The 111831-nt window shown below is 37.7% G+C and overlaps 6 protein-coding genes across 12 annotated transcripts; 3 read left to right on the plus strand and 3 right to left on the minus strand.

Moving 5' to 3' along the window:
* Positions 1-12321: 12321 nt before the first annotated feature.
* On the minus strand, positions 12322-19685 carry zc3h12ab (zinc finger CCCH-type containing 12Ab). Of its 2 annotated transcripts, XM_081375806.1 has the most exons (7): positions 19543-19659; positions 19149-19169; positions 18198-18753; positions 16415-16554; positions 14766-15000; positions 14547-14647; positions 12327-14266 (listed from the first exon to the last, which is right to left on the minus strand). In XM_081375806.1, the coding sequence occupies exons 3-7, from the start codon at positions 18716-18718 to the stop codon at positions 13356-13358; spliced, it is 1908 nt and encodes a 635-aa protein (XP_081231932.1). In that variant the 5' UTR covers positions 18719-18753; positions 19149-19169; positions 19543-19659; the 3' UTR covers positions 12327-13355. The 2 variants fall into 2 exon arrangements, with proteins under 2 accessions (XP_081231933.1, XP_081231932.1); XM_081375807.1 differs by lacking the exon at positions 19149-19169 and having other exon boundaries at positions 12322-14266; positions 19543-19685.
* A 6797-nt stretch (positions 19686-26482) lies between these two features.
* oscp1a (organic solute carrier partner 1a) lies at positions 26483-33392 on the plus strand (the record flags this gene model as incomplete). Its single annotated transcript, XM_081376458.1, has 11 exons — positions 26483-26594; positions 27160-27189; positions 27542-27696; positions 28705-28872; positions 29271-29351; positions 29547-29650; positions 29812-29940; positions 30883-30952; positions 31134-31288; positions 31554-31614; positions 33273-33392. 11 exons carry the CDS (start codon positions 26483-26485, stop codon positions 33390-33392), a joined length of 1185 nt encoding a protein of 394 aa, XP_081232584.1.
* Positions 33393-35559: 2167 nt separating this feature from the next.
* Positions 35560-40101, plus strand: lsm10 (LSM10, U7 small nuclear RNA associated). Of its 2 annotated transcripts, none has more exons than XM_081376457.1 (2): positions 35560-35688; positions 38537-40101. In XM_081376457.1, the coding sequence occupies exon 2, from the start codon at positions 38545-38547 to the stop codon at positions 38905-38907; it is 363 nt and encodes a 120-aa protein (XP_081232583.1). In that variant the 5' UTR covers positions 35560-35688; positions 38537-38544; the 3' UTR covers positions 38908-40101. The 2 variants fall into 2 exon arrangements, with proteins under 2 accessions (XP_081232583.1, XP_081232582.1); XM_081376456.1 differs by having other exon boundaries at positions 35615-35761; positions 38537-39140.
* Positions 40102-41613: 1512 nt separating this feature from the next.
* On the plus strand, positions 41614-48742 carry eva1bb (eva-1 homolog Bb (C. elegans)). Of its 2 annotated transcripts, none has more exons than XM_081376212.1 (3): positions 41614-41825; positions 46467-46598; positions 47209-48742. In XM_081376212.1, exons 2-3 carry the CDS (start codon positions 46532-46534, stop codon positions 47631-47633), a joined length of 492 nt encoding a protein of 163 aa, XP_081232338.1. In that variant the 5' UTR covers positions 41614-41825; positions 46467-46531; the 3' UTR covers positions 47634-48742. The 2 variants fall into 2 exon arrangements, with proteins under 2 accessions (XP_081232338.1, XP_081232339.1); XM_081376213.1 differs by having other exon boundaries at positions 41633-41825; positions 47257-48618.
* Positions 48743-53040: 4298 nt separating this feature from the next.
* thrap3b (thyroid hormone receptor associated protein 3b) lies at positions 53041-64625 on the minus strand. The gene is made up of 11 exons (XM_081377489.1): positions 64341-64625; positions 61899-62045; positions 60298-61074; positions 59271-59846; positions 59012-59187; positions 58744-58855; positions 58567-58642; positions 57290-57450; positions 55383-55665; positions 54502-54648; positions 53041-54305 (listed from the first exon to the last, which is right to left on the minus strand). The coding sequence occupies exons 2-11, from the start codon at positions 62018-62020 to the stop codon at positions 54075-54077; spliced, it is 2661 nt and encodes an 886-aa protein (XP_081233615.1). The 5' UTR covers positions 62021-62045; positions 64341-64625; the 3' UTR covers positions 53041-54074.
* Positions 64626-70115: 5490 nt separating this feature from the next.
* On the minus strand, positions 70116-110257 carry LOC308697741 (uncharacterized protein). Of its 4 annotated transcripts, XM_081377248.1 has the most exons (19): positions 109891-110226; positions 89482-89676; positions 87733-87801; positions 87390-87410; positions 84614-84777; positions 84210-84318; positions 82512-82616; positions 78091-78210; positions 77093-77235; positions 76397-76527; positions 75273-75511; positions 74822-75104; positions 73807-73966; positions 72424-72528; positions 72248-72298; positions 72112-72160; positions 71911-71989; positions 71565-71797; positions 70116-70646 (listed from the first exon to the last, which is right to left on the minus strand). In XM_081377248.1, the coding sequence occupies exons 1-19, from the start codon at positions 109955-109957 to the stop codon at positions 70636-70638; spliced, it is 2334 nt and encodes a 777-aa protein (XP_081233374.1). In that variant the 5' UTR covers positions 109958-110226; the 3' UTR covers positions 70116-70635. The 4 variants fall into 4 exon arrangements, with proteins under 4 accessions (XP_081233374.1, XP_081233376.1, XP_081233375.1 ...); XM_081377250.1 differs by lacking the exon at positions 82512-82616 and having other exon boundaries at positions 109891-110257; XM_081377249.1 differs by lacking the exon at positions 87390-87410.
* Between the last annotated feature and the right edge of the window lie 1574 nt (positions 110258-111831).

Below are 111831 nucleotides of genomic sequence, written 5' to 3' on the forward strand. Positions count from 1 at the left end.
TTATGACCATGAGTTATGATTATTAATATTTCCAAAATTCCCTATATCCTTGAGCTAATTCACATTTACCCAGAGTCGTATACGCTACAAGTCCTTTCTATATTTTAGTCTAGCATCACACAGAAAGAAGCAGTCATCTCCAAAAATCTCCTGTAGAGGCCGCCATTCTCTCACAATGACTGCTGTGATGTGTTATTGTTATGTGTGTGTGTATTATTACTGTTATTCCCCATTGTGCCTGCAGGTGGCGCTGCCACTTGTAATTGTTAGTTGTTGAGTAAGTAGAGAATGTTGGCTGTTATTTTTAACATGGTTTACACCCAAGTGTTTTCTACATGTTGATATTGAGAGACACAACAGTTATGTCAGATGTGCTGCGATCACACCTGGGGGCTGTTCCATAAAAGACGCTTAGAAAAGCGGGGATTAAACTCCAAAACCGGACTTGAATGAGCCTAACAAATGAGTTGGGGCTAAAGTGGTTCCATAAAAGGTAATTGAAGCTCACGCAATCTCACTAATTTGATCCAGGTTTATCTAGTCTAGATAATTGCGTGTGCACGCGTTTCTGGAGCAGCCCTAGAGGTCGATCGTGGATCAAATCGATCCACCATCAAACAGCTTATATTGTGCGCTGTTTTATGAGTCTGAGACATGTTTTTCCCCCCCTCAGTTCAAAACTGACATTTTACAGTTATATTCTCCATCTGTAAATGTTCGAAAGTCATGCAAATGTATCCATTTTGCTGCTAATTTTCATATTGAACGAGCGCTGCTGCGCGCATGCGCGCCAAATAGGAGCGCAATAATTCTGACTAAAATATACATTTTGCTTGGAAAATGAATATGCGATATTTTATAACATTATAATAATTTATCTTTAGGATGTTGGATAAGTTGCAGTGAACTTCTAGCGAACAGAAGTACTTCAGTGAAGTAGCCTATAATTCAGGGAAGTTTATTTTAAGAAACTAAATATATAAAGACACAAAATATAGTTTTGGGTATAGGACCTATGCTACTTAATAAAGATGATGTATACTTATTTAGAATGCTGAGAATTACAGCTTTTAATGCAATATTTTTTTGGAGAAAGAAAGAATCCCCAGTTTTAAAGTAGATTTAGTTTCTAAAGTACATTATGGAGAGGATAACATTAAATTAAGAGCAAATGTTTACATTTTGAAAAGATATGTGCAACTCTAAAATCAAAGAATATTCCATAAAATAAAGGAATATATATTAGCCTACATTAACTACATTTTTATATAACCCTCCCTCCCTTTTATTTCTAGTTATTTGTTATTTTATTTATTTACTTATTTAATATTTAATATTTGATATTCAAATAATATTACTTGAATAACTATTAGGAATTATGTGTCATTATAAGAGTTTGATATAAATATGTTAATGTTAAATTTGTATTACTATTTATTTATTTATTGGTTTTTTTTTTGTCTTTTCCCCCTTAAATCATGTAAAAGTGTCTATGTACTTTTTGGTTATTGTTCTAATCATGTGTGTTTTTAGGCTATGTGTTGGTGGGTATTATCACAAAAGAAAAAAAGTAGAAAGAAAAATAAGGAATATTTATTGGGGGGAAATATGATGTCTTTAAAGGAACTGTCCATTTGTATAATTGTGTTAAATGTGTTTGAATTGAAAGACATAATAAAGTACATTATATATATATATATATATATATATATATATATATATATATATATATATATATATATATATATATATATATATATATATACTAAAATATTTGTTATTTGGACATTAGATGTGCCTTATTTAGAATTTTAAACCTGTGTGTATTTTTATGATAGCAATAACTGTAAAGGGACTATTGTAATGGGGTAAATCAAATGTAGGCTAATATACTGTCGATTACTAAGCTCAGATTCATCTTGCCAGTTAAAATTTATACTCTGCTTTTGTAATTATTTATTTTTAATTTTGTGATTTTAACTTCTGCTTTACAAAGCTTTTTTCAGATTGTGTTCTAATGTTCTTCTAATCATAAACATGTACTACAGCTGCCAAACAAAACCAGAGAGAAATGTATTCATAAATCTTTAAAACAATCTAATTAAATCTTGGGCACAAAACATTCAGCCAGTAAAAAAACCTGTAGTATATATATTGTATTTAGGCCTATCTATCTATCTATCTATATATAGGTCTATATTGTCTAATTTATCATTGTAGCCTTATTTAAGTTGATTTTCTGTATACTGTGTATTTATTTTTGGACTAATAGTGGTTAATAAAGTCCAATAATGGTATGAGAGAGTGTCAGTGGTAATATCATTGTGTTCTTGTTGGTCAGTGTTAGAGGATCTGTGTAACAACTGAGGCTTAGCCTGACAGTTAGCCTGCCCTGGACCAGGCTAGTTTCCCAGCATAAGTTGCCAGGGTAACTGAGTTTGAACTATTTTAAGTTTGCTTTATAAAACAGAATCCACCGACAATAAGTCTGACTAACCGAAATAAGCCTGGCTTATACTCTAATCTTGTTTTATGGAACAGCCCCCTGGACTGGTGATTGTCTGGGTTTCTTGTTTTTATTTTTTTAATACATAATTTTATATTTTTTATTTTTTATTTTTAATAACAAGTAGTTATTTGTAGTTTAGTACACACAGAGTTTGGCAAATAATAATTATTTTAATTTGCTTTATGAATATCCAGTAAATTGGCAAATGGTTATTCCACTTTTTATAGTCTTGATAATAGATTAAAAAAAAAAACACACATTTGCATATCCACCTATGATGTCCACACTATTGATTTTCTGCATCATCCTGTGGCTTGAAACATTCTGAACGCTGGATTTGTCAATATTATAGGCCTACGTTTTTGTTCCCTGTAAGATTTCACTAGGAAGTTTTTATTCTGTAGTTTATTCTTAGATTTTTTTATATATTGAATATTTTATGCTTTAAAGTAGTGTACACTATAGGATTTGTTCATTCAGGTCAATCATTCATAATGTTTAGCTAATGAATCACAAATCTGAGCTTTTGACATATTCTTTCACATCTCTGTGTGCCTGCACTGTAAAGAAATTGCTGTAGTCAGGGCCGGCTCTAGCCCTTTGGTTGCCCTAGGCAAGATTTAGTTTTCCTCAGAAAACTTGGTGATCAGTGGTCTGTGGAGCCAGATGTGGTGGAGGACATTGAGGCATTTACATGTGTAATGTATGGCCAGGCCCACAAAAAATCTGTGAACAACGTGCGCAGCATCATGCTGAAAAAAATGATTGGAGAGGATGAGACTGTTGTGTATAAAAAAGGACGCTGGACGAGAGATTTATGCATGCAACTCTCTTTACTTTTCTGACAAACCGGAACCAAACATTTCAGACCAAAACAGCCAAAACAGCTGCAACCTAAACATGCAGCGAGGTGTTACCAAACGAACACAGATTAATTCGTACTGAGCGGACATAACATTTTCCCCTCTCTGGGGGGTTCAACTATGAAAAGTTGACACAAAGTCCTTCAGGTAATCGGGCCGTGCCCTGGCGCGCACTGGCCGTGGAGAACACACAGCTGAAGGTGAGGCGAACAGTGGTAGGGGGGCACTGGGTGTGACAACGAGGGAGTATCTTCAGGCTGTGCTGCTGCTTGTGGTATGGAGTCCTCCTGCTCCGCTCTGGGTGGCATTATGTCCCCGCTGTTCTGAGTTAACATTGCAGGAGGTGCTGGCACCTTCTGAAGGCAGCTGGCGTGCCAGCGGGTGCCATCAAGGAGGTATGTGGCTGGTCCCAGTCGGCGGACCACTTGCTGTGGAGTGGACCAAAGTGATGCCATCTTGTTTTCCCTGTGCGGTTGGCGAGCTCTCACCCAGTCTGCCACAGCGATATCTGGGATCCTGAACTTCTTTTTCTTGTCAAACCACTGTTTCATCCGCTTCTGACAGCGGGTGACTGAGGCTTTGACTGGTGTGAGTGTGTTCTGGACTGCGGTGGGGTGGAGCCTGTCCAGTGGTAGGTGTAACTCCCTACCCAGCATGAGCGAGGCTGGGGAAACCTCTGTGGTTGAATGCTGGGTAGCATGGTAGTGTAGCAGTGTTAGACGTATGGCTTGTTTAAAGGAACAGCCCTGGGCCTGATGTGCTCTGATGCCATTTTTTAGGGATTGATGGAAGCGTTCCCTCCTGCCGTTTGCCTGTGGGTGATATAGGGCTGTACGGATGTGTCGAATCCCCCTGTTCTCCAGTTATGAAGTAAACTCCACAGACACAAACTGTGGACCATTGTCGGTGGTAATGGTCTGTGGAAGGCCCCAGCGGGAGAAGAGAGACTCCAGAAAGTCCACAATGACCTGGGAGGTGATGGAGCCGGTAGTGGTCAGCTCAGGCCATTTGGAGTGTAAACCATACACTACGACCAAGAAACGCTGATAGTGGATCTCGCCACATATGTCTAATTGCAGATGCTCCCATGGTTTTGAGGGCCAGGCCAGGGGTTGCAGGGGTGGCGGGGTTGACGACCAGTCTTTCCACTTACAAGACGTGCTGGGCATTCTTTAACAAGGGCCTCAATGTCTTTGTCTATGCCTGGCCACCACACCAGGTCACGGCATCTGTTTAAGTTTCACTATTCCCAGGTGGCCCTCACGTGCCATGGCCAGCACACGGGCGCGAAGGGCCCCTGGAATCACAGTGCAAAACCCACGCGCCACACATGTCTCATTCCAACAAGAGAGCTCCTGCTTGACCAGAGAAAATGCTAACAGCTCCTCTGGTAATTCCCGTGGCCATCCCTGACGACTGTAGATGCAGAGCTGGAAGATAACTGGATCCTGTTTTGAGGCTGCCTTCAGTTCCTGTAGAGTGACCGTGGACTCGAGCAGAGTGAGTAGCGTGAGAATAATCTCACTTTCGATGTGGTTGACGCTGGTAGGCAGGGCCTGGGCAGGAACTGACCGAGAGAGAAGGTCTGCAATGACATTATCCCGGCCCGGGGTAAACTGTAGAGTATAGTTGTATTGGCGGAGGCGGTCATACCAATGATGCAGTCTCAGCGGCCTGTGCCCGGTGCCAGTAGAGGAAAGCAGAGCTGTCAAGGCCTGGTGGTCTGTTCTCAGCGTAAACTGGCGGCCATAAAGGTAGAGGTGCCATCTCTCACAAGCCCACATACAAGCGAGTGCCTCCCGATCCCCAACTGAGTATCTTTGTTCGGTTTGGTTCAGAGCTCGGGAGGCGAATGCAACAGGCCTCTCCACGCCATTCTGTACTTGTGACAGTACAGCCCCTATCGCCATGGCCAAGGCATCACAGGTGACCAGGGTGTGACTGGATATGTCAAAATGTGCCAACACTGGAGGTGAGGTAAGTTGAGCTTTAAGAGTTTGCACTGCCTTGGTGCATTCTAACGACCAGACCCATGGCTCATCTCTCCGAAGCAGCTGGCGCAGTGGGGCTGTTATGGCTGAATACCGAGGCATGAACTTCATGTAGTAGCCCGTCATGCCCAGGAATGAAGCGAGCTGGGCAGCCGAGGTTGGTTTGGGAATGGAGAGGATGGCCTCCACATTAGATTGAAGAGGAGAGATGCCCTCAGTGGAAAGTCGGATGCCTACATATTCAATGGCCGGCACAGCAAAAACACATTTGCTGCCATTGAGGGTTAAACTGTGCTTGGCGAGGGCTTCAAAAACACTCTGCAGGTGACTGTCATGGATAGCCGTAGTAGCACCATGTACCACCACATCATCAAGGTAAATAACAACACCTGGTATACCTGCCAGTACTGAGGTCATGACCTTTTGAAAGCAGGAGGGGGTGGAGCTAAGGCCAAACGGCATCGTCGTGTAGCGGAAAACACCGAGGTGTGTAACGAAGGCCGTCAGGTTTCTGCTTTCAGGGTTGAGGGGCACCTGGAGATAGCCCTCTCTGAGATCCAGTTTCGAAAAGACAGTGGAGCCGTGAAATTGTGCCGTGAGCTCCTTCGACGTGGGCAATGGGTATCTGTCTGGGATGACTGCTTTATTTACTGCGCGGAGGTCCACACAGACTCGCAGAGCCCCTGTTTTCAAATCTGAAATCCATGGTGAAGCATCAACCGGCTCAATGATACCGGCATCCAGCAGCCGCTGCAGCTCAACAGACACTCCATCCCTTCAGGGCCAGTGGAATACGGCGCAGTGGCTGGACGACTGGCATCACAGAGGAGTCAATGAGGGGTTGATGGGCAAAAGCAGACAGACAGCCCAGCCCTTCAAACAGTGATGACCACTTCTGATGTGGTCTGGCAGCGACAGTCATAATGGCAGCCCCCCCTGTGTCAATGAGTGAAAATCCCAATGCCATGAACAGATCCAGCCCCATTAAATGCACCCCTCGTCGGGCCACATTGAAGACAAAGGAGGGCAAGACCCTAGTTCCATAGCTAACAGTCACTGTGATGGACCTCAACAAGTCAATTTTTGAGTTACCATACCCATGTAGGACAGCAGGGGGCGTGGACAGTGGACAGGAATGAAAGAACTTATGGTATGTACTGGCATTCAGAAGGGAGACACTTGCATCTGTGTCTAGCAGCAGGGGAATACACACTGTGTTTATATTCACTGTACATGACTTGAATTGCATGGGCCCCGATGTTACATGGCGAATTATGGTGGGTGAACCACGGGGAGTGTGTGCATCTGACCTGGAGGGGGCAGAGTGGCACATTTTTGCAAAGTGATTTTTCCTGCCACAGTTACGGCATGTTTGGTCATTAGCTGGACAGTGCCGGGCTCTGGTGGCATGTGTGTTTGATCCACAGCTACCGCAGGAAAACTGCCTTTGACGCTGACGCGGCCCTTGTTGTCTTGTGAGATGCATGACTGGGTCTGGGGCTGTGTCTGGTACATCCAAACCAGAGCTAGATGGCTACTGCTGTTGCTGGTCATGTGACTGTGCTCTTATGCATACTGCTTGGCTTAATGATGATTCTGTCTGTGTTAATTTAACTGCACATTCCGCTGCACTTTCAATTTGGAATGCAATGGCAACAGCCTTAGCTAGTGTTAAGTCATCTGATTCGAGTGGCAACGTCTCCCTGATTTTAGCCTGTGTAGTGTGCTCAATCAGTTGATCACGTATCATCTCGTCTGTCAATGCGCCAAATTTACAATGGCTGGCTAAACCTTTTAGGTTGGAGACGTACTGATGGACGGACTCCCCTGGTAGTTAGTGTCGTTGTCTAAACATAAACCGTCTCAATAAAGCACTCTGTGGGGCAGCAACCTGGTCTTTTAAAAGTTTCACTGTCCCTGCATAGTCTGTATTTGTCCCGTTGCCAGTTAACGTCTCCAGTACCCGTTGTCCCTCGACTCCTAAACAGTGCCTCAGCAATGCTGTTTTCCGAACTGCACTCACGTCAGCTAGTCCCGTTGCTTGTAGGAATGTTTCAAAAGACTGATGCCAGCGATTCCACGGTATTGTAGGCTCACCGGGAAGTGCGAGGAAAGGAGGTGGAGGAGGAAGAGAAAATTCAGCCATCCTCGTCGCCAATTGTTATGTATAAAAAAGGACGTTGGACGAGAGATTTATGCATGCAACTCTCTTTACATTTCGGACAAACCGTAACCAAACATTTCAGACCAAAACAGCTGCAACCTAAACATGCAGCGAGGCATTACCAAACGAACACAGATTAATTCGTCCTGAGCGGACATAACAGAGACGCTTACCACCAGATTCAAGGTGGATTTGTCCCGGCTCCCGCCCTGGAGAGACAACCTGGTCCCACACATCAACCGTGTCGACCACCGTCTGGCCAACTACAAGAGAGCAGCCACACCGATATTCTGGTGTCCCAAGCCCCACGATCCTGGCCAAGGCTGGGAAAAGACACTGACTTGCTGGAGGAAACAGTCGAGGAGATGGATAGAGATGGTGAAGAAGACGAGGAGCAAGAGGTCGATTATGAAGACCTGCTGTATGATGAATAGACATCATTGCCCTTGACCTTTTGACCTTTGATTAGAATCACTTTTTTTCTATTTCAGTTTATTCTAATGGGGATTTGTTATACCCTATATATACACACATTTGACAATATGAGTGGTTTTCTGTTTTGTTTCAATAAATATGATACCAATATAACGGTTTGAATAGTAACTCCTTATTATGGGAGATGTTCATTTGGACCAACATGTGACAATTTTTCAAGTAGGGATCATCAACATTTGCTTATTAGACATCATAAAGACTATAAAAATACAAAAGTTAGAAAACATATATCAATAGGGTCCATAGAGGAGGAGTTCCAGTGATCCAATGTCACAGATTTTTTACATTTTTTTCGTTTATTTGAGTTTTAATGCACCAAACATCATCTAATCATGACAATCCTCATATCTATCAATTCCTCATGTAAAGACGAAGAGAAAATGGGGTGGATTGTGTCTGTAGGATGTATTGTTCAGATTCTATGTAGATTTAAATTTTTCATTTTTCACAGCCGAAAATCAAGCACGGACACAAAAGATGATACAAAAAATCATATATGGGACAATAATTTGCGTGGGGAACATCAAAATTCCTTTACTAGACACCTTAAGGATTACAAAAAACTAGGTTAAAAAAATATACCTTTCGGGTGCAGGTGAACCCCCCCCCCCCCTTCCTACCCTACTAATAGGGCGACACGTGCGGGCAACACATTTGTCGCCCTAGGCAACCGCCTAGTTCCTTGACTCTTTGAACGGATCAATAAATATTCTGTTGTTTAAAGAGGTTGAACGTCCATATTGTTGTTGATCAAGTTAGTGTTGTTTTCTCTGAATCTCTAAATAAGCTCATAGTCCAATGTATCTGCAGTTTCCAGAACAAAGGTTGCACATAAAACCATCTGCTAGAGAAATAGACTGACATACTCTGGCTTATTTTTTACAACAGATATGTAAATTGTGAAACTTATAGGACCAGGATCTGTTCAAAGTATAAATGGTTCATGTGCAATGCCAGAGAAATGCATTATTATACAAAGCATTTGTATGCTCATCTGAGTATCTCCAAGCTATTGTAGAAAATATATATTAAAAATTAATATATTAAAAATATGACCTTTGAGTCCTTTCTATATTTTAGTCTTGCATCACACAGAAAGAAGCAGTCATCTCCAAAAGTCTCCAGTAGAGGCCGCCATTCTCTCACAATGACTGCTGTGATCAGTGTTATTGTTATGTGTGTGTATTATTACTGTTATTCCCCATTGTGCCTGCAGGTGGCACTGCCAATTGTAATTGTTAGTTGTTGAGTAAGTAGAGAATGATGACTGTTATTTTAACATGGTTAGGCCTACACCCAAGTGTTTTCTACATGTTGATATTGAGAGACACAACAGTTATGTCAGATGTGCTGCGATCACACCTGGACTGGTGATTGTCTGGGTTTTTTGTTTTTATGTTTTTAATACATAATTGTTTATTTTTTATTTTTAATAACAAGCAGTTATTTGTAGTTTAGTACACACGGAGTTGGGCAAATTTAATCTAATTTGCTTTATGAATATCCAGCAAGTTGTTAAATTGTCAAATGGTTAGTCCACTTTTGCCTTTAATTTATTTTTATTTTTTTAACATTTACATATCCACCAGAATCCTCCATTCTGAACACTGGATTTGTCAATATTATATATAGGCCTTCTTTTTTGGTCCCTGTAAGATTTCACTAATATTTGTCACTCCTAGGAAGTTTTTATTCTGTAGTTTATTCTTAGACTTTCATATTTTGAATGTTTTATCCTGTAAATTTGTATACACGATAGGATTTGTTAATTCAGGTCAATCCTTCATAGCCGCTAATGTTCAGCTTTAATGATTCACAAATCTGAGCTTCTGACATAATGTTTCACATCTCTGTGTGCCTGAGAATGGCTGAATGACTTTTTATTGTATCTATGGCAGCATCTACTAGTTTATTTGCTATTTGACAGCAAACTTTAATGACAGTCATGTACAAGATAAAATCTAGATGCCAGAAAAATGCCAGCATTGTTTTCTGTGGAGATGTGATTCAGTCATCAGTTTGTTTGGTGAGCTTATTGAGTCGCATCCATATGCGGAAAATAAAGTCATGACTCATGAGTCGATTTGAGTCACATCAGACCATCCTGAAGGCCAGTGAGAGCAGGGTAGATACACATCTAATGATTGTGATGACGTGCAGATAGTGAATATGTCCTGTTTGATACTGATAACTGAAGATGCAGTCTTTCCTGTGTGACAGTGACAATGTAGCCTACTGTGCATGAGTGTTTACAGAGATTTTACAGAAGAAGAAAAAATGTTAGATTTTTTTAGCCAATTGCAAAATTCCAACGACAGAGATAAGAGATGAGAAACCATGTTTAAAAAATTCTCTACACCACAGCATTTCTGATTACTGAAAATTACTTTGATTAGGATCAATATTATCTGCAGGGGAAACTTCGGTACATCCCCTTCATAGTGAGCTCAGCAAGATAAGCATGCTGTGCTAGAACAATAATGTCTAAGACTGTAAATGTAGGTGTTGTTATTGGCTCTTAGACCAAAAGACTGATATTTACTGTTTGATATTTGACCATTTTACATGAGTTTTCACTTGCAGGATATGTAGAGTCACAAAAACTGAGTAAATGAAATCAATTAATATGCATTTACATACAAAACTTAATTTGCAAAACAATAGTTTAGCTAAAGTGTGGGATATTTTTAAGGTAGCAGACAGTTCAGTTCAATACCACTGTGGCATTTTTTTTATCATATTTGAGAGTTCTGTCTGTCAGCACATGAGCCTAGTAGTAAATGAAAAAAATTGAAGATGGATTTAGTTTTGGGGAAGTCCAATGACCATGTGCACTAGAGACATGGACTCTCTCATGACGTCTCTGTCTGAACCACTGAAACTCTAGAAAAATGATGGATCATTACTCCAGTGCATGACGGCTGTCACTCCTAAAAGAAGCACATCACATGATAATCATAATAAAGTATTCTAAAATGGAGTCTGGAAAATGACTCACGTATGCTGTTTTCCCTCTCATAAAAGCTTTAGTTCCTCTGAAATCCTCTTTCACCTCCCCCAAAAGGCCACTTCCTCTGATAAAATGTATCTATTAAGGACATCTACAGCTCTTCTCGTATGTGCTCTTTTCTGACGCCTATGCTGCTGTGTGGTGTGGTTTGTATTTTTCCAATTAAAATAGAAAATGATTCTTCAATAAACCCCATTAAAAAGACATCCTTCTTTAGCCTAACATGTTTGTTTTTCTAATAGGCAGTTTTCCCCTTCATCTGATATACCACTTATACATGACCTTTACAGTGTTATTTTATTTATATATTCTTTGTATTTCTATATTAGTGCAAGGTCTAACACGTATGGAAAAAAGTAAAGTTTGTCCCTTTATTTCATGTCACAGGTTTTATCAGGATTTCAGCTTTCAGAAGTCAAAGTTCAGAGGAATAAGAAGCTTCAATGTGCATGAAGGTGATTTTCTTTTAGTTCTTAATTTGTCATTAAATATTTTTCTCTTATTTAATGTTACAACATTTAATCTTTGTCTGAAAGATTTGTACCAAAAATTTGACAATAGAATAATATTTGTTTTAGTCTGATCAGTGAGGCTTGACACCATCTTTCATGAGAATGTTTCTGGATTACAACCATCTCTTGATTCGTGAAATGTAGTAAAATAAACAAGTCAAGTTGTCCTTTATGATTAAGGAATAGTCAGTAATATTACTAATGTTAAGAAATTCCACCAGCTTTTCTGTGAAAAGGAACATTTCCTCTTTAAATATAAACTCTCATGCATGCAAGTGAAAAGTTTTGGCAAACTCAAGAGCATTAGATCTTCTTGTCAAATACAAAGTTCTTTGATGAAACTCTAGATGGCGCAGGCTGATAGGTCCTTAACTCAATTAACAGCCATTCTTCCTTACTCTATTCCACCAAGACCAAACATATCAACATTGTAATATCCATTACCATGCTAAACACTCCCAGAGTCATCATGACAGAAACAACATTATTCTCTACTAGGTATCTAGGCAATAACTAAGCTATTATCATTGAGGTAAAATGGTTAGCATGTGGTTTCTTTGCTTAGGTGGTGTGAAACTATGTCCTCCTGTCTGTGTTATATATAGCATTTACATATAGGTGGTTTCTTAGAAGGGAACAGTGATTTATGTGACTGCATCCTTCACAGATGATGCCATCGCCTGCAGCGCAAATGCTTCTAAAGGTCAGGTCTGATGTAGCTGGTTATAAAGTATGTTTGTTCACCCAGTCACACAGAGGAACAACACGTAAGACATTCACTTGAACAGACAAGACTTTTAATAAAAGTCAAAGACTGATATGTGTACATAAATATGGCACTTATCATAATATGAGATACAGCATAAAAAGCAAAGACATACTTAAATGAGCAAACTAAGAGCACATTAAGATCTGATATGCCACTAAATGAAACAATGGCAAAAAATTGCCTACTCAATATTGCAGACTCCCTTTTTAAAATCTAAACAGCTTCAATACAAACAAACAGAGGCACCAAAAGTTCCATGAGAGTCTTATTTGTGCATGTTTCATGCTTTTGGCATTTACCTTTGAGAACTTACACTGCTGATGATTGCATGCTTTAGGACATTTTATAAGTTAGCACTTATTAAAATGGGAAAATACACCAAAGGGTGCGTACTCTTCTACCTTTCTGGTAGTTCAAGCGTCAGTTACGGCACATGGTGCCAACACGTTCAACCTACACGGTACTGCAGTCCATGCAGAACCACAAATAATAACACTTCAAACTCGAAAAAATGTTTACCAAAAAAACAACAACTCATGCCATCATTAAATAAGATCTAATCTTTCGTGAAAATAATGACAAGGCTGATACTGAGAACCACAGCAAAAGGGTAATAACCCTTTAAATACAACTAATAGTGTATTCACCATAGTTATATGTCAAATGACAATATTAAAAATACAACAGAAATAAATCTCGGCTTGAATTGAGTCCATTTCATGACAAAGATTAAATATCTATTAAAGTATCATTGTACTTTTAAGCTGTGCAGACATTAAAATGAAAATTTCATTTCAAAACATCCGCAACGGCATGACGATTTTTTGATAGTCAATTAATTTTCTGTCTTTGCTGAAAGCGAAACGCTGCATGACTTGACAAAAACAAGTGAGAAAATGGTGAAAAAAACAAGTGAGATTTCACTGTGGGTGGAGGTACCCTGCATTACATGACAGACTGGGACGAAAACACTTGTGGTTGAGATCTTGGTGTAGCACACTCGGTGCCTGAATCTTTGTCTTAGCTAGTCTTTCAACAAAAATCATAAAGCCCCATCCTGAGACTGAAGGGTCAAAATCTCTGCTGCCAGTCTTTGTGGGTCCAGGAGAAATGGGAACATGTCCATGGCCCTGTCCACCAAACGTGCATTGAAAATTGCGAGTAATTTCTTCCTCACCTGCTCCCGTTCGGACCACTGAGCACTGTGATTGGAAGGGGACCAGTGTCCATGTCCTCTCTCTAGCTGCATGGCATTATGGGATGCCGGAGGATAGCCACTATAATGGTCGGACCAGTAGCCCTGGTGGGGAGGAGGCCCTCTGCTGTGTGGAAATGAATACTGGGACATGTTGGCGGGAGGGTAAATTGGACCTCCGCCGTAGGAGTGATAGCGGGGTTGACCGTAACCCGGGTTTGGTGAGCTCCTGTGGTGCTGACCGGCTCCACCAGCGCTCAGGGATTGGTAGGAACAGCAACTGCAGGGTTGGCTGTTGGCCGGAACGTAGTGATGCCGCCCGTTGCTGGATGGTTTGGACTTCCTTTGGTCGCAGTAGCGATCACAATGGGTAGCTTCATGAGAATGACATTCGTAAGAACCCAAGCCAGAATCCATACACTCTTGAGATCCGTTGGGAAAAGAATCCAGGCTCGTTGGCGAATGCCGACGTTCTTTTTTCGAAGGAAACTTCCTTTGCGTTAGCTGGGGGGCTCCTTTAATGACAAGGACATTTTCACTGGCGTAACTCTTCTTGAGAGGTCCGCACACGTCGAGGGACAGTTTCTGTTCCATAACTTCATCCAGAGACGGACTCTGACTGGAAAGCGGCTGAGGTTTGTGCGGTGTGGATGAATTTTTGGCTTTCTCCCGGAGCTCGTCGGCCAGGGCGCGCTGGGATTGCTTGGTTCGCTCCGGATGATGGAACTTGCACTTGATTCCGTAAGTGCACTTCTTTCCTGCATTGAAAATGGGAGTTTAATTCTTGTTCACAAATAATCAAATCAAATAAATGCAGCCTTGGTGAGCATAACTTCAAATACATCTTAATGACTTTTTGAACAGCAGTGTATATTGTTTATCAATTCCTTGGATCTGGATTATCCCTTTCTATCTGGGCTATAGCAAATACAAATGCCACACCCAGATAATTACACCAACATGTCACCACAAGAACACGTGAACACACTAGTGATTGTACAGTGTCAATCATTCAAGTCAGAAAAAAATTATTCTCACCATAAGGACAGGGCTGTTTCTTAGGTATACGTGGAGTCTTTCTCAGAAAGTTGTCAAGAGTGGGTCCATGTCTTCCCAAAGGGTCATCTGGAGGCATAAACCTAAAAAAAAAAATAAAAAAAAATAAGTGGATTTACTCAAATTGGAATTAATTAGCAGCAGGGCTTTTATCAAACAGCTTGACGTATGCTGCAATGACCAAAATGCAACAGCACTTACTTGTCATTGACGAACGAGTACATCAGAAGCCTCTCCTCTATAAAACGCTTCCACTCAGGACGTTCTCCTTGCAGATCTCGATAAGTGTCATTGGATACAATGATGCCGTCGGATTCATACGCCAGCTTCACGATAAAACGGTCATCATAGCAAACCACCCGTTTTCCGGCCACCCTTCTGGATGGTGTGAACACCAAGAGCTTCCTCCGTTCTAATTCCCGCAGAATGTGCTGATCTGAAGAAAAATATTCATGAAATTTGAAATGAGTGTTGACGCGTTTTGCAATTGTGTCACAATTAGGGCCGTCATTTTGATGCTTTAACTTAGTATAATTATTAAAAAAAATTACCAATAGTAAAATTAACATATTTAGTCATGCACCCTGACCTGTATATACAGTTTGTAATAAGAAATTGGAGCATTTTAAAGTAACATCTAAATCATGTTTGCACTTTCTAAAATCAAATGTCTTAAAAAAAAAAATAACTTAAAAATCCAGCTCTTATGGTGCAAAATGGTGAAGAAAAAACTGTAAGACATATATGCATTGGCTAGATGCATATGTCTCATGCATATATATACAGAGCAGGTATTTGAAAAAAAAACTTGATTGTAAAATGAATTTCTGTGAAATGTAAGCCAGTGATAGGTTTACAGTATGTGCATGCTATGGAAATAAAATAAACAATATACTGACTTCTAAAATCACTTTTTGCAATATAAACTAAAATAATGTCCTCAGCAAATATTAATATTTGATTGACATGAGATTAACAGCATATCATGCTATTAGTTTGACATATTGCTATTTACATATGAGGTTAACACCATATAATTAAATTAGTTTGACATAATGTTATTGATTTACAGCCAATTTTGGAACGCACTGTCTGTTCTGTTAAAACTAAACAAGCCTTGTTGATATTCAATTATACTTTTGGACCAGCTAGAACAAACACCCCAAGGGAGAAAGTTTCTTGGAATCTTAAATTGCTTGTGATTTCCATTTGGCACGTGCCCATTGACACAACGACAGTTTATTTCAAAGGAAGCAGGAATTCAAACATATCATGCCATGTTTGCATAGTGAAATGGCAACAGTTGAGACAAATCAACACGGTTATATTACTACATGGTATTATTACTACAACCACAAAGTTGCATTATTTCCCTCTAGCTAGGTCAAACTTCTTGAGGGATTGGCAAACATGCAGATCAAACAGGCTGGTAGAAAAGCAGCAGTCGCGTTATTACACTGCTCTTCTGTGGCCTTCTTTGTTTTACGAGGAAGTAACGAAAGTTTTAAAACCCCAAGGTACTTGCCAATATATCCGATGACATACTTCATTCAGTCAGCTACACAAATGAAATTATTTTAGGGTTTTCCCATACTTCCAGTTCTATTATTTGACACCTGAGTTTGATTGGGTTTAAAACCAGAAACAAAAAAAACAGAACTGCATTTCTAGTGCTCCATGTAAACTGTAGTTGAAAAATCAATCATACATAATATGCTATCCATTGGCATCATCTGTTGCCTCTTTGTTTAGCCATTTGGTTGCTACGAGGAAACAGACGCTGCTGATGGGAATGTCCTTTTGGACAGCAGGAATTGTTCCCGACACTAGGTGCATTCCCTTTTCCTCACCTGTAATGGGTACATCAGGTCGCGGCTGCTCTTTTCTCCAGGAAGGCACAAACACTGTGATGTCAACGTGACCCCGCTCCAGGAAAAAGTTCACTGCCAGCTGAATTCCCAGACAGGAGAAAACTTCCTTGTTCCCGTGGCTAAGAAACAGTTTTTAGAAATTAGGTTTGAATTTGCATAATAACATTTTATTGCATTAATTCATTTGGCAGGCACTTTCATCCAAAGCTACTTACAAGCAAGGAATATCAAAAGCATTTTATCATATTAAACTTTTCAAATGTAAAGCTATTTTAGAGCAAATCAACTACATAAGCGACAGACATTATGAGATCTGTCACTAAGATATCAGTTCATTTTCTTTCCTTGCCAGTTGAGCTAAGGGGAATGTTAAAGTTCATTAAAATAAATGTTGTTATACTTCCTTCTAGACAGTGGTAGGTGATAGGGCGGTGATGTACAATCCAGATAAATCACAAAACAAAAGCAACTAAATACATTTTAATTTAAATCCAAACTGTAATCAACAGAAGTGGGTGTGTGAAAAGTGGAAACTGTCTGTTTCAAATAGGTAATTTAAAGTGTCTGATTTATAGGAACAAAAATAGCACAAAGGTGGGCAGAGCTATCCAATCAGACGACGTGTTGCAATGCTGTCGGGCCTGTTCGTCGTTTTCACAGCGTACTTTTCACAGACATTCTCCTTCAGGATAGAAAGAAGGAAGGGAGGGGACTGGAAACGCCACTGATTTGCATATAAGATTATTTGCATACTGGGTGATGACAGCTACAGGAGCCTGCAGGGGCAAATCTGGGCTCTACTTGCAAGTGCAGGTGAAATACAAAGGGAAGGGAGGGTTTTAAAAGGTCTTAAAACACGCAGAGGGTGCAAAATGCTTTAAAAGATGACAAGAAAACTGTGAATTCGCTTTGGAAACATATGATCTAACTTCTCCAAATAACTTCCTAATTTTCTGGTCTGACATTTGGAATGAATTACTCAATACGACAAATCCCACGCAAAGAATTTGTTGAGAAAAATACTATGATTTGGAGTGTCCAAATACCATTCAGTCTGTCCAATAAGGATTATCTGTTTTTCACTACATGATTGCCAAAAACATATACGTGCTCAAATAAGCGTTCAGTCATGACTCATTAAGTAGCACAAATACACCTCTGTTGTATTCACAAAAACAGAAGGAAATGGACTTGATTTGCACATTTTTAGGAATGTGTGTGAGGAAACACTGGGTTTTATTAAACTGTGACAATTACTGCATGATTGTAAAAAACAATACTACAGCACAAAGGATAAAAATGTCTCAATATCGTTCCCTTAATTTGTAAACACTATTCATCTATTTTACAGTAAACAATAACGATGTAATGAACATTCCTTGATTTTTCTATCGTAATAATTATTTTGCAAAGCCAACTATAATTAAGACAAAAAGTGTGGCACTATTAAAACGTTTTTTTGGCAACTTTTTGATAAACCATTTTCCGTTTGGTGATGCTATAAATGGCCAAAAAATTGCACACTTTAAAATATTTTTTTAAAAAGTAAAGCGAAAGCAGCCTTAAATAGAACAATATGTACTAGTTCTATGAAAACCATTATCTAGTGACTTTTAACATTTAAAATGTCCTGTTAAACATTTGATACAAAGGAAAAGGTCGTCAAAATTAATATTGCCTTTAAATTTACTGTAAATAGAAATAGCAAAGGGATGGAAGATGTAGTGTCATTAAAAGCATGCCGTGTGTACAGTAAACTCACCTCATGGCTACATTAGACCCATCAATGACTATAGGTCTGAGTGCGTCCTCATCCTCTACCAGCGGTTCCGGAGCACTTGACACTGCCGGAGCACTTTGATTTTGGGTCTTACTGGAGCCATCCCCACGTGAAACCAGCACCGGGGAGGCTGTAGACTCCTCTCTCTCTTCAGATTCCCCAGCAGCCTGTATCAGCTCCCCCAGAACCCTGTTGGTGTCTGCGCTGAGGCCGAGTTTCAGGAAAGCGGCGCGGACCTGCGTTTGGGAAAACCCCAGCTTGAGGAACAGGTCGAGCTGGGTCTGAAAGTCAGACCCCAGTTCTGAGGATTCATCTGGAGTCAGGCTGGGCTGAGCCGGGTCCATTCTAATGTCACAGAAAACGGGAGGGCTGTACAGAGACGTAGGCGCTGTTACCCATGCGTTGGTGGCGTTTGCGTCAAATCTGTGTGATCCTATGCTGGATGACCAAAGGGAATCCAAATACAATTGTAACGTGGGGATGGTGCCGATTTCAGCACTCATCTCTTCATCTGGAAAAACGTCCTCGTCAGTCACTCCTGTTTACAGAAAGCGCAATGTTAGAGATCTGATCAATTAAGCATTAACCTCAGATGACAACATTTCTAATAATCTGAAACTAAGGTATCATCTACAGATCACATGGCAATACTATGTGACAATCAGACTGATATTTCAAACATTTATGAATCTAATAAGGAATCTTAAACCAATTAAAAATGACTATAATAGGTACAGTTCTGATATGGTTAAAATAAAGACAAACATTATTTAAATAAATATGAGTTAGTTCTATAAATTATTAGTGTAAATTTATCTTAAAACTTATGAAATATATAAATATTTATAATTATAAATATGCATTAAATCAATGACATCTAGAAGCAAATAAGCTATAAAAATCAATGTATCTAAACTGTTACTGTAACGTTACCTTTTGAACAGGAAATGTCATCTTCAGACGTGAAACGTTAGGTTTCACAGCCATTTTAAAAAAAGTAGGTTTTTTAACTCATCTAGTCTTATATATTTTCACTACAACACCGACATCACATTATTTCATAGTTTTAATTCTCTTTATTTGCAGCGCGTTCCCGCATTCCAGCACACGGACGCGCTCTATCCTCCTTCATCACTTTGTTTACAAAAGTTTTAAAGTTTATTTCTACATACTACTTGACAAAATAAGTAGCCATTAAACAGTTTGCTATCAGAAATGTCAATGACAACTATTAGGAACGTCAATTTACCGAATCTATCGTTTAGTAAACTTAAATGCAGAGATACATAAGTTAAAACAGTTACAAGCAAAGCAAAGTCATACGAACCTTTACTTTATCTGTTCTCTGTGTTTTGAGCTGCTGTCTTGAGGTAATTAAGTTAATACGTTCATAAGTTTCGCTCCTGATGAACCCAAAGCAGTAAAATGCTGAAGAGAGCTTCGACACACCTTTATGTTAGAAAACGCAAAACCAGGAAGTAAGTCATGCACGTGTTGACGTCACGGAGGCCTTTGGATTTTACCAGACTTTTTCTGTCTGAATATTCTGAATAATAGTGTTTACTGGTATATTTTTTACCCAGTCCATATTCAATTTATACATATTACCCTTGAATTTATATCTTATAAACAGATTTATTTGTGATATTGATATATTTTGTAGGCTACATTTTGTGGTTTATATGCAGGAACATTCTTTCACTTATGTTTAGAGTTGTCCTCATTCGGCTTGTTTTTGGTTAGATTTCTGTTCATTTATTAAGGGCCCTATCATGCCCAGATGTCAACTGTGTTTTGGAAAAGTTTTATTCATATTTTCTTTTCCCACTCATGACAAATCTTATCATAAGGAATATCTTTTAATTAACATGTTACTTCTAATAGCTAAATGTTGTTTATAATGGTGAAATAAGCCTTTGTTTTTAAAGGCATAAGTTATTATACACAATATTAACTTTGAAAAATAAGAAGCTGTTAAATGTGTTAATATTTGTAAAAAAAAATAAAAAAAAAAAGTTATCTGTGCTCCTTATGAATTTAATTTATTAGAGATACATATGACAAATCTAAACCATGTTTTACACATTTTATGTCAATTGTAAAAATAGGCTATTTATTTTTAAAATGAAACCTGGTGTTAGAATCAAGTATCACATGTCACATGATAACTGATGTCATGAGAACTTTAAGTTCCACTTTTTATTTCCACAAAACCTCAGAACCCATAAACCAATACAATGATCTGAAGAAACTATAGCCTAAAAACATCCATGACTATCTTCATTTAAACTCAATAGTCTTAATAATAATTAAGATAACAGTATAGGCCTAGTCTGTGATGTTATTATTGTAATATTTTTTTTTTTTTGAGTATGATTCTTTAAATTAACCTTTTAAGCAAATGGTCTACATTTGTGAATTTTAATTCCCCTAGAATATATATATATATATATATATATATATATATATATACTGTATATATATATATATACACACACACACACACACACACACACACACACACACAACATATGACAGTGAGAAGTGAGTGTGTAATTCCTGGTGCTTTTGTACATTCTGGTTATTACTCTGTAGGTTATTATTTCCTCAAAACCAGCAAAGTACGACATATCACATTTGGCTGATGTTATCTTCAGGTCAAGGAATAAAAATGTCAAGAGAATAACTGTTACAGAATCATGAACATTTTGGTATGTGTTAAAAGTAATTTCCTTTGTGGTTTGCAAAAAAGGGAAGGCCCTAAGTGAACACTCACTCAGACCACAGTTGCATAGATTGCAGAGGCTCCTCTCACGCCTTCACCACAAAGCAAGAATCTTTTCTTGACAAGCAAACAATGAATGACAAAATACTGTGATGTATTGTTTATTTGTGTATTTTATTTAACTGACAGGAGGTGTTGCTGCTTATGATACATATGCTGTAGTTTAAAGAGATCAAATTGTGGAAGTGTTCAACATTTAAGTGGTGATTATGTTTATTAAGACTAAGATTCCCCTTATAATGTTTAAAGTAAAGGAGATGGTCGGGGTCTTGCATGAACTTTGTGGCATTTTACCTTTTTAATAATTTTTCTTCTGATCATGATAGTTGTCGCAAGATGTTCATCATGTGAATGCTCTTCTCCTGTATGCTCCTCTGTATGCTCCTCTGTATGCTCCTCTTCTGTATGCTCCTCTGTATGCTCCTCTTCTGCATGCTCCTCTTCTGTATGCTCCTCTGTATGCTCCTCTGTATGCTCCTCTGTATGCTCCTCTGTATGCTCCTCTGTATGCTCCTCTTCTGTATGCTCCTCTGTATGCTCCTCTTCTGTATGCTCCTCTGTATGCTCCTCTTCTGTATGCTCCTCTGTATGCTCCTCTTCTGCATGCTCCTCTGTATGCTCCTCTGTATGCTCCTCTGTATGCTCCTCTGTATGCTCCTCTTCTGTATGCTCCTCTGTATGCTCCTCTTCTGTATGCTCCTCTTCTGTATGCTCCTCTGTATGCTCCTCTTCTGTATGCTCCTCTGTATGCTCCTCTTCTGTATGCTCCTCTGTATGCTCCTCTTCTGTATGCTCCTCTGTATGCTCCTCTTCTGTATGCTCCTCTGTATGCTCCTCTCCTGTATGCTCCTCTGTATGCTCCTCTTCTGTATGCTCCTCTGTATGCTCCTCTTCTGTATGCTCCTCTGTATGCTCCTCTTCTGTATGCTCCTCTGTATGCTCCTCTGTATGCTCCTCTTCTGTATGCTCCTCTGTATGCTCCTCTGTATGCTCCTCTGTATGCGCCTCTTCTGTATGCTCTTCTCCTGTATGCTCCTCTGTATGCTCCTCTTCTGTATGCTCTTCTCCTGTATGCTCCTCTGTATGCTCCTCTTCTGCATGCTCCTCTGTATGCTCCTCTGTATGCTCCTCTGTATGCTCCTCTTCTGTATGCTCCTCTGTATGCTCCTCTTCTGTATGCTCCTCTGTATGCTCCTCTCCTGTATGCTCCTCTTCTGTATGCTCCTCTGTATGCTCCTCTGTATGCTCCTCTCCTGTATGCTCTTCTCCTGTATGCTCCTCTGTATGCTCCTCTTCTGTATGCTCCTCTGTATGCTCCTCTGTATGCTCCTCTTCTGTATGCTCCTCTGTATGCTCCTCTGTATGCTCCTCTTCTGTATGCTCCTCTGTATGCTCCTCTTCTGTATGCTCCTCTGTATGCTCCTCTTCTGTATGCTCTTCTCCTGTATGCTCCTCTTCTGTATGCTCCTCTGTATGCTCCTCTTCTGTATGCTCCTCTGTATGCTCCTCTTCTGTATGCTCCTCTGTATGCTCCTCTGTATGCTCCTCTGTATGCTCCTCTGTATGCTCTTCTCCTGTATGCTCCTCTGTATGCTCCTCTGTATGCTCTTCTCCTGTATGCTCCTCTGTATGCTCTTCTCCTGTATGCTCCTCTGTATGCTCCTCTTCTGTATGCTCCTCTGTATGCTCCTCTGTATGCTCTTCTCCTGTATGCTCCTCTGTATGCTCTTCTCCTGTATGCTCCTCTGTATGCTCTTCTCCTGTATGCTCCTCTGTATGCTCTTCTCCTGTATGCTCCTCTGTATGCTCTTCTCCTGTATGCTCCTCTGTATGCTCCTCTGTATGCTCTTCTCCTGTATGCTCCTCTGTATGCTCCTCTGTATGCTCCTCTCCTGTAGACTGAGATTCTTCTTGTTGAGAAGGATGCTCCTCGTCTGAAGAGGATACTTCTGTTTCTTTTTCTTTCCCATCATTCTCAACAGAATCAGGTACAGCAACATCTTCATTGCTACTGTCACCTACTATATTTGACCCCTCTCCTAATTTTCCATTAAAATTGATGATTGTTTGGATGACTTTTGGACCAGGGAAGTCCATAGCAATTATACCTACACAGTGTGGTCTATTGGTGTCCCCCTTAAGATCAAGGAGATAATCGTCAACTTGTTTATTCAGTGTTTTTGCAATTTCTAGCGGTTCCTCGTTCTCTCCTTTGGCCCCAGTGTATGTGAGCATCATCTCATGATCACACTTTTCTGAAGCTAACTTGATATTTTGTCTCATTTGTTTTTCTTTTGTATCCATGTCTGCATCCAATTCTGTTATATGAACAGGAAGTCCTAATTGCAATGTTGAACTCTGAATCAAGACTATCTTCCCTCTCGCCTGTCCCATTGTTGGAATCTCTTTGTCTCTCCACAGAGGATATTTATCTTTACTTAAATATGCTGTGACTTGAGCAACAGCACCCTCATCTGGAGTCACTCTAAGCAACAGTGTCTCTTTCTTCTGTTTCGCAAGAAATGTCAGCAGAGTTTTCAGAACATAATGAAGGGTCTCCGATTCCTGGACGCTTCCAGTCTTTTCATACTTGATGCTGTCGGAAGACACGTGCAGTTCAAAAAAGCGTATGCCTGCATCCAGTTGGTTGTGCAGTCCCCATGCTTGAAACATTGGTGTGGATGTTTTCAAGCCTTTGCTGCTTTGGTGTGTTCCAGGGATTGATATAGCTGATAGAAGCTTGTTATCTTCTATGTTCATCATCCACTCGTGATTGACATACTTGTAACTGAGGGTTTCAGAAATGCTGACATGTTTCATACCCTCACACGCACAGATAGCCACCCTGCAGGTAAAAAATATTGATTATAATACTACGCACAATGTGTCACTTATGTATTTTACTCACTTTAGATTCAATCTAAATGTTTTCATGTTTGTCTGCATATTACTCATCACAATGGAACTTACACTATAAACACAGAGAGGTACTGAAAGTTTCCCATATTCTTAGCTTCCTTCTGCAGGAATGTCTGCAAAAAAAAAAAAAAAAATTATATACTGATATAGATGAAAATAATGATATAGTTATATAAAGATTATAGGCTTGAACATTAGTCTCTGAATATTTCAAGAGAGCTAAAATCACTCATCACATTATTAAACATTGCTATTATAAAACAAGTGCAATCATAAAAAGCTAGTTTCACCATTTTGACAGCAAAGATCACCTTTAAAACCCACACTTCAACAGTTCCACATAAACGTGCAAGAATTTACCCTGTTAAAAGTAATTTGCATTTAGCCATCATGCCATCCTAACCACATGGAATTCATATTTAGGAATGTGTTACATAATGATTTTCAAACAACAACAAAATATATAATTATATACTTACAAAGTCATGTGTAGAAATAAAGAATGTTTTTAGAATAGGTTTACATTGAATTCGAACCCTGGCATCAGACAGTTCGTAGATGTTTGCCGTCTTTCCTTCTCCCATGTACTTTACATCTTTAACTGATGCAGTTTTACTGCATTTGACTACATTTGCCTAAACGGTCAATGTAAAATGAGCCCTGAAATAGTTTGCATTCATTCTCCATACACAGACGGCGTATGAAAATCATCAAAAACTTTATAACTGACAGATGAATTTAAGAAGAAGAATGAATGAAGCATTTTCCATGAACAGCATTTATGATATCTTTAAAATAAGGGCACAGAATTGTTCTATGAGGAAAGTAGATCTTAACTTAAATGTTACACTTTTACAGTTAGGGCAAGTTGTCACATGTCTTATATATATATATACACACTCACCTAAATGATTATTAGGAACACCTGTTCAATTTCTCATTAAAGCAATTATCTAATCAACCAATCACATGGCAGTTGCTTCAATGCATTTAGGGGTGTGGTCCTGGTCAAGACAATCTCCTGAACTCCAAACTGAATGTCAGAATGGGAAAGAAATGTGATTTAAGCAATTTTGAGCGTGGCATGGTTGTTGGTGCCAGACGGGCCGGTCTGAGTATTTCACAATCTGCTCCGTTACTGGGATTTTCACGCACAACCATTTCTAGGGTTTACAAAGAATGGTGTGAAAAGGGAAAAACATTCAGTATGCAGCAGTCCTGTGGGCGAAAATGCCTTGTTGAAGCTAGAGGTCAGAGGAGAATGGGCCGACTGATTGAAGCTGATAGAAGAGCAACTTTGACTGAAATAACCACTCGTTACAACCGAGGTATGCAGCAAAGCATTTGTGAAGCCACAACACGCACAACCTTGAGGCGGATGGGCTACAACAGCAGAAGACCCCACCGGGTACCACTCATCTCCACTACAAATAGGAAAAAGAGGCTACAATTTGCACAAGCTCACCAAAATTGGACAGTTGAAGACTGGAAAAATGTTGCCTGGTCTGATGAGTCTCGATTTCTGTTGAGACATTCAGATGGTAGAGTCAGAATTTGGCGTAAACAGAATGAGAACATGGATCCATCATGCCTTGTTACCACTGTGCAGGCTGGTGGTGGTGGTGTAATGGTGTGGGGGATGTTTTCTTGGCACACTTTAGGCCCCTTAGTGCCAACTGGGCATCGTTTAAATGCCACGGCCTACCTGAGCATTGTTTCTGACCATGTCCATCCCTTTATGACCACCATGTACCCATCCTCTGATGGCTACTTCCAGCAGGATAATGCACCATGTCACAAAGCTCGAATCATTTCAAATTGGTTTCTTGAACATGACAATGAGTTCACTGTACTAAAATGGCCCCCACAGTCACCAGATCTCAACCCAATAGAGCATCTTTGGGATGTGGTGGAACGGGAGCTTCGTGCCCTGGATGTGCATCCCACAAATCTCCATCAACTGCAAGATGCTATCCTATCAATATGGGCCAACATTTCTAAAGAATGCTTTCAGCACCTTGTTGAATCAATGCCACGTAGAATTAAGGCAGCTCTGAAGGCGAAAGGGGGTCAAACACAGTATCAGTGTGGTGTTCCTAATAATCCTTTAGGTGAGTGTATATAATATATAATACAATATTTGGTTTGGTTAAACAGTTAGATCAAATATAACAATACAATTTAAATAAATACATCAAACAGCCTATTTGTGTTTCTTTAATGCAGTAAAAAAATAAAAATAAAAAATTATACCGGCTGTCTCTAAAATTAATTAACAGATTATTTATTTACTGAATCAACTAATGATTCGTTAAATGAACGAATAAACAATGCAGTGGAATATGCATCCATTCACCGCGCGCGTCTGTGAGGTGTGTGTGAGCGCGCGCGCAAGAGCAGCGGGTCAGCGTGGCATTACGTGACGTCATAATGCCCCACTAAAAGCTCTCGTCTTTGATGGGACTGTCTATGCAGCGTGTACTAAACCAGAAGAAAATGAACTTGACAAACTGCAGTAACAAGTTCGTGAAAGTGAGCAGCTAATACAATAACTCATTTCAATATGTCTCAAAGAACTCTTCCTTTGCTCGTCATAAACCTCGGCGGAGAAATGATCTACATTCTGGATCAGCGCCTCCGAGCGCAGGATGAAAACGATGATAAAACTCAGAGAGGTAACCAACCAACCAACCAACCAACCCCATAGCCCATGATAACTGCTTAGCTATCGAATCCTGCTTCAGTAAACTAGTGCATCAAAATGACCTTTATCTGCCTTGCACATCTTCACGTGTTGGCCTATTTGGTTTTTATGAATGTATTAAGAGAAAAAAAAACTAAAGTACAGACAATAAAGATGTGTGATACTTGGTGGAAAACGGGGGGAAATCGTTAAATGCAAAAAAAAAAATAAAAAAAAAAATAAAAAAAAATAAACCTGTGCCCTGAAGCAAAACCAGTTAAGAACACAGTTGAGAAATATTTTTATTCTGACTAGTAAATATAATGAAAGTTTTCATAGAAATATCAGAAATAAGCCCTGTAGGCCAGTGTTAACATGCATGATCATGCAATCTCAGCTGATGTCAGAGGGAAATTTGTGTAACAGACAGATTAATGAACCATGTCTAATCTTCAATTACACGTCCTGTCGAAATGCAGAGTCATGGAGAATTGCATGAACTCACTGAAATGTAACAGGATTTTGGTCTGAACGCAGGTTCATTTCTTTTTTTGCAGGTGGTTGGACAGAAGATGACAGGAAAAGAGGTACAACAAGTTTGAAGTTTGTTACAAATATGTGATATGTCGTACATGTGGCATGCAGCGTGGTCATGTGTGAAAGAATCTGTTGTGGGGAAAAGCGCACATTGAGCACACCATATAATCATTTATAAAAAAAAAACTATTAAGATTAAAAATTCGCCCAACCACTGAGGTAGGCTAAGTGACATACCAAAATAAGTCATTTAAAAATAAGATCCACGATATATACTCTCAATCATTCATAATCAAAACGAACAAAATTTATTTTATGATGCAAATTTCAGCAGCTTCTTTTTTTTTTTGTGATGTTGCCTCAGTCTTTCTCTTTTTCTCAGTCATCATTCTGTTTCTGCAGTTATGAATGATATAGTGGGCACTATGTTCAATAAGGCTTTTCTAGAGGAGCTCTTGCGGCCGCAGGATCTGTATTCCCACCGAGCTCTGCGGACAGTTTTGACACGGATAGCACACACCTCCATTATGCGTCTTAACCCGGCCAGCATGGACAAGGTATTAACTCACCCTCTCCCCACGCAGAAACAAATAAATGTCTCGACTGAACTTAAAATGACTTAAAAATATGCCATCATCAACAGGTTACTAAATGTGACAAAGTAAAAAAAGCAACTAAATTAAAGTCCACATAAACTGAGGTTGCGATAGTCTTTTCTTCTTTATTGTGACGATCACTCACCAGAAAAAGGGGGTCCAACTCGGCACTAACAAGGTGTTCCTAATAAAGTGGCCAGTGAGTGTGTATCCGAGTGAAACGGCTTCTCGAACAAGAAAAAATGTAGGGTGGGACTTCATTTTGTCCATGGGGAATTGATTGGAAGTTTGGGGTTTGCTATTGGTCGATCTCATTTGAGTGACAGGTTGCCCCGCCCTTGAGCCAGTAAAATGACATCAGAGAAGAGAAGAGATGTCACTGCAAGAGGGAGGGAATTAATTTGAAAGAAATAATGGTGCACGGATAAATTATTTATGATAAACGCTGCAATATTCCATCAAAAATAAGAACTGTCCATTTTGATTTTGAAAAAAAAAAACAAAAAAAACATGCAGTGTCCGACTCCACTGCTTAACTTACTCTGTATTACACTGTACTTCTGAATATTAAAGGTATAGCGGAGGATTTTTTACTTCCGGGTAGATCACCTATACTATTGGTCCTCCTAATTGTCAATCATTCTGGTGAATCAATCAAACTTTTCAAAAAGCGGAGAGGGCGGGTCTTATCTAAAATTCGGAAAGATCCTCCGCTATACCTTTAAGTAAACCAAAAAAAATGTTTTTAGCGTTATTTAAATTATCTATGAATGAACCATTAACAGTTTACACTGTTATGTGACTGTAGAATGGTGTCATTTCTTCTCGTTCCAACCCAGAAAAATTACTTAAATGTAGTCAGGCACATTCAATAATATTTCTAACTTGAATAAAACCAAATAATTTGAAGCACATTTTATATTTAATACTGATTACCTGTTTAAATGTGTGTTGTTGTCTTTATTGTAGCTGTATGATTTGATGACTATGGCCTTTAAGTATCAGATCGTTCTGTGTCCACGTCCACAAGATTTACTGCTCATCACCTTCAACCACACGGACGCCATCAAGGAACTGGTTAAGGATAATCCCAGCCTCGTTAACCAGATCAACGAAGCCCAGCGGCAGCTTATTGAGGTAAATGTGCTCTGCTGTCCACCGACAACTAGTTTGCTTTGCACTTAGTTTCTAAATGTGATGTTAACTATGGACGCTTGTTTCCCTGCCAGGAAATAAAATAAAATAAAATAAAATAGACGAATTCTGACTTTTTTTCTTGCAATTGTAAGATTATATCTCACAATTCCGAGAGAAAAAAGTCATAATTGCAAGATATAAAGTCGCAATTACTTTTTTTATTCTGTGTTGGAAACCAGCTTCCAGAGTAAACATCTAGTTTCATTATGTGAAAAAATATATAAATGGATCTCTTTAAAATCTGTTGTTGTTGTGAAGTAATTCTATCGCACATCAAGTGCCAAGATTATTGTTATTTCTAGTGCATACTTGAGAATTCAAAAGCACCTCTTTCTAAGGTATACACACCCTTATCCGATGGTGAGTTTCAACTCATCCGACATACGCTGCTGGTTCTCTTTCAAGATATGCAAATCAGGGTGAGCAATTTACCTATGCGAAAGCTTATTGTCATAAGTATTTGAAATGGATTGCTGCCAGATCATACAGCTGTATGCAAATCATATAAAAGTCATGCCATTTTTTTGTAAGAGCATTCAAGCGTAGTTATTTTGTCATGTAGTTGTAGTCACGCATACTGATGTAATGAAATTTGTGACATTTGTCATTCACAGATCTCAATTTTCTTGAAAGAAAAAATCCAGAACCCTAACGGGCATTTTGTGATGCAGACCTCAGGGCCGGTACCACACGGATTTGAGGTTCCTGGTTTAATCAGGTCAGAGGTCGCAGGCAGGCTCCTTATATTCTTTACTTTGGTTCTTCATCAGTAGCTTTTGGCTGGAAAACACAGAGGTTTCATGGGAATATGATCACATCCTTACAGTCATACACTCGTTTAGTTCCTTCAGAATTCCAGTAAGCATTCTTGTCATGCAGGTGGTTTAATGCTAAAGGGCGCGAGGTGAGGAGATCGAGGTTCCCCAGTGGAGGAAGCTACACAAGTGCTGTGCGCCCGGGCTCCACTGACCTCTCTGGAGACAGGGGCACACTTCTGGGCACCAACATGTAAATGCGAAAATTAATAATTAGGAATTATAAATGCTTTTTAAAATTTCAATAAGAAATATTATTATTTGTAAACGTATGTAAATAATAAAAATGTAAATAATAATATAATAAATATATATATATATATATATAATAAATGTAATTACAATAAAATATAGTAAATATATGACATTTAAAAAATAATATTTATTTACAATGTTATTTAATAGAGATAATTGTTTATTATAATACAAAATACTTGTTATATTTATTACAAATAAACAGCAATAATTAATATTTTTCAAATAATCAAATTTATATATAAAAAAAGTATGTTTATATACCAAATATATGGGAGTATAATATACACAAAAAAAATATAATTAATTATATATATACACTACTGTTCAAAAGTTTTTTTTTTTTTTTAAGAAATTAATACTTTTATTCAGCAAGGATACATTAAATGAATCAAAAGTGACCGTGAAGACTTTTACATTGTCACAAAAATATATATATTTCAAATAAATGTTGTTCTTTTGAACTTTCTATTCATCAAAGAACCCTGGAAAAAAATCACAGTCTCCACAAACAAAAAATTAAGCAGCACAACTGTTTTCAACATTGATATGAATAATGATAATAATAAATGTTTCTTAAGCAGCAAATCAGCATATTAAATGATTTCTGAAGGATCATGTGACACTGAAGACTGGAGTAATGATGCTGAAAATTCAGCTTTGATCACAGGAATAAATTACTCTTTAAAATGTATTCAAATAGAAAACAGTTATTTTAAAATGTAATAATATTTCACAATATTACGTTTACTGTATTTTTGACCAATACATGTTATTTTAAATGGGTGACACTTCAAATAACCTCTTATATTTGTGGTTGTATCATCCTAAAACATATTTCTTAATTCACGCTCATGTGAATCTCTGATGACGTGCACAGGTACAGCACACCCTCACCTGAAGACATGGATCCATCACGCACCTCCAACAGCAGAGGGAAACTAAAGCAGGTGCACCCTCACTGCAGGCATCATGGGACATTCCAACAGACTGCTCATGTTGAGGGGGAAAAGCACAAAACTAAATTAGGCTTATGTTTCATACTAAAGTTATATTAGTAATATGAAGTGTTATCTTTGCAACACAAGGCTCTCTGGATGTCATTGTATTTTTGTGTGAATATCTGGACAGGCAGACACAACCCCCAATCCTCTGGCCACAGAGGAACTCAATCTACTCGCTAAACTGATGGGTGGAATGGAGGTGCAGAAACTCTTGAATGTGGACGCTGGTTTCAGAGTCAACCTGTGGACCTTAGATCAGGAGGAGGAGGAGGAGGAGGGCATGTAAGCATTACTAATCCAGACATAATCCTGCCACGTCCACACACAACCTCAGAGGCATGGTTGATACTTTGTCCTTTATAAATACTGCATATATATGTGTGTGTGTGTGTTTGTGTTTGGATAAAAGCTTTTTCAACATCTAATTTTGTATTGCAAAGAATAATAAAAGTGAACTGTTGTTTTAAAATATAATTTTACAGAAGGACTGATTAAAAATAACAGGTTAAAATGTTTGTAACTCTAACCTTTTCTCAAACTTTTTCAGTGGAATTTCTGAAGGAACAGAGCACCAGTCATCTAGAGTCATTAACATACAAGTCACACAGGTGATGTGTCATGCACTTCACAAAACAGCTCAAGTCCTCGTTTTTTTGTTTGTTTTTTTTGCCCAGGGCTGGCAATGACCTATGCTTCTAGTAAATGAGACTCACGCAATTGACACTTTTCAGTCGCTCTCAAGCCACACATCCATTTTCTCATGCAGAGGAAAAATTGCGAAGAAGAGGACACAAGACAGAGCAGTTTACTTTTCATATTAAACAAATATGAACCTCTCAAATTCTGTCAATTTTTTAATTCTGTCAATTCAAACAATAAATACCGTTTTGGCGCTTGTAAATGTGACGTGACAGATCGCCTCAGTTCAAGCGGCACGTGAACCGATCATCTCTTACTCTTACTACTACTAGTTAATAGTAAATAAACACGAATGAACAACAGGTATGTTGAAAGATACAGTACAACTTACTGAAATGCATACATAATATCAATCAATCAGTGTTTTTCACCCGTGGAAATGGTCAATAAAACAGCTGGAGAACATATGTCGCATAACGTTACATTTAGGCCTACCTCAGGAAAGCCATTTAATGACCATATCACATTAGTTGGCTAGAAAAAATGGCCATAGAGAGGAGTATTTTGCTAAATTTTGCACCAATGCTAAATTTTCTAAATGTCATAATCATTTGTTAACGAACAAGTATTCGAATTCAATGAGCTCATTGTTTCTGTATTAAATTATTAAACTATGTAAATTAATACATTTTTAGCTAACTGTGACTTTGCATATGTAGCCTACATTTCTGAAATACTTAACTTACAAATACTTATACTTACCTCTGATCACTCTAAATTGTAATATGGACTCATGCACTTTCTGTAAAGCTGCTTTGAAATGAAATGTATTGTGAAGAGCGCTATACAAATAAACGTGAATTGAATTAAATATCATGTGCACTATAGTAACATATTATATTTTTACTTGTATCATTAAAATATTATTATGTTGTTATTATAATAAAAAACGCATTATTTATATCTGAGTTGTTATTTTTAACCTTAATCTATTAACGTATCTACTGTACCTAATATTTATCTAAATGAATCAATATTGAATCAAGATCGGAATCAAATCACACGGAATTGAAATCAAGCAATAATAAAAACAGTGGCATTGCACCATGTTGAAACATGTTGTCACTTAAATGGAACTTCTGTTTAGTTACCAAATATTTTGACACTCATAATAAACTTGTCCATCATTTTCCATAATTCTCACCCCAAGCTAAACTTAAAAGTTGGCCTGCTTATACTAATAAACACCAGTTTTGCTCCAGGGCAAGCTTACGCTAGAGAGATTTTTGGCATTTGGAAGTTAACACCAAAAAAAACAACAACCACACATTTGCTACTGTTAATTCAAGAATGTTTTATGAGTTTGCAATAATGTTTAGTAGACAATAACTTTATTAGTACATGCCAAAACATTTTATATTCACCTCATTCAAATTCCACGCTGGGTTTGTTGTAATCTTGAACCACATCAATACTACTGTAAAGAGACCACTTTTTTTTTTTTCATTAGTGACACATCTATACGATTATTTTATTATTACTGAACTTCAATAAATGGCACAATAGAAATCACTTTGAAAAAATATCAGTTCTTACTTATTCCTGAGTTTTTACCTTTGTATTCCAGGATCGGCTGGCCAGTACTGAGCTGGCACGCATAGCAGGAGAATTTGATGAAGAGGGAAGCCAGACAGAGGGACCCGGGAACAAGGGAGACGACTTGCTGGCCATGATGGATGAGCTCTGAAGGGCAGTCGCTGAAGGCCATGAGTCAGGAAGCTTGAGGTAGGTCTGATAGGTCACAAAAATAAATGGGAGATTTGAAAATGCCTAGAATAGATACATTCAGAAATATAATTAAGAACAATCTGAAAGCAAAATTGTACTGTGTTGATGATTTTATTCATGCTTAAATAAAATACATAATGCAATGTGTTTCAACTTTTTGCAAATGTTTTTAACTATAGGCTACATTAAGGGCAAATCTTTTGAAAAATGTCTCCTGAAACTGTCAGATCTGACAAAATCTCTTCTGGGGACGTCTTCAACGGGGAAATTACTCTGAAATGTCAGTTCAGTTGATTGATGTTCGCTTTCTGTCGGACCTCTAATTTACGCCCACAATAACCGATTCGTCTGTCAACTATTTTTTTTTACAGCAAAACAAAAGTCAATCATTTTTAAGTTCGCTGGAACACAACATGTTTCATTCTGACGACTAAAAAAACGATGGTTTCCTGCTGTTATTCATTCAAATCTCATTGTAACCTGTTTTTCTGGCACTGCCACTGCTGTTTCATTAGTGTTTACAATATGTGCATTACAAAATCTACAAAATACATGATTAAAATAACAGAAAAAACTCAAGGACACAATAAAACCACACATGCATAAATTTAGACAACTGTCAAGGACGTAAAAAATGTGATTTAATTGCTGAACTGTGTTTTAGATTTTAGTTCGGGGCAATTTGTCACAGTTTTAAATGTTGTGTTTTAAGTAATTAGCTGCTTGTCATAATTGCTGTAGTCAAATGTAGCGGACACAGCAATTAATACATGTTAAATACGAGTATGTTGTGGGTGCTTTTTAACTTTAGACCGTATTTTAAAATTTTAAAAACAAAGCTATTCTCAGCAGATGTCCATTGTGACAACATGCCCCGCCTCATCAGTCAGTGTGTTAAATGAATTGTATTTTTTTTCTTGAACAACAACAGAGAAATCAACCGATTTAACTTTAAGAATAATAGTCCAGTCATTTTATGAAAAAAGGTTGAACAAATTGCAACAGAAGCAAACTCAACTGATTTTGTATCCTCAGTATATCGTGAGTAAGGGGGAAAAAAAGCCCCGAAGAATCCCATTAGGGGAAAGTTTAGAAAAAGACCCAAATATACCCCATTCATACACCTATTCATTCTTTTTCTAGACAGACGGTGCATAATCTAATTACATAAGTGCTAATTTGCATACATACCACAACAGATCTAAACATTGGGTATAGCCACGTGAAAATGTCTTGTTGAATCTTGTTGACACATAACAGTAAAATACTTAATGTTAAGGTGTTAATGGAACCCATTTAGGCTACCCATGAGCATTAATACATAGAGTCAGGAAGAAGTACTTTAGAAACCAGCCTTTATTCATTTTTAAGAGATGGGGTTTGGGGCTGGGTCTGTGGGACTGTTTCTGGGGGAAAGGTCTGAGGGAAGAACAGGAGACAATGGTCAGGAGAATGCAGAAGGCAAAAGGTAGGTAAAATAAAAAGTGAACCCCCAGAAACAGTCTCACGGACCCAGCCCCAAACCCCATCTCTTAATAATTAATAAAGGCTGGTTTCTAAAGTACTTCTTCCTGACTCTATGTATTAATGCTCATGAGTAGCCTAAATGGGTTCCAATCAGACCTTAACATTAAGTATTTTACTGTTATATGTCAACAAGATTCAACAAGACATTGTCACGTGGCTATACCCAATGTTTAGGTCTGCTGTGGTATTTATGCAAATTAGCACATAATTAGATTATGCTCCGTTGGTCCATGTTAACAAACTATTAAAAAAAACTTGTTATACATTTTTGTTTGTTTGTCTTGATGTAAGTAATCAACTCATAATTTTCATGGTGATATCTAAAGGTTAAAATGTTTACCCTATTCATGTTAGAAAAAGAATGAATAGGCGTATATAGGCTATATTTGGGTCTTTTTCGAAACTTTCCCCGATTCTTCGGGGCTTTTTTTCCCTTAGCTCAGGATACAAAATCAGTTGAGTTTGCTTCTGTAGCAATTTGTTCAAGGTTGACCCCCATTTTGGCTTAAAATGACTGGACTATAAACCGAGATAAAACTTCACCGAAAAAAGTATAACACGTCGCCTATGATGTTTATCCAAGCAACTTACTCGCTAGAGGGAGCGCGCGAACGATTTCAACCGGTACGTCTTGATGACGTCACTCTCCTCTGCGACGAAGCGCGGAGCTCGAAACCTTTTAGGATGTAAACATGATGTTTTGAGCATGTTAGACAACATAAAGTAAGGTAATCAAACGAATATTTTTACTTCAAGAGACATTTATGAGTGACCCTGGATTATGTGAGAGAAAGGATCATGGTAACGTTAGATATTTCCTCTCTGATCGCATGCTATATCTTTAGTTAAATACAGTTGCTGCAAAGTTTAATATTTGTTGACGTCTTTTCATGATTCGCGACTAGTAACGTTAGCCTATCGTTTTTAATTTCACTACAACCTATTCGTTAAATGGTACTTCATTAGACACTTATATTAATAGTATCTGGGTGAATGACGGATAAGGATTTAAAATGTGAAAAAAAAAAATACTGGCAAAAAAATTCTAACATTTTAATCACAATTGATATAATCAATTTAGGATTTCATATAGACATGGGCTCATTTTTGGCTGCTGATAACTCAAAATTCATAACCAAATTTAAAATAAAGCTGGAAAATGTATAAAAATGTTTTCCAATAAAGTAAATATGACTTGTTTTATCACTAAATCAACAAAAAACTGAATTGTGTAATCTAACACACAAATATTGTTTAAATGAATTGCCTGTGTCATTGTTAGCCGGAATGACATACTGTTAGACAGAAGCACATTCTGCAATATTTTTCAGGATTACCATTAAAACCATCCTCAGTGTCATTTTTCTTCCCAACACTCAAACTTGAAACAAAGTAAACGACACTGACAAGTTTTTAATGACTTAAAAATCTGTAAAATTACTGTAAATATGTAAAATGATAATGCTTCATAAACAATGGCCAAGGGTATAGGCTAGTCCAACACATTATTCAGCTAAAACATTAAGACTTATTGCAAATGAGTCAAGTCACCTTAATTTATACAGCGCTTTTAACAATATAGATTGTTTCAAAGCAGCTTTACAGTTATAATAGGAAATTAAAGTAACAGAGATTGTTTTGGCTTTATAGCAGCTCTAGAATAAAGTTATTGTCCAGCTAAAGTTAGTTTTGATTGTTTGATTCACTTCTGCTGCATGATCATTAGTTATTAACTTAGGGGCCGCTAACACGACACCGTTCTCTCTGCGTAAACTCTAAAAACGCGAACCTGTGAGAACGCTGATGGCGTGCACATGCGTATTAGCCTACGTGTTTAGTTTATAGGAATGTTTATAGGAGTGTGAACCTATTTCGATTAATATTTAAGTTTGCTTGTTACTGATACATTATCATTCCACTGAGTCATCACTATAATACCTTGCTCTCTTTTGTCCAAGATACTCAGCCCTAGCGTCTGCATCTGCGTTTATCCTGTGTTTATCCTAAGACAGAGGCATCTGGAAGGACAGAATTGACCTTAAAACACCACAAGCTATACTAAAGCTTTAATAAAATGTTGATAAATATGATTACATTACTCATGATTTGACCATTAACATTACAAAATTAAATTAAATGATAATGACCTATGTGACTCATTGAATCATATGAAATCAAGATGAATTACAGCAAAAATATGGCAAAAAAACATACAATTATGTAAATAATGTTCAAAATGTCAAAATATCAACATTTTAAGAGACGCTTCCTGACCTTTGCACATATTCTGGTGCTCCTTCAGGGTCTTCTTTTTGATACAATATTATGTCACATGACATGCCAAAATTCATTATGGTTCAAAATGGTCATTGATGTCTGTTATCCAGGACTGACATGAGAGAAATCACAATTTGGAGACAAAAGTCTTTCTGTCATAAAAATGTAAATAAGCTCAGTATTATCACTATATTTGTAGGTATCGTTGAAAACATCAATATAATTATGCCAAAGTAGATTTTAAATACTTTTAATATTTTTTACATTTTTGTTGTATTTTTGTATTCAGATTTTAATCCGGGACAGTTACCCAGAATGACATTTTGGGACTTTTGAGCTCAATAGTTCCCTAAAGACTAATTATTTATAATGAATTCTCACATGAGTAATTAAAGAGGGGGAAGTTGAGTCACTTAATGAAGTGCATTTAAAAATGTATACATTTTTAATATTATGAATATGCTTTGGACACAAGAATTGACACGCCATGTCATTGACCCATCTAATGAATAGTGACTAACATTAGTGTAACTGTCATTAGTACTGTGTCTTTGCAACTAGTCACTGTTCCAATACTACTTCCAAACCATTGCATTGTTACTAGAATCAGACCGCAAATGGGGATCTTATAGTTGATGATAGTGAAATTGAAAAGATACTAATCACTACAGAGGGGAAAAAAATCAACCGTTGTAGCATATAAATACATAGGCCTACTAGTTAAAGTAATAAATGTTAAAACTGGTGGTAAAATATATAGTGATATATTGTACCGTAACTGATATATCTGGAAATATTGGAATATCTATCATATTGGAAATATGTAACCTCATTTTGTGTCTATACAAACAACACTTTGTTTGATATTTTATTTATGCAATGCAAATGCATTCATTTTTTTGTGGCTAAAAAAAATCTGAGAAAATATCATTCATTTAATTTATTTAAATGTCGACAGAAATTGACTATTACTTTTTCATTGAACTGCATTTCACCTTGCTTGACAAAGCTAATTTGCAGATTTTCCTTCAAACATTTAATAAGGTGCTATATGTGGTTTGTCTATCAGCAGAGCATCTCAGAAGCCTGCAATTAAAAACATTAAAATAGAAATGCAGAGTGTGTGGCTGGAGGTGTAATAATACAAATCATTTGTTTATTTGTTAATTGGCAGAGAATCGCCAGTATTTATCTGCTTATACTTGTCATGAACAGTAAAAAAAGGAATAAAATACAAAGAAAGTTTTAAAACTGCTAGACAAATGGCATTGTCTGACTGTTAACGATTTCTCTGTGCAGAGGTGAACATGGAAGTGAGCCATTCGATTCGTGAGCGCACCATCGCCGAGAACAGCCTGGTGATTCTCCTGCAGGGTCTGCACGGTCAGGTGACCACCGTCGACCTGCGAGACGAGAGCACGGCCAGGGGACGCGTTATTAACGTGGACGCTTTCATGAACATCCGGCTGGAGAAGGTTCTGTACAGGGACAGACGCGGACGTATATCCAGCATGGACGACCTGTTTGTCACTGGCCGAAACGTGCGCTACGTCCACATCCCAGACCACATGAACATCAGAGAGACAATAGAGTCCCAGCTGGCCAAAATACACCGCGTGCGAAACTTTGGAGCAGGTGGTGGACGGAAAGAATACTCAAAGAAAAAATAGTTTATGTGTGAGATTAATGTTTGTCTTGCAAATTTATGTTTTTTTTTAATGCGCACTATTATTTGTAATGCAGTCATAAAGCAAAAAGTTGTGTGTACATTGTTGCTAGTAAGTAACTGAAAAAGTTCTGTATGCGTTCTCAAGGAACAGTGTGGGAAAAGTGATTTCTGTTTACTTTGTACTGCTCTAGTGGTTTGACAATTCAATAAACGGATGAACGTGATGAAATATCCATTGATTGATGAGTTCTTTAACTTGACGTTGTGTTTGATTAGACAACGCCTCTGATTACTGTGCTCTTATTCTTAATGCTGATGTTAATATCTCTTTACAAGTACACTTATAATCAAGTTTATAGTGTTTACGTATGCAAATACTGGTACTTTAAAGCCCAACTCAACACACTGTTTGCAGTGTAATGAATGTTTCTGTGAACTTTTTTTAAATTCGTGGTAAAATATTAGGATTTTAATAAGATAAAAAGTATAACTAAGAACATAGTCATTGATTGGACTTGAGAGGAATCATCTAACTTGGCAAAGTATTGGAAAAGTAAACGTACTTATACGTAAAGTTGTGTAAAATGAGCAATCAAATCAATTTGAGCCTTTAGATCAGACTGAAAACAAGGAATGCTTTTGTTTCCTCATTCTTCTGTTTTTGTCTCAGCTTGTGGTCAAGAGGTTTTACATTTTATTTTGGAACAATATTATTTTGCTTCCAGAATGCTACATTCATTTTGCCATTGCGTATGAGGATGCAGGAATTTTTCGGTGACCACATAATCACCATCTTTGAAATGACTCATAACCCTCATTCCTGTTCGGACACAAGCCACAGTTACAGGAAAACAGGAGTATTCTGGTAAACAAAAACATTACACAACATAAAAAATTACACGTTGCCCATTATAAAATTTCAATCCAGTTAGGGAAATATTCTTTTTAAGGTGTTGATTTTTACTACATGCGTTGTTTGACTATCAAATAAAGCTTGTATGCAGTATTTTAAACAGGAAAAGGTGATCCTTTGTCCTTTATGATGGGAAAAGAAGCTCAAACGTGCTGCGTAACACGAGAATGAACCTCATTGGTTCTCACACGTCAAGTGAACATGCTTGAGCTTCCTTTTACCACAACTGATGTGTGAATTGATGAATGTTTATGTGAATAAAAGCCTCAATTTGATCTGTTCATCGTGTCTCTTCAGAAAATTTGGACTATACCACTCAATTCATATGGATTAGTTTTACGATCTCTTTATGAACTTTTTGAAGCATCAGAGTGGTAGTTGTGTAGCTGTGAACAGAGGGACAGAAAGGTTATATCATTTCATATCTGTCAGATTCAACGAACACTTATCTGAAGAGCATGGCTCATTGTACCATCAAAGATCGAAGGTTTTCATTGGTTGTTGCTAGGCTTGGGACGACGCACGGTTTAGAGTGGCTTCTCGGTGGACAGGAGGGAAAACAAAGAGCTCTTTTAATCCAGCATTAGCCTGAAGCTGAGGCGCTGTGCCCACTGCATTTCCCTACATTTCCTGTACTGTTCCACCCCACAGGGTTAACCCTCAACAGACAGATCTCTCTCTCTCTCTCTCTCTCTCTCGCACGTCCCAGAGGCTGGGCGGTCGGCCTTATTCAAGCCTGCACACGCTGGCTGAAAGAGACATCATTCAGGTGCCCGAGCCCGAGTGTTTGACTGTTGAAAGACAAACAGAAACATAAAGAGGCTGGTTTGAGGTTTACATTTGCTATGTATCATTACTTTTGAGCTCTGAATGTTGCATATGTAGGACATTTATTTTGGCTCCCTTTGTAAATGTTAATACTGTAAGAAGTTTTTCTGAAGAAAATTGAGCAGGGCTCGGTCGTATACAAATGTCTTTTAATCAGCTGGTGTTTTGGTGATTTTAATGTTATACTAATGACAAAGAGACAATACTTGTCTTAATTTTATAAATCAAAATATTATATTCACTACTACCTTTCAAAAGTTCGAGGTCATTTTTTTAAATGTTTCTAATGTTACAATAGATTTCCATTTCAAATAAATTATGTTTTTTATTATATATATATATAAATAATATAAAAGTATAAAATCATGCATACCATATAGACTGTATAGTATGGTATGCATGATTTTATGGTATTTGTGTAAAACTGATTTGGACCAATATTTATTGTGAAAAGCATCTAAATATTTTAAAAAAAAATTGGCTTTAGTATAACATGAACACTTTTTTAAAATGTTGTCTTTATAATTTCATACTAACTATTTTCTATTAGGGGCCTAACTTATATAACTGCCTTTCACAAGGAGTGGATTGTCATATTTTAGGTCCTTGGCATCAAAAGGTTTCATATCTGAGGCCACTGTTTAGTGTATAAATACTAGACCATACATTTAAAACTACACTTACTTCATTCAGATAAGCATCGATAGTCTGTCTGAGATTAAAGAAAACAAGTTTTTACTGTGGATTACACACACGCACACATTCAAATATGCATGTGTGGACGTGAAGAAGAGGTTTACAATGATGTGTGGACCAGCGGGTGTGAAATGTGGCTTGGATCTCACTGCCATCCTGAGGGTGTAAACTCTCCTGTCGCGCGCCCCTCCCTGACTCTATTTTCCCCTCTGACAGGAAACACCTCCCTTCACCCAAACTGCTTTTCTATGGTCTGGTCCCAGTGAGAGAGACGCTGTGTGTGTGTGTGCGTGACCACAGAGGGCTGCTTCTGCTGATGTCAGGCACAGACGTGTGTGTAAACGGGAACTCAAGCACCTCTCAGTGTTTCGTGTGTTCCCGCTTTATCTTCCAGAGTGCTGAGGTCACACCGCCTCTGGATACGGGACTCATCTTTCCTCCGCCGGGACATTCTGGATAGAAATGATGGGTCGTTAGAAAAGGTAAGAAATTAAATACTTCATTTTTGTTAAAGGGATTAAACATCAAAACTAGTTGACTTTAAATTAAGATAAAATGTAACATTGTGGGTAGATTAGTATACTTTAAAAGTGCTTGCTATTACTTTTAAACTATTTTTGTCTGCTGAAAACTATAACCGGGTGAGGAATCCCACAGACTGAAGGAGAGACTAGTCATATCAGACCAGAGTATCACAGGGACGTAAGGGCTGACTCTTCATCAACAGACTGGATCAACAGCACAGCAACCACAACACTCATAGAAGCACAACAACCTAACAATTGCATAGCAATGCCCTAGCAACTACCCAGAACACCCTGCATTAAAATACAATAGGCACAACATCCTAGCAACACCTTAGCAACTGCATAGCAATGCCCAAGCAACCATCCACAACACCCTAGAAATTGCATAGTAACACATTAGCAACCACCCACAGCACCTTGTATACAACAAAGTGTATAGCAATGCCCTAGCAACTGCATAGCAAAAACATAGCAACCATCCACAACACCCTAGCAACTGCATAACAACACCCTAGCAACCACCCAAACATCCTAGCACACTGTGGCTGTGAGAAAGTACACTCGCATTTTGTTCAGAAATTATAAAAATTTAGTTTGTTTGTTTGCTTTGTTTTGATTACATATAAATCATGTGAGGCGTATGGAAGCTTGTTTACACCACTAAATAAAAAAAATTAAAAAAGGGAATTGAGACTTTTTAGCTCACAGTCTTTTTCTCTGAATTCGTACTTTTGGAATTGCGTGATATAAAGTCGCAATTGCGAGTTATAAAGTCCAGTTCTTAGGAAATAATTAATTATTTCTCAGAATTCAGAGATTATGATTCGCAACTGCGACTTTATATCACGCAATTCCTAAAAAAAAAGTAAGAATTGTGAGAAAAAAGTCAGAAATGTGAGATAAAAAAGTCGCAATTACAGAAACAGGCTTCCATAGAGGCATTTAGAGTTTAGAACAAAAAGATTGTTGAATTTTTTTCTTCTTCTAAATTTCTTACGTTTTTCAACTTTAAATTATAAATAAACTTTTTGAACAAACTAGTTTTTGTCTGATTGCTAATGTTTTTAAAATGTGACTATGAAAAACATATTTCTTGTGACATTGAAAAGACAAAGCAAAAGATGCTGTATCAGTTTGCTGATTGGAGAACAGAGAAAAGCCTGAGCTCAGCAGCCTCAGACATCTGCTGCTACATGCCCTCTGCAGGTTTGCTCTTCGGGGAAAAGATCTGACAGCTGTGAGATGGTATGTGTGTTTGAGAGCTGTTTCGTCCTGTGCTGATGATTCACTCAGGCCAGTGAGCCTCTGTCTGGAATGCTGTGTCGCTGACGGGAGTATTTTTGGAGCTTGTGGCATACGTCCCACGCTAATTGGCACTTGGAGCAGAACTTGACAATGTTTACAAGCTTTTAGTGTAATCTTATATTTCTGGTATCATGGTTCCTGTTTGTCATTTGTTTATGTGTGGGGATGCAGTTAGTGTTTCTGAACCCACTGGAGGGGCTTTACAGGATTGCAGAGCGACACAAAGACAAGAATAAATAAGAAGAATAAATATTTCACTACTGGAAGTTTAGTCTCTCAAACATCCTCGGTGAACAATTTATTGTTAAAAATGTGCTCTTTCAGTGCTCAAAAAAATGTTGTTCCTTATGTTTATATAAAGTATTAGAACGAATTATTACCATTATTATAACAATAATGTTTTAAAAATAATAATAAATATTATTGTTATTGTTTTTCTTGTAGTATTATTATTATGATTAATAATGATGTAATATTCAATATAATACTACTATGACTGTTACTTACTACTACTAATATGAATAATTATATTGAATATTGTGTAATTATAATAAACAATAATAAATATATATAAAATTAACAATATTATATTATATTATTACAAGAATCATTAACATTATTATTATTGATATTATTGTATAATTATGATCAAATGAATATTATATTATTATGATTGTAATATATATATATATATATTGACTGTTATAATTATATTAAATGTATTATTTATAATAGTGTTATTTTTATTATCCTTATTATAATGTTTTATTTATAATTATGTAATATTCAATATACTTCCACTACTATTTATTATTATTACTATTATATAAATATTATAAAAAAGTATGATCATTAGTATTATACTGTATACAACATATAATATAAATATTATTGTATTCATAATAAATATAAATAATACATATAATAATAATAATAATATAATATATTATATAATTTTAAGAATCATCAACAGCATTATCATTATTATTATTATTGTAGAATTATAATAATCAAAACAAAAAAACTAATATATATATAATATAGTAAAATTATATTAAATGTATTAATAATAAAAACAATAATACTGTTGTTATTCTTATTATTATTTGCATTAATTTAATATAATTATGTAATATGCAATATACTACTAATTATTATTATTACTATTATATTCAATAATATTGTATAATTATAATAAACATTAATTATAAATATAATTATCATCATCATCATTATATTGAATAATATTGTATAACAACAACAACAATTATTATATTCAATATTACTTATATAATCATATCATAATAAAAAATAGAATTTTAAAAACAATTATGATAATTTGATAATTATTATAATTTGGTCTTGGAAAAATAGAATGAGAAAAGTGAGTTCATGCTGTGATCATATTTTGATATTTAGTCTGTTATTTCTTAAGCACAAAGATGTTCTTATTTGTGTCTGTTTATTATTATTAACATCTGAGATAATAACTTATTACACAAAAATGAGATCTTCATTAAATCTCATAAGCTATTAAAAAAGCAAACAAAACATTTCTTTAGGCATCTGTGAGGAGAAAAGTAGAGCATTCTGACCCATAGAAAGCTACAAAAACATAATGTGCTTCGCTCTAGTGGACTTTGTGCCCTTGTCCTGCCAAGAGCGCTGCAGATAGGGATCGGGGCGGCTGAGACTTTGGGCCTTGATGGCGTAGATTACAGTTTGCTGTAATTACAGACCCAAGAGGAAACAAACAGGAAGACAATAACATGGCACCTCTTCCGTGATCTCGGCATGGTCTCAGCGACTGTGGGTTTTATGGTGTGGACGCACACAGGGAGTCGCCGCATTTATAGTCTGATGCTTTTTATCGCTTCCTCGCTTGGGCCGGAGGAGTTTCTTGCCGAGCACACATCCAGGACTCGTGTGGCTCCAGATGTTCAGCTTTAAGACTCCCCCTCCTCCTCTTTTCCTTCTTGGAGAGAGTGACACAAGCTGGATCCATCCCAGTTTCCCAGGGAAGAGTCCCACGCAGACCCCGAGCAGCATGTGAACGTCTTCATAAAATCTCGGTTCCTGTGGGAAAAATGGGAAAGTCTGCCTGGGAGCAAACAGTGAGTCCTGGGTCAATGCAAGGACAACAGCAGTAACAAATGGCCTGTGTGGAAAGAGATGATATAATGATCCTTAATAGCACTCCTTAATGTGCAATTTCAGCCTCAGGGGCCAAAATAAACAAGTTTGGGAGTTTTCTAATTAAGCATGGCCGGCCATGTTGTTTCAGTTGTCCTTGTGATACTAAAGCAGGCAAGTATAAGTACTGCAATTGGGATTTTTTTTTTTTTTTTTTTTTTTTTTTACCATAACCAAAAGTAAACTTTTGCACGCAACTCAACACTTTTTGGGCTACTAACCCGAATGATAGGCTACCTAAAATCATCATCGTCAGCCACCCAAAACACGCTGGAAACAACTCAGAAAACCCTAGAAACAGAATAGCAACATTTAGACAAACCAGACACAACACCCAGAAGTTTGAATAGGGGCATTTTTTTCAATTGGTAGGCAATTTCGGAGAGGCTAGCAATAGCGAGCTAGCTTTAAAAGCATGAGATCCCACCCTCCCTTCAGAGCAGCCGGCAGAGTCTGCAACGAGTCATGACTCATGAGAGATGCTGTTATATTACCTCATGTTTCAAAGCACATATACCATTGCGATAATAATGACCGTAAACAACTTAAAGAGCACTGACCTGTACCACCTGACCACTGCAGATTAATTTCGCCGTTGATAGTGCTGACATTGAAACGCATAAATCCGAGTCTGAGGGCGCGAACCGCTGCGAGTTGAACGTCACAGGTTGCCATCTCATAATTACGGTTATGACATGGCGTGAACACAGCATAAGCTTGTTGTTTTGGTTCAGGAGGAGGAACTGTAAAAGGTGGCTGTTGTGTGTGTGTGACTGTCTGTCTACAACTCTTCATATCCTGAGTTATCCTGAGTGCATGGAGGTATGGAAATACATACGTTGATGGGCAGGTAGGACATTGTATCATTGCATTTGGACTAAATGCAATCAATGATTGGAGGAAAATGTTTTGGTCCTGAGACTTCCACAGAAGATAGATGTATGCTTTAATATTTAGACCACTTCTATTATTGATTGCTATCAGGATGTGAAGAGTTTTAACCAGTATAACAAAAAGTGTTTATAAATAAAACGCCTATCCAACATTTAATCATATGTCATATAAGCTTAAGCATATCTATTTTTTTCCCCACCACAGTGGCTGAAGGTCGAGGTGCGATAAAGTAGAGAAGAAAGCACAAAAGAAAAGAAAAAGAAGCCATCATGAACCCCATAAGGAAAGACATGGAGCTGCTGAGTAACAGCATGGCCACTTACGCACATATAAAAGGTAAAAGAGCAACACAAATGGTTCATTAATGCCCAGGTTTCAGAACCGAAGTGCTGAAAGGCACCTGGCTAAACAAAGATTTGGGTCGGTTTTACTGAACTTTACGCCCCGTCGCACTTCTGGCCTCAAGGACAAAATAACAAGCCATTCCATGGACTTTAGTGTTCTGCTTGATTTGGCTTCACACCTCTGACTTCATGAGACACGGCTTACATGTTCCTAAAGACTTCTTTCTCTTTTTCTCAGGGGTTTAAGATTTTTCTTTAGTCTCAAGTCAGTCTAGTAAATTAAGAAACCACATTGCAAATTGTTTTTTAAAAATGTGCTTAATCATATGCATGTTAGAATTATTTCTAAGATATTAAAAGAGAATACATTTTAAAATTAAATTTTTCACAATCTTACTGTTATTACCGTTTGATCAAATAAACGCAGCCTTGATTATAAGAGACTTCTTTCAAAAACATACAACGGTGTATGTAAATGAACAAATTCATATTTTTATATGAATGTTATGTTTAATATATTAATATGAAATCTTTATTTTGAGTTTGGTCTCAGATATGACTCAATCATGCTCTTGACCATTTCCCTCCCGTGTTTAATACAGTGAACATGGAGAGCTTCGCGCTGTACTTCATGTTGGGTGTGTGTTCAGGTCTTCTGCTGGCTCTGGTCCTCCTCTTGCTGGGCATCACCTGCCGATCGCACTCAAAGACAAAGAAGCCCTCCACACCGGACAAGAGACGACTAAAAGAGTCCAGCGAGGATGAGGAAGACAAGGAAGAAGAGGAAAGTGAGGCAGGAGACGACGAGGATCTAGAAGTCCCAGTGCTCACCGTCAGTCCCTTGAGCGATCAGACCCAGCTGAACGGAACCATTAAGAGCGTGAATGTGTTCGCTTCGGCAGAAGAGCTGGAGAGAGCCAGAAGACTGGAGGAGAGAGAACGAATCGTCAGGGAGATCTGGAGGAACGGACAGCCGGATATACTCGTCACCGGAACGGGCACACTGGGTCGAGTTCACTATCACTAGTAGCGTGTTTTACCTTCAGGACGCAGTTGTTTCATGCAAACATGGTGGTGTTACAAAAAAAATGAGATGGGAGGAAAAATTATATTTCAATGCTTTTTCTTTGGCAAAACATGTGTATTCTCTAGGGATGCACAGATATGAACATTTTGGCCGATACCGATAACCGATTATTCTTTATCTTTTGAAAGCCGATAACGATATATTGGCCGATAAATCTAAATCCAATATAATTTTTGAGAGCCTGATTACAAAAACAAAAGTCTCACCATTAAAATCCATGTCCCAAACACACAATTATAATAATGTTCTCATTATAATTTTATGTAGCCGATATGACAGACTGTGTTTCCCTTTTTCGAAGTTATTCCAATCATATTTCAAGCCATTCAAAACCATCATGTTGAACAGTGCGCATCTGAAGTGTCTCAGCTGAAGGAAATAATACATTATTTATCGGCTTTAATATATCGGCCGAATTTTCTTATCGGGCCGATAACAATAACATTAAAAATGAACATATATCGGCCGATACCGATATGCCGACCAATATATTGTGCATCCCTAATATTCTCTTGAGAAATTTTGCGTTCTGTTGCAAAACTTGTGATGGAAATAATATGAGGTGAGAAGAAAAACTATTTTTCAGTGGTTTTGTAAGCAAACTCAAAGTTTCTCAGGGGAACACCATACCTTTGCTTGAGAACGCATTGAATTTGAAGTATAATTTTTCCTCCCATCTCATACTTTTTTTCCTATCACCACATGCAAATATTAAATGCCACAGGACATTTATCTGTGCAACAGATTTAGGTGTAATATACCTTTAAAAAGGGAAGGATTGAGAGTTTGATTTGCATACGTCTGTTTTGAGGTTGGTTTCACAAGCCTTTGTCTTCTGAATGATCATTTGGACGTTTTGATGGATCAATTTTCTTTTGCATTTTTTTATATATCTATAAATACATTTTATATCTATAAATACATATTCAAATGTTTGTGTATATAAACTTCATGCAATTTTTAAATAAAAAACAAAAACAAATATTTTCACCCAATCTTCACACATGGTGGAAGATGCACCCTTCACCTTCCATAAAGCTAATTTATGGAAAAATTTATGTTTTCATTTTTCCATATCCCTACTCACCCATCTTAAAGGATACAATAAATAATCAGAAGATAATACACCTAGAACAGTAGTCACACAACTAAATGCATTAGATAAATATACATTTTATGTGGAAGATATAATAGGAAGCACTTTAACAAACAATATTTATGCTTTTAAATCACCTGGAAGGTTTTTTAGAAATTGAGCATTGAACAGTTCCATTCATTCAGTTGCAGTAAATTATTTAGCACCATAATAAATGTTCTTTGCAAAAGTGAATATGTAAAAAAAAAAAAAACTAATTAAGAATCTTAAAGGGATAGTTCACCCAAAAATGAAAATTCTGTCATTAATTACTCTCTCATACGTTCCAAACCCATAAGACTCAAGAGGTTCATTCTCGTGTTACTCAGCACGTTTGAGCTTCCGCAAGAACCAATGAGGTTCATTCTCGTGTTACGCAGCACGTTTGAGCTTCCGCAAGAACCAATGAGGTTCATTCTCGTGTTACACAGCACGTTTGAGCTTCAGCAAGAACCAATGAGGTTCATTCTCGTGTTACGCAGCACGTTTGAGCTTCCGCAAGAACCAATGAGGTTCATTCTCGTGTTACTCAGCACGTTTGAGCTTCCGCAAGAACCAATGAGGTTCATTCTCGTGTTACACAGCACGTTTGAGCTTCAGCAAGAACCAATGAGGTTCATTCTCGTGTTACGCAGCACGTTTGAGCTTCAGCAAGAACCAATGAGGTTCATTCTCGTGTTACTCAGCACGTTTGAGCTTCAGCAAGAACCAATGAGGTTCATTCTCGTGTTACGCAGCACGTTTGAGCTTCCGCAAGAACCAATGAGGTTCATTCTCGTGTTACTCAGCACGTTTGAGCTTCCGCAAGAACCAATGAGGTTCATTCTCGTGTTACGCAGCACGTTTGAGCTTCAGCAAGAACCAATGAGGTTCATTCTCGTGTTACTCAGCACGTTTGAGCTTCAGCAAGAACCAATGAGGTTCATTCTCGTGTTACTCAGCACGTTTGAGCTTCCGCAAGAACCAATGAGGTTCATTCTCGTGTTACTCAGCACGTTTGAGCTTCCGCAAGAACCAATGAGGTTCATTCTCGTGTTACGCAGCACGTTTGAGCTTCCGCAAGAACCAATGAGGTTCATTCTCGTGTTACGCAGCACGTTTGAGCTTCCGCAAGAACCAATGAGGTTCATTCTCGTTTTACGCAGCACGTTTGAGCTTCCGCAAGAACCAATGAGGTTCATTCTCGTGTTACGCAGCACGTTTGAGCTTCCGCAAGAACCAATGAGGTTCATTCTCGTGTTACGCAGCACGTTTGAGCTTCCGCAAGAACCAATGAGGTTCATTCTCGTGTTACACAGCACGTTTGAGCTTCCGCAAGAACCAATGAGGTTCATTCTCGTGTTACACAGCACGTTTGAGCTTCCGCAAGAACCAATGAGGTTCATTCTCGTGTTACTCAGCACGTTTGAGCTTCCGCAAGAACCAATGAGGTTCATTCTCGTGTTACGCAGCACGTTTGAGCTTCCGCAAGAACCAATGAGGTTCATTCTCGTGTTACGCAGCACGTTTGAGCTTCAGCAAGAACCAATGAGGTTCATTCTCGTGTTACACAGCACGTTTGAGCTTCAGCAAGAACCAATGCGGTTCATTCTCGTGTTACGCAGCACGTTTGAGCTTCAGCAAGAACCATTGAGGTTCATTCTCGTGTTACGCAGCACGTTTGAGCTTCAGCAAGAACCAATGAGGTTCATTCTCGTGTTACACAGCACGTTTGAGCTTCAGCAAGAACCAATGCGGTTCATTCTCGTGTTACTCAGCACGTTTGAGCTTCAGCAAGAACCAATGAGGTTCATTCTCGTGTTACTCAGCACGTTTGAGCTTCAGCAAGAACCAATGAGGTTCATTCTCGTGTTACACAGCACGTTTGAGCTTCAGCAAGAACCAATGAGGTTCATTCTCGTGTTACACAGCACGTTTGAGCTTCAGCAAGAACCAATGAGGTTCACTCTCGTGTTACTCAGCACGTTTGAGCTTCCGCAAGAACCAATGAGGTTCATTCTCGTGTTACACAGCACGTTTGAGCTTCCGCAAGAACCAATGAGGTTCATTCTCGTGTTACTCAGCACGTTTGAGCTTCCGCAAGAACCAATGAGGTTCATTCTCGTGTTACGCAGCACGTTTGAGCTTCCGCAAGAACCAATGAGGTTCATTCTCGTGTTACGCAGCACGTTTGAGCTTCCGCAAGAACCAATGAGGTTCATTCTCGTGTTACGCAGCACGTTTGAGCTTCCGCAAGAACCAATGAGGTTCATTCTCGTGTTACGCAGCACGTTTGAGCTTCCGCAAGAACCAATGAGGTTCATTCTCGTGTTACGCAGCACGTTTGAGCTTCCGCAAGAACCAATGAGGTTCATTCTCGTGTTACACAGCACGTTTGAGCTTCCGCAAGAACCAATGAGGTTCATTCTCGTGTTACACAGCACGTTTGAGCTTCCGCAAGAAGCAATGAGGTTCATTCTCGTGTTACTCAGCACGTTTGAGCTTCCGCAAGAACCAATGAGGTTCATTCTCGTGTTACGCAGCACGTTTGAGCTTCCGCAAGAACCAATGAGGTTCATTCTCGTGTTACGCAGCACGTTTGAGCTTCCGCAAGAACCAATGAGGTTCATTCTCGTGTTACGCAGCACGTTTGAGCTTCCGCAAGAACCAATGAGGTTCATTCTCGTGTTACACAGCACGTTTGAGCTTCAGCAAGAACCAATGCGGTTCATTCTCGTGTTACTCAGCACGTTTGAGCTTCAGCAAGAACCAATGAGGTTCATTCTCGTGTTACTCAGCACGTTTGAGCTTCCGCAAGAACCAATGAGGTTCATTCTCGTGTTACTCAGCACGTTTGAGCTTCCGCAAGAACCAATGAGGTTCATTCTCGTGTTACTCAGCACGTTTGAGCTTCCGCAAGAACCAATGAGGTTCATTCTCGTGTTACTCAGCACGTTTGAGCTTCCGCAAGAACCAATGAGGTTCATTCTCGTGTTACACAGCACGTTTGAGCTTCCGCAAGAACCAATGAGGTTCATTCTCGTGTTACACAGCACGTTTGAGCTTCCGCAAGAACCAATGAGGTTCATTCTCGTGTTACACAGCACGTTTGAGCTTCAGCAAGAACCAATGAGGTTCATTCTCGTGTTACTCAGCACGTTTGAGCTTCCGCAAGAACCAATGAGGTTCATTCTCATGTTACACAGCACGTTTGAGCTTCAGCAAGAACCAATGAGGTTCATTCTCGTGTTACACAGCACGTTTGAGCTTCAGCAAGAACCAATGAGGTTCATTCTCGTGTTACTCAGCACGTTTGAGCTTCTGCAAGAACCAATGAGGTTCATTCTCGTGTTACGCAGCACGTTTGAGCTTCTGCAAGAACCAATGAGGTTCATTCTCGTGTTACGCAGCACGTTTGAGCTTCCGCAAGAACCAATGAGGTTCATTCTCGTGTTACGCAGCACGTTTGAGCTTCAGCAAGAACCAATGAGGTTCATTCTCGTGTTACTCAGCACGTTTGAGCTTCCGCAAGAACCAATGAGGTTCATTCTCGTGTTACTCAGCACGTTTGAGCTTCAACAAGAACCAATGAGGTTTATTCTCGTGTTACTCAGCACGTTTGAGCTTCCGCAAGAACCAATGAGGTTTTTTCTTGCACAAACTCTTTGAAGCGTCAAAGTGTCAGTTGCGTTGCTGTCAATGGAGGGACAGAAACATTTCAGATTTCATCAAAAAGATCTTCATTTGTGTCTCAAAGATGAACAAAAGTCTTAGAGGTTTGGAACGACTTGAGGGTGAGTAAATGACCGAATTTTCATTTTTGGGTGAACTATCCCTTTAAATGCAATATACTTGCTGTAAATCAGGGGTGTCCAATCCTGCATCTGGAGGGCAACCTTCTTCCAGAGTTTAGCTCCAATCCTAATCAAACACACCTGAACCAGCGAATTAACTTCCAGGCAGATGTGTTCGAGCAGGTTAGAGTGAAACTCTGCAGGAGCATGAATGGACACCCTGACACTTAAAATGTTTAAAAAAACAAAACAGTAACTGTATTGCACTGCAACATGAGATTTTAATCACCAAATGCTCACATGACATTGTATAACTACTAGTACTACAGCTGAACCTCATCATAAAGGCTCTTCACTAAAAGGCACCAGCTGTTGAGAGCAGCTGTTATAACCGATGTGTCTTACAAGACCAAGGCAACTCGAAAGAAAAGATTCCGTGTAAAACAGAGGACGGGCTTTATTTCAAATTCACCATGGAGACTGAAAGCACTGAATTAGTTTGTAAATGTTAACAGAACGTCACAGCGTTACAGTATAATGTCATCACAAAGCAGGATTAAAGAAAGCAGTCAGTCCCCCAGAGTATCCTTACAACACAACTGAACAGTGCAGCATACAGAGATCAATGGAAGAAAAACCACATGATCTAAACACATGCAGCATGAACTATTTTACATTTTGGTTGATAGTTTAAACACAATGCAATAAATGCTTCATTACAAGCTTCGTCTTGCATGTTTCTATTATTATCTACACTTTAAAATCAGATGAATGATCTAAAACTGACAAGATTTTTTTGCTCAAAATAGAAAAAAAGAATTATTATTTTTTTAAACTTCACAAAGTAATTAGACTATTTTAAGTCATTAGTGGCATCATTCAAGGGAAGAAAATTAACTAAATTGGACGTTAAATATAGTTGAGAACCCATTTGTTAGGACAAGGACAATCTTAATCTGTACATTTTTAACAGAGACTTTTCTGGAGAAAATCGGCCCAGTACACAGTGTATTGGTCCGCAAGGGATATGCTCCAATAAGACTGAACCGTACACCAATGACATTATAAAATAAAATGGGAAGAAATATAAATGAATGAATTTACATGCAATTCCAAACATATAAAGGGGAAAATCTACTGGCAGAAATGATCAAAAAAAAAAAAAAAAAGGAATCATAAAACTAGTTAAATCTAAGGCACAAGTGCACCGATTTTTTATTGCACTTTTTAAACGAAAATCAATTATGAATGACTGAATTTTTTCCTTCAAATCATCACCCCCCACAACCTCGAAAACAAGCGAAAACGTCAAAAACTGAAAAAGTAGCAGATTGTGTGATGCTAAACGACATGGCTCTACCGTATGGGGCTTCACAGTCCAACACCTGAACACACGAGGATGCATTTCTCACGAGGGCTCTCGTTGAGTTAGAGACGGTAGAGGAGAACAGACACAAATGGTTGCTGATCCCTCTATGGCTTGGAAGTAGGGCTTTCCCCAGACTTTTCGTCATCTTTGTGCTCTGAGCTTCCATCTCCCAATTCTCCCTCTTCAGCGTTGCCCTGGAACATGTCGTGGGTCCACTTGGGGCTGCCGCCGCCTTTGCGAATAATGAAGGTGCCCCTGCTGCGGGGGAAATTGCCTCTGCCGCGCCCCCGAGTGTCCACCCACTTCATCTCCCCTTCCTTGTCCCGGTCGTCATGCTGCAGTTAGACGAGAGAGAAGTAAATTGAAACTCTCCTATTGGCCACCATGCAGCTTATTCTGTCCCAAAATTGCGCACTTATACAGGAAGAGACTGTCTGAGTGACATGCGAAGCAACCAACCACCAGTTTTTGCTTTTAGCGTAAAGTTTAGGGGGGGGCGCGTGTATCTGAGATCAAAGCTAGTAATCACACCTGGAAGTACTTCCGACTCTTGGGGGTGTATTCGGGGTCCCACTCTTCCTCCGGGGGGCGTGAAGGGCCGCCCATAATTGGAGGGTTGTTATTGGTGTTGTTGCCAGGGTAATTTCCTCGGTTCCATCCTCTTCCTCTCATTCTGGGCTGCAAATACAAGAGAAGCACAGATCAACTGATATATGAGGAGACAACTTCAGGATCATTGTGCCACAAATACAAAAGCAGGCGGAATTACAGAATCCAGTTGTAAAAATGGAATTTACTGTATAACGCGGAAAGTCTCGGAATTTGGCACATTTTGGAATGGATTAATAAACCAAAAGTAGTTCTATATACAATTAGTCAAACTGTGCAATGGAATAAGTAAAGGATAATGTACATCCAGCCGGTTATCTCAGAATAAACTTGCTTCCGCGGAGAGAAGTTGTTAGCGCGCCAAATTCAAACTAGACGGACATTTAAGGGATACAGTACAGTTATACCACTTATTACACATAAATAATTATTGGGATAAAAGATGTTGGTTTCAGATTAAACTGTTTTAAAATCATACCAGTTTGTTATCTTATAATCCAACAGTGTAAAACAATAGTCGCAAAAATAAAAAACGTTCCTAGCAAGCGTATTGTGCTGCTAAAATATAGTGCGCTGCCTACCAAGACAACATTTCAGATTAGGCTTATTTATGATAGCTTAGCAACATGCTAGCATCAGACTCTTTCTCTGAAAATGAAAACACTCAGGATTGGGAATGAAGCCAGCGAGGAACAAAGCTCGACAGTAAGCAGTGATAACTGCATAAACAAATTCCATCTGTACCTCATCAATGATCAATAATTATCACATAATCAATGTCACGAGAACTGTAGAATACTCACAAATCCCCGATCGTAACCCCCACGACCCCTGTCATATCCTCCTCGGTCGTATCCTCCTCTGCCTCTCTCATAACCCCTGTCCATGTGGCCCTCATAGTCCCGAGGGCCTCGCTCCATGGGCCCGGGAAACTCCCGTGACCCCAGGCGGGCCTTGTTAAAACCCCCTCCTCCTTCCATGTGCTCCTCCGGATGGTACTCTTTTCCTCTGTATGGATGAGGAGAGGGAGAGGAGGAGGAAGATGAGGAGGAGGAGGGTGAGCGCTCACGCTTCTTCTTGCTTTTCCTTTAGAATGAGGGAGAACAGAGTAAAAAATAGTCTATTGAGTGACTGCGAAATGATTCTGTGATTAATGCATGTTTTGAAATGATAGAATAGCCGAAAGCAAACGCTGTAATAGAAGCGATTCTACAACAATGATGATCAGTAGGTTCACTGAGGTGAATATGAGGATAAAGATGACATGAATGAATATATTTGCATTTCCCAAAAGAGATAGTAGTGCTTGAAAGGCAGCAAAAGAACGAGTGTTAAACTTAGACTAAGGTTTTAGGCTATGATTCGATGGAAATTAAAAGCCACGTCAGAGCTGCTTTGCCATCTGTTGGACGAGTATGAGAATAGACACACAACATGACACCATCTTTGCATTATAAAGTTAAAAAGAAGAAAAAAACAAAAACAAATTGCAATTAAGTATGCAAGTAAATTCAATAAAATGTCAAATCCCAATTCGGTAAGCCAAAACATTCATAATTTAAGAAAAATGACTTGCATTGTTCATACATACATGCATGCGTATATCAGGGATGGGCACAAGTACTCAAATGTGACAGCGACGATTGATCATGAAAACAATGATTGCCCTGACTAAAAGAATATATTTGTCTTTTTTTCTGATTGGTTAATCACAGCATTTTTGGCGGTACCTGAGGTCTTGATTGGTTAGCATTAGACTGCAGCAAACGAGGCAAGTGTGAAAGCACCCTTAGTTGCCCGTGTATCAGCGTTAAGGGAAGAGCGAATCCACAATGGGATCGAGTTACCCTTTCAAACTAGCACGGTGCAAACCTCATGTGTGCATTCGTGTCCTTTTGTGCAGATGTAAGTTGTAACAGGGGGTAGGGCTATATATCAGATTAATCTAATATAGGATGCGTTTGGTTAAGTTTATTAACTCTCTAGCAAATCGCTGCAGGGTGATGTTTATTCAGAGTTTCAGCTCAAATGCAGAGACGGTCAGTTTCTTTTTCAAAAACATTGATGCATCATAATCTAGCAGTTTGACTGAACATATGACTAGAAAAAATGCAAGATTATGATGCATCAATTTGTCAAGATTAATTTTCCTAACAGTATTAAAATATTTTCATTATCTTTATTTTTATTTGTCAACATTAATTTGTGTTTTTATTTGTCAACATTTTTGTAACAGTCTTAAAATATTTTCATTATCTCCATGACGGACAGGCCTGAGACCTATCAGTGATCGAAATGAGAAATTGACAAACATGCCCATCCCTAATAAAATTTTATATATATATATATAGATAGATAGATAGATAAATAGATAGATAGATAGATAGACACATGTAAGGCTCAAACTATATACAAAATTTAAAGTGAGTCTGTACGTTAAGCTGAAATAGAACATTAGAACTAGAGAATTACAGGAATTAAAATATAGAACATTAAAAATAGAATGTTTGAAGAATAATACAGTGCTGCCTTCCAAACATGGTTTTAGATATGAATAAAGTGTTCCACTGTCTGTAAATAAAACTGACAAGTTAAATCAACATTCAGCCACAAATCATCACCAGTAAACGGAGACAATAAGACCCAGGCACAGAAATCAAGTTCTATTCAAATATTTTTCATCGGAAAGAATAGGACATCTTTAACATACTTTGATTTCTTGTGTTTGGAGGATCTGTCAGGGGAGAGTTCATGACTGGGCGTGCGTGAGCCAGCTGAACTCTTTCCCCCCTCTCGTTTAGGATCCTTTTTACGGCGCTCAATAGCCAAACGAAGGTCCAAAGATTCGCCCTCATGTTTTTTACCATGATCCTGTGGAGACACAATAATGTCCATAATAATTAATACATTTGATTTCTGAATCAATACAGTGTAAACAACTAAATGTACACGTTTCTTTATTTTGTGTTGAAATATATGGTTTAAAAGGATAGTTCAGTCCAAAAATAAAATTGTATTAATTTATTTAAGTCATTACAAATCCATAACTGTCTTTTTCACAGATGATGATGTTCAGCAGAATCTCCAGCATGCTCTATTCCAAACAATTAAAGTGAAGGTTGACTGCTTTGTTTGGACTATTTTCATGCGATTGCTGCAACTTGACACAGCATTCATCCTCATTCACTTCCATTGCAAAGAAAGAGCATGTGGGAGAATCTGATAGATTTGAAAGATAAAATCATTTTTGAGTGAACTAACCCTTTAACATTATTTTAATTAATATGTTATTAAATTTTGGATTAAACTAAACACAAAAAGAAGAGATAGAGAACATTTGTCTCACACTGAAATGGCAGATGCTTATGACAATGACAGTCAAAACCCAGCTGAAATACTCCATCTATTGGTCATTTTTAGGAATAACCTCAAATTCAATCCTCATTTTTAGTCACCCTCTATGACTTTACAGTTTTGGCTGATTTTGGCCAAGTTGTGATGGAACCAATGAAATATGTGCAATTTTAATACATAATGTGAACATAATATATTCGACACCCACTGAAAATGTGACAGACGTCTATCAAGACATGTGACATAAACGAACCAAAACAAAAACGCACAGATCTCATGGGAAAGCAGCATGCTCCATGCTTTCCCAATACTGATTAGTACTGAGCCTCACTTTTTTTTCATAAACACATTTTTGAGGAGATATACTTACTATTGCATTGGTTAGCGGTCCAGTGAAAGGCTTGGACACAGGATCAATTTTCACTTCCTTTTGTTTAGCCATTTTGTTTGGGCAAGTATGTACCCACGATTAATCATACGACAAACTCTGGAGGGTGAGAGCGTAACGCTCAGTAATACAAGATTGAGATTGGGGCTCTTGTGCATTAGCATTTTACACCTCATAGCACATTTCTGCAGTTTCAGTTGGTACACATTTGGGCAGGAATTTCAGATTTGAAAACGCTGTGTCACCTTGTAGCTGCTCTCTTCGAAATCCTCAAACAGGTGAGAGTGCTTCTTAAAAGCACTGGGAGACACATCGATTCGCCTGTAAAAGAACATGCAAACAAATATATATATATTAAGAAAGGATGAGAGGAAGAAAGCATCTAAACCATAAGATACACGAATGAGTGCAAATACACGTACCTGTGGATCTCAGGACTCTTTCTCGGCTTCATCATTTCCAGCTCTGCAGCTTTTCTTTGGTATATTCCAAATCGCTCATTCAGAGTCATCCCGGATGACTTGAAATGTTGAGCTACAAGAGAGTAGAGAAAGAAAATTTCTTTCATGCCACCATTTTAATAAATTCAAAAATTCTCCATATTTCACAAAGAAAAATGGCACCTCAAAGCACAAAGTGCAGAATTAAAATGTAAAATTGCACATAACCACTAGATTGGACTGGTATTACCTTTAATATGATGTACTATGGTGACTATGTGTTGAGCAAATAGCTCTGAAGGGCTCCTGCGAAGCTGAGCGGACTGAATATGCTGGAAGATCGAGCGAAACTCCTCATGATCTTTTTTACCAGGGTGCACAAGATCCCGTGACAAATGTCTTTCTTTAGCTAATGGACCTGTTGAGCTGAGGGAAAGCAGTGGAGTCATACACATGTATCCAGTTGTCATACATTTAAAAAAAATGTTTTTAGATTTTAAAATGTATACCTTTCTCCACCATCAGTGAATGCCTTTATACTGAAATTAAAGTGTGGGTCTTTCTTCCCTGAGGATTTAGCTGGGGGCGAGGCCTCTCTTCCAGCTGGAAACAGTGGCCTGCCTCTATTCTCTGACGCATTAGATGGAGATGGAGCGGATGGACTGATCCTGCTTTTTTTCTTTTCTTTCTTCTTGGAGGCCTTCTCTTCTTTTCTAGAAGCATGCTTCCGACTGCGATAAAGCTCCTCATCCAGATCCTCTTCAACATCTTTGTTGGCCAGATAGTCGTCCCATTTCCCGAAACGTTCTTCGGTTAAGCCCCGCATCGTGACAATGGTTTTTTCTTTATACTTGGATTCTTCCTCAGTCTTCCTGTCTTTCATTTCCTGGCGATACTCCTCTTCCTCGGCATCCAGAAAAGGAAGTCCTTTGTCAGTCTTTGAGCCGTCGTAGCCAGACTCGGACGCTTCGAACATGCTCCTCGACTTACTGCCGCTCTTTTCGCTGTCAGCGTCGCCCAAGCTTAAAGACTCACCCCTTCCGTTATCCCTGTCTGATAAGGGCTTTTTCTTTTCTGCCAAAAACCTGAGGTGGACGATCACATGTTAATTATTATTAAGGAGCAGACTGTATTAGAAAACATTCACATTTTCAAACCAGTTGGCACTAACCTTTAACAGCAAAACAAGAAAGCCTACTTACAACAACAATTAAGACATGCGCACAATTATGGATCAACCTTTTAGCAATGCAGACACGACTAACCAAGATGGAGTTTTTTTTTCCATACTTACATCAATAAAACTTTATCTCCTAAATTATGGGATTGCAAACAACCTCATAGCACAGGTAAAGGCCCATTTGTGACATTTGACTTTGAAATTAGCTGGTTTCCATTATAAGCTCTATTCTTCCAAGGATCTTTGTTGCTGTACAAGGACTAAACACATTTGAGAGAATGATGATTGATTAAAAACTGCCTGGAGGACAAAAGAAAGAGAGGGAAAACATCCAAAAGCCAAAATCAAAAACATACTTTTTGAAAGCAGTTGAGATGGAGGCCGATTTGTCTTCTGTCTTCGGGTCGTCTTTTGTGAAGAACCCAAAGCCAGTTGGTGTTGACGAACTTGACGTCTTTGCCGGTGGACTTTTACTGGCAGGGCCAATGCTTCGCCACAGTGGACCACCGTTGCCGGAACCTCCAGAAAGGGACACTTTAACCTCTGACTGACTCCCAGCAGATGCAGCTCTGCGTTTGGGACTGCCATCGTAGTCAGATAGGCCTTCCCACTTACTACTGGGTTCCTCTGGGCTGTTTCCCGTAGGCTTGGATGCTTCCTTGCTGGCTCCCTTGTTCTCACCCGGTGAAGCCCTTCCTTTGGCTTCTTTGGCATGAGGTCGTCCCGCACTTGAGTTGCGTCGTCGTGGGGACGAGGAGCGGGAGGAGGAGCTGGAACGTCTGGAACGCCCCGAGGAAGATTTACCGGAATGACGTGAATGGCTTCGGCTTGGTGATCTTTTCCGTGGTGTGTGGGAACGCGAGCGCCCCCTCCTAGGGCTGTACGAGTGGTCGTACGGCTGTTGCTGATCTCTATGGCCGTGCCAGTTGGAACCATGGTTGGAACGGTAACCATAGTTGCTCCCACCTCGATAATAGTTCCCTCGTGGGAAGTAGCCACGCCCTCTGCCCCGGTTGTACTGAAAGGGCCTCCGGTAGCCACGGTTATAACCACGGTTATAACCACGATTGCCCTGGAAATCTCTAGAAGGATAGTTCCTCTCCCTGCTGTGCGAACGGGATCTTGATCTAGAACTAAAAGAAAAGAGGAAGATGCAAAGCACAGAAAGAGGATTAAAGCAAAATTAGAGAAAAAAGAGAAAGATGCAGTTATGATTCATGACCACATGATGGCGCTACAGAATCAAAATTCATACAAATGGAACAATTCACTTCTTGGGTTTTTGCAATGAGCAAAATGTTTAAAAAGTGTTAAATCACTTCCTGTTGAATTTCACAACTGATGCAATTCTTACAACACCTTTTACCACAGAATAAAAGATTATGCCTTCATCACATCTTCTAAAGTTGCTTATGGAAATTTCCTATAAATGGAACTGCAACTTGAATTCATTACCTAAACATGGTGGCAATACAACCTTTGCTATAGGCACTGTGGCCCAAATTTACCAGTCACTAAACCAAACATTCACTAACAGGAAAATGCCTTACCACTTGCGCTTTTTGATTATTAAGAATAACGTTAATCGATCAGCATAGCAGGATTGTGGAAGACACATGCTAATCCACATGCAGTGGAAAGAGGTAGACACACCAGACAAAAGGAAACTGTTTTTAAACTAACTCTTACTGGACACGTAAAAAAACAAAAAAAAAAGTGTGGGCTGTTAGAGGAGAAACACTTAGAAAAGGAGAAGCAACCTTCAGGAAAAAATGGTCTCTCATCTCAGTGCTATTTTAATATTAAATGACTATTTCAAGAGCAGGATAAAGCTCTCTAATGCAGCTGTTTTTAAACTGAGTTATGTCAGTCTTAAAATCAGACTTCTCATTTACAATGCCATTCAATCGTCAATTTGTTGTAAAGGAAGTGGCTGAAATCTATTAAATTTGCCTACCTGTAGCGACGCTTTCTGGATCTAGAGCGGGAGCGAGTCCTCGAGTGAGATCGTGAGTAGGACCGTGATCTAGTCCTAGACCTGGAACGGGACCGAGAAGCAGAATTCGGGGGCTTGGACATCTCTGTGCTCACAGTATCTTTAGACCTGAAATGGGAATCACATGAACACAAGGCTATCACACTCGCATAGTATACCATTATAAAACAAATGTAGGACTATGGAGAAAAGTCCCCTAAAAAGGAAAAAAAAAACAATTAAAATCCCCCCCCCCAAAAAAACACTTAGTTTAACAAAGGCATTACATCTCAATTATCTTTTTGTTGTGCAAAACAGAGACTGACCGATACAGACTACTATTATAAGTGCCGATAACTGATATGTAGAACTTTTCATTTTTTATATTTTTTCAATAATGAAATACTTATAATTACAATTACTGTTATTTATGCCATTATATGCAATAGGGCTGCAATCAATAGAATCTTTTGTTTTGTTTTTATTGATGAGCGACTTTGCAGTAGCAAAAAATATTTATTTGAAACATTTACTAAATATATTTCTGAAAATCCTTCAGGTCATGCATTAATTTAAGAGAAAGATGACTATCCTTATATATATATATATATATATAAAGTACTGACAGCGGACTCTTATCACAATCATTAGTAGCCCTAATATAAATGCTTTATATAAGCCGTTCTGAGATCTATATGGTTGTAATTTTATTGACATCTTTGTTTTAGGCATTGTCAAATTTTTTTTTTTTCAACACAGTAATATTTATGGGCCTTGCTGACAATGATTAATGATTACCGCTATCTCTCCACAGTATACTACATTAGTATTGAACACGGGCACCTGCCAAAACAAATTCCAGTTTACGGTAACTGATGCAACTAAAACAACACACTATTTATCTTCAAACATCTGCACCTGATTTCCTAACTGATCAACATTTACCATCAGGGTTTCTTTTACCTTGACCCACTACGAATTTATTCTGTTTGTGCTGACCAGATAAATCAAATATTAACAACAACAACAACAACAACAACAACAAAAACCCTGAAACTATGCAGCAGATAAGGACAAAGATGAGAGCCAAACAGATTCAACGAGCTGGAAAGTATGGGTGAAATAGTTTCAGATCCTTAAACATTCAAACTTCCTTTTAATATTATGCAAATTATGCAGAAGTCATTTGCAATACAAGAGTGAATATACAGCCAGTACATTTGCAAAACATACAAAGGACTGAGCAGTTTCTGAAAAGAATATATAGCAAAAATTGCTTGCATAAGCTGGTCAAACAATTAGGCTACTCTACGAGTGGTTAACATCACAAAGTCTGGTTTTCCAGTGCATTTATCTTGTAACATGAGTAGCCTAAGTTAATTGATACGCAACATTCTTCGGTGTGGGATACACAAGGTGTGTCTTCCAGTATGAAAGACTTGTATGCGTATGCCTGTGTATTTGCATCGGGGGTCAAAGCAGAACAGGAAAAGCTGCTGCCAATGCCAAACAATTATCACCAAGTCATTTAGTGTAAGAGGCAGTCCAGCTCAACCAGTGTAGCTAGATACTAATCTAGTCAGGAAATACTTGGGAAAAAACATTTGCATTGATGCAATCATCAGTACAGAGCACATTCACTGGCTGAGTCTCAAAACATATTGAGTTGTCTACCTAGCCACTTTAGACTCCATAAGCACCATAAGGGAAGTTCAATAGACATTTTATTAGGTTTTGAAATATTTCAAACAAGTGACTACAGACTAGGTATTGTTTTGCTGTCTAGATAGGCAGCTCACTAGATAGAGAAATTGTGGAAAACACTAACGTTATTTTTCTTCAGATCCGTTTATATGGTAATTTCTCAATGCAAAAGCCAATAAACAGCGAAAAAAAATGGCCATTTTATAAGACGTATTTCAAAACACTTTCATTTTCACTTCTTTCGTGTTAAGGGTGAAAAGGAATGAAATTAGGATAATGCAATCACAATAGAAATGCAGCTCCGACTTGACACGATCATCATCTGCAGCCATCCTCGCTCATGTGTGTTTTAATAACAAAATATTGATTTACAGAATATTTACAGAAATAAATTGCATCACCCTCAACGTGTTCAGAAAAACAAAAACATAATCTGGATGAACAATAAAAGGAATTGTATTGGGTTTTGCAAGTTAAATAACTCAATCACATTTTGTCGCCTTTTTATGCTCCAAAATACAGAATATTACAAGTCATATTACATTTCTACTGTTAGCCGCTATGCTAACATTAGCCCCTTTGCTAATCTGAAACGGCACAAATCGCGCAAAACCAGACACAATATCAACAAAATAACACACAACATTTTAAGGAGACACACCTGCAGAGAATATTGATAAAATAGTGATATAGTGTTAAAATGTGTATAAAGAGACTCACCTGAGAGGCTAGTCAGATGTGATTAGCGCGAGCTCACGAGCAGAGGCGCTGCGAGCACGCGACGGAGGAATAACGTGTATTATGCGTCGTATGCGGCTCAATGTACGTCTGATTTTATTTATTCTGCTCTATTTCACCCTTCTAACCTAAAAGGGTTCAGTTGCGAAATGTTTCGTAGTAATGAAAATGAGAAGTGCCCATTTGGTCGCCTCAGGAAACGCAAAAGGCTTCGTCCCGAGACAGTTCAGCTTCCTGATCATTCAACGCAGTAAAACGCGCGCGCACGCAGAGGATTATACACGCCCCTTTTTTGGTATTATTTTTTTCTTTAATAAGTATGTTCTCCTTTTCTTAAAAAAAAAAAAAAAAACTGTAGATGTTGAATCGCAAAAAAAAAAAGTATGAAGGTTTTTATGGGCCTGATAGAGGTAGTCTACGTTTACACACTCTTCAGTCAATTTCGAATTACACAGAATTCCTTGGGCCTACATTTTAACTCTTTAATTAATTTTTAAACAAGACATGCATGTTAATGTAATATATGGCTATTTTCTTTCCTCTGAGCACCACTGCAGCATCTACACATGGTAAAACAGACACAGCGCCTCTATTTCAGACACCTGTTGAAAGCTTCTCATACTGACAGCTGAAATCACAGGCCGCTGAGCCAGTTCAGAGAAATCTGTCCAGCACCAGGCAGTATTTCACCGAGAGAGGAAACACAACGGAGAGTCAGCCTACATGAGCCAATCTGTCTGACAACACGTCTGCTAAAATACTATTGTTACTGATGCATGTGTTTCTGTAAGACTAGATAGGGGTTCCTTAAAAAATATATTGGCTATGTATATATTGTTAGAAAATATGAATATTGTATAGGTCTCGCCCTCCAACGTGTGCACGTGTGCACGTGTTTCCTGAATCTGTTTCAGGAAGTTGGATACAGTTTTAAACATAGCTATGCTAATCTCAATTTCCTTTTTTAGATGGTTCATTTTTCTTCTTCTTTTCCCCCTCTCATTTGTTACACTGCAGCTACACCGATTTTGAATTACCGGTACAATGTTGAGAAACACAACTAAAGGTTATTCTTGGCATAGTCTTATACAGTACACTATGCATGTTGCTATATTATGCCATTGACAATGGCTTCCAATAATCATATTAAAAAACAGAGATAAACATTCTTCTCTAAGACTGCTGGCAGCTGCTATCGCAAAAATAGTAATCCGCAACAGGGCCAGAGAACGTTTCTGGTGAAGATCTGCAGTGTGCATGTTACAACTAAATATAAAACTTAAAAATGTATATGTCTTGTACCTGAATGTACCTGAATCTCTCTCTCTCTATATATATTTATATATATATGGAGATTCAGGTTGATAGGCCTAATTATTATATATCCTAATTGTAATTTTGGGATCATAATGCTGAGAGCCATGTATATACTTGGAGCCAATTTCAGCTCTGTATTTAAATCACCAGAGGTCTTACCCAAGGGGTGTATGATATCACAAATGTCAAAAAAAAGTATAAATAAATAAAAATTGACCAATTTGAACTCTATTCTGTCATTCATATGGCCTGAACACTGGAGTCCTGTAATGTTATCAGTGAGTGTCATGTTCTATATAAATGAAAGATCGCTGCGCAGCACGACTGCAATCCTGCCTGTCATTTTGGCAAACTGTTTACATTCCCAAACTGATCTAGGGGGGTAACTGCATCCAGACAGTTTGATGTTAGCTTAATTCACCTTTATTTTTGATGTAGATGAACTAATGCGCCTGGATGCTCAAACCTGAACACATGCAAAGCAGAACGTGTGTGATGAAACAAAGCATGAGCTAGAGAGAGCTTTTCGATGTGAAAAACCACAATTAAATATCTAGATGTGCACCACAACCAAATTTAGAGTGAGTTCCTGTGTTATTTATTTCAAAAGAGTGCAGCACACGTTCAGTGGAAACTTCGTCTTGTGGTTTTGTGTTCAGTTAAGAGCTATTTTTCCATTCTAAACCCATGTGCTGTTTCTCACTCTCTGTTCAGAAGCAATGTCTTTTAAAGCCATATTTCTCTTTCAGGTTTCTACATCCACTCAAAATGATTTAGGACAAGCTAGCAAAAAATAAAAACCTTTGAGACATTTTCTCAATGTTCTGCTTAACTTGCAGGGTGTTTAGTTTGTCCATTTCCAGGCCTTTACAATTTTAGTGATGAGTGCACACATTTTCATCTAAACAATTATCACAGTCAGTTATTCTTAAAAACATGTTCAAACATGCACAAGAGAAATATGAACAAAACAAAGAGAGCAGCCTCACCTCTAGTGTTCAGGAGTGGAAGGAATATGACAGAAAGCAAAAGTAAATGCAGCGTATATGCAGTGAACAAAGAACTTCCTGTATTTGATGGACGAAGCTATATATGCTAAGTCATTTCTTGTATGCCAGATGCATTCAGCCTGCTATATGAAGTTTATTAAAAGAACCAGCTACACAAAGTGTTTATTATTGGTCCTTCCATGAGTAGAACATTATTATTAGAGCTTCTGACTGTCACCAAGCTCGTGAGGGATAAGCAGAAATATATTGTATATTTAGAACAGTGTTGTCACTATTAACTTAAAACAGTATTTGAATAAAAGGTGAATTTGAATTAAACATAAATATTAGATGAAAAAAATTAAAATTGCCTTGGAAACTTATTGAAATAATTTTAAGTTGATGTATAAAAATTACTAAAACGGAAGCTAAATAGAAATATTTCAAAAACTAATAAAAATGGCAAATGCAAATAACAAAATTACTGAAACATCAAATAAAATTACAATGAAAAAAAAAATATATAGAAAGGCTAATTCAAAATATTAGTAAATACTATAACAATACTAAAATAACACTGATATATAAACAATTCAGCTGCAGGCAAAAAAAAAAGGTAATTCAATTTAATTCGACTTTCAGCCACATTAATTTTTTTAAGAAAACACATATTGTCTTGATTGAACACTGTAAAAATTTACAGTGCAAGGCGGGAAAATGTGAATCCCTTTAGGCTAATGACTCAAAGTGAACTGGATTTGATTCATGCTGGTAAATCAAATAAAATCATATCAAATATTATTTCAACCTAATTTTATGAATAACAAATTGTAGAGTCTGCTGTTTTTCTTTAGTGAAGTTTTCAATAATATTTCACTGTTCCATATTCTGTTTCATACAGTTTGTCCGATACTTTGGTGTTGCTCTGCACAAAGTTTTCTCAATCTTGGCTCACATTACAATCCACAATAGTAACCAAACAGGCCACAGAACTCTGTGTATTTAGGAACCTCTATCCTAAAACCCAAAGGAAGAGATACACTGGACACTTAATAAAGAATATTTCACAGTCCAGCTCGTATATAGAGGCATAAAACAAGGTAACTTAGTTTGTTTGAAGCAAATGTGTGGTTGACGGAAACATGCTGCAAGACCACATTTAAATAGAGAGGTTGATAATATTACACGTAGAGTGTGCTTAGATGCAAATGCATGCAGTGCACACACACATGTACCCACATTTACACACTCATTCACACACTTATCAACAGCAACCAAAACAAACAGACAGTGAATTCTCAGTTGTCTTCACACCTTGCAGTGACTCCAGTGAGGCTTTATGTTGTCCATCTTGTGCGCCAAGGTTTTGTGGCACAACATACTGTTTAACAGGCCTTTAAAGGTCAAAGGCTAGAGACAAATATGAACTTTGGATTGAGAGCTCTGTCAGCCATCTTGGTTAATTTGCAATGCAAAATTGTGTTGTAAGATTAGTCATTTATAAACTATTTTAGTATTTATCAATATTTTGATTTACTTTTAGTTTTATATTTTAGTTTTTTTTAATATATTTTAGTATTTAGTTTAAATTTCAGTTACTTTAAGGCAGCATTTCAAGTTTTTTTAATTGTAAGTTTTTCATCTAATATTTATTTCAATTAACTATTTTTAATAGTAAAAGTTTGGAATTTAGATAAAAATAACAACAATGATAAAATAAATGGTATCAGCATTTTGTGCTTTACAACTTTGGAGTTTAACCCTCTTAAAATTAAAGTGTTTGGGAAACATATAGGAACATAGGAAAGAATGTTCTCAACTCATATTCTCAAGTGTCTCATCTAGATATTCAAAAGTGATCTTAAAAAAGTCTCAAACTTTGCTCAGATATTCCAACATACCAAAATCTGCTTTAAAAGTCATAGATTTCAGCATGAACTTAAACCTTTCTCATCTTCCAAGAGATTTTAAAGCTGTATTTGTGTCTATTTTAACTTCCCCCAACAGTTTTAGGAGAAACATCTACGACAAAGTTGATGCATGAATTGAAAAGTCTCCCAAACTCTAAAAGAGCAACAGAATTTTCCTAAGGGTTATTCAAATCAAATGCAAACCTGAGAGCAGTTTTTTGTGGACTCAGATGGCGTGTTCTGTCACTCATTAAGATCATGTTCATTCCTGTCATGCCAAATGAATTAATATCCAGCTGGCCGTGCCATCCTTAGTCATAACTCACTTTGTATCTGTTATCATCCATCTAAAAATACAGTGCTTGAGATGACCATCGGACCATCAGGGCCAACACCATGTCAGTTGGTGTGTGGTGGTGAAACTTCGGATGGTTGTTGCCAGAGTTGGGAAAATGTGATTTAAGGATAACCACAATGTTTTCCCCCCTGTAAATAATACACCTAGCTTTCTGTCACTGTGTTTTCTTCATATGTGCATTAATATCGCTCTGACGTACCAGAACTTGGTGTCAACACATGCACAGACTCTCACTGGAGAACAAGAAGACATAGCCTAATTTGTAAACAGCCCAAATAAAACATGCACAGGTATGGGGCAAGATCAATGCAAGTGTACTGTACACTAGTAAGTGCGCATCATAACTGGACATTGTTCAGCATACATAAGTGACTTAGCTGGAGTTTAGATTCAGAGCTGCAGGATTGTGTTGCCCTCCACTGGCTGAAATTATTCACTGCACAAGGAATTATAGAAGTATGTCTACACTGTCAAAAAATTATTCATTTTAAAGCTGACGTGTTTAGCAAAAAACATGCTTGATTGAAAGTAAAAAGCTTCCCACATTTAATTGTACTTGAAAGTATAAACTGTAACATTTTGTCCTGTTTCGAAAAAGAAAGCAAACCTCCAGGTTAATGTAGTAGGCTACTACTCAAAATGTAAAAAGTGCAAGTTCCCCAAAAGTAAATATTATTGATCATCTCCTAACAAGGCCATATATTAAAGTCTGGGTAGATTAGATGGTAAGCAAACCCTCAGTTCTCGTAATCAGTGTGTTGGACGCAGGAATAAAGATCTGAGTGACTTTGACAAGGGCCAGATTGTTGTGGCAAGGCGACTGGATCAGAGTATCTCTGAAAGGCTTGTGTGTCGCTCCCGGTCAGCAGTGCTGAGAATATACCAACAGTGATCTGAGGAGGAACAAACCACAAACCAGTGACGGTGTTGGACGCCCAAGGCTCATCGATGCACAAGAGCAATGAAGGCTATCCCGTCTGGTCTGAGCCAGCAGAAAACAAGCTTCCATAATATAACATAGTACTGATGTAGTTTACAATATTTCTTATTACCTTAAATTGTGCATGAGAGTCTGTTACTGTCTGGATCTCGTGTAGAGTCGCTGCACAAACATATTTCACGCCACAACACAAACTGTGGAAACAAAAAACTATAACACCTTAAGCACTGACTTAACACACAGTCCCTTTTATAAAGATTTATTCCACAGGTCTGTCATAATCAGGCAAATATACATTAACATACAGAATATCGCCCTCTTCTGATGCTCCACACGTTAAATAACGCAATAATTCAAGACACACACGGTTTTCTATTTAAAAGAACAATAACAATACATCATAACAACAACAACAACAACAATTAATATCATAATGATAGCCAAACATCGTGTATTTTCTAAAACTCATTATATAGTGACTCTTTTAAGGTGCACCACACAATCGGCAGGTGACTTTTTAAAGAAACTTTGCACCATGACACACAGTGAAATAGACAGAGACTTTTTGCAAACGTTGTATATGTATATAAGTGTCTTTTTAAGGTTCTCCTCCACTGTCTCAAAGTGCTTGCACAGAAATCGGCGGTTTCTGTCTTGCTGTGTTTCTAAAGTTAAAGCAGTCTTTTTGTTGGTTTGGCACACGTCACGGGTGAAAGCAGTGGTAGCGTAAGGCTTCTCTTCTCTCACCGAAGGCTCTGCTCTCTCACAGGACCTCTGCAGAGAGACAAAAAGACACAAAAGTTTAAAGTTTAATTAAGTCTTTAAAGGTTTGTTCACCCAGAACCCTCATGTCGCACCATGCAACTCAAATAGAGATGTTTTGCAAAATGTTCAGGCTGTTTTTTTCCAATTTAATGAAAATTAAAAAGTGTTCATTTTCATTCAATGTTCAATAATGACAGAATTGTTTTTAGGTGAACTATCCCATTCACATAAATAATCATTCAATAATATATTATAGATGAAACTGTAACTGCAGTACATTTCAATTTTACACTTTCATAAACATGCTTTGAAATGCTTGTAACAGGAATGTTACAGCATATTTTTTCATAATACCAGTATCAGGATATATTCCCGGATGACAATGTCAAGATTTATTAGGCTCAAATTGCGAAAGAATGGTTGGGAGGGAGCATGAAAAATAAATGTTTTGATGTTATTTCCTTTAAGAGGTGCATACATTTTTGGCTAAGATCTTGTATTGCCAATGCAAGAGTCCAGCACTCTGTAAAGTCTCCACCAGCACATCCCAAAGACTTTCAATGAATTTAACCATTCTTCCACAGTTTGAGCCTGATGAATCTTGACATTGTCATCCTGGAATATTGTCATGATGTGTCTTCCAACACGGTTGTTTGAGAAATGAAAAGCTACACACTCATCAATTAGGGTTAGAAGAACTGTTGCCAAACATATCACATGCTAGAAATATAATAATCACTGCAAAAATGATCCAATCAAAGACTCTTAAGCATTTGCCTATTTAAATCCAAACAGTGCATTTTGTGTAAATCCCTGTTGCATTCGTTACAAGAATACAACAGTATTTTTTTTTACAGTATTATGGTAATTAGTCATGACATTAATTAAATCAAATGTCTTATCTAATCTAAAAATATCCAATTTTACCTGCCACATGTTGAGGTTTCATAGGTCCCGCCTTCATCATGAACGGTTCCCCTCCCTCAAAGGCCATGATTGGGTCAGCAGGTTGACCCTGCCCACTGTTTCCACTGCCACTGTGATTGGACAGCTTGATGATCCCCTCAAAGTCTGCTGCCTCTCCATTGGAGGACAGTCCATTCTGATGTTTGGTGGGCTGGACACCATTAATGACGGGTGCTGCGTCCCAGGACACAGAGCTGAGAAAGAAACATGGGTGTAATTCTCATATTTTTCTATTAGATATGATCTTAAAACACTGTATTTAGTACATTTCAAATGATGCAATTAATCGTGTAACTTCTTAGTTTACCTCATTTTCACGTCTCCTTGTGATTGGTTGAAATTTGTCGCACCACTATGGAGAGTTTCTGAAGGATTTTTCTGGATTACTGCAAGACGAGAATTAGCTTTATATTTTTCCTTTAAACTCATTTAAAATATTTTTAATAGAGAAAAGAGTTATTTTTTGAAGGGTTACGTCACATGCACAATACTACAAATCAATTTTTACCGTTGTCAGAGACTCTGCCATTCACTTGAGCTGGAGTCTTAACTTCTTTCTGCAAAGACACAAATAAAGCAGGTTCATTCTCCTTTTGCTCTGTGTGTGAGATTAATCCAGACTTAATGAAACAGACGTTTCCCACCTGTACCCCTGCGTCACTCTTACGAGTCCTTTTCATGATTTCTTCCAGACGCTAGAAAGGTGAACATGGATGTTAGTCGAATCCACAGAACAGGGAAACCACTCAATTGTTTCTCTTAGAGAGCAATGGGATTCATTTTCTTTCAATAAAAGCATTTGAAGAGTCTCTCATTTTACCTTCTTTCTCTCCAGGCGCTCCTGTTCCTCCTTCTGGAAGTGTTTCTCTCTTTCTATCCTCTGTTTCTCCGCTTCCTCTCTGGCTTTGGATTCGGCTTCCTCTCGCTGGCAAAGACACGAATAAAACTTCATTACCCATAAATCCCCTACACAAATCTCTACATTTCCCATAAGCCCTTTGACATGACTCAAGGTTTGGCTGGTTTGTATAGTTCAGTTTGTCCCTGAAAAATGAAAATATGAATAAAAACTATAATAGTATCTCAATAAAACTAAAATAACAGTGTTAAGAAGGAACACTTATGGATTGTTTATGGGCCGTCTGATTATTTATTATTAATCAAATTGGTAAGTAACTGAAATTAATAAAATCTTTTTACAAAATCATGTAAATCACAGTCTGATAAATTATTCAATCTAAATGTAAATTTATATGAATACACAATTTATGCGGTTATGATCTGCTCTAAAATATTTCAGAATTTGCTCTTTGTGAATGCAATCTCTATAAAATTATTTAAAAAACACAGTGACAAACTAAAATAACTCAAATTAAATCAATTATATATAACAATTTAACAAAAACTATAATAGTATAAAAATAATACTACAATAACACTGACCTAGACACAGTATCTTACAACTGCATTTAAGAAAATGGATTAGATACAATTTAAAGACATAAATGCATTAAAGTACACTGCAAAAAATGATTAAGCTTAATCTTATTGCCAATAAATCCAGATGTGGCATCAAGTTTAATCTGCTTATGCATATCTGCACCCTTGTCACAGTTTAGATCTTGAAAAAATCCTTTTTGATGCTGCTGAGACACCACAGCTGTCCTTTGTACGTCCAGAGAGCCACAAACAGAGCCATTAGGCCTGTCCTGCATGATCAGATCAAACCAGAACACACGCAGGCTTCATGTCAGAGGGGCTCTGCGCGACCTGATGGCGAGTGTGAAGGGCAGCAGACGAGAGTCGCCCGGAGGCTTGCGTACCGTCTTCTCGTGTGTGTGCGGGTCTGAACGGCTGCTAATGCACTGCGGGAGACTCGAGCTGAGGCCGTCGTATGAAAGCACTCACGTTAATGCCCTTCTGTCTGCCCGTGCCTCGGTCACCTTGATGCCTTCAAGGTCTTTTGTATTATTTTACAGAAGACTGCAGATGGATTTTAAAAGATTTTGGAATGAATGTATGAAAAGCACAAACAAAGCTGATTTGAGCAAATTTGTAGATTCTGATTCAGCAACACATTGTCCATCTGCTTTCAAAATGTCATTACTGTCATTGGCCATATAAAAGCCCACAATGCACATTATTTGGATTGGACTTGAAGTCTGTCATAAATGTTAGCCATTACCCATGATGCACTGCTCACCTGTCTCTGCAGACGCAGGTTTTCCTCGTGCTCGGCTCTTGCTCTCTCCTGCTCCTCCTTCTCCTCCTGCAGACGCTGCTGCTCTGCCATGAAGCGCGCCTCCTCTTCCCTGCGCCTCCTCTCCTCCTCCTCACGTCTGGCGTGCTCCTCGCGCATCTCTCTGAATGAAGATGAGGCAGGGTTAGCGTCTAGAGACTTATGCTCGATACTCTTAGTCAACACCTCAGAAGCAGGGTCATTATAGTTAACTAAAACTGAACCCATACAAAAAAATTGTGATTACTTGAAATAAAATAATTAATCATTAAAATAATCATTAACTGAAAATAATATAAAATGTAAAAAAAAACCTGCTATCACTTCAGTTCTCATTTTCATTTATTTTAACATAATTTACTAAAATAACTAAAACTAAAATAAAGTTAAATAAAAACTATATAGACATAAAAAAAAACTGATACAAATAAGAAACATCAAAATTACTAAAGCATGAAATGGAAAATAAAAATTGGAAAATATGAATAGACTAAATATGAATAGTATCTCAATAATACTAAAATAACAGCGTTAAGAAGGAACACCTATGGATTGTTTATGGGCCGTCTGATTATTTATTATTAATCAAATGTGTAAGTAATGTGTAAGTAACTGAAATGAATAAAATATTTTACAAAATCATGTAAATCAAAGTCTGATTATTCAATCTAAATGTAAATTTATATATTTATTCGGTTGTGATCAGCTCTAAAATATTTCTGAATTTGCTCTTTGTGAGTGCAATCTCAAAAAAAAAAAAAATCCCAATTGTTTTCCAATAATCACAAACAACTGGAAAAATCATGGAAAATCACCATTAAAAGCAACAGAAACTCAGTCAACCAGGGTTATTTTAGTATAAATATAAAGTATAAAATAATTCTGCTGTGATCACAGTAAATGTCAGTCAATCTAAATGAGCGGTTCTTTGAAAAGTGGGTGTTTGATATGCAAGACTGACACTCTCCAATCAACTAACCTGCTCTTCTGCTCCTGTTCTCGTCTCTCTTGCTCCTCCTTCTCTCTCTGCTCACGTGCCTGACGTCTCTTTTCCGCCAAAACCCTGGCCGCCTCCTCTGGATCATTGGTCCCAGCTGTGGGCTTGGCGGTCGGAGGGCCGGGCTCAGGAGAGAGCGATCGAGAAGGAGTGGCGGCCACATGGGCCACCTCTGGTGTCTGAGGAGCTATTGTGATTGGTGCAGAGGTAGTGACGGGCGTGGCCGGAGCAGACGAGACAGTGATGTCAGGAACACTAGGAGCAGCTAAATAGAAAAAAAAACAGTCCATCAAGAAGAGTAAAATCCTTAAAAGCACTTGCGTTTCGTTCATACATATTAAAGCTATAAAAGTCGCCCTGGGCTCCTTGAAAACCATTGAGCCGTCATGCAGATTTATCTGAGAGCTTCGGTCGTCATGATGATCACACTCACTCTTTGTGTCCTTGGGAGGGTCAGCCTGACGGGGCTCCTTGGTTTCCACGGCGACAGCGGCGACGGCGGGGGCCTGTATGCGGGCGGGAGTCTGAGCCCGTTTAGGCCGGGTCTTGGTGCCAGGAGGAGTCCGGCCTGTAGATGAGGGTGGTTTGGGGGACACTGCTGGATTGGGGGAGAGGGGGCGACTCCTGGGCGTTGCAGGTGATGAAGCTCTGTTTTTAGCTTTGATATTTGGGCTAAAAAAGAGAAGAGAATTAAGAACACACCCCAACATACATCAAAACAACCACAATAAAAAAGATTTTCTTACTTTGTAATTTTGATTCTGATTTCCATTACATTCTTTTGATATTTTACATTTTCATTTATTTTACATTTTTTGTAATTTTGTTATTTGCTTTTTTTTGTCAGTTTTTGATATTTGTATTTAGGTTTATTTTTTAAGTTTAAGATTTAGTTTTTTAGCTTAATAACCGAGAATAGAATGAAGAACCTTCCAATATAGACCAAAACTTCTTTCCAGTAAGTAAGTGCTTCAAAAATTATAATATAATACACACACACACACACACACACACACACACACACACACACACACACACACACACACACACACACACACACACACACACACACACACCTCTAAGTGTGAACAATAAAAATAGTGACGCCTGCATTAGCAAGTATCACTAATAATGTGGATTTTGTCACTTTCAGTGAGGAAACAAATTACACTGAGACCTTGGCGCCTGGTTTGGACTCAGTGTAAATAATCAGGCAGGACATGGACAGCCATAATAAGAGTACAACTTTAATCCTTTAATGGCTAATTTATCACTTTTCCACAAAGCAACTGAACACAAAGGCCTGTATAAAAACGAACAGCCTGCCAGACGCCTCGCTGGGCTGCATCACATCAGAGCCTCTCTTCGGCTCGCGAGCGCACAGTACTTAACCTGCAGCAGCTTAGAGCTCAGAGAGAGCGCGTGTGTGTGTGTGAGAGAGAGAGAGAGAGAGAGAGAGAGAGAGAGAGAGAGAGAGAGAGAGAGAGAGAGAGAGAGAGAGAGAGAGAGAGAGAGAGAGAGAGAGAGAGAGAGAGAGAGAGAGAGAGAGAGAGTCACCTGGCTTCTGTTTTTGTTCTGGTTATGGATTGGGATTTTCTCTTCTTCTCCACCTTTTCTTTAGACAGAGCGCTCTTCTCCTTTTCGTTCTCTCGTTCCTTGTCTTTCTTTTCTTTCTTCTTCTTCTCAAACTAGAGGAAAACATTGATGAATCATTTTAAAGGAGTCAAATCATGAAAACCAGGACTTTTTCTTGAGAAATATTATAATATTATTAATATCATTAAGTTATTTTAAAAGGTAAATGAATAAGTAAAGATATATTAAGTTAATCAAAAGTCAAATAATCCTGAAAAACACGTTTTTCTATGAAAATATGAAGCAGCACAACTGTTTTCAACACTGATAATAATCTTAAATGTTTCTTGAGCATCAAATCATCATATTAGAATGATTTCTGAAGGATCATGTGACACTGAAAACTGAGTAAGATGCTAAAATTTCAGCTTTGATCACAGGACTAAATGACTTTTCAAAATATAGCAATTTAATACATTAAAATATAATCAGTTATTTTAAATTGTTATAACATTTTACAATTTAATGTATTTTAAATCAAATAAATGCAACTTTGGTGAGAATTAGAGAAAACTTTAAAAAATTGTACAAAGATACAGTCCTCAAATTTTTGAACGGGAGTATATATTAGCATTTTTATCTGAATATTTCTGCATTGTTTGTGTTACTGTGTTTTACCGGTGTGGAGTTGCGTCTGTTCGCGCGCTGTGTGATGTCAGGAGTGCTGGCCGAGACCCTCCAGCGTTCAGCGCTGTGCTGGTGAGGATGATGATGGGAGCAGGGCGTCAGAGGAGACACGGACGCAGAGCGGGAACACTGATCTGAGATCAGACACAGAGATGTTTACAGACAGTCACTTAATAATGCTCAAAACATTACATACTTAATTGAGATAATACACACTACTGTTTAAACATTTAGGGTTGGTAAGATTCCCAAATATGCAGTATATAAACAAAGCACAGGGTATTATATCCCACAATGCAATGCACTCAACTTGACTTTGCATTCCAATCTAAAAAATAAACTATGATTTTTAAATGGACAGCCAAAAATAACCATTTTTGTTTCTCCAGTGACAACTGGACATCACTTGTTGAATTAAACACGCAGGTAATAAGGAACTTCTGTGCAAAATGTATACTCAACATAGAAGTGCGTACTGTTTTATGTAAATTCAACAAAATGTACAAAAGGATAAACTGTGCACTGCATTATGCCAAAACTCCAAACATCAAAGAGAAAATCAGCAGATGAAATAGTTATTAGTCTGAAATTTATGAACTTTCATCTGAAATCTTAAAAAGATAAATAAAAAACACGCAATTCCATCAGATGCAAACATTTAAACGTTCATGTATGCATTAGACAAACACATACTAAGCTTAAACACAAGAAAACAGGTAGAAACAGGTAGAAGGTTAGAAATGAAAGCTGCTTTACATTGAACTAAGGTTAATAATATTAACAATGGCAGCAGGTGAAAGTGCATACTCTTTCACTGGCAGATCTCTTATTTGATTTCAGCAAATAAGAACAATTGCTTGTTTGCACTCAATGAGGCCTGTTTATGATGTGTGTTTTACTCATTACATGGGTGTGTGCCTGTATGTGGTGAGTATAACCATTACCGTAAGCTCCTGACATGTTAAGTGCATGTGTGTTGTGTAACTCACGAGGGTCGCTGCTGTTCTGGAGGGTGGCGACGCTCCGGCTGCGAGCCAGAAAGGAAAGAGTGGGCGTCATCAAGCGCTCCACGATGCGGCTCTCCCACGGGCTCAGGCGCAAGCTGCGGGCTGACACAAGAGGGAGCTGTTAGCATCGGCACATGTGGACAACATACCGCAGGTCACTCGACAAAGGGCCGAAGCAAGCGCTCAGCCAATCGGCTCGCTGTAACATCCAGTAACGAGGAGCCTGACCAATCAGAGAGGCTGTTACTGGAAGTGGAATTCTCAAGCCCTTGTTGAGTGAACACTGACAGTGATGTCTTGATCTGGGCTCCTGCAAGACACAGAATCTACACTACTGTGAATATTGTGTTTGCTGTACTTCTTTACACACACATTCACACACTATATCTGCTTATCGGCTCATTATAACTTCAAGGGAAGTTTCAACTTAATTAGTGAATTTGACCAGCAATCTTACCCATGCTGGTTAAATCAACGATACAGTAACTAAAGTTTAAGTGTGTTAGACTTTGATGCCTTATTGCTCAAAGTTTTCTCTTTCATAAATCAGGAGACAAAATGGAGCTCTAATACATGTTTCATTTAAGATTTTTCTCTTAAAATGTCTAGTAAGAACTAAAAGTAGACACAAATGAGCCAATCGTTGACATATTAAAAGTAAAGAGTGATAATTTATATATACTACCATTGAAAAATTAATGTTCAGCAAGATTTTTTCTGAAGAAATTTTCATTTTACTCAGCAAGGATGCATAAATTTGATCAAAAAAGAGAAAAAGCATTTACAATGTCAATTTCAAATAAATTCAAATACTTTATATTCTTCAAAGAATCCTTGTAAATGTATAATGTCAAAATATACTTTAAAAATTAAATTTCTTGAGCAGCAAATCATGATATTAGAATGATTTCAGAAGGATCATGTGACACTGAAGACTGAAGATTGAAGTAATGATGCTGAAAATTCAGCTTTGATTTGATCACAGGAATAAATTACATTCTAAAATGTATTAAAATAGAATTTCATAATATTACTGTAATTTTGATTGAAAATGCAGCCTTGATGTGTATAAGAGACTACTTTCAAAAACATAAAAAAATCTTACCGACTTTGAACGCTTGTGTGAATCGCTCAGATTATTTAGTCATACAAAAATATGATGAGACAAGTCTGAGTTCATATTGAGATCTTTTGATCACAAACTTTAGTATTCTCTGCAAGTCTTCCTCTAGAAGAGACAAATATCTCATATTTTGCTCTCCATTTAATCTCATTATTCTCTAGGAGAAACATCTGCAATATTTAAGAGATTTCATTTGTGAATTTTCTGCATGGTTTAACTGCATGTCTAGACGAACAGCACTCTAAAAGCAGAGTATTCACATGTTCAAAGTCGGGTTAAAACTGGTTTTATTCTGGGAATTATGGGATGCTGCGGTGTTAATATTCTGAGAGCACATTAAAATGAGGTTTGGGCTGTCACAGAGATGACTGAATGACAGTTCTCTACAGACATGAGAAAAACAAGTGAAGTGACGAAGAAATGAATCTGTGGTCTCGATGACACTCGTTTTCTCCCATGCTCCTTTGCTACAAACACACACACACTTGGGCACCAACAGGCAGAAACACACTCCGAATGTAGCAATAAATAGCATTAAAACAATACTGTGTCTCAAAACAGACCCTTGTTCTCAATGTAGCAACGAGGTGGTGTTTCGATCTGACACTTTAGCAACACGAGAAAATTTACAACACTTCGTGACGGCTGGTCACTGGGCGTTGCTAGGCAACAGCTGCCTTTTTTTCTCCCCCACTGCGGCAAACCGTGCTGTTGCCTGAACTACTGTAACAGAAGGTTCGATCACGATCTAGGATATAAACTCCTGCTTCTAAACTATATTCTATATGTTATGAAAACAATATTTAGCAGTATTTCCAGGAAGCTTGTTGCAAAAAAATAAACCTCACTGGTCAGAAAGTCTCTCAAGACTGCAGCTAAATATAACACAACCTAAATATTATATATTATATCTCAGCAAAAAGTGCACTGTGAGTGGTCATCTCTAATGACAGGGAAATAAGAGCAGACCACGAGCTACACAGTTGCCATGCGGTGCACAATGCTGTTATTATGTTGATTTATACACATCTGCATAGCTACAGTTTTGCTGACTTATCACTGGTACTTTCTGCTGCATGTGGATGTCAGCATTCTAGAAAACCCATTATTTCCTTGGAGATCAACTTAAAATAAGGGTATGTTCAGAATATACTACTACTCTCTCTGCAGGTTCTAGCATTTATACTGTGCATATTATCCATTTGCATAGAATATCGAGATGGCATACTACTTTTGCTGTGTATATAATGCAAAGTGCTTAAACTGACCTTTCATTTGCAGAATGATGAGTGTTATGATTTTTAACATCTTGTCTTTAATTTGATTCGACCAACAAGAGTGGACTGAAAATGTGGACAATAACTGTTATTTACACATAGTGATATGTAGCATACTACTGTTTGCGAGTGCTTAGCATTGCATAATGCTATACTGTTTCACATAATACTTTTTAAAAATAGCGTGCAGTATACAGTAGGGATGGGAAATGAGAAACAGTTCTTAATCAGAATCATAAATATTTAAATAAATAAGTATATATATATATATATATATATATATATAGAACTGAATGATGTTTTCAAATGTTGATTGCACTAACTTGATTAGTGTTTCTTCATACTAAATACTATACTAAACATATTTCTTTAGTATATATATATATATTGATATACCATTCAAAAGTTTGGGATTTAAAAAAAAGAAAGAAATTAATATTCAGCAAGGATGCATTAAATTGATCAAAAGTATCAGTAAAAACATTTATAGTGTTACAAAGACAAATGTTTTCAAATAAATGCTTTTTTTTTTTTTTTTTTTACTTTCTATTCATCAAAGTATCCAGAAAAAATATATCACAGTTTCCACAAAAATATTAAGCAGAAAAGTATTAATGGCTACTTAAAATTCAGCTTTGCAGTCCCAGGATTTAGTTATTTAAAAATATATTCAAATAGAAACATTTTAAATTGTAGCAATATTTGACAACATTGTTTTTACTGTATTTTTCATCAAATAAATGCAGCCTTGGAGAGCCTATTACACGTGGACAATATATATATATATATATATATATATATATATATATATATATATATATATATATATATATATATATATATATATATATATATATATATATATATATATATATATATATATATATATATATATATATATATATCATGGCCACAAATGGTATTCATTCCCACAACTTATTAATTTGTTCCCTTCTCTTAGTAAATCGTGGCCATGTTGAATTAATTCCTTTCCTCGCTTTGATTCAACTATAACAAGGGAATGAAATTTTACAGCGTGGACATGATTTAGCAAAACGAGGGAACGAATTAGTAAAACGTTCTTATGTATTAGTGAGTTGTGGAAACAAATTGTTAATTTGAGGCCACAATATATTTTTTTTCCCCCGCATGTCGTGTACGGGTCCATACATAACAGACTTCTTTCAAAAATTTTAAACTATCTTACTGACCCCAAACTTTGAAAAGTAATGTAGTAATTTTTGAACTCACCCCAATTATCTCACACACACATAAAAACAAAACAAAAACAAAACATAAGCCAGAAGCGTTAAGTGGATTTGGAATGAGCAATAAATTCTGTTACATTCCCATCCTTAGTATACAGTGTAATTGAGCAGTACACAGTAAGCAGTATGCAAGTATTCCAATCCGAACACAGCCAGATACATTTAACAAATACTTAACTATTGCACAGCATCACTTATTTATATGAATCGATCAATCCATTGAACTTATTAAGATCAGATTAGTCAATTAAAGTGGCACATACTATATTATGTATCCTAACTTAGTTTTATGAACACTGATAAATAATCAGCCTTTCAAATTACACACTCAGGTTAAAAAACCCGCCACCAGCACCACGACCCACACCACAGACTGAAAATGATGACCGGAACACAAAAATAAGAAAGAAATGAAATATTTCCACCACTTACTGGACCACAGATAAATAACCATCACAGACTATGATGCAACAATGTGAGCGCTGATCAAAAAGTGCACGGAAGTAGAGATTACCCACGATGCAACACAAGAACGAGGGGTTGTGGGGTGGGGAAGTGAATAAGAGAGGTGTGAGAATGACCATCGATCACCGGGCACAGGCACAGGCAAGCAGGCCACCAGAAATGAGCAAATCAAAAGTAGTTCATGAGAAAACACAACTGAAGAACCAAAAAAAAAAAAACCAGACGGAGGGTTGGGAGGGAGGTGAAACACGGGAGCCGCTCCGTTCTTACTTCTGCAGGGCGAGTTCCAGAGCGTGGCCGAGGACTTGGACAGCCTGTTGTTAATCACAGGCTCCGTCTGCCGCGGCAGGTTGACCGTGGAGGCCGAGCATCTGCCTGCAGAACGCAACACAGAGAGCAGAGCGTTCATACTGACCCCGTGAGTGACAGCGGGACGGGGCGCACAGCTGGAGCGCTTGGAGGGACATGCAGACTGCAGGAGGGAGAGCTGGAGGAGGCGGGCCACTCTTGCATCAACTTGTGATCATGTAAGATGATCGTACATTTAAGATGTACAGTAAATTCCATACAATGCTAACAACCATTTTTAGGCACATGAATGCTGACCAAAGTTAAATATTTAGATAAACTACCGTTCAAAAGTTTGGGTCGGTAAGATTTTTTAACTGTTTTGTAAGAAGTCTGTTACGCTCGCCAAGGCTGCATCTATTTGATAGTAAATACAGTTAAAACAGTAATTTTGTAAAAAGTTATTACAATTTAAAATAACTGAATATATTTTATTTTAATTTTTAATTTTAAAATGTAATTTATTCCTGTTATGCAGTGTCCAGTCTTCAGTGTCACATGATCATTCTAGTATGATTTCTGATTATTATCAATCTTGAAAACAGTTGTGCTGATTAACATTTTTGTGGAAACCTTGATACATTTTTTTCAGAATTTTGTGTTGAATTGAAAGTTCAATAAACAGCATTTATTTGAAATGGAATCTTTTGTAACATTATGTCACTTTTTATCAATTTAATGCAACCTTGCTGAATAAAAGTAATAAATTTAAAATTCTTACTGACCCCAAACTCTTTAACAGTAGTGTATACTAGACTATCCAGGTAAATCAGCACTATCCTACTGATAAGACCAGCATTATCACCAGCATGTGTTTTTTAATGGATGATGTTTTCTAGCATGTCATCCTGGTGTCCACAACCAGCTTAACCATAAAAAACATGTTGGTCATCCATCATTACCAACTCCAACCAGCATACTTCAAATTTATAAGTCTGATCTGGTCTTTTCAACAGGGTAGAACTGTACAAAGTGATCCGACATGGCATCACTTCCTGTTACACACTGGTCACTGAAGACACATCAACATTTAATTAGAGGAAAAAGAATAGACTTCTTATCATTTGTGTTATAATTACACTGTCATACATACAGTAGACACATCAACGCCCATCCCACACTAACATCTCTTTTAACTTCTTTGGTCTAATAATATGGAGAAAATCACATCTTATCAAGAGAAAGAGATGATATCACAGTCCTTTGCCTACATACATCCATCACAGCTCCTACAACACCAGAAATAATGTTTTTAAAGAATAAAAACCATACAAAAACCACAGTAAAACATAAAAATAAACCATAGAAATGATGTTGATGCCAATGATTAGCAAGTTTTTGTTGGTGAAACCATCATAAGATGATTTTCCTCCCTCACTTTTTGATGTCTTTTTGAAAATTAAAATGGATCAACAAAATCATAACCAGATGGTGACGCCTATTAACCATCTACCGCAGTAAAATCTCAGCACTCTGACACAGAACAAACACTGCTGGAGTCAAAAACAATATTGTGTCAAGTTTCCAAATTCATATCAGTATTGTTTTAGATGGATATAATGACTCTAGTTTGTCTGCTAAAGTTGTATGAGACTGTAAAGTTTGACTAGCAACACTTACTCTCTCTGCGGGAGGTCTGGTTCAAGCCGCCGGCCCATGACCACCTCTGCTGACGGATCTCAGCCCACGTTTTTTTGGTTGACCTCTTTATGGCGGATTCATACCTCTCCTGTGGAGAAAAAGACAATTACACAAGGATGAACCCTATTTTGGTGACTTTTTTCCACCTAATAAGAATCTGGTACAGAAATTAATTTGGTAGTTCATCAAATTTGAACTATCGACTTTTGAATTTGAGACCTAAAAAGCTTTGCATTGCAATACTAACCCTAACCCTAACCCTAACCCTAACCCTAACCCTAACCCTAACCCTAACTGTATGTCACTTGCTCAATGAACATTATGTTTGCAGCTGGTTTGTCCTCCCACAGCCCCCCCTTCCTGAGCACATGGCGTCTCCACACCTTATTCTTCTCCAGTTTCTGCCTCTGTTTCTCCTCCAGCAGAGCTCTTCGTTTCTCTGTCTTCAGTCGTTGTTCCTCTAACTTCCTCCTGCGCTCTTCCAACTGGCTCTCGCGCAAACGCCGTGCCTTCTCCTCCTTCTCCAGCCACTGAGCTTTCTTCGCCGCTGAGAAAGAGAAGAGAGAGAGAGTTTTTGGGTGATGCTGCCACTTCTTATGTCAATTTCTGTCAGAGTTAACAATTACATGTCATTTAAGAATCATTTTAACAGCGAAAGTTCTCAGATCTTTGGCTAACGTTCTGGTGAGGTTCTCCTTAAAAATATGAACAAACATTATTTAAGTAACGTTAACAGAACGTTAGTTCAATGCTATCTGGTCTTTAATAATGTTCTCAAAACATTAGCAAAAAACATTATTTATGTTGATGAACCTTTTTCCTGAAACGTTTTAGTTGGATGTTCGTTTCACATGAACATTTACATGTAACATTCCCATAATGTTTCTGAAATAATAAAATGTTCTCTTAATGTTCGTATAACCGATAAAAAACATCTTTTAACTTAATGGGAACATTAGCAATTGTTCTTAGAACATACTTTTGTTAGCTGGGGTCTTCAGAAAAGGTCTTCATTTATCAAAACTCTCATTAGTGTCATTAGAAATTAATTAGATAAATATCTCATATGTGAATATCTTATTTGGTTGTTTGGAAATCAGAACTAATTGTTTTACGTTCATTTAATGTTAATAATCATTCACAATTGTGCAATCTCACCCATAGCTGTCGATTTAATCACCACTGAATGCTTTTTATATTTATATATTTATAAATCAGTGCTTGAGGAAAAACTTAACTGCAAATAAAACAGCCTTTTTCTCTGTGTGTTCAGCAGTTTGACTTCAAAAACAATTAAAAACCAATCAAAGCTCTTTATTTAAAACCCCAAGCACGCTGAGCGGCAGCTGGATGCATTCTGCTCACAGGCCCGATTTAAGGAACACACGAGACATCACACAGTGGAATTTCCTGTTTTTCAGTCCCGCAACCATAACTAAGTCTACACACACACAGCAGTCCAGATGGGATTTGAGTTGAGGAATACAGACACAGGGGAACTGCTTCCATTCACAACATTGCTTTAGATCCATGTGGGGCGACACACTGTATTTACTTTACCCTGTTTCAGTTCAAAAGCACATCGGCTGTATAACACAGGAAATGCAGTGACTCAGTAATGAGATGAGCTGTGATTCACACAAAAGCTATATGTGAATGAGAAGCACTGAAGAACACAATTTGATTGAACACAAACATGACAAAAATCTGAACACAGAGAAAATAAGTCTGTATTTTGTTGATTAACATCTTTTTAGACAAGTAAAGTAAAATGAAAATTACTTTGGTAATGTGTTAGTAAGCTGTTTGGACAGGGTACTTTGGTAATGCCATTTTTTACAGACAGACAGACAGACAGACAGACAGACAGACAGACAGACAGATAGACAGACAGACAGATAGATAGATAGATAGATAGATAGATAGATAGATAGATAGATAGATAGATAGATAGATAGATAGATAGATATTTACATATTGCCTTATTTCTTTTATATTGCTTTTTTACTACATAAAAATAGTGTACCACAAATTTCAGTTTCACAAATTTCTTTTAACATTAACTTAAAAAGTCTCTTATGCAGACTATTTAAAACTGTGTGGCAGAGATGTGGTTTGTGCTCCCAATAAGCAGACTTACTCTAAATCCAATTACATAAAACCCTTCAGTCCTTTATAAATGATATAACAATTCTGTTTTATATCCTTCAAAATAAGATGATCTCAGCCTTCACGTTAAACCACTGGTCTCAGCTGCAGTGAACCGCTAGCGAGCTAAACAAGCTCACTAATCCTATTAGTTTCATGCAATATGACAGTGCGACTGCACTGAAAAATAGATTTTATTCTCAGTGCAATTCAATGTAGCAGCAATCCGGCATTACAGCGCTTGCTTCGTTCTAACAGCTAAGCTAGGTTTATATCTTTGTATACAGAGCATATGTCAAGCTAAGATGTTTCGTCCCAAACTACAATAAACCCTTTATGTAAAGCCTCCAGCTGTGGTGCATGAGTGGACTTGTCGGCCCGATAAACAGCTGGCTAGAGATTGAGGTTTATCTGCGTTTCTCCAGCTGAAAGTGAGCTGATAGCCAAGCAGGCTAATCATGCTAATTACAGCTAATCTGAGCGAGAGGGGCATGGCTAAATGAACTGTAATGATGGCACATTTTTCACCCTGTGCCTGCAGGGATCTATCAGATAGTTAAAAGTGGAGAATATGAGACACATGCATGGATTTATGAAAGCAGCTGCACATGGGAATGATGAAATATGCATGTACTCATAATAATTTGTAGCTTGGAATGGCAAATGTTCTTGAGCTACTGCTATAGATGTTAAAAATGATGGGTAGTTTATTGTAACTGAGCATGAACTCTGTTAAAATGCATAATCATAGGAAACAAGGGAAACACAACAATAGGAAAACAATAGGAAAAACATAACAACAGGGGAAAAAGATATGCAAAGTATTATTGTGCATATGAGGTATATTTAATATACTATTCCTTAACCATAATGATTTATGAAATTGTGGACAAAGAAAATTGGACACAACCAAATGAGAAAAACAAAGAACACAGACCCAAAGAGCACAGGACATGAACAAAATGGAAACGATCCACTTAATCAAATGATTGATCCTGTGACGTATCTTACCTTGCTCCTGGGTTCGCTGGTCTGCAGCAGTAAACACAAATCACAGGACATCTGTCAGTCACATCAGTTTCTACTTTACATGATGCTGCTGACTTCACCGAACATCATTAGAAACCAGCTGGCTTTGTATCGGCAGTTAAATTTGTATAAATTACAAACTGTTTCACATGGTAATAGTGTATAATTGAGTTAACTATTATTTGGCTTCACTTTGTAGTCTCAGTAGTCCCTAATTATATATATTTTGATGTACTTCGATCGTTACTAGATAGATGTTTTGTGTTGTACAACCACATCATTAGATCTACAGGGCAGGACAGAAGTTGTGTTTATAAAGCCTCACCCAGATATTTGGCCCGTTCCTCTCGCCGCTTTTTGGCCTGTTTCTGTCGTTGCTCCGAACTCATCCCATCTGTTTAGAAAAAAGCAGTTTAAGCTTTAAAATTAACTTTTCATAGCTTTCGAATTACATTAAAGTTGACAATGACATAAGAAAGTCGTTTGCAAATAGTTTTCAAGCGTCAATACCCAAAAGTAAAAAAACTTAAAATGTTAAATATTGTAAATATTATAAATATATATTATAAACATACTGTTTTAAACATACAATATTCTTATATTATCATAAATATCAAAAAGTAATAACATAAAAAATATATTTTTAAAAATTATAAACGATAGAACAAATACAATTCAATACAAGTAAACATTCATATAAATAATATGTTAAATATCTTTAATCTTTGCTTGATTGTTAGATGCATTAATTCTGACACAGTGCTGTCACATTTTGATAGAAAAGCAGGCCTGTCATTTAAATTAGCTGAATTTTATTTTATTTTATTTTATTTTATTTTATTTTATTGATAAATGGCCATATTTTGGCAGTCAATCGCTATCATTTATGTATAAAGGTACAGTAACAAAAACAAAAGCAACAGTAACAAAAACCTGTGTGATTCTAAGGATTAGAGAGAAGACTGAAAAAGGCAGCATAAATTACGACATTCTAAGTCAACTTTAAATGTAAAATGCTTCAAAAAGTGTAAAGTATGGCGCTTTTAATCTGATGAGAGCTGGTCGACATGATACCTAAGACATATGCTGAGTAATTTGTCTCTCAAGATCCCCCTCTTCTTCATTTCTCTTTCCTGGTAAATTAGAGGCTTGTAACTGACATTTTCCATTTTCTTCCCGGCCTCAGGAGTGAGCTGATTCAATCAAGATAAGAGTGACTCCGGCTCTTTAACTGCAGAGATGGTTTAACCCACGGCATTGAAGAGAATGTGGCGAGTCACACAGTCACAGGTAAAGGATGCTCAATTCAATTAAGACGCATACAACAGTGTTTCGTCTATGCATTCTTCTTGTTAAGCATGTCCTCCTTGTAATGAAATATATATGCAACTCTTTCCCAGTGAATCGAACTGTTGCTATGGCAACCGGTCTGCCCCGCGCCCACCATCAAAAGGACTTGACTAAGCCTTATACACTCGAGACTGTTCGAGAACCCTCAGCGAACCTTCCCCAAACACACACACCCCAAGGTTCGCTCCCTGCTTTGATGCACGGCCATGCCGGGTTTCCACGTCTCGCCCTCTTCACAAACAATGACTTGGCTTGATGCCACGACCGTCTGATGACGAATTTAGAAGGGTGTTTAAAAAGTCAGTCTGGTGGATGTTCATATGCATGAGGTCTACAATGCCGAGAGTGTGTAGATGTTTTCCTCAGATACGTTTTCTCTTTTATTCTTCTGTTCATCCTTCTACTATATGAATTTTGTAAATAAATGAGTCAAAGTGTTAGTTGCGTAGACTGTCAATGGAGGGACAGAAAGCTCTCAGATTTCATCAAAAAGATCTTAATTTGTGTTTCGAATATGAAGGAAAGTCTTATGGGTTTGGAACGACATGAGGGTAATTAATGACAAGAGTTTTTATTTTTGGGTGAACTGTCCCTTTCACGATCACGTGCACGTGGCGGCCATTTTAAGTCCACAAGACCGTAATGCAAATGAATGGACATATCCAATAAAGCAACACCAGAAAGCTAATGAAACACAGTTTTTGAGACACAGTCTTCTCAGTACCTTTTTTTGCCGGTGGGTTGGGACTGGATCCGGCTGTGCTGACTCTTGCGTCAGATCTGATTGGTTCTGTTTTTGAGGGAGGGTCTGTTATGAAGGATGAGTCTGTGACCGTTGTGTCGTCAGCTTTCAGGATCTCACTGTCCAGCTCATTCTCGTTCTGAAGAGTGCTACTCGTCTCTGGAGGAGATGTGAGAACTGAGAGAAAGAGAAAAAAAGAAAATTATTTACAGTGAAGAGATAAAACTTAAAGGAAACTGGAAACAATGCACTTTCAGCTAATCTTAGCCTGATATCATACAGTCTAAGTACAAGAACTTTAGCAAGAACTTCAAAAGGAATTAATTCTGAAAGGAATTAAAACTACAATCATGCTTTAAAAATGAACTAAAGATTTACCAGGGTAACAATAGTTTCCAGCAAAATACTATTCTCATCATTTGACTAGCCATTACTATCATAATTGATGCACTTTTCAACATTTACTCTGTTATTGAATTGAACTGAATTTCATAATATCACTGTTGTCTTCTAGCTGCTTTATAACTGAACTTAATTTGTTTCATAATTGATGAACTTTAAAACATTGACACTGTTAATGACCTGAACTAAACCAACTAAATTGAGCTGAATAATGACACTATTGTCTTGTGTAGAGCCGCATTACAGCTGAATCTAAAGTCGTTTTTATAATCAAATTTTGCAATATTAACAGTTATTTTCCTGTTTATTACAGTGAAGCTGCTTTGAAACAATCAGTATTGCATAAAGCACAAAATAAATGTGACTTGACTATCATCATTATCATAAAAATAATAATATATATATTTATTTATGTATAATTATTATCACATTATTTTATTATTGTTATTAACATTTTTATGTACCGTATATTTCTTTTTTTTTTTCAATTTCTTTATGATGGAAATGGTTAATGTGGTGGAAAAAAATAATTTGAGCAAATTTACTAAGCTTTTTGTATTTTCTTTTCAGAATAAAAGACACACAAATGAATTATTGTTTTTGTGTGTTGCTAGGGTATTCTGGGTGTTGTATAGCATTAACGGATGGCATGTGCTCGGTGGTTTCTTACTAGCCAAGTCAAAAAAGCCCTCTCTGATATTTTGGTCTCTTGTGTCCCTCCTTAAATCTCTATGGGACATTGTTACATGTTACATCATCAGCAAACTGTTCAAAGCAGTAATCATATGTAGATACTGAAACTATGGTTACCATCATCAGGATAAACAATAACATGATTTTCAGCATAATTCCCTGACGACTACAGAACAATTTTAAGGACTTGTGTGTATCAACAAAGAATTTGCAGGAATGTTAATACAGTATTTTGTGTCCAGCATGCAGACAGTATCAGATTTTCACCTAGATTCACTGTGCAGAAATGATCTCTGCTTTCTCGCTAGCAAAACACTTCAACCCCATTAATAGGGCATTAGCATCCTGTTCACACTTTACTCATACGTAAAATATGCTGTGATCTCCCTCCCGCAGGATTTTCACAGGAGAAACACATCAGAGAATCATTAGCCTCTTGTGTATCTCTTTTCTCTGAATATAAAGGTGTGGATGAGGCCAGGGGAATCACTCGCTACACTAATGTCAATATCAGCAGTATCAACATGCACTAGCCAAGCCACTTCATCTGGTCTTTAACCACAAGGCTACACCTTTCAACATAGAGCTTTCATTAGTTAAATGCAAGTCTTAAAAACCCTCCCCATCTGCACCATAATGGATTTAGAAGCTTCTGGAGGATTAAATCGAATGCTATACTGTAGAAATCCATGACTGCAGCCCCTCAGATGAGTTTGGATAATGAGTTTGGCATGAATGTAATTAAATAACAGGATCAGTAGTGACCGCTCATTTAACAGCTGACTAAATATGTTTATAGTCTTAATATCAGATGCAGAAAAGAGCTTCAGACACTTTGAAGGTCCGCTGGGCGAAGTGAGACCCGCTGGAGAAGATATTTGATGGGCAGTTATTAAAGAGCTGGTTGTCTCTAGTCAACAGCTTCATCTCGGTTTCAAACAGCCAGTATATGTAGCAAAAAAGTAATTGCTAAAAAGTCATTTTAATTTGTAACACGGCTGAATGATGGGTACATGAAGAAACCATTTGAAAGAGCATCAAATGCTTCTATATCATGATCAGTACTGGGGGTAGAGCATTATAAGTAATGTGACTTACATAATCAATTACTTTTTCAAATAACTATTAAAGTAACGCCTTACTTTTAAATTTACAACAAAATATCAGTTAGTTTTTCAAATAAGTAACATAAGTTACTTTGTTTTCCCATTTATTGACTGACACCTATCCTGTCCCCATATTGAGAGAAATCGGGAGTAAATGCAGAGGTGTTGTGTGCACATTGGATCTAGACTAAATGTGAGCATGCATTTACACATCTCACTCGCACAAAAACAACTGCTGTGTCCTATTCTTCTGCCATCCAGAATGTCAGCACAGCTGAATGGTTTGTTCGAGCTGCATCCTCTACTGTACAGGCGTGAATTTGCACAAGCCCAGTCCAGGGGAGAAAAGTAACACGAGAAGTTACGTAACGCATCCATAAAAGTAACTAAGTAACACAGTTAGTTACTTTTTTAGGTAGTAATGGAATATTGTAATGCATTACTTCTAAAAGTAGCTTGCCCCAATACTAATCATGTTAAATGTCTAATTTTTGCTCCACACCAAAATGATAGCTTATATCAGGGTTTCCCATGAGGGAGATCTGCAAGTAACAAGTAGAACCATTTTTGTGACATATTTCCAAGTGAAAATGGATATTCAACAAGAAAAAATGTTGGATCATAAAAAGTAAACATTAAATACCAAAACTGATCAGGAATCGTTCACAAAAATTTATTAATAAAATAACTTGAAAGATAAGCCAGATTAATTATGCCAATTAAATGAATGATTAAGAAATGCAAATTAAAATTTACTACATGAAAAAAATGCATTGTAGTCGAAGCCGATAGCCTCGTGGGCAGCACTCATGCAAGCTTCAGGCGTCCCAAGTTCGAGTACTGGCTCATGGGACTTTCCTGATCCCATCCCCGTTTCTCTCCCACTTCGCTTCCTGTCTACTCTATACTGTCCTATCCCAAAAACACCAAAAAATGCTGCAAAAAAGCATTTGTTAAATATCTACTTAAAAACTGACCGCTGACCTTGTGTCAATCATATCTCTATTGTGTCAGACCAAGTCCAAAATCATTATTTAAATGTTAAACAGTTGACTAGCATCTTGAACTCTGACCTCACAGGGTAAACATGAGGTCAGCATGTATATAAACATCCTGTTTCGATCAGAGGACACGTCTGTGTTTCTCCAGTTGTTTCTGAGGTCGATGAGGTTTGTGTCTTTGACATTGCAGCTGTCGTCTTCTTAGGGCAGACCTCATGACAGGAAGACAAAAAGCTTGATTCCCTACAGAAGCAACTGCTGTTTAGAAGTGGAAAGAGAAAATCGCTGAGCTTTGCTACTGTAAATAACTCAGAGAAAAACATATGCCATGAAATAAAGTGCGCTGTTAGCAATTCGACCCCTTACAAACATTTAGCCACGCATCAAAGTCCAATGATAAGTGCCAGCTTCCCCTCCGTGCTCTTTTTAGAGGGAGTCAAGTTCCCATGTTCAGTCTGTAAAGGTTAGCAGCAGGGCAATGTCTCACCATCGAGACCAAGGGGACAAACTGTCTGCATCAACAAAGAAACGCCATCTGTCCTGGGAAAGACACAGAAAGTGTGCCATTTTTCTTCTGCTTAGAAACAGACATGCTCGCACTAATCAGATGCTAAATTACTCTAATTTGGAGATGGAATTAATTAGTACTTCACAGAAGCAATTAGGCTGGTACATAAAGCATGTTAGATTTGAGATACCATAAGCAGACACTGATTTGTTATCAGAAAAATACTGCAAATTTAGGACGGGGATTTAATGTATCGGGAAATCTTTCAGGACGCCTACTGATTGCCAAAGTTAAATGTTCAAATCTTCCTCATGAAAACAAGAGCAGCCTCTATAGTTCTAGTTAATAAGTGGGTAACATGGGGGCTTGAAGTCATTTTGAGGGGCAGAACGGTCTTCTTTACACTGATAGTTAGGGCTTCATGATTAATTGAAATAAATATCAAATAAATGTAAAAAAAAACCCTGAAAAAATAGAAGCTTTAGTGCTCCCTGTGGTTTACTGCCAAAAAGTTTAATGGTTTTATGTTTGAAAATGAAGAAATGAAAACAGCCATAAATATATATACACAAGTAATTTAGCAATTTTACCATTATATTATATAGTTTTATCATTATATTATTTTTCTTAAATACTTGTTTTTTTATTTTACAGTTAAATATTGCTGCTATTTGTGTTGAATATATTTATTTAGTAATAATAATAATTGAAATATAATAATAATAATAACAACACAATTCATTATTATTATTATGCTATGGTTATGGGCCAAATTTTGCTTTGGGCCAAACATTTTTACCCGTAACATTTTACATTTAACACTTTAAATTTTATCCCAAAAAATAACAAAAAACAAAAAAATGTACTTTTAGGGAAACTAAGTGAGAAGTTTAACAGTTTTTAAGGCTCAGTATCCTTAAAAACAAGTTATCAAAATCAGAATATACAGTGGGAAATAATTTTGACTGGGATTTGATTGGATAGTAAAAGTTGGGGTTATAATAGCCTACATAAAGAATAAATAAATAAAAAACAATTAATGAAAGACTTATTATTGAAACCTGAATTACTGAAACCTCATTAATGCACAATCTGCGGTGACGATGCAAGTTTAACAGCGCTGTGGTTTGATTAATTGTGTCATAATAATGTTTCATGTTATTCACCCATCAGCATGGCAACAGGAACAAATATACGAAACCTAAAACGCACTAGGAAAATGTAGAAAAGAGGTTGATACCAAAGTTTTGTGAGCTTGAAAAAGAAAGAAAAACTGCATGTGATCCAGGGATCAGACAATGTTTGGGCAGAGGGACAAAGAGATAAAAACAGCAGTAAACCCGAGACTAAAGCATACACAGGGTTTAGGACGTGTCTGGGCAGATCATCTGAGACACAGCAAAGAATATCTCACTACAGTGACGAGAGGTCTGGCGTTTGTGGCAAAAAAGAGAAAGATCTCACTGACCTAACAGGCTTTGTGTTGCAATACATTTAGTGTTTCAGAGAAAAGGCCACAAGGAGGAATCTTCACCCTGATGATCTGATTCATGCAAGCAGTCCTATAGCCACAGCAGAGGGCATCACTGTCTCGGCAGACCTGACCGCAGTGAGCTAAACACACACACACCTGCGTATGAGTGTAAAAGTTCACGTGACGGGCAGACACTGATCTGCCAGGTCCACTGCAGCCCGATCGAGTTTCACCTCTAGCTCACAGTAAAAATAGACCCCACAATCCCTCATCAGCCATAAAAGGAGCTGAAACTCTTTAAAAATATATAAAAATATATATAAAAATGCAAACTATAAAAACTAGGCTATATCTTTTCATGCAAAACTCACAACCATGATAGTGTGTTGTGGGTGGTTGCCAGGGTGTTGCTATGCATTGTATTGCTATGTATTGCTAAGTTGTTGCTAAAGTGGTTTGGATTGTTGCTATAAGTGGGGCAAGGTTATTATTGTTAACTATAAAACTATTAAAACATTTTTGTTCATTTAAATGAAGCTGAAATAAAACAAAATATAAATATCAAATGGAAAAAGTTAAACTGAACCCATATTTTAAGTTGCAGCACTAAAATTACTAAGTGGAAAAATAATTTTATTTTTAAATAAATTAAACCATTATAGTAATAAAAAACGAATAAAAATGACAAAAGCACATAATAAAATTACTACAGTAAAAATAAAAATACAAAATTAAATAAAAAAATAAAAGCTAATGCAAAATATTAATAAAAGTTAATATATAATATAATATATGGCTCAGGTCTCTCCTTTATTGTCAGACATAATGTATTCATCCACCAAGCAAAAAGTCTGAAGTCTGAAAACTAAAAGCAGACATTTCTAAACAGGCACCACAAAATATGTCTCTTTCAACTATAAATATAACAGAAATACGGCATCTGAGCAAAAGTCACACGACACTGTTTTGGGTCCTTATTGGAAAACTTCACAAATTAAAGGGGAACTTCAACGCTAGCAAAAAGGTATTTCAATAAAACTTGGCTGCCAGTAGAAAGGCGAAAACATTTTTGAAATCTATGCTACAACCTGACAAGAGAAAACAGAGATTTTTTTTTTTATTGTCTTCAGTTTTGCCAAATAGGTAAGAAAACTTCAACACCCATAATGCACTGGACATGTTGCCGTCCAAGGCCACTCCCACCAGTCTGCTATGGATATGCTTACCAGTCAAATAGTGCATTGCTTTAGTAGGAAATACTTCTTAGAAAACTTTTAGTCATTACGGTGTCGTCAACTTATATTGTTCCCATGTGCAAGAATTCAAAGATTTATTTTCAGTTTTCAGTGAAGGAGTGAAGCATGTTGTAGATGTTTCTCCTAAAATTCAATAGAAACTAGACAGCTTAGTACATTGTGTTAGGAAATACATAACTCAGAGCATTTATTCTTAACTTTATGAAAACATTTTGAAATCAATCAAAACTGAGCAATTTGAGATCTCTTCAGAAACTCTAGTGAAGACACTGTCCATTTGTTCTCCGTTAAATCTCACTCCTATCCTACTAGATCCTATTCGTGTTTTTTCCTTTCCTACACGTGGTTATCTCTGAAAGCCCTGATGCTTTAAATACACAGCTGTAAATGCACAGAGTTCAGTGTTTTTTGCACTAGTGTGAAGGGCTTAACAGACACAATGGTGTGAAGTGGGTCAGCGGCCCGTCCGTGGCAGAGGGAAGTCACAAGGCTGAGTGGATCTGGGTCAGCCGGACCTCAGGCATGTGTGGCATGCGTCTCTACAGTCTGTGTGGATGGCAACAGAGAACAACACAGGCACACGACCGTCAGAGAGCAGCGGCGCAGATAAACAAGGACACAGAATATTTCTTCTACTGTTTACACTTGAAAATGCCACAAATACGTATTGCTAATAATTTAATTGTAGTGTCCTGCAGCTGATAAACTTCATTTCAGTCTTTCCACATGGATCATTCTCAGGAAACGCTGTCATTTTTGCCTGTTTGTGTCACAGTGACTTAATGCTGATCTATAATTAATAAGATCACACTGAGTCACAATATTTGACAAATTTAGTACTGATCAGAAAATAATGCACAATAAATAAAACAAATAAAAGCTTACACACTTCTGCCCTGTTAGACTCAAAAGTTGGAGGGGAAAATAATTTTGATCATCATTTTTTTGGGGGGGACAAAGAACAAAAATATTGACTGTGAAAAATGTGATAATATTTGCTAGGTTATTATCAACTATTTAGCATGACCTTCAGTCACGCATGTAAGCATGTTTGAAGACAAAAATGATATACACTAGAGTTTGAAGTTTGGGGTCGAGAAGATTTATCTGAGAAATTAATACTTTTACTCAGAATGGATGCATTTATTTGATTAAAAGGGACAGTCAAGATTTTTATTTCAAATAAACTTTGAACTTTCTATTCATCAAAGAATCCTGAAAAAACATTTGTACCACGGTTTCCACAAAAAAAAAAAAAAAATGAAAATATGAATATCTTACAATAACCACAACTGTTTTCAACATTGGTAATAGTCCAAAATGTTTGAAAAATGATCATATTAGAATGATTTCTGAAGGATCATGTGACACTGAAGACTGGGAATTCAGGTTTTCATCGCAGAAACAAATTACATTTTAAAATATATTAATATAGAAAACAGTTATTTTAAAGGGGCTATATGCTTTTTTCTGAAATTTAAACTCGCGACTGACACCTGTGGCCAAAAAACGGAACTGCTCTTCCTTTCTGCTCGCTCTCGTACGTGCACACTTCACAAGTCATCCGCTGCAAAGAAGTCAACATTATGTTTACAGAGGTAAGAACAGTCAAATACATATATTGTTTGAGAAACTAAGTTTGTTTGCTGACTAGCGGTGGTGGCAGAGTGATCTGAAACGTTTAACATGAACGCGCTTGACGTCACATCCGCAGACAGCGCGCGAAAAATCCGACCCGACAGAAAATAGGAAAAATAGGATACAGGCAGAGAATGTCTAATATGGCTTATAGGTGCACCCACTGTGAGCTGACAAGGTGTCAGTATGCTCATCAGGAGATGTTTGAGTCATACATGGTCAAATAAAAAGGCTATTGTTACGTTTATTTTGGGGAAACAGTTGCATATAGCCCCTTTAAATTGTAATACTATTTCACAATATTACTGTTTTTACTGTATTTTTGATCAAATAAATGCAGCCTTGGTGAGCAGAAGAGACAAAAACTTACAAACCCCTAACTTTTGAAGGGTAGTGTAGGTTATTAATATTTTTCAATTACCACAAGGCACACGAAGTGATACTACCAGAATTTACTCCATTCAAATTACTACTAAGTAAATTAAATACAAAGAATTTGTATTGAAACAGTTTATGAATAATCTTCCTGAAAATTTCAGGAACGAATAGCACCATTTCTTCAGAATGACCTAGTTATACTTCTGCTACAGAAGGAATAAACATGTGAAAATGTGTATATTTGACGTTCCAAACAAAGCTGGAATATGACATGATAAAGATCTCAGTGTTTCAGTAGCCCTGACACAAAAACAGACTTACTTTAAAATAAAGAAATAACTCTGCAGCAAATCACTGCTACCTAAACCATAACACCTGTTTCTACATGTCTAATACTGAACATCTGTATTGTTATATGGTCTTTGCCATGTGACGTGGCTAAGCACAGAATTGAAGATAACTTCAAAAGCAATGCAAGTAAAAACATTCACAGCACTAGAAATACAAAACAGAGTAATGAAAGCAACAGAATTACGTTTCTCTTGGGGTTCTTCTGAAGCATCCAGTGGAGTGGCAGCAATCTGTCTCGCTGATCAACATGCTGGATAAACTGGGTTACCCACATCTGCAATCACACACACACACACACACACACACACACACACACACACACACACACACACACACACACACACACACACACACACACACACACACACACACACACACACACACACACACACACACACACACACACACACACACACGGAGCCAGACGAGTGCTGGAATCATCCAAACACTATTAATATTTTAACAACCCTCTGCATCTCTCCCCCTCAGTGAAGTCAGACACTTGCACAAATGGAAACTCAGAAACGGCCTATATCTTGATATATGACTGTGAGATTGTAGCGCAAGACCGACTTCACGGCTAAAAGGTGTTCTTCAAACTAGACAGCTCATGGCACAAAACAAAATTATTCTCAATCCAACAATAAGAACCTGAACGGTTTCCCCGATTACAGACACAACAAACAGAACAACGGCAAGCGCTTTAAACCACGACACCCGCAAGCGTTATAGTATTGCATCATTTGCTAACTGGTCTCCAACTGAGACGCTTCGTGCTTGTTTGGTGTGTGATGATCAAGATCAATCATCTAGAAATAATCAGCATCAATAAACACTTCAGCTCATTCAGGGCACAATGATACTCAAAATACATTGTATTTATATTTCAGAATATGCCATTTTTCAACAGTTCTTTGTGTTTTTATGTGGGTTTTTTTCCCAGCAAATGTCCAAAAGCCTTGACCTCAGATCAGTAAAAATGAGATAAGCCGCTTTAAGTGATTTTTATCCTTCTATATTAAAGCTCCCCTTGAGTGGTTTAATGGAAAGAGCATCCAGATGCCTACTTAAACTGTGTGTTTATATGTGTAGACATAAAGGATGTCTTATGTGTGTGGACGTGAAGGATGTCGGCACAGTGACTTTGTTTATATGTGCAGTGACCCACATCTATCCGTCTACATGTTATGGCAGCTGCCTTCAGCCACATATGAAATGTCAAAGGGTTTACTTTCTTAGTACATGTTTCTGAACTTACTGCTTATTTAAATATATGCAGTTGGCAGACACTTTTATCCAAAGCAACTTTGCATTTAAGCAATACATCTTTTTCAATTCATGTATTTCATTGGAATCAAACCAATGACCTTGGCATTGCTAGTGAGATGCTCTACTGTTCGAGCTACAGGAAGGCTATGTGCATTATGTTATCACAAAGAATAAAGTTGTCTGTCTTTGTAATCTTGTAAGTGCAACATAATACAATATATACAATATTAAGTAAACCTTCACTAAAATTCCAAGTGGACTTCTGAGAAATAAAAGGGATAGATTGACCCCTTAAAAATCCCATGCACAAAGGGTTCAGAATCATTTTAAAGAGCCGTACACAAAACAGCATTTCTGTCCTCGCCCACACACAACCATTTCTACCGAAAGCTCAACACATTTCATCAGAATGTTTTGGCTAATTCAATGTTTTCTGCTAACAATAAAAGTGCAGTACTCTCAGCTCTGGCCAACCCATGTAACGTAAATTAATTAAAAACAATCCGTTCTTAAAGGTGTCATGAAATCACAAGTTGAAGTCTCAATCCACTAAGGAGTGAAATTGACAAAAATCTCACAAAGGCTGCATTTATTTGATTAAAAATACAGTAAAAACAATAATATTGTGACATATGATTACAGTTTAAAAGTAATTGTCAGCATCATTACTCCAGTCTTCAGTGTTACGTGATATAAAAAATATATACACAAATAAATATGCTGATTTGCTGCTCAAGAAACATTTCTTATTATTATCAATTTGCAAAACAGTTGCAGTGATGATTCTTTGATAAATAGAATTAATTTTGTGTATGTGTAACTGAATGATAATTTTTTTATGGAAATAATAATTAAAATATATAGACAAAAGAGGCGAAATGAATAATATTATGTGGTACTAGCTTCATACAAGCTAGTATAATTTTTTTTTTTTACTGCAGCATTTGCCCTATGACAAAATTCATGTTACCCGAAATTAGACTCAGAGAGCAGAATCGTGCCCCAAATCATACACTGTGCGTGTTTAAATTCATGCAAAAAAATATTGAAAATGTACAACATGGGTGTAGAGAAGTGTATATCTGGGACTGTCCGTGTCATGTCTAGCTGTCTCTGTGCACTGAAGCAGAAGAGGACAGATATAAATATGTAAAACAGAGCAAACTGATGCTGTCTGTCATAACAGCTGATCCTGGCAGAAGTGTCAGAGTAAATGCTCTCTGACATGTCACAGTATTAAACGGCTTGTGAAAGTCATAATAATGAAATCCAGTGATAAGGACTGTGAATCAGATGGTTAGATCTCTGGACGTCAGGTGTTTTGATTCTGTAAACAAGAGGATGAATAAAACGACCAATACACCTTCTCACCTTGAGCAAACCGCTTGAGAAAGGTCAAATTACTCCAGGTGCACCCTGCAATTAGAGCACTGTAATCTGTTTTAGAGTAAAGTACCTGCTAAACAAAAAGCAATTGTCTAAATGCAGCCAAACAGAGCAAAAAGCGAAGTGTTTAGGAGGAAATGGCCCTGTAATTCCCTGCACGCTCCTTCCATTAGGAGCCACTCGATGCCGAGGTCATTTAATGGAGGACGGACAACCTGTCTCTCCCGAGCCAAGATGAATGCGGAAATGACACCGGCGGCTACCCAAGCCACCATGACTCGATATTTAAAACATAAAAACAGAAGATCAGGCAGCGTTCTGTGAAGAGCAGCTAGTATTACATTCATCATATGACCGTGTCTATAAATATTCAGACACACTCGGGGGAAAGTGTTAATCAGCCGTCCTGCTGCACATGCTGTGGCGACACAAGAATCGTTTTGAAGGTCACCAGAAGCAGATGTGGGAACATCAGGGAAAGAACCCAAGAAATTCTGAGTCATGTGACTCATTCCCAGCAGGAAACGCCTTCTGAGATCACGACACATGCTGCAGACTCTCTCCCACCACATCATAATAGATGTTTCTCTTAGCAATTGCATAGAGCATCTGTTTTAGATTATATTACGACTGCTGAAACACTTTAAGGTGTGGCAATGCTGTTTCTAGATCAGTGTTATGTGGCAATAATGATGAGCAAAGGGGCCAACGCACTGTGCAGCTGCGGAGCTAATATTAGTAGGCCAGTTCTGTGACCACACTGGAGCGGGACAGGCGACGGACGGGGTGTGCGAACACACACACAAGCACATGCTAACGACTGTTTTCTCTTTCTTAAACACTCATGTCTCTCGTCAAAGACGCACTGATGGCTACAGCTGCTGGTGAACCAGTTGAGACTTCATATGTGCACCACACAAAGTTCATGCCAACAGCCTTAGCATACACTAAACAACAGCATCTGACACTAACACACACTGTGTTCAACATATACAAACCAGGGCCAGAAATAAACCTTTTTAAATTGATTTTCAGAGGCTTTTATTGGAGCTTTTTTTATTGCAGCAATGCAATAAAAGAACCAATTTTGGCTCATCAAAGAACCTTTTCAGTGAACATTTCTTACAATAACCTCTTGTTTTTTCTTAGTGTGAAGAACATCATGATAATCTAAAGAACCTTTTACACTTTAAAGAGCCTTTTGCAGAATGGAAAGGTTCTGTGGATGTTAAAGGTTCTTCATGGAACCATTGATGTCACTAAAAAGAGTGTAGAACACTGAATGTCGCTTCATTTACATCAAATACTTTATATTTAAAGGGGTGGGGGGGGGGGGTGGTGGTGAAATGCTATTTCATGCATACTGAGTTTTTTACACTGTTAAAGAGTTGGATTCCCATGCTAAACATGGACAAAGTTTCAAAAATAAAGTTGTACGTTTGATGTAGTATTTCTGTGCCAAAAATACTCCTTCCGGTTTGTCACAAGTTTCGGAAAGTTTTTTTCGAGTATGGGCCTGTGTGACGTCAGATGTAGCGGAATTTCCTTATACGGGTCCTAAGGGCACTTCTCACGGAAGGGCGCGCGCGCACTCGTAGACCAGAGCAAGAGAGCGAAAGCAGTAACTTACGCCCACCAAAGCGCTGTGCTCGGCTTTAGCACAATGTCAAAGAAAGAAGTGTGTTTTTGGTTGCCAGGGCAAGACGACCCTGCACAGATTCCCAAAGAACCCAGCGTTAAGGGACCAGTGGATGGAGTTTGTTTTTCCAGAGCATCAACGGAGTTGTGCAAGTATTCTTGTTTGTTCCCTGCATTTCGACAATGATTGTTTTATAAACAAGGCCCAGTTCGACGCCGGATTTTGCAGATCGTCTAATGCTTAAGGATGGAGCAGTCCCAACAATAAAGGTTCACGGTCGTGCGTTGGAACCGCAGGCGGTGAGTAAAACTGCTTCAAATGTCTGTGTGTTGTTAACTATCGGCGCGTCAGCACAGCAAGTAAACAGCGCTCGTGATTCTTTAGCTCCGCCCACACGGCACGCCTCCAGCCGCTCGTTTTTTTCCGGAAAGACTCGGTACAGCCTATCTTTCTTTTATAAATATAATAAAACTAAAGACTTTTTGGAGATGATATGAAGGATGCAATACTACTCTATAGCTACTCAAGATTAACATGAGATTGACTGAAACTGAGTGTTTCACCCCCCCTTTAAATAATGCAAATAAATTGTCAATCTGACAAATTATGGCTGTTACTTAAAATTAATAAAATAAACATCACAATGGAATAGCATCTGTAAATAATACACAGTAGGCTTTGAATAAAAAACAAAACAAAATATTATATTATTAAAAGTTAAGTATCACAAAAAAACAAAAACAAAAAACACAGAGGAATTCACTACAGGCCCATTTTAAATATCTGCATTGTCATTTTCTAAGTCCTGGTTAAATTCTGACCCTGATACAAAAAATTCATAGAAAGTTCCAAATAAAACCACATTTACAAAATGTTTTCTTTTCACCTCTCAAATTTAAACAAATGTTTGATAAAAGCAATAAGCCATTAAAGGATGTGAAATAGATCATTATATATATAAAATGAAACCAATATTACAATATCAAATACATTCAATATTCCCACAGTTAAGATGGTTTTAGGCATTGTGCTTTTCCAAACAAAACTTAACTGGTAAAATCACCTTTTAAGCACAACCTGTAAAGGCTTATTGTTTTATTACAGTAAAATACTGTTGGACACAATAATCAGAAAAACTAATACATATTTTAAATTATAAATGTTTTATAGTCCAGGACTCCAGGCAAACCAGAGTCTCAACAACCACACTTTGTTGATTCGACATAGAGACCACCAACCCTGTAGACAAGGCGTAAGAAAATAAACAGAGCCCACGGACCACTGGAACAAACTCTAAAAGTTCACTTCAACAAAGAAAACACTATGTAAGAGGATTTACAGAGCAAAAGAAAGCTTTGAAAACCAGCAAGAATTTTAAATTCTCCACTATTCTGTAGAAGTTTAGGAGATTACAGAAGTCTGAAAATCCCCTTTGGTCTGAAAGGATGAAAGAAATCAAACCAACATACTCTAAACTGAAAGTGCTGAGTAAAGTTCGCTAGAATGCCACAAGCTTGAATATAATGGACTCTGGGCATGTAACGTTGTTTCTAATTACAGAAAAATTAACTGCATTTCTGCATAAATTAGCATATATAACCACCGTTTACAAACATTTTCTCAGCACACCAACAATGAAATGCATTATTCTGAAATTATTCAAAGTTTGACCTCATTTACAATATCTGTGTTTTGGTAAACACAAATTCATTCCGGTTCATTTAAAATCTTCTGTCCTTGAGGAGATCCTGTTTTCTCATGTTCTGACTCAAAAGGAATTCACACGCCCCGCTTACGTAAGATGGAGACAGATTTCCACTGTTTTCCTGCCGCCAAGAGAAGTCATTGTGCAACAGTGAAGACTTGATCTAATCACACAAATTCTCACTTTGTTTGCATTTCAGCTGCTGCGACAAAACAGTTTTGCCAACAAAAACATGATCCTGACTTCCACGGCCCTGCAGACGCCACACCTCATCATTGAAGCAGAAGATGATTAATCTCTAATTTCATAGTGCACACTGTCAGTTTAAAAAAGAAATGCTTTTGATCTAAAACATCAGTGCACACCATCATTATGAGCTTTAGGGTAAACAGAGTGGAAAGAACTGCCAAATGATGGCGTATCTCCATGTTAAAATGACTTCATTGTCTGCCTATTGCTGTTTAAGGTTATTAAGAGGTCATTGAAAAGTCTGTTATTGATGTTAGAGGAAAGAAGGACATCCAGGTCATCTAGTGTCCAAGTAGAGCCGGATGTGCATTTCCTAAACTTCCCACGGTTGTATAAAACTAAAGCAGAATGCAAAAATTGGACTCTATTAAAGGTTCTCTAAGCGATGTCGGGAGACGTTACTTCTTGTTGACATTCGAATTGTTGTCAAACAAAACGGAGGCTGGCTAGACCCTCCCTCCTCCTCATCCCGTCATTCGGGACTTTGCGCGTTCCTTATCCTTGTCCCTCTTGCAAGTTTTTCTGTTCATCGGAACGTCGTCTCTTTGGTCGTGTGTCGACCATAATTCAAACTTCCCTCTTCATGCTTCTCTGTTCTCTCTCCTCCACACCCCCTTCACGTGCACGCGCACTAACTCCCCAAACCCCACCCTCAAATACTTCTTGCCAGTGATTGGCTGGAGCACTGTTTGTTATGTTTCGTGGTGCGGGTGAGTCCAGTTTGATTTTGTTTCCGTTTGTGGAGCCTGTGGTGTCTAGAGAGACCGCGTTTTTTTACAGTGTGTTCAGGGGACAGGCAGCTAGCGGATAGTGAGGATATGTTTGCTGTATGTGACAAAAAATGTTTTGGCCTAAAAAACGCGTGACATGACTTAGAGCACCTTTAAACATCTCTCTTGTTTGACGACTCAAATCATTGTGGATCTCTGAGGTTATCTATATGGATAACTTATAATTAAAGGGATGGTTCACCCAAAAATGAAAATTCTGTCATAATTTACTCACCCTCATTTTGTTCTAAACCCGTAAGACTTTTTTTTTTATTTTTTTTTTCAGAACACAAATGAAAGTCCTCCCTATAGCAAAGTACGCAAGTTGCGTAGAGCCCCAAACCCTGCCATTTGCTCTCAAAGATGATTTAATGCCTATAGGGCTGTGCGATTAATATCATTTTTGTTTCGTTTTTGATTTTTGCTTCCAACGATTATGAAAGCATTATGCCACATTCCGTTCCTTTCCTTTAAAGCCTTCCTACGTATTATACAAATAAGTTAAATCATGTAACGTGTAATATACAGTCTCCTACCGGACTTGCACGATACAAATTATGATTTTTTTTAAATCATATTGAGCTGCGAAGGAGGCTTTCTGTGCACGAGCTCTGAGATGGAGCAAAACATGGACAAGTATAGTCTACTCTGAGCTTCAGGCTTTTACTTGACTGAAAAAAAAAAACCACATAAATATGTAGGAATGTGTCCAAATGAAATGCTTGTCAATAGCTTATATTAGATGTGTGCATCTTACTGCTGCTGTCTGTCATTTATTATTCATAAAAGAACAGAAAGAAGAGAGAATCATTCACTGCTCTTCACTGAATAACTTTAATAGATTTAATATAATCAATGTATATTTAATTCATACCGTGGAGACTATGCAGTGGTTTCTTTTTTACATTTGATTACTTTTTTCAATTTCTGTATTGTAAACTATTATTTTTAGAGATGTTTCATTTGTATCTTTTTTAGATTGTATTTGTCCTATTGTTTGTAATTTTCTTCTTTTTTATTGTATTACTGTTTCACCTGCTCTCTCTCTCTCTCTCTCTATATATATAAAAAAAAAACGGTTCAAGAGGTTGGGGGTCATTTTGGGTTTTTTATCAATGCACTGACAGTCACAGGGGACCCTTAAAGTTTTGCTTAGGGCCCCCAGAAGTCTAGGGCCGACACTGTGGTGAACAACTGATGACAGAATTTTCATTTTTGGGTGAAGTAACTTCTTAACCATGAAAAATTGTACTAAACACTGACAATGTATTGATCTATGTACTAGTGCACTGAAGAAACCAGAAACCAAAATACTGATCTGCAGAACTTACAATGAAAAACAAGAAGACTATACAGTCAAAAAGAGGAATTTTTAACAAGGATAATAACAATGCATTTCTAGTTGGTAAGATGGTCTGAATGGTTGCTATCTCATAAGTCTTGCAAATTCAATCTCTGATATTAATTCAGCAAATGAATATTATTAGAAAACATACTCTGTCCATGCAATCCAAGCTGTTTCCGGGCAGATTTTATAGCTCTCTCTAGGTCTCGTCTTTTTTTGTCTCATCTTGTTGCTCTTCCACCCACATAAAACTTCAGATTCAAGCCTCTGGAAACAAACATCTCACATTCAAATGAAATCCTTCCATGCTGCTGCTTCCCTGCTCTCTATTCCTTCCTCCTCCCTTTCCTTTTCCGTCTTCCCACACGGTTATGACAAGCAGCCCTTGCCAATGATACCTCCAGAAATAGAAGTCATCCCCTCATTACTTGGTCTACTTGTATATAACAACATTAGAAAACAACACACTTACTTACTGCCATGATGTATTCAACATAAAATCGTACAAAATGTGGTGATATGCCACAAACTACTCATATTTTCCACTGAAAGCAGAAGTAAAAATGTCTTGCGTTTCTTGGATCTATATTTATCATATAGCAAATTTTGGTTATGACAACAATATGATTTGGCAATTTAGATGATTCAAATCTGTGGAAGCTTTTCAGGTTATTTAACCTGCTTTGCTTTAGACAGAATTTTTTTTAAAGCATGCTTTTTTTGTTATAGCAGTTTGTTGGGTAATATTATTATGAAATTCTATGTATGAATCCTGTCGCAAGAATCCTGTGCAGTCTTGCTGAGCTGGCCACTTTGGCCAGATATTGAAATTTCCAACCCTCCAAGACCTCTTGGAAAAAAAAGCAGGAAATATTTCGTCAGTGGCTCTGAGTGTCTGAGAATGAGAATATCCACGTCATACATTAATAACATAGACAAAAGCCTTCAGATTGAAATAAACCTCACAAATGTTCTCAACTGGGCTTACTCTTAAAAATAAAGGTTCTTCAGTGGTTCTGCACTTTCTCAAGAGACATTTCGGCTGTATGGATGAACATTTTTATTGCAAATTCTGCTGATTTAAATACGTCACCAAAATAACGTTAGCTGACGAACATAGCTATTTTGTTGAAATTGCATACGTTTAATTATAAATACAATCCTAGTGAACTAGAGAGTAAAACGTTTTATAACCTAAAGGTTCTCGTCTGGCATAAGGCTCTAAAATATTCTTGGTTTTTATTGCAAGACAGCAAAGATATATAAAAGAACAAAATCAAGATCTCAATGTGCAGTGTACAGAAAATGTCTTCCAGTGTGTGAGAGAGTAAACCTGGCAGTCTTTGTAGAGAGAGCCGTACCGTTTCATCTGTGATGGGGAAACAGTGTCCTTTTGAACAAGTTCAGTCTTGAAGAGTCTTAGTCCAGTGCCCAAAACACTCACTACAAAGCAATCAATGTTGCTGGATTCTCTCTCTCTCTCTCTCTCTCTCTCTCTCTCTCTCTCTCTCTCTCTCTCTCTCTCTCTCTCTCTCTCTCTCTCTCTTAGACTGCAGGACAAGGCCTCCATCAGAACTGATAATAATAATGCCACACTGCTGTGACTCAGATAGACGAAGGTGTGAGACATACAGCTGCCACTGATCTAGAATCAGCTTTACATTCACAGGATGTGAATAACGGATACCAGAACAACATGTGGGAGGATCAGAACTGAATGGTCCTTTAAAAAGAAGGAATGAGGCTATTAAAGAGCTACAAGAATATTATATTATAGTAGAGGAGCTTTACAATGTAACATTCATCATCATGGTTGCTAGGCTGAAGCTTATAGCTCAGGACAAAAATGAAGAGAACAAGGTCTGTTTTTAACACAGTCATCACATAGGAATGCATTTACAATACTGAGATTCCTCCTCTTTTGCACATTATTATCATTTAGGGCCGCACAAGTGTACATGTGGTGCTCAAAACACCCTTTTTGAATTTTACATTTTAAATCCACCAGGCGAATACTAAGAGACAGGAATGTGCTTCTCTAACTTAGATCTTGTTAGATAATGACTAGGATGTTTTCTTAGCATAACACACACACTGATCTATTGGCATTAGTCTACCTGCAAGCACACATCTGGAAGCTCTGACCTTGCCATTAAAGGTGATTTATGAGAGGACTCTAGTGAAACCTAAGGGACTGCATCCTATTTCAAAAGACTTACTGTGCATTATGACAAGAACCTGAGGTTAAATGATGTGCTGAAGGACACAATAGCTATAGTTCACGAATCACACCTAATGGAATTTGAACCTGCAACCTCTGAGTTTAAACCACAGATCTATAACAATTATACAGAATCCATTTAAATACAACATTATAAACTAATTTCTCTCTTTCATGTATAAGAAAATTAGTACAAATGTATCTGCATGAAATGCAAGTAAGAGATGTTATTTGACTATTAATGCACATCATAAAATAAAATTTTCTTAATCAGTATCTTTGTCTTCTTATTAAAAGATATATGATGAATAGTAGGCCTATATGTATTTTTCTTACCCCACTAGCAAATACCTTAATCTTGTATTTTTATATATTTTTACTTGCAAACAATATAAAAATACTGATTAAGAATGGTAGTTGGTAATTGCAGGATCACATTGAGTGCTGTATCATGAGCAGGAGGGTTAACGATGATAGCAGAAAAAGCTGTGAGCTTTCATTTTGCGCTGGATAATTACTGTACAGTAGCGGGTAAACAGTCGTGCGCGTGGTTGTTTTTGCGCACACCGGCACTGCGCTTAGACCTATGAAACCTCTTAATAAACGCACTGATGTTTTTGCCCCCTGGAGACATAGTAATGATCAAATGAACAAAACGACGTATATATTGTCCGAATCATGCTAGGGACAACAAATTAACAGCGTTCACAATTACACGACAAATTTTCCTCACAGAAATGCGAATAACCGCTATCCAGGTCACGCGCAACTGAGCCGCTACTTTTATCGTTTTTTAATGACAGGCGGCACAGAAACATCCACCTTTAACATATTAATAGGGTCATACAGTAAATAAACACTATAAAATTACAGAAATTGTGCGTACATACGAAGACTCCCCTGAAATATGCAGTGTCCTTTGACAACCCGTGCGTTTACCCAGCTAGGGTTTCATGGACATTGTGTTCGTATTTCTTAATTTCAGTTGTAGGCTACATACCTTTGTCTGACAGCGTCAGTTTTTCTTCAAAGCTGCTCTCTAGAGCCTTGTTCTCCATTTTGTTCATGGTTTGTAGTCAGTCATTCCATTACAGGGTCCAAAAGAGACGCGTAAAAAGAGGAACTCCCAGTTTTGAGCACACACGAATGCAGTAGCCCTTTAAATCTGACCAGCAACAAACAGTTGCGCTCTATTAAAAGAGAAAAACGATCGACGATTGATTAAATTCGCTATTCCCACTAATTTGTGTAATCTCAGCTGTGAAAACTAAAGACAGAAGAAGAGGGGGGCCCAGGTCCGGGGCCCTGCCCACCACACAGCAGCCGTTCGCCGAATACAGCTTCTCAATGCGGGACGGTATCTGCCTGTCCACTGGACCGCACCATTGACCTGCATGGGGGACACTGACACACAGTTACCGCGTTTAAAAAGGCGTCTCGTGTTTATATAAACTATTTCTGGTTTTATATGTCTAATTTACTTCAATAAGCGAAGGAAAATACTGAAGTCTTCTCATGTGCTGTAAAGAATAATGTAGTTTTGTTGTTTTTTTTTCAGCAAGGCTCCCCCTGCTTTCTAAAAGCTGGATCTGCGGCAGAAGGATGGAGGGACACACGTCCTTTAACGCGTCCCATTGGAAAACTGAGGTGGATCCCATATTTTAGAAGTCATCCAACATACATTATGACTGGTGGGCCTGCAAACACAACATATGTGATTACAAGAGTGATTAAAAAAAAGAAATAAATAATAATAATACATTTGAGCATTTAGCTGAACAATTGTTCTGTAAAAATGCTTACTATTTTAAAAATAAGTAATGAAGGTAATTTTGGATAGATAGATGTTGGCAGTTTGGGGAGCGAGTTGGCAGTGTGTAAGGCTTTAGTTTTAAAATGGATTATGATATAAGATTAAATATACTAACGAATTGCTTATTTAGCCTACTTCTTTTACACAAAGGCTACAGGTCAGCTTTTATATAGTTCTCAAAAAACAACAACAAAGATTGCTCTTAAATTATAAGCAGGTTGCCTTATATCTCAAACTAACTAATACATTCATATTGCATTTATTTTAGCAAACTGATAACGTTATTATTTCTCTTAAAAATCATTAAACTTCACATTAAATTAGATTTAATATATAAAAAAAATGTTGCTAGAACTGCAGTTAAAGATGCTAAAGTGACCCATGTCCATGACACAAATTCTAATAATTAATACAGCACCAATCAAAGACCCTCAGACCCTTCTAACTGAGACCACAGCAAACTGAAACTGCTGGAAATGTAATTTCGGTTCCCACTGGATTGGGTCATGTGTAAGCAAATGTGAGACTGGTCTTATTTAATACTTTAACTAGAGCATTTAAGAGTTGAAATCAGGCCAGGATAGCAGCACGGAGTAAATCAGCCATCTGGTACCACTGATATAACCCAGCCAACAATACCAGCACTGAACTAGTGGAGCATACCTGCATTAAACCACTTACATTTGTGTGAGTCAGCAACACTTACAAAACAAAAATGGTCAAATGGATAAAAAAAGACTCGCAGACATCAGAATGCAGATAAAGCAGACATAAAAAAATAACACAGAGGTCAAAAACCGCATGCAACGCAGTCATGAGGAGAGTTTTCTCAGTCTGCTTTCAGTCCATGCTTGCGGGTATTTTGAGTTAAATGTAGATCCAATCAGTCATGAGTTAAACAATTGAGATCTGTAGAGCGCAGAACCCTAGGGATGTGTATCTGGCGTCATCGCACACTCGTTATGTACCCTTCCTAAAATCATCTGTTATGTCTCGCTGCTATGGAGAACCACATATGCGATAAAAGAGGCTTTGTTGAGTCATATAGGTGAGAATGCGGTCAGGTTAGTCTTTACTGGTCCCCACCAAACCAGAAAACACATTCATTTAGCTGACGCTATAAGCAAA

Source organism: Scardinius erythrophthalmus (assembly GCF_964197995.2).
Source record: "Scardinius erythrophthalmus genome assembly, chromosome: 10".
In the NCBI taxonomy this organism is placed as follows: domain Eukaryota; kingdom Metazoa; phylum Chordata; class Actinopteri; order Cypriniformes; family Leuciscidae; genus Scardinius; species Scardinius erythrophthalmus.

Bases quoted from the DNA above. Each gene is read 5' to 3' on its own strand.
- lsm10 (XM_081376456.1), top strand. From the start codon at position 35,725: ATGAGTGACCCTGGATTATGTGAGAGAAAGGATCATG. The intron at 35,762-38,536 runs GTAACGTTAGAT...TTCTCTGTGCAG, and splicing joins ATGTGAGAGAAAGGATCATG to AGGTGAACATGGAAGTGAGC.
- thrap3b (XM_081377489.1), bottom strand. From the start codon at position 62,020: ATGTCCAAGCCCCCGAATTCTGCTTCTCGGTCCCGTTCCAGGTCTAGG. The intron at 59,847-60,297 runs GTATGTTTTTGA...CGTCCACCTCAG, and splicing joins ATCTCAACTGCTTTCAAAAA to GTTTTTGGCAGAAAAGAAAA. The intron at 58,856-59,011 runs GTAATACCAGTC...ACTCTCTTGTAG, and splicing joins CATAGTACATCATATTAAAG to CTCAACATTTCAAGTCATCC.
- LOC308697741 (XM_081377248.1), bottom strand. From the start codon at position 109,957: ATGAACAAAATGGAGAACAAGGCTCTAGAGAGCAGCTTTGAAGAAAAA. The intron at 89,677-109,890 runs GTATGTAGCCTA...TCTTTCTCTCAG, and splicing joins ACTGACGCTGTCAGACAAAG to TTCTCACATCTCCTCCAGAG. The intron at 72,161-72,247 runs GTGGGAAACGTC...GTGTCTTTGCAG, and splicing joins AGAGTGACGCAGGGGTACAG to AAAGAAGTTAAGACTCCAGC.
- zc3h12ab (XM_081375807.1), bottom strand. From the start codon at position 18,718: ATGAGTGCTGAAATCGGCACCATCCCCACGTTACAATTGTATTTGGAT. The intron at 16,555-18,197 runs GTGAGTTTACTG...ACTGTTTCTTAG, and splicing joins GGGTCTAATGTAGCCATGAG to CCACGGGAACAAGGAAGTTT. The intron at 14,648-14,765 runs GTAAGTGCTGTT...TTTTTTTTTTAG, and splicing joins TACTCGTTCGTCAATGACAA to GTTTATGCCTCCAGATGACC.
- eva1bb (XM_081376212.1), top strand. From the start codon at position 46,532: ATGAACCCCATAAGGAAAGACATGGAGCTGCTGAGTAACAGCATGGCC. The intron at 46,599-47,208 runs GTAAAAGAGCAA...TGTTTAATACAG, and splicing joins CACTTACGCACATATAAAAG to TGAACATGGAGAGCTTCGCG.